Source organism: Phyllostomus discolor, chromosome 2, assembly GCF_004126475.2.
Source record: "Phyllostomus discolor isolate MPI-MPIP mPhyDis1 chromosome 2, mPhyDis1.pri.v3, whole genome shotgun sequence".
In the NCBI taxonomy this organism is placed as follows: domain Eukaryota; kingdom Metazoa; phylum Chordata; class Mammalia; order Chiroptera; family Phyllostomidae; genus Phyllostomus; species Phyllostomus discolor.
In genome coordinates this window covers 82560279-82704457 of record NC_040904.2, presented here as the reverse complement: position 1 = coordinate 82704457, position 144179 = coordinate 82560279, and the positions used below count along the sequence as shown (strand labels likewise).

At 39.5% G+C, this 144179-nt stretch overlaps 3 protein-coding genes and 1 long non-coding RNA gene across 7 annotated transcripts; 1 reads left to right on the top strand and 3 right to left on the bottom strand.

Annotated features, from left to right (window-relative positions):
- Positions 1-22052: 22052 nt before the first annotated feature.
- Positions 22053-33623, top strand: LOC118498880. The gene is made up of 4 exons (XR_004901369.1): positions 22053-22064; positions 25157-25161; positions 25198-25205; positions 33473-33623. It is a non-coding gene; the product is annotated as an uncharacterized LOC118498880 (long non-coding RNA).
- Positions 25629-35729, bottom strand: NFKBIZ (NFKB inhibitor zeta). Its single transcript, XM_028504789.2, is given in 13 exon segments — positions 25629-27025; positions 27891-28058; positions 28183-28293; positions 29184-29353; positions 29649-29712; positions 29897-30043; positions 30429-30534; positions 31468-32246; positions 32339-32442; positions 32564-32594; positions 33113-33252; positions 35307-35505; positions 35507-35729. Coding segments are annotated over 13 exon segments (2295 nt in total). The 5' UTR covers position 35729; the 3' UTR covers positions 25629-26971.
- A 29923-nt stretch (positions 35730-65652) lies between these two features.
- NXPE3 (neurexophilin and PC-esterase domain family member 3) lies at positions 65653-105682 on the bottom strand. 3 transcript variants are annotated; one of them, XM_028504600.2, is made up of 7 exons: positions 105576-105645; positions 105068-105221; positions 97328-97617; positions 84706-85457; positions 78849-78922; positions 69984-70190; positions 65653-68239 (listed from the first exon to the last, which is right to left on the bottom strand). In XM_028504600.2, the coding sequence occupies exons 3-7, from the start codon at positions 97421-97423 to the stop codon at positions 67689-67691; spliced, it is 1680 nt and encodes a 559-aa protein (XP_028360401.1). In that variant the 5' UTR covers positions 97424-97617; positions 105068-105221; positions 105576-105645; the 3' UTR covers positions 65653-67688. The 3 variants fall into 3 exon arrangements, with proteins under 3 accessions (XP_028360401.1, XP_028360400.1, XP_035873924.1); XM_028504599.2 differs by lacking the exon at positions 105068-105221 and having other exon boundaries at positions 66828-68239; positions 105576-105682; XM_036018031.1 differs by lacking the exon at positions 105576-105645 and having other exon boundaries at positions 66828-68239; positions 105068-105506.
- Positions 105683-113744: 8062 nt separating this feature from the next.
- On the bottom strand, positions 113745-136737 carry CEP97 (centrosomal protein 97). 2 transcript variants are annotated; one of them, XM_036018030.1, is made up of 12 exons: positions 136616-136735; positions 134515-134657; positions 133659-133817; positions 132036-132137; positions 130468-130581; positions 129764-129930; positions 125579-125743; positions 124896-125020; positions 123575-124322; positions 120042-120117; positions 117946-118623; positions 113745-116223 (listed from the first exon to the last, which is right to left on the bottom strand). In XM_036018030.1, the coding sequence occupies exons 1-12, from the start codon at positions 136656-136658 to the stop codon at positions 116194-116196; spliced, it is 2550 nt and encodes an 849-aa protein (XP_035873923.1). In that variant the 5' UTR covers positions 136659-136735; the 3' UTR covers positions 113745-116193. The 2 variants fall into 2 exon arrangements, with proteins under 2 accessions (XP_035873923.1, XP_028360674.1); XM_028504873.2 differs by having other exon boundaries at positions 113745-118623; positions 136616-136737.
- Between the last annotated feature and the right edge of the window lie 7442 nt (positions 136738-144179).

Genomic DNA, 144179 nt, shown 5'->3' with positions numbered 1-144179 from the left:
AGATTTAACATAAAATAATCAAGTTAGTTTGAATTTTCATCCCTTCAAACCTTTCTATTAAACTCCCATATGGATTAATTTTTAATTTTTGATGCATTTGAGAAAATATATATCTTTATCTGGCAGACATTTTTGATACAGTTTTTTTTTTTTTCAGGAAATATGGAAGGTGCTTTATATTAAAATTTTCATCACTAGGTATTTGATCATTCTCCATCTTTGTAGAGTACATCATATTTTATTCCTGAGCACATATTATTACATTTGATTCCTGCATCAATCCAAAGCATAGCCAAAATTCCTGTCTGTTCTGTCCCCTAAGTATCTCCAGACTGCACCCATCCTCGCCTTTGCAGACCTCTGTCAGTCCTCACCGAGACTTTTACGTTAGCATTCTAACCAGACAGACTACCTGAATCCTGTTTTGCTTTTTCTCCCTCTCTACCACCCCCCTTCAAAGTCCATACCTTTCTAAATATCAACCCAATCTTGTTGCCTCTATGATTTAACTACCTTGGGGCTTCCCCTTCAACTACACAAAGTCCAACTCCTTTGCATAGTACACAAGGCTCTCCAAAATCTTCCCCTTGCCTCTCTCTCTCTTATCTCACTTCTTACCTTCCAGATCTCAAACTTAACACTTCACTAACGTTATAATACTTTCGTAAACATTGGTGCCTTTACATAAAGATCAAAAGGGCATTCCAGAGAGGAAGAGATTTTTATCTTCATCTACTTGGTGTGACACCTAGTCATCTCTGAGAAGCAATTCTAGTGTCTTCTATTCCATGGAACTGTTGTTTCCCACAACCCAAAAGCAGAACTGTGCCTTCTCTGCTCTGGGTTGCAACTTAACCCTGTACTTATTTCTACAATAGCACTTACTGCACTCTTTGCAATATTTTATTTATATCACTGGCTCCCATAATAAGCTCTAAACTCCACAAGAAGAAAAATTCATTATCTTGATCTTTATATGCTTATTGTTTGCACAGTGCATTGTTGTTCATCTGTAAGTGAATAAATAAGTGCATAGTTGTTCATAAATAAGTGAATGAATGAATGAATTATAGGGGGTGGGAGAGAACAAAGAATAATAGAGTTCTGTTATTATTCTTCATATGTAACAGGAGAAGAAGCTGGGCTAGGTGTTAGTCCGGCAAAACTGAAGGCACTTAAGCTTAGAATCTAGGAACTACACTACAAAATAGAAGGCAACACAGAATACTTCTGAAGCTCAGACATTAATTTGCAATTGGGAAGATGTGGGAACTGTCATTACATAGATTCTTAAAGATGAGTAGGAATTGAGCAGAAATGAGAAGGCCACATTAAAACTTTTCCAGAATGAAGGGGAAATAATTAAAAATCACTGAGAATAAGGGGGAAAGGCTATTCCATAAGAAGCAGCATGAGCAAGGGCACAGAGTTGGTAAGTACTGAAAGGAGGTCCAGTAGTTCCCATAACCAGAGTTGATGGCAGTGTCCCGGGAAGTCAGTCCGTAAAGTTAGGTCAAGCTCTATCAGGCAGGCTCTTGACATTTTGACTCTGCAAAGGGCAGACAAGATCAGAAAATCACTTGTTTAAATATTTTAAAAAACCCTCTGTATAAAAGAGATTAGAACAGTAAGAAACTGCAACTTTGCAGGCGAGGTCGTTCGCATTCTCGGCTCTTGTTTTACCACCGTTTGAATTACTCAGCCTGGTCATCTCCCTCACTTGGTTACCAGTGACTTTTAGGTCTTTCCAAAAATCAACTGCATTCTGAGAAGCAAAACTTAAAACCCTTGAAGGCGTTAAAAAATAAAAAGTTCCAGAATGGTAAAATCCTAAAAGCTTGAAAATGGAAATAATGCAGAAATATGCTTTCATTCTAAAGGGCTGCATTTGAACATATAAAGCTAGATGTTTGTCAGTGACAGGTAAGTATAAAGGGTGTACAAATCCATATGGAAAGGCATGTACATGTCAGATAGAATTAAGAGAATAAGAGAATAAATGTTTCATAGCTCTCCACTGACCATCATAGCCCCTTACTCTTCAGAGGAATAGTGTCTGTCATTCAGTCACCAACCAAAACCAAACAAGATCATTTAACTTCCAAAATAATCATGAGGCATGACAGGGCCTGTCTTTCCCCTTATTATTTTTCCAGCCCAAGTCTCTTAATACAAAGAATGAATTTCAATTGTAACAATACTAAGGGGGAAAAGTAAAAATTTTATAGAGCACCATATTTTTATTATTGTTCTTGTTGTTGTTATCTGGGTTTCTTCTCTAACTAAAAGAGAATGTTATTTACCAATCTTTCAGTAACCGTGAAATTTAAATAATTTGTGTAGCTAAACCTGAAGCTCCATAAGATTCAGCCAAATTGCTTCATATTCTCTAGAATTAAGTAAAATCAGCTGCGTAAAACTGCAGTTTATGCTGTAAATATCACCCCATTACATAAAGCCGGCCCCACAACCACAACAGGGAACTGGCCGCAGAGCTTGGTTTTTTCAACAATTTTTTTTCCACTAGTTGCTCAGCAAAGTTTTAAAATAGCTTTCAGGGAATCTCACTAGCAAGGTTATAGACTTATGTGAATTGTAGGCTCATAATTATTCAAATCATGATTTGTGTTAGTAGCTCAAATGTTCTCTTTTTTGTATTAAATAATGTTTTTCCTTCTCCTTTTTTGATACTCAGCAGTTTCTTAACCACCAAGACAATTGCCCTTGTTTGAACCTTCTAATATACACATGCATACAATTCAGGAGAGTTTATGAAATACTGTCTTAATTACAACAATGCCTGAAACCAAGACCTTCAAAATGCAAATTACAGGACTCACCGGTCAATACAAGATTTTTCTCTGCAAAGGACGCAGTGTTGTATGACAGATAAAGCAGAGGACTAATAAAAGATAAGATGAACCATGTTATGACCTGATATTACTTGCTTTGCTGCTTCTCCTGACCTCAATTTTTCATTTGCAGAATTGAGATAAGTACCACGCAGGGTTGCTAGGAGGAGTAAAGCAAGCCATGTGAAATCAGTTTGTAATTAAAGAGGTTTATGTGTGTCATTGTTATCATTATGGTGAAGAGTTACAAACTCTGGATACTTTTCTCATGAAATATACTGACATAGGGTGGGGGAGAGCAAAGGGGAGGCATTGGCCAAGCTGCTGAAAGGATTGGGGCAGGAAGGGAAAGGGTGAAGGTTAAAATTAGGGATAGAGTCCTAGGGAGACAATAATATTGGCCTACCACAGAGTGGTGTGAAGGGAAGAGAGCAAGTCAAACATACTTACCAAAAATTAATTTGCAGAAAACATAGAGATTTGTGTCTGCGCATTTTACACGAACTTATCCTTTTGGGAATGTTTGCCAGAGATGCAGGCACTGTCATTGGCGTTTGGTCTTTGTAGACAGTGTCATATAAGGCTGTTGTTCGGTTTGTTTGTTTGTTTGCTTGTTTGTTTTGACCACACATGCTCTTGCTGAAGAACAGACAGGATGCTGTCTGTGAAGAGAGGTGCCTCAGGTTGTTTTCTTCTAACAGACCCACCTTTACCTGTGCCTCCAAATTACATTTGCGTTTCCTTCTCAGTGTCCCCTGTTAAATCTGGTCAGATGCCTGTCCTACCTAGGAGGAGTGCAATATTAAAGAGAGTAATATTAATGCCATCATGAAAATGCTATTTACCCAAGCAAAAGTGTATAATTTATTACTTCTACTGTATACCTCTATGGTATTTTGTACATGTATTATCATTCAATCCATGCAAGTTATAGGTGGTAACATTTTACAGGGCAGAACTAAAAGGTTTGACAGATTCTATGACATATTTAAAGGCAAACACCCAGGAAACTCTCACTCTACTGTAGGTGGCTCCAATGCCAGTGATGTTTGGCAGACAAGAGAGGCTGTGCAGGAATTTATGTTCTCCCCCACACGATTCCTTGACCAAAAATTTGAGTACCACTTTCTGGGCTTGGTGATAGCAGGTGTTGGTGTGCTGCACTTCAGAGAGACAAATGGCAGTTCAGAGGTCCTCACCCACCCCCTTTACATTTGAACTTCAGTAACTTATGAAGAAAAGGCAAGGACCTACATCCAAGGATACTCTATCCAGCAAAGCTATCACTCAGAATGGAAGGGCAAATAAAGTGCTTCCCAGATAAGGTCAGGTTAAAGGAGTTCATCATCACCAAGCCCTTATATGAAATGTTAGGGGGACTTATCTAAGAAATAGAAGATCAAAAACTATGAACAGTAAAATAACAAGAAATTCATAACTATCAATAACTGAACCTAAAAAACAAAAGCAAACTAAGGAAACAACTAGAACAGGAGTTGAACCAGAGAAATGGAGATCACATGGAGGATTATCAGTGGGGAGGGAGAGGGGAAGAATGGGGGAGAAGGTACAGGGAATAAGAAGCATAATTGGTAGGTTTAAAACAGACAGCAGGAGGTTGAGAATAGCATAGGAAACGAAGAAGCCAAAGAACATATATATGACCCATGGACATGAACTCAGGGGAAGGGGGAATGCTGGAGGACTGGGGGAGGAGGTACAGGGCAGAGGGAGGATAAAGGAAAGAAAAAAATTGGGAAAGCTATGATAGCATAATCAATAAAGTACACTTTGAAAAAAAGAAACCAGGGCAATTCCTTGCCCTTGTAATAAGTAACAGTGGGTTACTGAGGCGCGCTGAAATGTGTCTACAGTCAGTCACAAGTTTCGAGTGTGCTACTTCCACCCCCTGCACCTCCCAAGATAGAAATAGCACCTGGGAAGTGACTGCTCAAAATAAGGTCTCTCTGAAATTTCATGCTTCTCAGAAATATTACACAAGTGATTTATTTTGCTATGAAACATCAGTGAAAATTCACAGCTACTACTACTCCTTCACCCCTCCACTAGGTGCCCTTGATTTCAGAGCTTACAAAACAGAAAGATGCTACAAAACATTGAGGCCAAACCTACCTTTTGGATACCTGCACCAAATCTGAAGAGTTAAACCAACCTTTTGAAATTCAACACAGGACAGAAAGCAGGATAAGAGACAATCTGTCCACACAGGTCTTCACCTCTTAAGCACCTATGCATCTTTTATCTCTCTTCTGCCCTCATTCCATTTATATAACCACCATGTAAAACATGTCCAAACTTTCGGCTGGCGCTACCCTTATTACCAAATATAAGTCACAGCAGGAGAGTGCAGTGATGCAAACTCAATTCACTCCACAATGATCAGTAGTGCAGCACTGTTGGACGATACCCCAGTGGTGCTCCACAAACTCGGTTCCATGGAATGCTCGTCCCAGCAGAATTTAAGAACAGGTTTTCCAGCTCACTCCTGACACTTCTCAGCCTGACTCCTTCTCACATGCCGCCTTTGTTTTCTGCTCATGGGGGTTTTCCACAAGTTCAAATGGACTTCCAGGCATTGCAAATAGATGAGGTTTTGGACAGAAAGTTCCAGTTTTCAGAACCTGTTTTGATAAAGGTGCATTGATTTGTCCAGAAACTCAGGATGACCACAGCTCCTTCCAGAATAATCACATTGTCCGGTTCAGCTCTAACAATCCCAGAAGAGAGAGAGTTTTCCTTCTTTGTGTCCCAGAATCATCCAGAAAGACTGTTAAAACTATAGCTTCCTACGGTCCTCCCCATGCCTACTGCGCCCAAATCTCCAAGGGCAGCAACCAGGGATATCTGTTTTAACAAGCTGCCTACTTGATCCTGATGAACATGCAAATTTAAGAAACATTGCTGTACCTAAACCGGTAATATGAAAATCTGAAATCATGGTGCTAAACACTTTCTTTACAACTTGGATCTTTCCTGGAATATGTAATTATCCTAAGAGATGGCAGTTTCCTTTCCAGAAAGCTCCAAGTTTATACTTGAGGACATTCAATTAGGAGGAGGCAGATTCTTATCCAGATCCCAACCCTAGTCATAATGAGATGAAGACATAGAATATTTCCTCCCTTCTCCTACCCACTCTCACTCCTGGCCAAGAGCTGGCTGGCCATAAGTGTGGTTGCTTTATTAATAAGAATCATATTCTATGTCAATTTTTTTCACAATGAAATGATGTGATTAGTTGGGCAGAAATTTTTAGAGGATTTAATGTCTTTACTTTCACAAGGAAAGACTAAATCTCTGCTTCCATGGAAAATCTGTTGAACCCAAACACCTTGGGTCTGAGATTTCTGGGGTGAAAGTTCACAAAGTTAATATGACACTGAATACAACAGAGAAAGACCTGACTTACAGTGTGACCCGAAACCAGTTTAGAACTGAGCACACAGTGGTAGCTCTGAATTTACTCTGAGCCTCAATGGAGAGGAAGTTCAAAGCCAGTTAGCCACTAATGGGAAATTTAAGTTCACTTTCGACATCTCCTGTTTTCCCCTTTTTTACTTCCATAATTGCGAGTTGAGTTTCTATACGCAAGCAGACAGCCATAGTTAAGCCCAGTTGAAATAGTGCCAACTGTCCAGGTCACACAGAAACAGATGCACAGTGACTGATAGAGGGCTGGAGAGAACTTCAAGTAGTCACACAAAATGGGATTATCATCTTCTCATGAAATAAGAGAATATTTAATTAAAAATTTTTCCAAAACATCACAAAATAATAAACAGATTTATGAAAATTATTAAATTGCAAAGGTAGCAGTATAATAAAGAACTTTATTCATTGACACAGTCAGCAAATGTTTAATGAGCACCTATTAAATAGCAGGCACTGTGCTAACCACTGAGGATTCAAAAATGAATAAGAGACAGACTTGACCTCAAAGGGTTTGTTTCTAGTAAGTGGAAGACAAAAACTGCATAGGTATGCAATAGGGAATGTTATGACAATAGGTAGACAGGTAACTGTGGGGACTAGAAAGGTCAGGGTCTTCAGTGGTCTTTGGAAAGAAGGCAGGAGATAGCCTGTGTTGAGTTTTCAATAATGAGTAGATGTTCACTAAGCAGTTAAAGTTAGGAAAGACTTTCTGGGAAGCATGAACAAAAGCATAGACATAAAACATGGCACAATTGGAAAATGTCAAATAATCTGGGACAACTGGAACACCACAGAGTACAAGGATGATTCTGAGGTAAGCAGGGGTCTTATGAAGAGCTATGAATGATGTACTAAGGTGCTGAGCCTGAGTAGGGTCCCAAGCAAGAGTTTTAAGTCTTAAGAGTCTTAAAAAGCTCACTCTGGGTGAAATGTAGAGATTAAGTATAAATAAAGATGTGTTAGAAGTTCAAAACCAGTACGGAGGCCACTGCAATGATCTGGACAAGGTCACAGAACCACAGTTAAGGCAGAGGTAATGAAACAGATATGTGTACAGATGTTAGAGCCACTAAGAGAGTAGAAATGATAAACTGACAAAAACCTGATTGATCTTTTATTCTTCCAAGTAGTCAAGTTACTTGCTTAAACAATTTCATGTGGAGTATAAATGGGTAAAGCAACTGTCTAAATTCAATTTCATTTCTCTGTTGAAGTATTTAAGAGCACAGCTGAGCAGCAATATAGTGGAAATGCAGACAAAACTGGACAGAAAATAAAAGAAGAACCCGAGGTAATGTAAAATAAGCAATTGTTGTTTGCCAGTTAATGGTTGGGATACAGTTTGACTACAGAGGGAGTTTGGTGGGGGGAGGAGAATAAATCATTTTATATCTTTTTGGTTGTGGTAGTTACATGACTCTTTTTAAAGAACTCACAGATGTGTATACCCAAACATGAATTGTACTGTATGTAATTTTTAATAGGGAAGAAAGGCAAAAATAGGCAATTCTCAATAATAAATCAGTTCATAGCAATCTGAGAAGGGAAACCTACTTACTATTGGATATTCAGTCATTCAACAAATAATACACATTGGGCACATACTTCATGCCTGAAACCATGTGACGTGTTAAATACATGATAGGGAACAAGCTTCATGCAGCCTATGGTCTGGTGGAAAAGACAACTATTAAATAAACATTTCTGTCACTTCAATTACAACTGTGATAGAAAGAAATAAAGAAGAACATATTACAAAAGCATGTAACAAGCTTCCCTGAAGTAGTGATGTGGAAGCGAAACACTGAAGAATAAGTTTAAGTTAGTTGAAGGTAAAGGAGGGTGATCAAGGGTTTGGAACAGCATTTGGGAAGAACCTGACATAGCACCCTCAGGTCCATGCAGACTCTCACACGCGCATATGCTCCTGATTATCCTCACAAACTTTCCTACTCATTTACACATTATTGCATGTTGTGTTTCTCTCAAAAATCCTTTGTGCTATGTAACAGTTCTACAGTAGGAACTGGCAAAGACTTTCTATAGACTTTTTGTCTCTATCACTTACCAGTTATGTCACCTCAGGAAAGTTATTTAACCTACTTGTTTTTCTCACCTGTAGACAGAATTATTAATAAGCAATTAGTACTTTAACATTGGGCTATTACAAAGAAAAAATTGGTTAATAAAGCCTGATGAATAGCACCTAGAATGTAAGTACTTAATAATATTACTGCTATTAGTATTATTAAAGACTCTCTAGCATTTCTTAGAGAGAAGACATAGCTATTAGTTTCAATTTTTAGCAATTACACAGAGAAATTACACTGTACCTGAATAAACTACTTCCTATGTATGGGGACAGTGTCCTGAGCCATAGCATGGGATTCATAATGATTAAAAATGCTCTCTTAGGCCAAGAAAGAAGGTTTCGGGCTCCTTGATAAAGTCATTGCTTTTTACCTAATTTGATCCTTAAAAGCAAATCTTAAACTTTCACTTCCAGGTGTGATGGAGCAACTGGTATTGGACTAGCCCTTCTGCTAAAAACAATAAAATTTGAGATAATATATGAGGAAATGGTTTGAAGTATTGGACAACAGGAAACACAACACTGTGATCCCCAAGACAATAGAAATCCATAAGGTGAGACCCATGATTTCCCTCGATCTCTATCAGGTCCAGTTATCCAACCATGACAGAGCAAGCTAGAATCCAAGCAGGGCACAGTGGTCCTGCTGAACTATAGAGGCAGATATCAGAATGCTGACGCAGTCAGAATCTGTGGGGCAAGGAACCGTAAAAGAAGGAAGGTATATTAGGGATAAAGACAAGGGAGAGTCCTAGAAGTTGTGCAGAAGATTCTCTGTGAATCCTTGACTCAAGACTATGATGCACGTGCCCTGTGGCCAAGAATACCTAAGGCTTGTAATCACTATGGAGAGCAGTCACCATAGAGACAAGACCAGAATAAAGATACTTGATATCAAACAGTGTTAGCAAACACTGAAGTTCTGGTCAAGGTGGCAGGACATCGTTATAAGCTTATTAACACACATTTATCTGAGATACCAGAAAAGATTAAAACTATGCTCTAGGGTAAGGTTTACTTCAGGCCCACCCTAACAAGGTCTAAAGCCAAGCCTTTAGGAGATCTGCAGTGAAAACCAGATTTGGAACTTGAGACCTGCCAAGATACAGGAGCTTGAGAAACATTAAGATCTCCAAGGAAGAACCCAAGAAATGCATAAAGACAAGCCTAAACAAGTACAAGGTAATTAATTAACCAGTAAATGAGCTGCCTAATAGAAGAAAAGGCAACACTTCTCAAAGGAAGATAACAAATGTCCAGAGCCAACAATGTTCAGTATACAATAAAAAATTGCTAGACATGAAAAAAAACAGCAAACATGACCCATAATCAAGAGAAAACACTGGTGCCATTACTAAGATGATGGATTTAGAAAACAAGAACTTTAAAGCAACAGCTATAAATATGGTTCAAAGAATTAAGGAAGTATGGACTTAATGAGTAACAAGATAGGAAATCTCAGCAGAGAAGTGTAAACTATAAAAAACAGCTAAATGATGAGTTTAGAACTGAAAAAGTACAACAATAAAAAGTTCAAGTAGATCAGAGATGGGAGAAGAAAGTGATGAACTTAAACATAGAAAGAGAGATCTGTAGAAATTATCCAAACTAATTAATAAAGAGAAAAATATATTCAAAAAGTAAACAGATCCTTAGAGACCTGTAGGGCAACAGCAAATGTTCTAAATGTGTGGAATTAAAGACCCAGAAAGAGAAGAACATGAGAAGGGGGCAAAGTAGATGTTTTTCAAGAGAAATGACAAGAAGGCAAGCCACGGGCCAGGAGAAGATTTTGTAACACAGATATCTGACAACTGACTTATGTCCAGAATGTTTAAAATTTTACAACTTAATAATGATAAACAATTTAATTATTTTTTAATATGCAGAAGACTTGAACAGATGCTTTACCAAAGAAGACATATGAATGGCTAGTTAGCACAAAAAGAAATGTTCAACATCATTAGTTATCAGGGAACTGCAAATTAAAGCTATAATAAGACACCACTAGAAAGGCTAGTATTTTAAAAGACTGACAATACCAAGTATTGAGAAAGATGAAGAATAGTTGGGTCTTTTTTACATGACAATTGAAAATGACTTTTTTACATGGCAATTGAAAGTCTAGGTATAATGACTTTGGAAAACAGTTCTGAGAGTTTCTTTTAAAGTTAAGCATATGTTATCATATGAACCTGCTGTTTCTCTCCTAGGTATTTACCAAAATGAAATAAGAATATGTATCCACATAGCCCTCATCTGTGTGTTTGGAGCATCATCCTGTAGACAGAAAGGTCACAGGTTCAATTCCCAGTCAGGGCACATACCCATATTGCAGGTTTGATCCCCAGTCGGTTGCATATGAGAAGGCATCCAATCGATTTCTCTCTCACATCTCTCTCTCTCTCTCTCTCTCTCTCTCTCTCTCTCTCTCCCCCCCCAACCCCCTTCTCTTTCCCTCAAAGCAATGAAAAAATGTCCTTGAGTGAGGATAAAAAATAATATATAGCCACATAAAGACTGTTCATAGCAACTTTATTCATAATAGCCAAAACTGGAACAAACCAAATGTCCACCAATAGGTGAATGGCTAACAAATGGTCATTAACATAATAAAATACTACTCAGCAATAAAAATATAAATTAATAAGTGCAACAATGTAGATGAATCTCAAAAACGTTATGCTGAGTAAAAGAAGTTCAATGCCAACAAGCACATACTGTGTGATTCTGTTCATATGAAGTGCTAGAGAGGCAAAACTAAGTTAAGCTATGGTGACAGAAATCGAATCAATGGTGGCGTGGAGCAGTAGGTGGAAGGAGGGATTGACTGCATACAGGTATGCACAAGGGAACTTTTTGGTGTGAAGAAAATGTGCTACGTCTTGATTGTGGTGATGGTTACATGGGTGTATACATTTATTAAACTATACAGTTAAAAGGTATGAATTTTATTGTATGTAAATTATACCTCACAAAGTTGTTTTTTAAAAAGATACTTACCTCACTCTTTAAATTAATGTCTTGCTGTCATCATCATTGTGTAATGAGTCATTCGGCAACAAATTTTATGAGGAACAAGTTTATTATGAATCACATGCAAGCACCCCAAATGAATGTCTAACCATTCATTTGTGTTATATGAGCATGACTGGAGGAATAAATGCCCCTTAAAATAATAAAACCCCTGCCTGTCATCTCTAATTCCAGGCTGCAGAATGAACTGTAACTTTACAAGAAGGAATTGTAACTTTCTTAGGAAGATGAGAACTAAACAGATGAGAATTTAAACAGTGTTATATGTCAATTACAATGCAACAGAAGTGAAAAAAAAAGAATAGCAAGCAATGCATAAAATTTTAGTGTGAGCACATGTCCTGTGCTACCTATTATACTAGTTTTTGATTGCTGCACAACAAATGATCACCAGCTGGGCAGCTTGAAACAACCCCAGTTCAGTTTTTCACAGGTTGGCAAGCCAGAACGCAGTGGGCTTAGCTATATTCTCAGCAAGGAGTGTCACAAGGCCCAGTCAAGGTGTCAGCTGGGCTGGGCTCGGCTCTTATCTGAAGACTCTGGAGAAGAATCTCTTACAAAGCGTCTTTAGCTCATGGGCAGAACTCACTTCCTTGGATGTGCAGGACTGAGATTTCATTTTCTTTCTCGCTACCTAGAAACTACCTGCATTTCTTCACTCATGGCTGCCCTCCTCCCTCTTCAAAGCCAATAAAAATGGGTTGAGTCCTTCTCAGCTTAGACTCTGGCTTCCCGTCAGCCAGAGGAAACTCTGCTTTTAAAGGTCTTGTGTGACTGGATCAGGTGAACCTGGAGAGTAAGTTCAACTGATTAGTAACCTTAATTACACCTGAAAAAAATCACTTTTGCCATGTCACATAACTTAATCATAGGAGTAACACTAGGGGCAGAGATCACGGGGAATCACAGAATGCTAGATTCTACCCAGCACCACTGACTTTCTTTGCATTCCTAGAAATAGCATTCTGAAGTTGTTTTTAAAGTGGTTTTTAAAAATGAGTGCCGCCAGTCAGTGATTCAGGACCTGCTTTCCAGATTACAGTTATTAAGAATGGGATACCACAGAAAATACCAGATTTAAAGTTAGAGGAACTGTGTTTACATCCCAAGAATTCAGGAAAGAGAGAAGTCAATACGAGTTGGGGAAAAGAAAAAATACAAAGCAGCTTGCTAGAGGAAGTGGCGCCTACGCAAAGTTCTAGGAGGCACAGAATTTGGGTAGGAGTGAACGTGACTAGAGACAGGAATGGACAGGGCATTGGCTGAGCAGTGAGGAGGCCTGCCTGAGAGCCTGTTGGCGGGGGTCGGGGGCAGGGGGGTATAGTAGAAGACAAGATGTAGACAGTGGAAGCGAAAGTAAAGGCGGCTTTGTAAACCAGGGCAAGAGTTTGCATTTGATTCAATAAGCAATGCTGAGTCTTTGAAAACCTTTCTGTAAGAGTATGCCAAACGGTTGGAAATTTGGGGGTTGGTGAGAAAAATGAGAAGATTAGAGGAAAAATCATTAGAAAGCTATGGGGGGCAGAACTGCTTATCTAATAGAGATGTATATAGACATTCTATGATGGGTGGGATGGGTTTTTTCCTGTTCCAGAAAAAATTAAAGGGGAAAAACAAGAATGGCAAAATTGTTTTGTAATTGACAAAGCTTTATAGTAGGTACATGGGAGTTCAATACACTATTCTCCCTACTTTTGCATTGCTTGAATGCCTCCATAACAACAACAGAAAGTTTATGTTCTTTGCAGTAATCCAGGAGTGAAGTCATGAAAACCTAGACATGGATGATAGCAGGGAAAAGAGAAAAAATGACTAATTCAACAGACAATTTGACCTTGATAACAGATTTGATATAACTTCAGCTAAAAAAAAACAAAAACAAATCTGACTCATTCATACAGCCTTGGAAATAGAATAATGTTGTGAAAGGAATGAACCATTCACTTTCAATAAATTTCTGAACTTTTTAAATGAAGTACCTAATTAGTCTGTATGATTGGAATGCATATAAAAATTTATAATCCATTTAAGTTAAATTTTTGTCTACAGATCTCTTTGTCTACTACACTGTAGGAGACCATTCTGTGTGGCCTGGGCCCAGCTCCCACTTGGAGACATACAGAACCCATGCCCACGGACAGGTTCTCCCATGGGAAATCAGACCTGAAATGTGCCTAGGCCACTTTGAGTCTTGCTCTTGATAAAAAACTCCCTCATCCTGAATTGAGGACATTTACTGCAAAGTAACTTCCTAAAATTCAAGCTAAACCTTCCAAGTATGAGTGTAACTGGTTCAACCACTTTTGCCTTTTCATTTGCAAATATCCCTCTTCTGTGATGTGATTAGCAGCACTGGCTCCTTTGTTTTCTGTAAAAGGTAACCACCTACAGTGAACCTGTGCATAGTAAATGAGGACCATCATATAATATGCTGGGAGATAGAAATAAAGGCCTGTTATGGCAGAGGTGGCAGCTTTTGTTCCCCTTGAGAGAAAAGCCATGCTGTCCCTTTTCCTCCACTGGACTTGGTAGTCCGTGTGAATGTCTCATTTCATCCATAATGACTCAGACACTATGGGATGGTGTTTGCATCCCTACACCACACTAGAAAACTGAACAGATTTTTATCAAATTTAGAGGGTCTGTTTGAAAAGTTTCGCCAATTAAAATACAGCTTTATTTGGTCTACACCAAAAAAAATCATTTTGTGGGGCCTTTAGAGGTGTCTCATTTTTTTAAGACACATCAATGCAGTATATTGCTTTTAAAGTTTTCTGCAGTTTGAGTTCAGAAATTGACCTTTTTAAAAATTTTTCCAAGACTCTTTTGGGTAGAAGTACCCAAAATGTCCAAATGCTTACTTGTTGTCCCAAGTGATGTATTTTAAATTTTCTTGATATAGACATAAGAAGTTACAACAGATAAAATTGCTGTGCTGAAGATAAACAATTCTTATTTCCATATCTGCAAGAACATCAAAAGGAGAATTTCTTAAAAATTTTCATGTAATTCTAGAAGGAATACTTCTTGGGAGCAGAACGGGAGAGATAGGTTTTTAAAGATAATGAAAGTGATGTCTGATGTAGAACACTCATAGAGCCAATTTGGAAAGACAGGCTCTCCATGGGCAGGCTGCTATGGAGTCAAATGCCCAAACTAAAACCACGAGTGCCAGAAGAGAAGGGCAGTTCGTTTCCAGTGCAGTCGATACCTGAGGCTTCCATGAGAGCCAGTCAAGAGGTACCCACACTCTTGTATAAGCACTTAAAATTAACATCTTGCCTAAAAGTCATTTGGCTATAAACACAGAGAAAAGGCCATGTGGATTAAGATACCACAAATTGAGAAAATAGTGATTTCAAACTTAAGCTCTAAATCAATTAAGCTAAGGGACCTAGTGTTATTTTACAATCTGAAATGTGTCTCCATTATCAAACCCAAAGGTACTAAGCTATTTCAACAAGAAACATGTGCTGGATCCAATTACCAACCAAGTCCCAAGAGTTACAGAAATCTTTATTTTCAGATTAATGGCCAGACCCAGTCACTTCAAAAAAAATAGCACCTAGCTCTGACTGGTGTGGCTCAATGGGATGGGCGTTGTTCCACAAACCAAAAGGTTGCCAGTTGGATTCCTGGTCAGGGCACATGCCTGGATGGTGAGCCAGGTACCCAGTTGGGGGCATGTGAGAAGCAACTGATTGATGTTTCTCTCCCTCTCTTCCCCTCTCTCTAAAAATAAATAAAATATTTTAAAATACTAATATCTAGACCTAAACAACATATTATAATGAAGAATGGAAAGTGGATATTTATTGTCTAAAACCATGTATTTTCTTAAGCTGGCCCTTCACTTTCAAATATTTGCACTTTTCAGTAAGTGGCTACTCTGGTGTTATCATTACAAGGTCAGATGGTTTAAAATACAGGCAAACAGTTTAATTTGTGATCATGTTGCTTCCCACACAAACAACTCCAGGTAGCGTGACCCAATGTAAAGGGAAGCAGGTTTATTCACATGTGTACCAGAGAACAGAATGACTAATGATAATGAAAGAAGCTTTGCTGTAAAGTTCAAATAATTAAATCTCTTTTAATCATTAAAATAATTTTTAAATTACAGCTCAATAATTATTTTATTGTTTCTACTGAAGTTTGTGAATGCTAAATGAGTCTCCTGGTCAATGCCGAATATAGCTAATAAATAATACAGCTAAATGAAATGGAGACGATATACCATACATTAAATCAATAATTATGTAAAAAGGTGTTAATAGATTCTGAAGACAGATTATAGGGTTTCTCAGAAAGAAGTATTCATCTTAATCACTTTGTAACAGGAAAAATGGTAGCAGAAGAGATTACAAAGCCTCCTTCCCCAGTATAAAGGGCAAAGTGGTATCCCCCAAAAAAGGTATGTCCACGTCCTAATCTTAAAAACCTGTGAACATTACTTCATTTGTAAAAAGGGTCCTTGCACATGTAATTAAGAATTATCTAGGTGGGCCTTAAATCCAAAGACAAGTGTCCTCATAAAAGACACACAGAGGACAGGCAAAGGGAGGAAAGGAAAAGGCCATGTGAAGATGGGGACAGAGACTGCAGCTGCGCTGCCACAAGCCAAGGAATGCATGGAGCTGCAGAAACTGGAATAGGAAAGTAAGGGTTCTCCCCTAGAGCCTCTGGAGTCCTGCAGTCCTACCGACACCATGATTTCAGACTTCTAGCCTCCAGACTGTGAGGGAATAAATTTCTCTGGTTTTAAGCCACCAAGTTTATGGTAATTTGTTACAGTTATAGGAAACTAATACACCTGGAGATTTAAAACCAGAATGTCCTCAAGAAATTGTTTTCTGAAAGAAAAACAAAACTGATTAGGTGATTCCTGATCTCTCCTCCAAAGCTACTGGCAGATTTTGTAACATGAAATCCAATATGCCCTGGGCATTGTAGACATTCATCCATTTGCTACCTCATCCTGATGGGTATTCCAGCAACCCATTCTGTTACTCTATACGGCTTCTACCAAGCCACAGATATCCTCCAAAGTCTGCATTTGCTAATTTAGACTAAAACTGTGCACTAAAACCATACCAGGAGCCTGAAAACCCTGGAAATGCTGATTTAGAAAGTCTGGTGTGGGAACAAGACATTTGCATATTTAATAACCTTCATAAAAGATGGTATTGTCCACCAAAGTCTAAAACCTTGAACCTAGGGCATTCAGCAGTTGGACTTACTCTATGCTACCCTCCAAAACCCACTTGGGTTGATAGGAAAGGGGAACAGTGTGATGGCAAGAACAGGAGGCACAAGGCTGGAGGACAGAGAATACACATAAGAAAGCTAAACAGGCCCTTGCCAGTGTGGCTCAGTTGGTTGGGCATCATCTCACAAAGTGAATGGTCACTGGTTCAATTCCCAGTAAGGTCATTGTGGGCCAGGTCCCCAGTTGCGGCCACAGAAGAGGCAACTGATTGATGTCTTTGTTTCACATCAGTGTTCCTCTTCCTTTCTTTCTCCTTCCTTTCCCCTCTTTCTAAAAATAAGTAAATAAAATATTTAAAAGGAAGGAAAGAAGGAAGGGAGGGAGGAAGGGAGGAAGGAGGGCAGGCTAGACAGAAGTTCCAGTCAAGATGGAAAGTAGGTAAATGTTGTGCATGCCTCCTCCCATGACCACATCAACATTACAGCTAAATGATAGGACAATCAACCTGGAGAACCATTTGAAGACTCATTGATATCACACTTTATAACTAAGGATATAAAGAAGAAGCCACAATGAGACTGGTAGGTGGGACAGAGACCCTAAACGGGCTGGCACCACATCCACATATGATGGTTGAGAATTGGGAGAGATATCTCAGCTGCAGAGGCTCATCCTGAGAAGCAAGGTGTCCCAGCCCCACATGGGCTCCCCAGTCTGGAGCACCAATGCCAGGAAGAAGAACCCATACGACATCTGCCTGTACAAATCACCAGAGATTCTGTCTGTCTTGGTAAGACAGAAGGCTGCTGGAAACCCAGGTGTCCTCCTAAAGGGCCTTTTCACAGACTCACACTCACTCTTTGGAATTTACCCTGGGGTCTAGCAGAGGGACAACAGCTCAGGAGGCGCCAGAGGTATACAGTGAAAAATTGAGTTGTGTGGCTTCAGGGTGAGTGCTGGAGGGACAGCCACCATTGTCCCTGTATTGAGCCTTCCTCCCACACAGCCAGCAGCTGGACACCACCTTTCCTCTGTTCCGCCTTCCCACATGTGGCCAAATCTGAATATGTATTAGCTTGGTGAACACCACTTGCTCCACCCAGATGACTCTCTGAGAGCCTGCCCTACCCAACTCAGACATGGTAAGAAGCTCTTTTGTTATCAGACAGCTGGCATTGGCCTGTGTGCCATCATTTTTAAAGCTTTTAAAGGTCTGCCAGCTCCAGGCAGGCAATGGCTGGTTTCAGTGTGGGCTGTGCCTTTTTTGAGTGGCCCAAGGCTAAGCACTGGTGCTAAATCTAAACATGCATTTACATTGTGATCACTCAGCGCACTGCAGTGTCTCCCTGAGATCCTGCCTCACCCAACATGAGTACCAGTCAAGGCTCTTTCAGCAGCTGAGCCTAACAAGCAGCCAGCAGGCAGTGACAGATCTCAAGTGCCCTGAGCATCTTGTTGAGTGGCCCCAGACCTGGTACTGGTTTGCAGTATAACCTCTCCCACATGCCTCCAGGTCTAACACAAACAGCTAACAATTGAAGGTCACTTTGTGACCCCTACAGTGTAGCCAGGGCTGGTCACAGGCATCTGACATTGATCTGCACTGGAACCCCTCCCAAGAGGCCCCAGAACCAACATACCCAGTGGCCAGCTTCATACCACAACAGAGCACCACCCAATTAGCTCCACAAATGGCACACCCAAAGAATGGTCTTGGCATGCACCAGAGCCCACCTGGGTGAATCCCACTCCATGGGGTCTGCCCCTGAACAGCAGTTAGTATGTTGTGCTCATGGCCAATCTAAGGGTCAATCCTACCCACTGACATGCCAATGGTAATTAAGGCTCAATTACAATAGGAGGGCACACACAACTCACACAAGAGACACTCCTGAAGCAATCGGCTCAGGTCAGGGAGACTGCACCAGTGGGTCCTACAGGATACTTCCTATATAAGGGCACCATGCCAAGACTGAGACACATAGCACATCTACCTAATGCACAGAAACAACACATAGCCAAAATAAGGAGACAAAAGAAACATGCTCCAAATGAAAGAACAGGACAAAACTCCAGAAAAAGAACTAAACAAAATAGAGGCAAGCAATCTACCAGATGCAGTGTTCAAAATACTGGTTATGAGGATGCTTAATGAACTTAACGAGAACTTCAATAAAGACAGAGTAAGCATGAAAAAAAGGACATAGAAACTATAAAAAACAACCAACGAGAAATGAATACAATAAGTAAAATAAAGAATACACTGGAAGGAATCAATAGCAATTAGATGAAACAGAGGACTGACTCAGCCATTTGAAAGACAAGGCAGCAAAAATACCCAATCAGGAAGGAAGGAAGGAAGGAAAGTTCCAAAAAAATTAGGCGAGTTTAGGGACCTCTGAGAGAACATCAAGCATAACAACATTCACATCACAGCAGTACCAGAAGGAGAAAGACAGCAAGGGATTGAGAACCTATTCCAAAAATAATGACAAAAGTTTTTCTAACCTGGTGAAGCAAAAAGACATAAAGTCCAGGAAACACAGATGTAGAATCACATCTACAATGGAGTTCCCATAAGACTGTCAGCTGATTTCCCAACAGAAACTTTTAGGCCAGAAGGGATTGATACAAAATATTCAAAGAGATGAAAAACAAGGACCTACAACCAAGACTTCCTGGTTATAGGGGAAATAAAGAGCTTCCTGACAAGAAAAAGCTAAAGAAGTTCATCACCACCAAAACAATATTATAAGAAATGTTAAAGGGACTTCTTTAAGAAGGAAAAAAGCGGGTACATAAATATGAATAATAAATTGGAAATAACAATACACTTATAAAAATCACTTTAAATGTAAATACATTAACATTCCAATCGAAGGACATAGAGGAGCTAAATGAATTAGAAAACAAGATATATACATATGTCATCTGCAAGAGACCTACTTCATTGAAAGATACACACAAAGTAAAGTGATAGAAAAAGATACTTCATGCAAATGGAAATAAAGCTGAGGTAGTAATAGTTATATCAGACAAAGTAGAATTTAAAACAAAGGTTACAAAAAGAAACAAAGAAAAATATTTCATAATGATAAAGGGATTTTAACACCCCACTGTCATCAATGGACAGAGGTTCCAGACAGAAAATCAAAAAGGAAACATTAGACCAGATATATTTAAAATTTCAGAGAATTTCACCACAAAGCAGCAGAACATACACACTTTTCAAGTGCATGTGGAACATTTTCCAGGATAGACCACATGTTAGGACACAAAACAAGTCTCAATAAATTTAAGAAGATTGATCCCATATCAAGCATATTCCCTAATTACAATGGTATAAAACTAGAAATCCATTACAGGAAAAAACGGAAAAACACACAAAAACATGGAGGCTAAAGAACATGCTACTAAACAATGAATGAGTTAGCAACGAGATCAAGGAAGATGTCAAAAGGTACCTTGAGACAAATGAAAATGAGGACACAACAATCAAAAATCTGTGGGACACTGGGTAAGCAATCCTAAGGGGGAAATTCATAGCATTACAGGCCTATCTCAAAAAACAAGAAAAAGTTCAAATAAACAACCTAACTTCGCAATTAAAGGAACTTGAAAAGAATAAACAAGACCCAAAATGAATAGAAGGAAGGAAATAATTAAGATCAGAGCAGAAATAAATGAAATAGAGTATAAAAAACAATACAAAAGATGAATAAAACCAAGAGCTGGCTCCTTAAAAAGATCAACAAAATTGATAAACCTTGAAACAGACTCAAAAAGAAAAAAAAAAGAGGACCCAAATAAAATAAGTGAACGAGAAGTGGCAATGGACATCACAGAAATACAAAGGATTATAAGGAAATACTGTGAACAATTCAATGCTGACATATTGGACAATCTGGAAGAAATGGATAAATTTCTAGAAACATACAATATTCCAACACCGAATCAAGAAGAAACAAAAAATCTAAGCAGACCATTTACTTTTAACAAAACCAAATCAGTAATATAAAAAAAACTCAAACAAATAAAAGTCCCGGGCCAAATGACTTCATAAGTAAGTTTTACCAAACATTTAAAGAACACCAATTCTTCTCAACCTATTCTGAAATATTCAAGAGGAGAAAAGGCTCCCAAGTCCATTTTATGAAGTCAGCATTCGCGATTCTAAAACCAGACAAAGACATTTTTACACACACACACACACATATGCCAATATCCCTCATGAACATATATGTAAAAATCCTCAATAAAGTATTAGCAAAACAAAATCAGCAATACATTAAAAAGATCATATACCATGATCAAATGGAATTTATTCCTGGGATGATAGGTCAGTTCAATATTCACAAATTAATTTATGTAATACTTTGCATAAACAAAGTGAAGGATAAAAATCATAGGATCATATTGATAGATGCAGAAGAAGCAATTTACAAAATCCAACATCCATTTATGATTAAAAAAAAAAAAACCTCTCAGCAAAATGGGGATAGAGGGAACATACCTTAATATTATAAAGGCCCTATAAAAGAAACCAAGAGCTAACATCATTCTCAATAGGGAAAAGCTAAAAGCATTCTCCTTAAGATCAGGAATAAGACAAGGATGTCCACTTTCCCCACTTTTATTCAACATAATATTGGCAGTCTCTGCCACAGCAATCAGACAAGAAAAGCAATTAAAAAACATCTAAACTGGAAATAAAAAACTAAAACTGTCATTATTTATAGATGATATGATACTAAAGATTCCACCAAAAAAAAAAAACTATCAGAAGTGATAAATGAATTCAGTATAGCATCAGTTTACAAAATTAATATTCAGAAATTGGTTGCATTCTTATACACCAATAATGAACTGTCAGAAAGAGAATCTAAGAAAATAATTGCATGTACAATTGCACCCAAATAAATAAATAAATGCATAGGAATAGATTTAACTGAGAAGATAAAGACCTGTACTTGGAAAATTATAAGACACTGAAGAAAAAAATCAAAGAAGATACAAATAAATGGAAGCATATACCATGCTCATAGGAAGAACTGGCACTGGTAACACATCCATATAACTTACAGATTCCATGCAATCTCTATAAACATACCAATGGCATTTTTCACAGAACTAGAGCAAATAATTCTAAAATTTACTGGGAACCACAAAAGGACCAAAAAAGCCACAGCAATCTTGATAAAGAAGAACAAAGTTGGAGGTATCATGCCACAATACCTAATTTCAAACTATACAACAATGCTATAGTAATCAAAACAGCATGGTACTATCATAAAAACAGAGACATACATCAATGGAACAGAATAAAGAGCCCAGAAATAAACCCATGTCTCTATGGTCAATTAATATTTGACAAAGGGGGTAGGAGCACAAAATGGAGTAAAAATAGCCCCTCCAACAAATGGTGTTGGGAGAACTGGAATGGTACATGCATAAAATGTAATTAGACCACCAACTGACAGCATACACCAGATTAAACTCAAAATGGATAAGGGACTTAAACATAAGCTGTGACACTATAAAAGTCCCAGAGGAAAACATAGGCAGGAAATTTTCAAATATCTCATGCAGCAATATTTTCGTCAACACATCCTCTAGGACAAGGGATAAAAAGAAAAAAAAAATGGGACTACACCAAATTAAAAAGCTCCTGCACAGCTAAAGAACACATCATCAAAATGAAAAGAGATCCAACCATATGGGAAAACATTTGCCAATGATACTTTGGACAAGGGTTTGATCTCCAAAATATATGAAGAACCCATATGATTCAACACTAGGAAGATAAATCATCCAATCAAAAAAATGGACAAAAGCCCTGAACACTTCTCCAAAAAGGACATACAGAGGGCCCTGAAGTATATGAAAGGATGTTCAGCATCAGTAGCCATCAGAGAGATGTAAATTAAAACCACAATGAGATACCACTGCACACCAGTCAAAATGGCCATCATAAACAAATCAATAAACAACAAGTGCTGGCAAGGATGTGGAGAAAAGGGAACCCTAGTGCACTGTTGGTGGGAATGCAGACTGGTGTAGCCACTGTAGAGAACAGTACGGAATTTTCTCAATTTCCTCCAAAAACTAAAAATGGAACTGCTTTTTGACCTGGCAATTCCGCTGCTGGGATTATACCCTAACAATCCTGAAACACCAGTTGAAAGGACCTATGCACCCCAAGATTTATAGCAGCTTTATTTACAATAGCCAAGTGCTGGAAACAGCCTAAGTACCCATCAGTAAATGAGTGGATCGAAAAACTGTGGTACATTTACACAATGGAATACTACACAACAGAAGAAAAGAAGGAACTCCTACTTTTCATGACTGCATGAATGGAACTGGAGACTGTTACGCTAAGTGAAATAAGACAGGTGGCGAAAGAAGTACCATGTAATCTCACCTATAGGAGAAACCTAATGAACAAAACAAATAAACAAGTAAAACAGGACCAGAGGCATGGGAAGCAAGGGACAGACTGACAAACACCAGAGTGGGGTGGGAGCAGGATAAGTGGGGAAAGTGGAAGAGTCTAGTCAAGGAACAGGTATAAATGACCCAGGGACGTGGACAATGGGGTGGAGGTTGACTGTGGGAGCCAGGAACGGGGGGAGGGGAATGAGCGGGGCAAGGGACAGCAAAGGGGGCAACTTGGGACAACTCTACTAGAACAACAAAAAATAAATTGATAAATACTTCTGATTCAAAAAGTTAGAAAATAACTTGAAAACAATTTAAGAAGAATTTACTAAATACCTACTCTATGTCAGATACTGTGCTAGGAGCAGGGCCTCTGATGATGAATAAGATGGTCCCTCCCTTCCTCTCAAGGACAAATCCAGGGGCCTGGCAGAAAAGCCAAAACATCAGCAGTCTGTGAGGCCTGATCTCAGTGGGACCAGAGAGCTTAGCCAGTGGCTTAGCTGATTTTTCCCTGAGGTCATGTTCTATACGGAACTGATGTTACCAGAAAATGGAAGTCAGTGGTACTGAATTTAAGAAGTTGGCATTTATAAAATGCTATAGGAGTTTGAGAAAATTCTCCACTCCTGATTAAGTGAAAATATAGAAAGGATATTAAATGTTACTGGCCTGGTTAACAAATAAAGCAGGTGATTTGGTCTCTGACACTTTAGGGAATTCCTTAATGAAATACCAAACTATAGTACTAGAGTCAGTCCTTTGCAAAGAGGAACTACCTGAATTTTCAGAGTACAACTCTGCCCAATTTCATTAACATCACTGATGTCACTATGAAATTATATGGCTAAGTTCAGAACTATGATACTGTTTTGTTCATAAAAATATAACTGTGGCTAGAAACACCACTTCCCCCAGAACCAGTGATCCCAACCAGAACTGGCATCCATCCATCCATTCAACCAGTCTGTATGAGCTCCTACACTGTGTAGGCACTGAGTTTGCAGCAATGACCACATAGTCTTGGTTTCTGCAGGGGCTCATTCTTTAATGTGTTCCATCAAGTGCCACCCCCATAACTGTGAGGCAGATATTGCTCATCAGTCACAGCATCCTGTCCTGCAAACCTTACCAGAGGTGTCCAACCTTTTGGCATCTCTGGACCACACTGGAAGAAGAGTTGTTTTGGGCCACACATTAACCACACTGCAACACACAATCATGAAAAAGTCTCAGACTGTTTTAAGTAAATTTACGATTTCATGTTGGGCCTCATTCATAGCCATCGTGAGCCACATGCGGCCCACAGGCCACAAGTTAGACACACCTGCAAGACTCATGAGACTATTATCAGTCAAAGGTAGAACATAAGAGGAAACTTAATAGCCACCAGATCCTAACTAAACACTAACCTGTGGTTCCCCACAAAATGCTACTGCCTTAGTTCATGCCATTTTCTGTTTGTCTTTGACCTCTCTCCTCTACCATGAACATCAAAATCAACTCTTAACATACAGCTCAAATGCTCTGCCTTGACGTTTCCCAGTTCTCTGCATTTGGATATAAATTCTTCCTATCCTGAACCTGTTTCTCACCATTATTTTAGTGTATCTAATAAAGTGCATGTCATGTCTCCCACAGTGCATCTTAAGGATAAAAAATGAGCACTTTATATCTTTGAGTGCCTCATATTATGTCACATACAGCTTTGCACACACACACACACGAAATCACATGCTTGCTAAGCACTAGTTCAATTATGAGACCACCTAGGTTGATTAAGAGAGAACATTCAAGGTCACTTGGGAAAAAGCTTATTGTGAATCTGTGTTCAATGGGGGCATATCATTTCTACTGTTCTGGTTATCAAGTTGCATTTACAACACAAACTACCCTCAGGATTGTATTTATATAAAAGAAAAGTTTTGATATAAAGAAATGAAACTACCGTAGATTCTTAACCTGTGAGTTGTGGACTTCTGGTGGCTGTGACACCTCTAATACTGTATACAGCACTTGTACATATATGCATAGGTGTGTTTTCCTGGGGAAAGGATTCACCAGATTCTGGAGAGGTTGTAAAAACTAAAGTATGCAGTGACTGACTGATGCAGACAGAGATGTTCATATGTTTGTTCTCACACATCAAAATGGGAAAGGGCAGGACCCCATTTACTGCTGTTTCTAGGTGTTCATCTTTCAGGGTGATCCTGGTAATCTCCAAATTGTTTTTCCTACGTTCATTGACCACAAAATAAAATATGAAACAATAAACTCATAAAGACGTACACTTTTTTAGCATAAAAACTTCTAAATAATCAATATCTATTAAACTTCCAGGTTTTTAGAACCTAATACACCTTTATGAACTTGGCAGTTTTTTGATGTTATGTACCTTCAGGAAAAATGTTCTCCAAAAAATCCAAATTGAAATATATTAGCTAAGTTAAAGGTGTTTAGATTAGTAATTAGTTGCAGTTTTTCAACCTAGGGAAATATAAACAAGGGCCTAGGAAAAGAAAATGGACACCCGTAACATGAATAGTATTACTGAATTAATGTTTATTTAAAATCATACACGAGTTTTCCCACAAGTGTAAACAGACTGTTTCATTTTATAACCATATTTACAGACACCAGATAACTATAACTAACTTTTGTCCACAAGACATACTGGATCAAACACAGTGATCAATTCAGAGGTTATCTTTTTAAAAAGGATTTAAACTACGAAAATGATCAGTCAGTTGCTTGTGAAACTTCTCATCTAAAAAAAAGTTCTTACTAAATCAAATGTATACAATGAATTAGTGTGCAATCAAATCCAGATATGTTCCTCAGGGTGTGCCAGAGGTAAGCAAAGTAATATTAATAGAATTAAGTTCACTAAAAAATAAAGGATTTTTTTCTGGTTATATGGAAACATCATGGCGCACTGTCATTATCTGACATGGAAACCCAGTAAGACATGTTTCAATAGCAACTTTTTGTTGTTTTTATAAAGGTAAAACAAAATTTGCAACAGAACAAGTGAATTATTAATTCTAGAAAGTGAGCCAGAGAGAGCTGTTCTGTGTAAGAACATGCAATCTCCACAAATAATGTCTCATTTCAGTGTATGAGAGAAAGCATGTTTAAAATTTAAACAGACCTCTGTCAGCCTCTAGGGGAACAATTCTCCATTTGCTTCATCTACAGAGACTGTAGTTAGGTGATGACACAGCTCCTTTTAATGTGTACAATTTTTTAAAAGTGACAATTTACTTATTCTATTTTATTGATTTGCACATTTCAAATGCAGCCATGTTAATGACAAAACATGTACAAATACTCTACAAGATAAAAATAACAATTATATACAGTTTGAAAAATCAAATCAAAATTTAACCACAGTATCTTTCACCTAGTCCAATGACTAGAGACTTTCCAACACCAGTAACTACCAGGTACTCCAACACTCTGAACAAAGCCTCGGTGGTACATCCAGATTTTTCTTGCCTTCCAAATACTTTCAATGCTTTCTTTAAAGCATGTTTACAATTTACCCGCTTTTAAATTGGCAATAGCTGCCTGAGCAATGCTTTATGCCACAAATCAAAGCCTTTTCCTAACCAAAAGCTACTATTAATTGAAATTAATTTTACCATTCATATTAAGTTCAGATGTCTAGATCCCAGATACCTGGGTATGAAATATTAAAATCTGCCAAGAGGAATTAATAGTTTTCTTCTTTTCTTTTAATATAACCCACTATATAATAGTGAACTAAATATATTTGTTTCATAGAAACAACTTACATTTGCCAATACAGGGCAAATGGTCTATTTACATAATAAGGACTGCCTAACTGACAGTGAGTGTTGCCCACCAGGCTCCAAGTCAGTGGAGCTAATACGGTGGAGCTCGCTGCTGAATGGACTTTCCCTTCAGGATACGTCGGATCTGGAACGAAAATAAATAGGATTTGTAAGTTTATTTTTTATGGTCAAAACACCGTATTTCTTTTATCATTTCATTACTTTCTTATATACTCTATATCATCCTGTCAAGCTGTAAGTATAGTAAGATATATGCAACATGTCAAGATTTTAAGGTGACCTAAAAATACTCTAACTCCTTTGAAAGCTTACCAATCTTTGAGTGCAAGAGCATCTCTATTAAAATGATCTGAAGTTGAAAATCTCCAGCAGCTTAAATAAGACCTATATTCCTATATTCCTAGAAGTGAATACATTCCTTTCTATGGGTTCCTATAACATTATGATCACATGAGGAATGTGAACCAAACAGTTAAATTGCATTTCATATATTTTATTTTGCACTTATCAAAATATGTCATGACCTACTTATAGCCACAATCACCCTCATTTCCTCCAGGGAAAAATTCCATAAAAAATATCTAACGTTCTTAAAAGATTCAGTCCTTACTGTCAAGAAAAGTTCAGTCACGTGAAACTATTCAGTCCCCAAAGAAAATATATAGCCATATGATGAGTAAAGCATAATTTTGTTTAAAGTATAAAATATTTCTAGGTTCTAAATTACATAAATACCTTCCTATTTCTTAATTAGTATCAGTTAGTAGACAGAAATAATTGTAACAGCTGACGTTTACTGAGCCCTTACGACGTGCTAGGGACTTTCCTGAACACTCGGCACAGACTGACTCATTGAATACCGCCAGACACAAACACGGACGGAACCTGCCAAAGAGCACCCGCTGGCCTCCACCCTGAACACCCTTATCTGCCTTGATGTCTCAGGCCCAGTGCCTGAAAGCACTTCCTGTCACTTCCGCAACCCTCACCTGTTCTCCCACAGGGCCATCAGGAACCAAATGTACTGGCTGTTCGTTCTCCAAGTTCCGAGTGCTTGGGTCTGCTCCCTTCCTCATCAACAGGCGGACCGCATCCAGCTGTGTCACCCGGTACTGCAGACTGGCAGCAACGTGGAGGGCAGTGTTTCCATTGTAAGCCTGAATGCAGAGACAAAGTGACATCTATCAAGAAAAGGACTCCCATGAAAACAGCTCCAAAGCTTGAAAATGGTGTAAAAAAAAGTTATAACTTTGATGCTGTTATGAAGTTTTCAAAAAGTACCTTTGCATTCACAAAAGACAGGCAACTAGGCAGCTCCAAAAAGAGGCGAATGAGTTCCAGATTTGCTTCCTCAGCTGCCAAATGCAGGGCTGTGCGGCCACTTTTACGATCCTTGTCGAAGGCAAGAGGGAAAAAAGCATGAACATCCACACACCATGTCTTAATATGCTTTTCACCCAGTCTCTCGAATACCTGACTCACCCCTGGAGACCACTTTGTATCCTCTTGCACAGAGCCTTCCTTAACCCCCAACTACACGAAATCTCTCATTCCTGTTATTCCCCATTAATTTGCCTGTATGCCCCTTATCACAGTCTACCCTTGCATACAGGGTGGCCATAAAATGCAGAAACACAGACTAGACTGTTTTATTATGCACTGTAATATAATGCAATAAAGCACATATCATGTACTTGCCCACATTTCCAGACTTGGTAGATACCCTGTAGACTTATAATTAGTTATATTTACATTTCTCACCTTTTCTATTAGACAATCAGGTCCCAAGGGACCCAGGACCCTAAATCACAGCTTATGATTCAGGCATTTTCTTCCCCAGAGCCCCTAACTCAGTGCATTGTACATAAGAGGTACTCAGAAATAAACACCAAATTTGAAGAGAAGGAACTGTTTTCCATTTAAAAAAAAAAAACAGAAGATCAAGCAACCCTTATAAAAAGCACCACCATGATTATCGGTCTCTGAAAATGGATGCCAAAATAGCAAGATCAATTTCAAGCACTTTTTTTTCCTTTCAAAGACTTATTTCACAGCTAAATGACCTTTTGCTTAATAACCCAAATATTAAAAGTAAATCAAGAAAGCAGATGAGATAGTCTTATAAAATCTAAGCTTCTTAACTATCCATACTCTGCCACTCAACTCTATCATAAAAAAAACAAACAAACAGGAAAATTGTTTCAATCTCTACTTAGGGATAGGTCTTTTGCTGAAACCACTTTTCTCCCCTATCCCACCTCCAAACCCTTCTGTGAATTTACCTTAGCTTCCACTGATGCTCCCATTTGAATCAGACACTTAATGGTGTCAACCAAACTCTTATTCTTCAGTAAAAGCTCCTGAACTTCTGGTGAATGGGGCTGTTGATTTCTCTGGAGTTCATGCACCACAGCATTGTGGGCAATAACCGCACAGTGCAGAGGAGTTAGGCCTACAAAAATTATAATAAGGCAGGGGTTGATCGAGCAAACTATCTAGTCTTTCAGTTGTTCTACAATTACAAACCTTGAGGATGGTCTCTAACGTGCCCATACGAATGGGTTCCACAGGAACTAGTAAGGCAACCTGAATAATCCTTCCATCGGATCTTAGTGCTAATTTTATCTATAGAATATTTTATTTTTAATTACCTCCCTTCCTTCTTGGTATGAACCTTAATACACCTTTAGAACTAAAGGACCCTCTTAATAAATGGCTTTTCACCCAATAAAGCGTCATTTGCTTACCATCATAGTTAGTTGCCTCAAGATCCACAAACTGATTGCTCATCACTGCACCCTTCTGAATTGCCTGCAAAATTTAAAAACAGGTATCTGTTAACAAGAGACAAGCTACACAAATACTTGCCTATTACTATTCCAAGAAATGATAAGTCAACTCAAAATAGATTATTACAACAGGCAACCCACATCCAACTTCTAACATCCAAGCCCTGCGACAATGGGTGATGGAAGCCTGGCCCACCGCCTCTTACCTGAAGCACCTGGGAGTGGCCCTTCTCAGCACAGACATGCAGAGGGGTTCTTCCCCAGCAGTCGGTGGTGTTCACCTGGGCCCCAAGGTTCACCAGATCCTGCACAATTAGATGCTGATTGGCAGCCACTGCCACCTGAAAGGCACTCTGTGGACATTCAGAAGAAGAAAAATATATTTTTAAAACATGTACCACTATCATAACAAGGCATATGAACATAAACTGAGGGAAAAACTCGCACAGAAAAAAATAAATCCTATTAATAAGTAGTAAGATACTGTAACAGAAGACAACTAAAATGAACTTTGGGTGTGGTTTTATTATACCCAGTTAGTCTTTGGTCAAGTAACTACAAAGTTAATGTTAATAACTTCAAGGTTGATGGTGGCAAAGAGTCAACATCTCAAAGTTAATATTAACTAAACTCTCTTGGTCTTGAGCTCTGAAGCTACCTGTAAATAAATGTGAGAGTGGCTGCCATTCTCATCACAATGACAGAATCTTTCCCATTTCACTCTGTCAAGGTCCTCACCTGTCCATTGTGCTCTTTAATATCCAGCATGTGAAGGGCATTCATCTTTCTTGCAAGTACATAGGCAAGTGCTCTTCTCCCTTGAGCGACTGCAATATGGAGAAATCTAGAAAACAAGGAAAGGAAAACAGGTGAATTTCTTCTGACTTCACTAAGTTTGTCTTTAAAAAAACACTCTTGTAGCCCTTTTCTCAATATGTTGGTTCACACCAATAAAACATTACAAAGCATAAACTGTCTTTTTTGCAAGTTGATAATACATCTGATTTGCAACAAGATGAGTGAGCCTATGAGAAAGAAAAAAAAAGGATGCCAAGCGCCATACTGATCAGTTTAAACCTATTACTTTTAATATTTGTATAAATGCCCTCGCTCATGTGGATTAAATGCTGGCCTGTGAACCAAAAGGTTGCTGGTTCAATTCCCAGTCAGGGCATATGCCCAGGGTTATGGGTCAGGTCCCTGCTTGGGGGCATCCGAAAGGCAACCTACTGATGTCTCTCTCATACATCTCGCACATTGATGTTTCTCTCCTTCTCTTTCTCCCTCCCTTCTCCTCTCTCTAAAAATTAAAAAAAAAAAAACACCTCTATGAGAGAGGTATTATTATTTTACAAGTCTAGAAACTGAGGCAGAAAGAATTTACATAACTTGCCCAAGGCCACAAAAATGTCAAGACAGTTAAGTATTCAATCTACAAATCAACTCATAGTTGACCATGACCAACAAATCATGATCTGTTTTTTTCTCTATAGATACAGTCTATGTTGGTCTTTTGAAACCAATTATTCAAAGAAGATGCATATTTTTGGTAATTTAGAACAGGTAATTTGTTCAGCCGGGTGGGGGGAGAAGAAGGGAAAACTCTTTCTTAAAATATTAACTATCACTGATCAGCAATTTCTACCTACACTGATCATCTTGATTAGCCAACCATTTCCTAAGGTGTGACTGGGGACACCATAGAGAAATTCTCTGCCCACCATGTGCAACATGTACAATTTACCAAAGTAGGTACGTGAGAAAAAGGGATACTCACGTGTCACCATCTGCATCCTTTGAAAGAAACTGGTCTTGGGAGATATTTGCCAATTTGCTTTCTTCCTGCTCCACTTGCCACTGAAAAAATGACTTCCCTAACTGTGCGGTGTTCATTGGATTTCCGATAATGTTCTGGAATGGCAGCGAAGTGCTTAAAGGCACAGAACCTGTGTCATGCCCTGTCATGGCCTCACAGGCACTGTGTGGCATCATGCTGAAGTTCTGCACGTGGGCATCATTCTGTTGCTGAATACTGGGGGAAGTCTGAACAGGAACAGCAACATTCTCACATTCCCCATGACTATTTAGGAGGGATGCAAAACTTTGGTTTGGGCAGAACTGTAGTTCTTGGTTATCAAAGACGTTTGGTTCATAGCTGGGGGACTGGGATGTTCTGGAATAAGGACTGTATTCCAGTGTTGGATTGTGGGTATAGGGTGACGGCTGCTGCTGCATGTTCTGGTTCTGTGGAGAATACTGGTACATGGAAGCCTGATCCATCATGTGCGGGGAGCTGTTTACTTGGAACAGTTGGTACTTCTGAGGTGGACTGAAGACCTGCCCTCCATGGAAGTCCTGACACTGCTCTCGGGGAGAGCTCTGAGTGAGTCCCACAGGGCTCACCCAGCTCACTTGGACTGTATTCAGGGAAACCGGGTTGCATTCATTCTTAATGTTGATAATGTTCTGAAGCAGATCAGCACTGCTGTCCGGTTTAGGTTCATTGTGATGAGCATCTTCCATGCTCTCCGCAGGTGTTGGCGTTTGAGGTGGTGTCTGCAAAGAAAAAGTAAATTGCACCTTCCTTCCAAAATTTTCCCAGGAATAATTTCCAAAAGGTACTGAGAAGAAAATAGTGGGATATTTACCAAAAACTGAGTATGCAGCAAAGCTGGCCTTTTGCAACCTGGTCCATCAGACAATGAATCAGGTCCTTTCCTTTTCCCACTATATGACACTGTGTTTGTCAATTCTGTACACAAAAAAGAAATATGGAATCTGTGATTATTTTACTTAGCAAATTTTACCCATAATCACACTACATTATTTCACTCTAAAGCCCCTACAACATCATGAATAGAAGTAACTCTTACCTGTGAATTGCTCTCTGTTCACACCTTGTGTCTATAAGGAAAAAAGTTTCTAATTTAGTGTAATATTAATGGCTTCCTGCTTAATATACAGCAATCAGCATACTTATCTCTACCACTCTTTATAGCTCACCATAAAGCTTTGATATAGGTAGTCTCTCAGTATTTATTTTCTATCTTAATTGTCATTCTATCTTACAAGTTCCCCCATTTGCACTTTCACCTTAGTTCGCCTACATTAAGATAAAATAAATAAGGCCATTTGAGTTTTCCCTTTCTAGTCAAAATGTTCCATTTCAGTTGAACTCCATTTATTTCCCTGCGTCCTAATTTGCCTTCATCTGTTCATTCATTCAGTTTCTCTTGTGACTTACCAAGTGCCTGGCACTGGGCTAAGTGATAGGAATACGGCAGACAGCAAGGCACATACACTCTCTGTCCTATGGACTTTGTGGTCCACAAAACTCTTATCGGACTTAGGTGAGCAAAGAATAATAACCCCAACAGACTAGCCTTCCTGACCCCCGTCCCAAAACAAAAAATAAGTGCCACCTTAAAATCATCTGCCGCTTGGCTGGCAGCCTTCTGTTTGTGACTTCGGATGTGCAGCAGGAGTTCCTTCACCGAGTTCTTCACTCGAACACCTTGAAAGGGTCCTCTCTGCTGCCTTCCAACCCCCATATGGGGCTCAACTGTTCAAAAGAAAACAGAACATAGCCCAATTAAATCTCTTCACAGGCCCAAACCTTAGTAACCTCAAAGCATAACAGTCTAATTATGAAGCCCCCAACTGCCAGAATGCCATGCCTCTCCAATTCGTTCTGATAAGTGGTCTACACATCAGCCCTACTTAAGGTCTGACGCTGCCTGATACCTTTCCTGATCAGGCACTCTAAAGAATGAAAGTTCCAGAGGTCTTCAAAGCCAACAGATAAACCCAATTCAAGCCTCTCTGTCTCTCAGCCCTATTAACCTATAAGATAGTATCACAGATTTGCCACCCTAACTCTCACAGATCTACAATTATTCTTGACTTATGAAAAGCCTCGGGGGAGCAAGGGATGATGAATTTTTAGTTTTCAAACCAGACTTTGTGTCCACATAAAAATTTAAAAGTCTGTTAATCTACTCAAGTAAGAAAGCACAAAACAAACTTTCTCTAAAGATATTAACATAGCAAAGCCTAACAATGAACAGTGTTAGATTTATTATTTCACTCAGTTCAATCAGCTATGCCAAGAAATCGGCTTAAATTCACTGAGCTAAAACACACTTGCGCACACACAAGCAGGATTTTCCCTCAGACTGTTTTTGAAACTGCTCACAGAAGCTTTCTAAGTAAAAAGGAAATCTGTAACCTGATTTCACACTTAAACTTTAAAATGTAGTCTGACTACAGCATTCCACTTCTGACGACCATTACTATGCCACAACCTCTTGGGATGAGTTGAACACAAAGTAAACATGCAAGCTGTCAGGAAATGAATAATTCTGCCACTTCACTGAAAGTGGAAAACAAAAAAGGAAAAAGATGGGACAAGAAACAAGGCATAATTTGAACATACATACAATAAATATATGAAAGAAACAACTTAATGATGGGGCAAATTAAATGACTAGTTGGTTTTATGTTGAAGTTTAGGAATATCTTGCCAGAATCTAACACAACGTTTCTCTGGAATGATAGGAGTTAATAACTCAACATCACAGGAAGGAAAAATCAGTTTCAGAAATCCCCTGTGGTTATGCCATAAGCCAGGGAACTAGCCAAACAGTTTCAACCAGATGAAACCCAAACTCGGGGAAAAGGCTCTACACACCACACACACACACACAATTTTTGCTTTTGCTGACACTTAACACACACAGAGCACCTTATACAAACAAGTGGCTTAAAACACTTCTTTAAATGAAAACGGAAAATCACTTTTTGAAATAAAATACAACCAAAACAGCAGTGGCTAACAGTGGAGAACACCTAAAAGAGAACGTTCTTTATACCATGCTGATTACATTCCCCAACAGCTGAGGTTATCTAGAGGTTCCGCAGTGTACCCACAGCGGCATCCTGTTTTTCCCCAAATTATGCAACTCAGTTCATTAAGAAAGGAAACAAATCGGCCCTGACTGGGCAGCTCAGTCGGTTTCCAGTTCAGCTTCACCTATGTCTTGATAATATCGGTTTCTTTTCTCTTAACATTAAGTCCTATTACTTAAAATTTCCACAAATACTTAAGAAGAAATAAGTCATGACCTTAAACACAGTATTCAAACCTTTTCACGCACACAAAAAGCCACAAGAAAAAAAAAAGCCTACACCTACGTCAGATCCCGAACCTCACCACACTATGTGAATTACAGCTTAATGAAACTACTTAAGAAAAAAGAGGCGGGGAGGAAAATCTACCGTGGTTCATCCCCCCCCCCCCCCCCCCCACCCCGCTAGAGCACAGAGCTCTCGGTTCCGAGAGGCGTTCCAAGCTACGAAGCCAGCTGGACGGACCGGATTTCACAGACCGTCAAAAGGCATCGAGTTGTATCAAAAGCCTAGCACAGACTAAGGCATCCAGTAGTCACCTAATAAATGACGGCTAGTGTGATTATGTACTGCTAAAGAAAACGTAGAAGCCACCTAGCAACCGGTTGAGGCACTTCGTATCTGGGTGGCTGGACTCTCCCCTCCCGGAGGTGTGTGGGCCGAGGGTGGACTGGGTGCTGGGGCCGCCCCGACCCGGCCGGTGGGTACCTTGCAGCCGCTCCGATCGCGCGCCGCCTCTCGGCCGGGTTTCCACCGCCCCGCAGGAGGACGCTGACGAGACGGAGAAGTCGGACGAGTCGGAGCCCGGCGAGCCGGGCGCCGAGGGCCCAGGCGCGGAGCAGCTGGCGTCGCAGGCGCCCGGGGCCGCGGCGGGCGGCGACGCGCCGTAGAAGTAGGCCAAGTTGAGGCGGGCTGGTCATGAGGCCGCCGTCCCCGGCCGCGTCCAGCAGCCCCTCTCCGCCGCGGCTGTCGTCCAGCAGCTTGTCCACGATCATGCTCCCAGGCTTGGCGCTCGGGGACCCCCAGACACCAGCGTGCGGCTGCCCCCGGCTGAGGTTGTGGCTGTGACGGGACCCAGACGTCTTGGAGGGAGGACGGCGCAGACTCGGGCGCGGCCCCAGTCCGCCCATCTTATAACCCCCTTCAAGGCCAGGGGCGGGGAGAAAGGACCGCCACCGCTCCGGCCTCCCCCGCACCCAGCCTGGCGATTGGTGGTGTCTGTGCCTCCCGTCCCTCCTCCGGATGCGCTCAGTTTCCAGTAAAATGTACAGGATGAGGCAATGTGCCCTCCGCCCTCGCCCCGCCCGCAGGGCGCCGCCTAGACAGACCGGTTGTTTTCTTGCACTTCAACTACAAACCCCAACCGAGGGCAAGCTTCCCGCCTCCGGGACCCCTGAACCCCCGCCCCCACCGTAGGCGCGTGCACAGGCCTCGACCCCGGCTCGCTCTCGCCCCGCACGGAGGAGACGGTGTGCGGCTGGGACCTTGGGGCTCCAGCTGGAGGCTGGGAGGTTGGGAGGCCGGGGGTGGCCCGCCTGGAATAGTCGGCCTGGTTCCCGTGGAGTAGGAAGTCTGGGACTGAGCGCGCTCCACACCGCTCTGCCCAAGTTTCTCGCCCACCCGGTTTAAGGCATCTCTGGAAGGGTTCTAAGAGCGCATCTCCTCCAGCGCCTCAAAGCAACTTCTCTCCTTTTAGTAAATGTTTGACAACGTTTCTTTTCACAGAATCCCAAAGTGAACAAAATTTGAAGCCAGTTTTCTCTCTTAAAATTGTAATCAGGGAAAAAGCTAGCATTTTTCTTGCTGTGGTGACTGGGGGTGGGGGCAGTCTGGGAATAAAAAGTAGTGCTCTACACCCTTGTATCCTTCAATACTGCAACAAGGCATTTTAGCAAAATGATAATACGCATACACGTGTCTATATTTATGTAATTTCTTCTGCATAACTTTACATTGTGTCTAATAAACACAGATTTTGCTGTTTCCTGTTTTAAATACTTTTAAAAATAGATTTACACAAATTTTTACTGCAGTCCTGTTGTCAAAACCTATGCCTAGGAGTCAACAGGAGAAAAAAGATGAATGATTATGTCTGCCTTTCAAGTATATTATAATCTTGCAGGGATGATAAGGTAAGTATTTGCATGGCATATTAAAAGAAACTGATTATGATTGAATATCAAGAAAGATACAAAGTTAAGTTAGTGTCCTAAAAAGAGAGATGAGAAGTCTTGTGAAGAGGCCATGGAAAAATCTTTGCAAAAGAGGTGGCAGTTGAGGCAGGCACTAAAGATGGGTGGGATTTCAACCCACAGCATTTACAGCATAAGCAAAGAACCAAGAAGAGAAGTCAGATAAAAGCTGAGTCCTTTTTAGGATAGTCAAAGGGAAGGTGATAACATTAAATGGAAAAAGTAACTTGGTGCCTTTGGATAGGGCATTCCAGTGGCAGGCTGAGACACTGGATCTTCATTTAATAAACTGAGTGAATGTGAAAGAGTGGGGCAAACAAAATCTAGAAGCAGCTTAGAGGGTGCCACATGGAGGGAGCCAGAGGCCATTGGTAGCCACTGCAATAGCCCAGGAGGGAAATGACCTGCCCCGGGGAAGAGGCAGTAGGAAAGAGGAAAGAAATGAAAAGAAAGCAGGGCTGGACAGCATTGCTAGGGCAGAATCCAGAAGTCTGGCCCAGGTGGAGGCAGGGAGTCATGAAGGGGTCCCAAGTCAGGCTCTGGTATGGGGCAGAATGACAGATAAACAAGGATGCCAGCTTCAGATCACAGGGACATTAGAAAAAGCAGAATGCTAGGGTTCCAAGAGGAAAGACGGGAAGGGAGGCAGACAGTGAGCATGAGTTGGTACTCAGTATTAATACTGGTATAAGACCCTGATTAGGGTTCCAAAGTATTTCCTTGTTTCTCACAAAGTGTTGTATTGTTCCCAAAACTAATTGCTGCCTCTCCCTCCCAATTTTTGGATCTTGGTAACTTTTAAAAAAATAAAAAAATGAAACAACTTGCTTGATATATCTGCAGAAAATAAAAGCTCCAGTCATTGCAATTCCTAAGAACCCCAAATTGCTTAAAAGACACTCCAAAGATGTTGGGCTTTTTCAATACAATCTATTTGGATTTCATTTCCTCCTCCATTTAGAGCAAGAGCAGAGTGAACTTTTTGGACACCTTTAACAATCTAATATGGAGTCACTGTCAGCCATTACAGTTATGTCAAGTGCTATGTCAGGACTGAGATAATGGGGGTATAATAGCAATGCCCAAAACCACAGTCTGGACACTTGGATAAGGACTCCATCTGGATACCAGTACAAGTGGGACCCTCCACCATTGGTTGGCAATAACTCAGAGCTCCTACCACCCAACGCTGGAGCTTGGCTGTACCATGGTCATCCTTGGAGTCCTGCCAGACTTCCATTCCACTGGCCCATTCCACTACTGTGGCCATATGGCTTGAGACAATGCCCATCTCTCTACCTGTGATCTGGGATAGTGACCAGGACTTCATGGCCCTGCACACGTTCTGCTTGATTCTATCGTGTAAGGTTCCCCCTCTCCGTGTGTAACCTGCATGGGACTCTACTGGCTTATTGGCTCATCTCCCGTAATAAATCTGGCGTTGCGTGAAGTGACTTCTTTCAGGGATGCTGCCTTGCTCACAACATCCCCACTAACATATTTTAAGTATACTAAAAGCCTTACATGGCCATTCAAAAAAAGTCATGGATATAATCCATGGCAATTCTTTTTTTTTTTTTCACGAAATAAATTCTCCCCTTAAAATTATTTTCTGTTTCACTTGGTATATAAAAATTCAAACCTCAAAATCAAGGACTCTGGAGAACTTTATATCGATAAATATGATCAGTGAAAAACTGATGTTTCAAAGTAAACATCAAAGCTTTCTATGAAATGCTAAAGCAGTCATACTATTTGAGAAGACCACAAACCCCCAAAGCCAGAAGCCCTCCCAGACACAGTCAAGAATGATTGTTAACTTCACTTCAAAAGGAAAAATTTAAAAATATTCTGCTTCATTTAAATGTTGAAATACATAATCAATTTGGCTTATTTGATTGAATGATATGACATGCCACTCAGTAGAAGACAGCCATCATGTTAGAGGACACCGGAAAGTCCACTAAAGCAAATGGCCAGCAGCAACTGGCCAACATGTAAGTGAACCATTTTGAAAGTGGACCTTCCAGGGACATGTCAGCCCTTTAAATGACTGCACTGCTGACCAACATCTTGACGGTAGTCTCATGAGCAACACTGAGCTAGAACTCCCCCTCCTCAAAACCACTCCCAGATTCCCGACCACAAAATTATATTTAAAAATGAGGCCTTAAGAAATTGCAGGAAGTCACACTGTTTATCATAGTTGGGGAAGAGTTAAGATCCTTATCTGTCTGATTCGGGAGACTGACCTTTTGCTTTAAAAAGAAAAGATTATACAAATTGGTAGTCACAAAATAGTCATGGAGCTGTCAAGTGCAGCACAGGGGTACAGTTTGCGATATTGTAATGACAATGTATGGTGCCAGGTGAGTGCTTGAAATAACAGGGGAACCACTATGTGAAGTTAATGATTAACAAACTTTGTAGAAAGCTTGAAACCAATACAAAATAATACTAAATGTAAACTGTAATGGAAGAATAAATAAGTAGATAAATTCCAGAAAAAAACAATTCACAAGGTTGTGTTGTTTTTCTTTAAGGGAGATTAGAAGATTCATTTTCCTCAAGGTTCTGATGCACCTGCTACATCTAATGATATAGAAAAAGATGAAATGATATGTCAGAATTTCCTGACTCAGGAAAGGGAGAAATCTATTCCAAAGCAACTGGAAGAAACTATAAGTAAGGACTGAAAATATGATGATGCTAGCATTGCCTTGGCTTTATAGACATTAATCATTTACCTTGTGTCTTATACAGTGGAATATTGCTGAATTCATTATAATATTGTGTCAGGTAAATAAAAGGTACCAAATTTTTAAAATATTTTATTCACTTTTAGAGACAGGGGAAGGGAAGGAGAAGGAGAGGGAGAGAACATCAATGTGTGGTCGCCTCTCACATCCCCCTAACTGAGGACCTAGCCTGCAACCCAGGCATATGCCTTGACTGGGAATCGAACCAGTGACCCTTTGGTTCACAGGCTGGCACTCAATCCACTGAGTAACACCAGTCAGGGTTATAAAAGGTACTAAATTTTTTAAATGTAGATGTAATGAGCTTTTTGTGTGGTCAGAAGCTGCTTGAAATGATTTCAATCTTCTGACCATAATGGTATGAAACTAGAAATCATCATAAAAAATGAAAAAAACAGACCAACACATGGAGGCTAAATTACATGTTACTAAACAATGAGTGGGTCAACAAATGAGATCAAGGAAGAAATTAAAAGATTCCTTGAAACAAATGAAAATAAGAACACAACAACCCCAAGTCAATGGGACACAGGAAAAGCATTTCTTGAGACGGAAGTTCCCAGAATTACAAGCCTTTCACAAGAAACAAGAAAAATCTCAAATAACCAAGCCAACTTTAAACTTAAGGAATCTTGAAAAAGAACAACAAAGAAAACCCAAATTAAGTAGAAGAAAGAAAAAATAAAGGTCAAAGCAGAAATAAACTAAATAGAGTCTTACAAAATAATACAAAAAAAAATCAATGAAACCAAGACCTGATTCTTTGAAAAGAAAAACAAGGTTGATAAATCTTTAACCAGACTTATTAAAAAAAAAGAGGAGCCAAAATAAATAAAATCAGAAGTAAAGAGAAGTAACAACTGACATCAAAGAAACACAAGTGGTTCTAAGAAAATATCATGAACAATTATATAAGAACAAATTGAACAATCTGGAGGAAATGGATAAATTCCTGAAAATACACAGTCTTATACAATTAAGTCAGGGAGAATCAGGTAAGCTGAATAAACAGATTATAACTACTGAAATTGAAGAAGCAATCAAAAAATTTCCAAGAAACAAAAGTCCTGAATCCAATAGCTTCATAGTGAATTTTACAAAACATTCAAACAACTAACACTTCTCAAACTATTCAAAAAATTAAGAGGAGGGAAGATTCCCAGCTCATTTGACAAAGCCAGCATTATCCTAATTCCAAAACTAGATAAAGACATTACAAAGAAAGAAAATTATAGGCAATATCCCTGATGAACATAGCTGCTGAAATCCTCAACAAAATATTAGCAAACCAGATCCAGCAGTATATTAAAAAGATCACGCAACATGATCCAGTGGGACTTATTCCTGGGGTGAAAGATCGGTTCAATATTCACAAATCAATAAATGTGTTACTCTACATAAATAAAGTGAAAGATAAAAATAATAGGATTGTGGGTACAGAAAAAGCATTTTATAAAATCCAGCATCCATTTATGATAAAAAAAAAAATCTTAGCAAAATGGGAATAGAGGAAACATACCTCAACATAACAAAGGTCATATATGACAAACCCACAGCTAACATCATTCTCAACAGGGAAAAGCTAAAAGCATTTTCCTTAAGATCAATAATAAGATAAGGATGTCCACTTTCCCTATTTTTATTCAGCACAGTATTGGAAGTCCCTGCCACAGCAATCAGACAAGAAAAAGAATTAAAAGGTATCCAAATTGGAAATTAAAAAAAGTTAAACTGTCAGTGTTTATAGATGCAATGATATTAAAGATTCCACCAAAAAAAAAACTATTAGAACTGATAAATGAATTCAGTAAAGCAGCAGGATACAAAGTTATATTCAGAAATTGGTTGCACTGTTATAAGCCAATAATGAATCAGAAAGAGGAACTAAGAAAACAATCCCATTTACAATTGTACCTAAAAATAAGTAAAATACCTAGTAATAAAATTTAACCAAGGATGTAAAAAAACTATTCAGAAAATTATATGACACTGAAGAAAGAAACTGAAGAAGATACAAATAAGTAAAGCATATACTGTGTTCATGGATAGGAAGAACTAACAGCATTAAAATGTCCATATACCCAAATAAATCTACAGATTCAATGTAATTTCCTGTCCAAGATACAATGGTGCGTATTTCACGGAACTAAAACAAATATTCCAAAATGTCTATGAACCACAAAGACACTGAATTGCCACAACCATCTGAGAAACAACAAAGTTGGAAGAAATACACTACCTGATATGTAACAATATTATGAGGCTTTAATAATCAAAACAGCATGGTATGGCATAAAAACAGACATATAAATCAGGGGAAACAGAATAGAGAACCCCGGAAATAAACCCATGCCTTATAGTCGATAATATTTGACAAAGGAAGTAGAATATACAATAGGGTAAAGACAGTATATTCAATCAATGGTGTTAGGAAAATTGGACCGATACACACACATGCAAAAGTGAAAACTAGACCAATCTTACACCATACACAAGAACAAACTCAAAATGATTAAAGACTGAATGTATGACTTGAAACCATAAAAAATCTATAAAAATACATAGGTAGTAAAATCTCAGACATTTCTCACAGTGATATTTTTTCTAAATATCTCCTCAGACAAGGGAAACAAAAGAAAAAAAATAAACAAATGGGACTATATCAAATTAAAACTTTTTTCACAGCAAAGGATCTATCACAAAATAAAAAAAAACAACCCACTGAATGGGAGAAGATATTTCCCAGTAATACATGTGATAAGGGGTTAATAACCCAAATAATTTACAAACAAATCTTATAGAACTAACACCCCTCCCTCCAAAGACAACAATCCAATTTAAAAATAGGCAAAGGTCCTTAATAGACACTTCTCCAAAGAGGACATACAGATGGTCATAGGTGTAGGAAAAGATTCTCAATGTCACTAATCATCAGAGAAATGAAAATCAAAACCACAGTGACAATCACCTCACACCTGTAAGAATGGCCATAGTCAATAAATCAACACGCAAGTGCTGGCGAGCATGTGGAGAAAAGGGAACTCATGCACTGTTGGTGGGAGTACCATATTGTGCAGCCACTGTACAAAACACTATGGAGTTACCTCAAAAAATTAAAATGGAACTGCCTTAATACACAGCAATTCCACTCTGGGGATTTATTAGAAGAAACTTGAAAGACTAATTTGAAAGTATATATGCACCCCTATGTTGATTGTAGCATTATTTACAATAACCAAGATCTGGAAGTAACCCAATTACTCATCAGTAAGTGAGTAGATATAAAAGCTGTGGTACATTTACAGAATAGGATACTACTTAACCATAAAAAGAAAAAGAAGACAGAAATCTTACATTCTGGGACAGCATGGATGGACCTGGAGAGTATTATGCTAAGTGAAATAAGCCAGTCAGAGAAAGACAAATACCATATGATCTCTCTCATATGTGGAATCTAATGAAAAAATAAACAAACATACAAAATATAAACAGACTCATAAATACATAGGACAGACTGACAGCTGTCAGAGAGGAGGGGGTTACAGGGCTGGATGAAAAAGGTGAAGAGATTTCAAGCAAAAAGAAAAAAAAAACTCTCACAGACAACAGTATGGTGATGACCAGAGGGAAAGAGGGTGGGGGGAGGTAGAATAGGCTAAAGGGGGGATAAATGGTGATGGAAGGAGGCTTCCTTTGGGTGGGGAGCACACAATTCAATATACAGATGATGCATTATAGAACTCAAGTACACTTGAGTTCTATGTAATCATATTAACCAATGTCACTCCAATAATTCAATAATTTTTTAAAAAAGAAAATGTGTATAACTCAATTAACTAATATTTTCCAAATGAATAATGCAAAATTTTACAAAATCACACATTGCATTCAAGGTACAATGGATATTACTATGTCAGAGTAAAAAAAAAATCATTGATACGATTTCAGATTCCACATTGTATTTATCCTTAAGGAACTACCACTTATTTTGGCATATAAAAGAATAATATTCACAACTATCTGAAAACAACATTAAAATGTCTCTTCCTTTTCTAACTACACATCTGTGTAATGCCAAATTGTCTTCATATGTTTCAACCAAAACAACATATTGCAACAAATTAAATGCAGAAACAGTTGAGAATGTGTCTTCCATAAAGCCAGACATTCTGAGATTTGCAAAAAAATGTAAAACAATACTGTTCTCAAAAAATGTTTATTTCCAGTTTGGAAAATATAGTTTTAAAAATACACTAGTAAAGATTTTTTAAATGTTATTGCTAGAATGTATATATCATTCAAAGTAATAATTCCGGATTGGACTGATAATTGTTGAACACAGGTTCTTGGAATCTTCCTCTCCTCTCTGTCACAAACTGTCCAAGACAGGCTTTCATCTCTCACTTGGCCTAATGATTGACCATCCAGCCTTGCCCATCTAAAACCACCCCCCAGATTGCCATCAGCATGCTATAGCTACAACCAAATCTAAAAATTCCTCTATTTAAGGATCCTTCCATGGTTCCCTATCATTTTTAGCATCGAGTTCAATCTCCTCAGGATGGCAGGTGTCCAAGCCCTGCCTTCATCACAAGCCTCATCTTTCTCATTATCTACAGGAACACCAAGCTGAATATATGGATCCCAAAACTCTGGGACTTCTGCTGCTGCCTCTGCACAGACGCGCTCCCCTCCCTCATCTGGCCAACTCATGCTTCTCTTCACTGAGACTCAGATTAACATCCAACACCCCTGAAAGCTTCCCTGAACCTGCCTCCTCCCAACCCTCACTCTTACGCCCAGTTTGGGCTGCAGGGCCCCTTTTCTGTGTCTCCACACAGACTTCCATCGTGGCTCTTAAATCATGTTGAAAGTATCCATTTATGAGTCTGTCTGGACTACACTATAGTCTTCCAGGACATGTATCCCCTGTGAAGTAGCCAACTACTTGTTATTTAGTACATATTTAATGGAATGATGGAAACGAACGAAGATGCTTCCAAACTTGTTTTATGTGCAATACTGCAGAAACATCAAAATAGACCCTCGGGCCCCTGAATTAGAAGGAATCCCTTTATCTCATCTATCTGGGTTACTACACAACTATTTCCATATATTTTGTAAATATAAAAACCTAGCTGCCTTTTGCCCAGGAGTCTTTGGTTAATATCAACTTTGTAAATAATGTAAAATGTTTTCAGTTTTGAAAACAGTTATCATGTTATATAACATATTCATTAGGTACTTTCCCTAAAAGATAATAATTTGTTATCTCCATAGCAATTTAAAACATTTTTAAACTCTCAAGAAACATTTAAACTTCTGAGATTTGTTCCTCAATGCAGAGGAACAAATTAGACCATATTTTTTTTTCTTTTTAGACCATATATTTTCAAATTCATTTATTCTTCAATATGCTAGTAACTTTGAAATGACAGGTAGTTTTCTGGGCACTGGGACATAGCAGTATACCAGACAAAAATCCCTGTTTTGTGAAGCTTATACCCAGAGGTATGATCATTCTGATCATATACTCAGATCCTATTACTATAACTGAGATACATATGAGGCCTGTCCAGAAAAATTCCAGCCATTATTAATATAAAGAAAACAGTTTGTGTGACATCATGACACTGATGTAACCTGGCAGGCAAGGAAGCTGGGCTGGAATGCACATGCATGAAGAATAATTACTTCACTGTTCTAGTCAGTGGGGACGGTAGACACTGTTCAGTGAGCATGTGTACTGTGTGGCCGTCTCATTCAAAATGACTCAACGAGCAATTAATCTGCATCAAATTTTGCATTAAACTTGAACATTCCTCTGCAGAAACTATTTAGATCATTCAGAAGGACACAGCTATAGGCAGCAGGTGATTAGCAGCTTCATCACTACAACATGCAGTTTTTTGGTGAACCTTCAAATCACCCAGGTGACTCAGCTCGCCTACAGCCCAGATTTGGCACCCTAAGACTTCTGGCTTTTCCCAAAATTAAAATCACCTTTGAAAGGGAACAGATTTCAGACTGTTGATAAGATTCAGGAAAATGGGTCAGCTGATGACGACTGGGAGAACGCTGTGAAGTCCCCAGGTACCTACTTTGAAGCGGATTGAGGTGTCATTGCCCTATATACAATGTTTCTTGTATCTTGTACCTTCTTCAATAAATGTCTTTTTTTTTTTTCATATTATGTGGCTGGATACCTTCCAGAGAGACCCTGTATACTCAGTACTATCAGGGCTAACATACTTCCCAAAAATACCTATAACATCTGGTTTCCCAGGCTATGGCACAGACAGCTTCAGCTAGTAAGATTTGTAACCTGCTTTGTTACAAATGCATGACACATTATTTTGTGTATTTTAGCCTGAAAAGTCCAAAACCTTGTCTTTGGAAATAGGTACTATTTACAGCAAATCATTAACATCTGATATCAAAGCACAGTCTACCCTTATATTTCTATTGAGAAAATTTCTCAAAGCAGGTAAATATACCTGTCTAGTAAGCTAATCATCATACAGATGAATTAGCAAAGGGTTTCCACATCTTGGAACACTTTCCTCAGTGATGACAGGATGAACTTGAAACACTTCTAAGTACAGTATGTACAGTGTGTACAACCTTGCATATTATGGACTGGTTGTGTCAAGGCAAAGTTAATGCTGGAGTGTCCCTAGAGACATCTCTCTGATCTCTCTGGATCTTTCTCTTGCTGAAAGTATCTACATAGAAGTGCCATGAACCACTTCATCCCACAAATATTTTTTAGCAGCAATAATGTGCCAGGTGAGTCATTCATTATGTGAAGTAGCCACACTGCTTTCTAGTAGGTACACATGGCCTGTCTTCTGATGGATGCGCGGAAGATGCTCCTTGTACTGTATAAGGCTAGGTCACACAGCTAAACAACATGACCATTTAAATGCCCTTTGAACAGAGGCTGAATCACGGTGGCACCACAGTAGCCCAGCACACCTTCCAGCCCAGCAGCAGACCGAAATCAAAGTCTGTGAATTGGAAAATAATACAAATTTGTCTTCCTCTTTAACACTTCATTTATGAAGAAAGGAGTTTTTCCATTGGACATGAGAAAATATTCACATATTAAAAATGTGTATATGATTTATACCCAATCAAATGATGAGATGGAGTAAAGTTCGCTATTAGTCTGAAGGGCCACCCACTGTGCACTCTCTTAAGTAATGATCAAAACTCACACAAAACATCCACATGAAGCTCATGCGCTTCCCCAAAATTTACCTTTAAATTGTTCTTAGCTCTTGAGGGTGTGTCCTGGTTTCTACATAATGTTAAACTTTATCCATAAAAGACACAGAGAGAAATATAAATGATGTAGGTGATACTTGTTCAAAGGGTAGAGCATTACACATTCCGTGGCTGCTTCTACTTTCTCTGCCTCATTGACAATCAAAAGATTTCATTTCCATATATATGAATAAAACCATCATCATAAATAGTGAATGGGGGAATATTGTCAACTCTCACCTCCTTTAAAGGATACTACATCTGAACTGCATTAAACAGAATGGTGAAGAAAGAAAAGTATCCTCTCTCAACTCCCCTTTTCCTCCCTTTTCCTACTCCATTATCTTTTTTCTTCCCTCTCTCCCACACAAATCTGCAGATTCTAGATAGTAAAACATAGTCCAAAATTATTCTTCCCTATAGATCCCTCAATAAAAAACTCCCACCCTCTGGAAAGTTAGCTCAGCTTTCAGAAAGAATACTCTGATAAGCTGATTCACACTGTAATGTAAATAAATAACTTTGTTACCTTTCATGGGAATATTTACTTTTTTTAAGATTTTATTTATTTATTTTTAGAGAGGGAAGGGAGGGAGATAGAGAGAGAGAAACATCAATGTGCGGTTGCTGGGGGTTATGGCCTGCAACCCAGGCATGTACCCTGGCTGGGAATCAAACCTGCGACACTTTGGTTCACAGACTGTGCTCAATCCACTGAGCTATGCCAGCCAGGCAGAATATTTACTTTTTAAGGAGAAAAAAAATTGAAGGCAATAAATTAAGTCCAAAGGACTGAATGTTTCATAGTTGAATTTGGAGATGTGAGGTAATTAAGCCAAAGAAGATTTTTTTATTTTTTTAAAGATTTTATTTATTTATTTATTTTTAGAGAGGAGAAGGGAGGGAGAAAGAGAGGGAGAGAAACATCAATGTGAGGTTGCCTTTCACATGGCCCCCACTGGGGGCCTAGCTCAAAACACAGGCATGTGGCCCGACTGAGAATTGAACCAGCAAACCTTTGGTGCACAGGTTGGCACTCAGTCCACTGAGCCACACCAGCCAGGGCGCAAAAGATTTTTGACAGAAAGATCCTTTGCTCTTCCTTTGTGTTAGACATTGGCTTACATGAATGGCAAAAGCGTAAAGCTAAAAGACTTCCAAGTATTATTCTACTTTCCTTTAGGTAATGATTTTAACCAAGGGTGTCCAAACTTTTGGCATGTTTGTGCCACACTGGAATAAGAAGAGTTGTCTTGGGTCACACATTAAAAATATTGCAACACATAATAACAAAAAATATCTCATAATGTTTTAAATAAATTTACAATTTTGTGTTAGACCATATTCACAGCCATCCTGGGCTACATACGGCCTGCTGGCTGTAAGTTGGACACTCCTGACTTAAACCTTTTTTATTCCTAGAAGAAAAGGTTAAATTTGAAAGGTGGGTTAATTTGAGCATAACACCTTTTTAATATAGAAATAAGATACTATACTTGTTAATGCTCAGTACATAGTTGCTTTTATTAATAAACATGTTGACCAGACTGATTTATATGTTGACTTATTTTTTCTTAGAAGTTTTATATTTGTAATCTCCTTCACCCTTCCCTTTTTAAAAGATAGAGAACATAGTTTGCCACATTAGATTGGGGATTAGAATATGATTTCATACCCTATATGAAGACATGAATACCTTACATGCTGCATTTTATCAAGAAGAATTTTGCTTCTAGAACCTTTAATCCAGATTTTTAAACTTGAGGATTGGGAGCTCTAGGGGGGGTTTGTCGGGGAAGGGTACTTTTTTCACAGTCTACAGGCATTTATTTTAAATTTCTACAAACAAGGCCAGTGGCGTGTGCCAGATAGAAAGAGCTGAGGAGAAATTAGCTTAGATCATGTTCAGAACAGACACCATTACCCCCCAAAATAACAAACTGTTACAGACCCACAGTATAATAATACTTTGATATACTGATAAGGCTGATAATAACCCCTGCCACTGAATGTTCACCATGTGCTCAGTTACGCTGTGTTACCGGCTTCACATACACTTTCTCTGGGATGTGACTGATGCCTGGGAGAACGGGCAAAGATGGGGGTGGAACAACGGTTATGAAATCTTGCCGACCACAACCCACACCAGCAGACAAAATACGACAAACATGTATATCTATAAAAAGAATTTTGCAATTGAAAGGACAATATTGGAACTAATGGGAAAATCTCAACTCTCCTTTACTCAAAGACTATAAATTTCATATATTAATGACAATGATTGGCTAAAACAATCACCTCACCTCCCTCCAAATTGCTTTTGCTTACATTTGCTGAATACTTTCGGCCAGAAGTTAGCCTATAGGCCAAATCTAGCCTATTGCACAAGCCAAAACTCAATCTAAGATTGACGTTTTTACATTTTTTAAGTACTTATATTTTAAATGGTGATTTAAGTGCCTACATAATATCCTCCATCTTGTCTTAGCCCACAAAACCTAAAATGTCTCAATTTGGCCCATTTCAGAAAAAGTCTGCCGGCCCCGCTCCCAACAGCAGTGCTCAGAGGCGCTGTAGTGTCGTGGCTTCGCATCCTGCAGACTCGGCTCCAGAACGTACCAGCTGTGTGAGCTTGGGCAAGTCCCTTCACCTCTGAGCCTCAGTTTACACACATAAAAACTGTGACATCTAAATCAAGTCGCTAAAGTCACATGAGATAATATACAAGGCATGTAAAGTATTTGACATGTCTCAGGTGCTTAATGTTAGTTCCCTTTCCATGCCGATAAATTATGATGATCATTGAGTAAATCTCTACTGTGTGTGTGTGTGTGTGTGTATGTGTGTGTGTGTGTGGGTGGCTGGGAGAAGCAGGTCTGCCTCGGGCTGGCCTGTAGTGCGTGGGTTCTTGACTTCATGCAGGAAAGATTTCACAACATCTTGCCCCCCTGCAAGGCCAGGGGGTTTTGAGAGTACATTTATTAAAGCTAGAGACAGTGAAACAAGGAAGGGCTTAAGACACAAGAAGCAACAGGAGAGAACCTAGGCGGGGCTGCTCTGGCTCCCCAGAAAAGTTATAGGAAAGGAGTGAGCCACGTGGAGCTGCATGGCCTCTCTGGAAAGGGAAAGTCACAGTGACAGAAGTGAGCCAAGGCAGGGCTGTTTTTAGCTCACGGAAAAGTCAGGAAAGTGGAGCCACGGAGACAGGTTCTAGGGATTAGCCTGGCTCTGGTTGCAAGTCTTCTGGGGACCCTTAGAGTTTAGGAGAAAGACAGCAAAATTACACGCCCGAGAGAAGAAGGGGCACGGGTGTGCTCCAAGGTGAGCTTGCTTACTGGCTTCCTTTATCTTGAGGGTTTTTGTCTGTTTTCTAGGGGTAGGAATTTTAGGGGAGGTCTTTGGGGAGGATCGCAATAGAATATTCATCAGCTTTCCAGGTGTGGCCTTCAATATGCTGATTCATCAAAATGAGGGGTCAGGGTTGTTCTCTGGTTAGTTTCAAAGAATGTCACTGAAGAGGGACCAGGACCAAGGCAGGTCTGCCCTGGTGCGGTCTGGAATGTGTAAACCAGCTGCTCCTAGTGCCCTTGATATCAGAAGATAAGACCTTGTGATTTACTACCTGGCCGTAAATTGCTTGGCCTGTTTGTTCAGTCATCTGTCTCAGTTTCCTCATTCCACTTGCCGAGGAAGTCTCCCAGCTTCTTCCTCTCCTGCCTCATGCCTAGACAGGTTTTTGCCCAATATGTCCAACAGATTTATCCTTGGTTCTGGGTTTATCCTTGGCCCAGTTCCTGTCCCAAGAGAGTCACACCTTATTGTCTGCACAGCATTTCCCCCAGGGCACTATCACATTTATGCGAACTGGTTAAGAAGGAGCCCAATGTATTTTTAAAGTCATAATCTTATGGGGACATCTATAAGAGTGTCAACAATAAAAATACAGCAAAAAAATCATAACTGTAGAATTTATAAGTCAGAAAACTATTATAATGTACAATTCCTAAAGAAGCACTAAACTGGCCATGAGATTCTGTAAACAGGTTCTCCTGTTGATATCCTTCCATTTTTCTCTATTTCCAATGAGCATGCTCAAATTTCACATCTTAACCTCATTCTGGATTTTAGAGACTTGTCCTTTTTCCCTGCAGAGTGTCCTCTTCCTATCAGCCTGCATCTAATACAGTTTTAAAGTTCCAAAAAAATTCTAGAAAACTGTCTGGGGGAAGAAAACGCAATACTGCCGAACAGTGGAGGACAGACAGAAAGAGAGGCATCTTTTAGTTTCATGTGCTGTGTTCACTTGAACCTTCAGAATGTGTGATCATAATTCTCAACCCTTCTCTTCCCCCAGCCCAGCTGAGAGGAATGACACACTCCCATCAGTAAGGTGCTCTCTGACTAGTATGATCTTCAGAATGGTGCTGTGTGGCCCTTGAAAACACTTCCCTAGTGATTCCAATAATCCTTTAGCGAATAATTCCCCATCTGTTGGAGAACCATTGCTTTAAATTACTTTACCCAATAATTCTAGTACCATTTACGCCACTCAGACTATCTGAAAAAGAGAGGCTAGATTTCATAAGAGTCTTTATCTGTATGAAATACAAACGTATTTAGATTTACTTTTGATTATGATTCCTTAGAATAAAGAAGAAGGAGTGGACTTAGTTTAAATGCCTATTCTACCTATAACTATATTTTATAAGATGTCATACCATACCCAGCAGTCTTCATGGAGAACATTATAGAGAAAGGGGACAGACTTATGTTTGTATGGACTGTTGGACACACACATACACTGAGATGAGAATCTTTAAATACAGGTTATCGTGAGCAACAGAAAAAGAAATCTGACAGAAATCAAAGACCTCAAAAGTAAGTTCCTAGGAAAATGACAAAAAAAAGTATATGCAAACAGATAATCTGGTAAGAGTAACCAGACTGCTGAAAAGCCTGGATTTTTTTTTAAGATTGTATTTATTTTTAGAGAGGGAAGGGAGGGAGGGAGAGAGAAACATCAATGTGCGGTTGCTGGGGGTTATGGCCTGCAACCCAGGAATGTACCCTGGCTGGGAATCGAACCTGGGACACTTTGGTTCCCAGCCCAAAACCTGGATTTTTAAAGAAAGCCACACTTACTTTCTCATAAAGAAACACTGTTGCAGAGAAGGGATGAGATGACCTCAATTTTGGGAAAGTACAATTTAAGGGAAAACAAATAGAAGCAAACCTAAGTTTTTAGGTTGTATATTTCAAAATTCTCAAATATATGTGTCTGTGTGTTCATTTATCTAAAGGTATTTGTTAAAGAACAAAACTTTAAGAAAAGATAAAAAGGCGATATCCAGCAACCATCAACTTAAAGTCTATTGATCATAAAAATTAACCTATTCATAAATCCATTCATCAAATATTGATCAGCTACAATGTTCTTCACTCTCTTCCAGGTATTAGGAATACAGCACTAGACAAAGACAGTCTGTGCCCTCACGAAGCTTACATTCCACTGGAAAGATAGACAATAATCAAATAGCTATATAATATAACGTCAAGTGGTGATAATGTGCTATGAGGAAACAAAAAGCAAGGCAAAGGGAGACAGCCCGAGGTGCTATTTTAGCTAGAAACATCCTGAGACACCTCCACACTATCTTCCAAATCTATATGACAGCAAAGCAGTTTGAGACCTGAGAATTCTTGTCTCCCGTCTTATTTGAACTCTGAGCCAGCTTCCCTGTTCCCACAGGTACAACTCTGCCCTGTATAGACTCCAGATCCCTATCTCCAGCTCTGACCTGGACTGTAAGTTCTAATTCCACATTGCCAGGAGTATATTCTACAGGTGGAAAACCAAACTTGCCACATTCTCCCTTTGCCCCTCTATCCTCACCAACATACTCTCTTCATATTTCTAGAAGTTTCTGGAGGACTTAAAGAATTGACTCTTCCTGCTCCTTTATTCCACTGTAGAAAAGACCTAATTGTTTCTTCTCCAAAATGCTTCCTACCTCCCTGTAGTCCTCATTCCCACTACACCATCACATTTAGGAGCATGTGGAAGTTTGTTTGAGAGAGTCATGATATCCATCTTTTCCCCTGCTCGACCACAACTGGACCCTACATCAAAATTAAATTCCCATGCCTGATTTTCACATCCTCTAAAATCTATCTGCATCAAATCTGTAGGTATCCAGTGAATTGTGTCCCTCCTCCAAAATTCATGTTAAAGCCCTAGTCTTTAGTACCTCAGAATGTAACTGTATTGGTAGACAGGGCCTTTAAAGAGGTAATTAAGTTGAGATGAGACCATTAGGATGCGCTGTAAAGCAATCAGACTGGTGTCCTTATTAGAAGAGAGACACCAGGGATGCATGTGCGGAGCAAAGGCCATGTGTGGACATGCAAGAAGGCAGCTATCTGCAAGCCTAGGAGAGAGGTTTCAGGAGAAACCAACCCTGCTGGCACTTTGATCTTGGACTTCCACCTTCCAGAACTGTCATAAAATAAATGTCTGTTATTTAGGCCACCTAGTCTGCAGCACTGTGTTATGGCAGTCCTAGCAAATTAATGCCGTATCACATCATACCTTCACCTCCCACTCAGTATGAAGTCCTCATGAACTCTGGAAAACAGCACAATAATTCCTGCCCCAAACTTTTACCCAAGATATTGTAGATTTCTTGCCTGTAATATATATATATATATATAGCCTTCATCCTTTGCTTAAAAGCAGAGGGCTCTGAAGTCCAATAAACCCAGGTTCAAATCCTAGCTCCAGTCACTTAAAAGCCATACAACTTTCATTAACTTCTCTAAGGCTGAGAAAACTTCTCTAAGACTGTTTTCTCAGTCTTAGAGAATGGGTGTATTAACTCATTCAGAAAGAATGTGGGCTAAAGGAGGTGGAATATATAATATGCCTCAAACAAGTCCTGGCACACAATGATGACAGTTATAATTACTATGCATTTTTCAAAGTGCTGTTTAAAGTACTTGATTGTTAAGCACTTTAGCCTCTTTGGACCATCAACCCCACTTGGAGAGAATACAGAAGAGGAGAATCATGGAGTCAAGTTTGCAGCCCAACCCTACCTGGCCTTGATGCCACCTTAGAATGCTGGAGTTAATGTAATAAGCCATGGGAAACCACTCAGGCTTTTTGAGCTGAGTAAAAGCATGACGAAAACCATGCTGTAGGAAGGATAAAGTGGCAGCTGTATGTAGGTGATCTGCAATAGTCAAGGTGACAGACAGGTCATGAAGGAATGAACTACAGTGGTGTCTTATGGGAAGAGAAAGGGGATATTGTTTAGAGAAATATTACAGATATACTATAATCTATAAGACTGACTACAACTGAGCACAGAAAGAGAAGAGAGTCAGAGGTAAGTCCAAGGCCTTGAGATTGATAGCCTGGAAACACCATGAACAAAAATACAAACTCCAGGTGAAGGAGAGTAGGGAGGCACTGGGTTGGGTTTAACCTTCACACCCCACTCCCAGGGCTGCTCCTGCCGCTGTGTGTCACCCTGTCACCTGCGGTCTGACCAGGGCAGTCTCCCTGCCCTTCTCATCCAGTAAAACTTCAAGAAGGCACTTCAAAATTAATTCACAGATTAATTTAGTTCACTAAATTAATCAAGACATAAACAGTAACCTTTCCCAAAGGCTTGCATTTTAAGAGAGGCTGCCCAAAATGAACAACCATGAAATCTGGATAACTGGCAAGCCTAAGTGAAGTACAGGATGGAGAGAGCCTGTCCTTTAATGTCATCACCACACAGCCCCGCTCCGGTCTGCTGCAGACTTCCTGACTGGCTGCAATGTGGCACCACCCTTACACTTAGACATTAATACTATTTTAAAGAACCTCTTCCCATGCTCATACTGAATACTCTTCAACACCACAGGCAAACAAACAAAACTGTTTTCTTTGGCTGTTTAAAACATATGAAGCATCAGCAGAGAACAGCAGAGCTAAGAAGGTCCATGATGTATCAGCATGTGCCACCCTTCAGACAGTTCGAGTCCTCCATGACAATGCTGGAGATGCCAAGGGTAAATCCGGCAGCCTTGTCTTCCACCCGATTAAACTCACCTCCTTTACCCCTAATAGAGGCATACAGTAGAAAGCTCTTGCAGTTTTCAAAATAGCTTTTCACAGATTAGAATATAAATAATTCTTTCACTTGTTTTCCCCTTCTCGGCTACTTGTTCAACCAAAACTTGCATAATGACCACGCACTTACCCTCCAGAGATGAGGAAAGGGGTAGAGGAGAGGAAAAGAAGGGCAACAATCCAAACTTACACAGCTCCTATCCTCCAAGTGTTCTTGGTTCAGTTCCTCTTCATTCATACCTGTGGGCCACCTTTGCAGCTCTGCCCTTTTGAAACCTCCCACAAGCCTCTCTAGGTTTCTTCTAAATGTGGTATTGCATGGCAGATGGTCCACATTTTTAAAAAAAATCTGACCCATATACTGTAAGTTCATTACCTCAATGATTCTCCGAGGAGTTATTTCCAGTGATGCACTTACCTGTAAGTGCACATGTGGTAGTTTGAGGACACACAAGGGTGAGCGTGTAGGGGAGGTTAATTTGTTTTAATAGTCATGGTGCGGAACACGCAGCAGACTATTTACTCTGAACTTCAAACCCCTTCCTGTCATGTTTCATGGTGTACACATTTTTTCACTGCACTCTGCCAAACATTACACAAAATGAAATCTAAAAAAAAGCCATGGTGTAGCTGCTATAGAAAATGATATGGCAGTTCCTCAAAATATTAAACAAGGAACTACTCTCTGATCTAGCAATTCCACGTCTAGGCACAACCTGAAAGAACTGAAAGCAGGGCCTCAAACAGACCCCTGGGCACCCGTGCTCGTGGCGGCACTGCTCACAGCAGCCGAAGGTGAAAGCGGCCCAAGTAAGTGTCCTTCAAGGGTTGAAAGGACACACGAAATGGGCATGTACACATACAATGGGGAATTACTCACCCTTAGAAAGGAGGAAATTTCTGATAGGTACTACTGCACAGGTGAACCTTAAGGACATTATGCCAACTGAAATAAGCCAGTCACAAAAAGACAAATAGTGTAGGATTCCACTTCTATGAAGTATCTAGAGTCATCGAATTCATAGAGATGGAAGGCAGAGTGGTGGTTGCTAAGGGCTTGGGGAGCGAGGGGTGGGGACTCAGTTTTTAACGGAATGGAGTTTCAGGTTGAGACGAAAAATGTCTGAAGATGACTAGCAATGACGGTTGCTCAACAATGTGACTGTACTTAATGCCAGTGAACTGCACACTTAAAAACGGTTAAGATGATCAATTTTGTTAACTATATTTTACCACAAGTTCTTAAAACATTAAACATTGTTAAGGATACAATAGAAGAAAATACTTCTGAAAAAATACATGAAAAAAAAATCCCTCTTCTGGAAGCGAATATTTCAAAAACCCATGATGATGCAAAAATAGGCAAGACACTAAGACACGTAGGCCAGAGAAAAACCTTTTCGACCTCCATCACATAAGTATGTACAGAGCACTTACAGCTGTGTCTCAACCTTGCTTCACTATCTCACCCCCTAAGAAGACGTTTCAGAATTTTTCCACATTGTCCCCTGATAAAAGTTTAAAACCACAGATACTATATACAACCGTTAATGTGCTGTGGCCTTCAGATGGCAACAGACCATCGTAACCTCTAAGGGACTTCACCCCAAGAACCAATTTTGCCCTCGGGGACAATATGGCCCTCTTTGACAAGGCATGATGTATGGGATTAGGCACTCTGAAAAAACAGGTGACATGACAAACAGTAAATTTGACTGAAATAATCAGAGGACTTGGGATGCACACATATTAACCAATGCTAATATGTATTTAAAAGTCTTGCGCCAACATTAAATGTTTGCACTCTGCTAAACATCTAAAAAAGTGAAAAATTAATTTTAATGTCTTCAAATATCTGGAAATTGTCATTGTATGAATATAATATCTAGGTGATTAACAAATTTTGAAAAGTTTGATTTAGATATTTGGGTTCATGTATAGAAAATATCACATTACCACTATTGTTGAACAGAACCATGGCACAATTTATTTTCCTACATCAGCCATTTTCAACCTTTTTTATCTCAGGGCACACATCAACCAATTACTGAAATTCTGTGGCACATCAAACATATATTTTTTGCCAATCTGACCAAAAAAAATAGGCATAGTTTCAACTCATTCACACTGAATGGCTATTGTTATGTTGTCTGTTGTCATTTTTTTTATTTGACAATCTAAGGGAAAGGAAGTCAGTACCAGACCTCCAGTCAAATGGGGGGTAGGTAAACACAGCTCACCATCTTGCACAACCACATTAAAATTACAACTAAACTACAGAACTATCATCATTCATTCAAAACCTCTGAGCTGAATGGAAGCCCTACAACTACAGAATTAAAGAAGCCACAATGAGATTGGTAGGAGGTGCAGTGTTGTGGAATGGGCTGGTCCCACACCTACGTGTGGTGGACAAAACTAGGGAGGGATATCTCAGAGGCGAGGGGTCCCAGCCCCACAGCAGGCCCCCCAGCCTAGGGTTCCAGTGCCAGGAATATTAAGTTCCCATAACTTCTGGCTGTAAAAAGCAGTGGGGATTGAGGCTGTGGAAGACAGAAACTGTTAGAGTCTCAGGTATTTGCTCTTAAGGGGTCTATGTACAGACTCACTTGGACTCACTCCCTCTGAGCTCCAGCATGGGGCCAGCAGATTGAAAGTCATCAGAGACATATGAAGAGGAACTGAATTGTCTGGCATCAGGACAAAAGCTGGTGGGCAGGTTTCTCCCAGGCAGAAGTATTGGCAGAGGCCATTGTTCCCTTTCTTGAGCCCTCCTCCAACAGAGCCACAGAGCTGGCAGGTGGGCGCCACATCTATGTCTCCATCAATCTGCCTCACACTGGTTGCCCCACCCTGATAATTCCTTGAGGTCCTACCCCACCTAACTTTCAAATCCACCTAAGCTGTTTCCAGTGGCTTTTCCATATGAATGGCTTGTCCTGACCCATGCTTCAAATTTTCCTAACTTCTCTCAAACAAGCAGCATCTGGTTTCAGCAGGCCCCTTACCTCTTGCTAATTGCCCCAGGCCCAGCACTAGCAGCAGTCAGCCTTGGTTCACAGCTTGGCCCTGCCTGGGCACCTCCAAGCCCAGCACAAGTAGCCAGCCATCTGCAGATCACTTTGTAGCTAATGCTTCCCTAATTTGATGAAGGAAATAGGCAAGTCTAGGAATCACAGAGAGTCCAAACAAGATAGATGCAAAGAGGCCCACTCCAAGGCACAATATAATTAAAATGCAACAGTTAAAGACAAAGAGGGAATCTTAAAAGCAGCAAAAGAAAAACAGCTAGTTACCTACAAGGGATTCCCCATACTATCAGCTGATTTCTCAAGAGAGACTTTGCAGGCTAGAAGTAGTTGGCAAAAAATATGCAAAGTGACAAAAAGCAAGGACCTACAACCAAAATTACTCTACCTAGCAAAACTATTGTTTAGAATCAAAGGGCAGATAAAGAGCTTCCCAGACAAGAAAAAGCTAAAGGAGTTCATCACCACCAAAACAGTATTGTATGAAATGCTAAAGTGTTTTTTTTTTAATTTTTATTTATTCATTTTTAGAGAGAGGGGAAGAGAAGGAGAAAGAGAGGGAGAGCAATATCAATGTGTGGTTGCCTCTCATATGCCCCATACTGGGGATCTGGCCCACAACCCAGGCATGTGCCCTGACTGGGAATCGAACTGGCGACCCTTTGGTTCACAGCTGGCACTCAATCCACTGAGCTACACCAGCCAGGGCTAAAGGGTCTTTTTTAAGAATAAGGTAAAAAATACAAACAATAAAATGTCAATAAATCCATATCTATAATGATTGATTCTAAAAGACAAACAAATAAGCAGAACAGAAACAGAATCATATATAGAGAGAATGTTTTAATGGTTGTCAGATGGATCAGGGGGATGGCTGAAAAAGGTGAAGGGATTAAGAAGTACATATTGGTATTTATAGACTGTAACCAGTCATGGGGATGTACAGTACAGTATAGGGAATAGAGTAGCCAAAGAACATATATGCAGGACCCATGAGCAAAGACAATGGTGTGAGGATTACCTGAAGGAGTTGTGGGGTGGGGAGGCTGCATGGAGGAGGAAAGGGGAGAACATTTGGCACAACTATAATAGCATAAACAATAAAATATAATTTTTTAAAAAGTCAGTGTCCCTAAAAATTTTGTGGCACACTAGTTGAAAATCACTGTCCTATAGGGTAAAATGACATATGCAGATTTTATAGAAAAACTCCATAATTTTTCTCATGACCTGGAACTTAAGGAGCCTTATAACTTTGCATTTCAAAGGGTGGACTTGGGCCAGCAACAACAGCATCATGTGGGAACTTGCTAACAATGCAGAATTACAGGTTCTACCCGAGACCTACTGAAACATCTGTAGTTCAAAAGATCTACAAGTAATTCTTATGCACATTTAAATTTGAGAAGCATTACCTTAAAAGACAAATATTGAAATTGTTCCTTAATTCATCAGAGAATTCTACTTTTTAACCATGCAAGTAAATTTATTACTCCACTCACCTTACACTAAAGAGCCCATAAAAAATGCAAACTAGAAAAGAATCATGTGAAATTAAAAACAGCAACAAAAAAGCCCACACAAGATACAAAACATAAAAATTTCTACCCAGGTCTACCTCTGAAAGAAGTTAACTCACTCTGCAACAGCAGGGAAGGTAGAGGACAGGTGAGTGAATGAGTCTGCCAAGTGCCCACAGCTCCTCTCTCCAGAAGCAGCAGCTGTGGGCCCTTCCCCCAGGGTGTGACAAGGAATGCTCTTCCCAGCCTTAGCTTTCAAGTGCAACAAGAGATTTTCTGAGAGAAGCAAGGTGACCCAGCAGCAGGATTCCCCTTTTTATGACCCTAGCTGTTGTGTCCAAAAATGGCTTAATAAGTAAGAGGCTGCCTCTCCCCAAACATGAGCCTAACCACTGCCATCAATTCCACCATACAGCTTCACTCCGAGGAATGAAAGATTTTCCTGCAGCCTCCTTAAAATGTCAAGGGTTAGGTGGTTATCACCTAAAACTTTATCGGTTAAATCTGAACGGGGCGGTTGGGGGGTGGGGGATGGTTTGTTGTATCCAGTTGTGAGCTAGGCAAAGCTAAGGACCCTAGGGAATTCAGAGCCCTGGATAAACATTTACCTCTCTCCATTGTACCTCTAATAATAGCCCAGTGGCGTGGTGGCAAAGGCACTCGCTACAGAGACAAGCCCTCTCAGAGTGAAATCCAAGCTCTGCCACTTACTATCCAGGGGACCTTGAACCTACTGCCCAAACCCTCTATGTCTTGAATTCCTCACCTATAAAAGGGGCTAATTATGACTACTTCAGATACTATTACAAGGGCTAAATGGGATCTTGCTGGTCAGCTCCCCAAATAAGTGCTTAATAAATGTTCATTCCCTATCCTCTAACTTCCCCAAGGAGCATAAAATATTTTCATCCACTAAGTTTGGAAGGAAAGTGTTTTATGTCACAGATGGTCCCAAATGAAAGGAACAGGAAGTGCTTTACTCAGAAACCACACATGCTAGCTCTGTTGAGCACCTTCAAGAAAACTGTAGAGGGCATAATGTTCTCTGAGTCTACTCAAGATTACATAACCCCGAAACTGTCAGTTAGCAGAGAGCCAAATTCCCCTCTGAAATGTGTTATTTATGTGTCCTCCTCTCACGGAAAATAGTGGAAATTCAAATAGATTAAAAAGATGCTAAATCACTACAAAAAATCTTAGTTCACAAGAAATCACAGTACAATGCCTATAAGCAAACTTCACAGTAACTTTGAGGCAACTTAAAAAATTGAATGATTGAAGAGATCTAAGAATCTTAGAAATTTTAGAAACCATCCCACATGACTACATCAGCCCAGGCCCAAGTAACATCTGGAAATATCCACCTTGCTCACCCTCAAGAGTTCAGCATCAGGCCAAGAAAGCCAAAAGGTGACGTTTTGTCTCCTGATCTTCTGTTAACCTGAGTGAGGGATTGAGAGACAGCCAAGTCAGTGTCAGCTATCGGCCAAAAGGAAATGGTTTTCTTCAGAGCAATTCAGTGTGGGTCTCAACGATTATAAAATCTTTTCACTTGATAGTGCTGTCCATGGCTCTTCAACTTCTGAGAGGGTTTCTTTTGCTTTCTGAGAGTGGGACAGCTTTCAGGACAAAGTAGAACGAGAAATGTTTGCCTCCATTTTCTCAGTGAGGAAAAGTCTGTATCTAGACAACTAAATTAGGCTGACCATGGTCATCTCTTCCATGGTGGGAAGGATGCTACCAGATGCTTACCATTATGTATGGCATACTCTGATTTCTTGTGCTAACTCATACCAGACTGGCTCTTCTATTGGCCCAGGGCTCCTCGCCTGGACCCTGCCCAACTGTGTCTTTAGCCTATGTAAGATGTTATAATGGAGAGAGACGGTGGATCATACACTGTGTTCTGAAGCCACATAAAAAGATGTCAGGGTCATCAGCCTGTTCACATGATCTGTGTGGCTGATCCCTCCCCCTCTATCAGGCATTATTGAGGGCAGTGAGTAAGTTTTGGAAATTTTTCTCCTTTTGTTGTCTAAAAACGTACTGTAAGAGAACCAAAAATATACTCCTCTTGATCAGATGATATATTTTTTCAGATGCCAGATTCAAAGTGGGGGAATATATATTACCAAGAGCTTAAAATTTACATATTAAATGTCATCCTCTTCGGGACACCCCCACCCCACAAAAGCTGGTTCACTTATCCTAGTGGAGAGAATCCTTAATTCATCCTACCTAGAAATGTCCTTTTACTTGCACAAAATCCCTTAAAATACTTTATACAATTGTATATCTGGGGGGAGGAGTCCCACAAAGTTATTACATTTCAGATCTTTCTTGTTCACACAATGGTCTTATAATATCTGTCTCTACTGTTACAGAGGTAATATAAGAACTGAGGTCATGATGTAAAACATTTCCATCTACTAAGGTATACTTTTTCATAAAGAAGTAATTTTATGCCCACCCTTGGTGAGAAAGTATACCTCTAAACCCATACTCAAACCTCCTGGGAGATTTCTGCCTTGAGGTATCACTGACTAAAGATAAATTGTTACATTATATTTATGCTATTTTTCATCACTTAACCCATCCATCCACTCCATCACCATCTTAGTCCGCCCTGGGCCTTCCAGGCAAACAGAAATCACTCACAGACATTACCAAACTATAAAAACATCCTGGATTTTCTTTCCCCAAAAAGCTGCCCCCCAATATTTTGCCCCCAAACAAAGATGATGATCCAAATATCAGAAAGTGACTCCAAAGGCAAAACTCTGTATATGGCGAAACGGCGGGGGGAGGCAGGGGAGAAGCTTAGCATTTAAGATCCTTTTTCATACTAAATATCAAATATAAAAATATACCTCTGTGTTTGAAGAGTCAAGTCATTCAAATATGTAAAGGCAAGTCAATGGCTTCCAGCTGTAATCAGCGATAATGCCCCAAGTACGTGAGAGCATAAGAAAAGACGACCGGTCAGTTTCCTTTTGAGGTTACATGATAAGCAGCAGCAGTTAAGCAGCCTTTTTCTCTAAGAACTCGGCGTCTGACCTCGTGGTAAGAGGAGGCCAGGCCCTCTCCTGGCCCCCTTTATACTGCCCGCTTTCAGTTCACCCCTCTACAGAGGCGGGGGTGGGGTGGAGGGGTGCTGGGGTAGGACTGGGGGCGGGGGAAGCTAAGGAACTGTTCTCTAAAACACAGAGTACGCAGAGTACGGTCAAACTCTCCCTAAAAGAGCTGCGTGGGCACAGAGGCGGGGCAGAGGAGGCAGGGAGGGGGCAGCCAGGACTAGGTTTGTGGATTTTTTTCTGCACACTGGAAATTCCCAGGCCGAAAAGGTACTACTCGAGTCTCGGACATTCCCCTCGAGAGTGGGCTCCAAGACCCGGACTGGAACCACACTGAGGAATCAGAAACAAACCAACAAAACGTTTTTCTTAGGGATGCCTTTTTAAAATGTCTCAATAAATCCATGGCCAGGCATTAGCGTTGCCTCATTAGATTCACCTTCTCTTATGTCAATTTTTCTCTATGGTGCGTGTGTTTGTGTGTGTGTGTGCGCGCGCGCGCGTGCGCGCGCACAGCTTTTGCAATCAGCAAGTATACCTATCAAGTGCCTTTGTTGACAAATTACAGGTCATGGAATCTGCGACAAATAAAGCAGTGGCCCTATAACCTGAAGATCACACTTCTTTCAGGATGCCAGGGGACAGGCAGAGTGGGTGAATTTAAAGAGAATGAACCACTGCACAATCTGAAAGGATTTTTCCTATGACATTTGGTTTCCCTGTGGCTTTTCTCCTTCTGGGACATTCTACTGCAATCTCTGCACTGCTTCCCCGAACTCTCCCCGACCCTGCCCCAGCAGTCCTCCAATCCAGCCTTGTAATTAAGACAGGAACCGCCAGGTCCTCAGTAGGAATGGGCAACTAGAGTTGAATATTGGAAGGTCCTTCTTATAAGAAGCCTAACATCCCTCTCATTTAATGCAGAATATTAAAAAGCAAAATATAATACACTTAAGTTCACATTTTCAAAAAGTTAAAATGTAAGTGCACTTTGAAGGAAAAGTCAGGCTGAAATTGGTGAGAGGCGTTCTGTGCCCTTCTACTTTCTGTATCCTACAAAGTCCTGCCCTTGGACCCTTGGACTGTGGTCTCGTTTTCAAAGAGGGAAAGAGCACCTTGGCAATCCTAGTTATTGCACACTGAGGAGTCAGGCATCCTAAGTGCACAGAGAATGTACCGTGGTCATAAACACTTGGGAGGACGTGTTTAACGTAAGAGAATAAATAACGTGGAATTTCTGGCATAAGTGACTAGGTAATATTGAGAAGCTGACTTTTCTAGACCCACAAAGATAATGTTGAGCAGTTGTTTTGGGGGGAGAGGGGGGTGTTTTGTTGTTTCCCTTGGATGTTTATTTTCCTGTACCTCTCTCAGTAATTACTATTTCCTTCAATAAGGCCAGAAACAGACTCACCTCTGGTATGACACATGGAGATGTGAAGGTTCACCATATATAGTCTCATCAAGAACCCAAATATATTAATCTGTAACTCAGTACCTGAAGCCAGGAACTGTCAGTCAACGGTTTTTAAGAAAACGATGGCTGTTCAGAATGCTAAATGATCATATGAGAACGCCAAAGGTCTTTTTTTGTATTTGCTAAAGAAAGGTTACTGGTAACAGGATGACGTCTTTTAAAATCTAATTTGCATAGAAGGGCCTTAGGAATTTTCCCTCTCACAAGTTGCATCAAATCAGTCATTTGAGTTCTAGAATCTGAGCAGATCCACTAGATGAAATGCATGCTATCAGGTTCCAAAATAAAATCCATATTTTAACACAAGTAAATTGTATATAAAACAGTTTTAATATTTTATGATAGACCTAAATGTCCAACTATAATGGCCAACTTATATAAATAATAACATCACTAGATGAACTTTAGGGCCAACTTTTATAATTAAGTTATGGAGACTACTTAACACAGAAAAATTCTCTGTGTTAAGAAAACACAGATACAAATTACATATTCTGTGATTATAGCTATGTGGTTAAAAAAAAACCTGTAAGAAAATATACCAATATGGTAATGGTCATTGAGTTCAGACCATAGAAGTATGGATTCTAGAGTTTACACTTTTAAAAAATCATGATGAAAACCATCATGGGGATGTAAAGTACAGCATAGGAAACATAGTCAGTAATATTGTAATAACTACATAAAGAGTCAGGTGGATACTAGACTTATGGGGTAATCACTCGTAAGTTATAGAAATGTCTAATCACTAGGCTGTTACCCTAAAACTAATATAATATTGTATGTCAACCATAATTGAAAGATTAAGAAGTTTAATTGTTTCAGTTTATAATGGAAAATACATATTTAAAACTATATTATTTGTCTGGCATGCTAATATTCACAACCATATGGTACTGACCTAAAATAAGCTTTTCAGAAGAAATTAAAATATATTTTAATTATTCTGAGGAAGACTTAGATAATATCTCAAATTCTACACTTACGCATTTTTTTTAATGTCCACACCATAAAGTAAAAAAGACAAATGAGAAGGGGGACAGATGACTGAGAATACTTCAAGAAACTGTGTCATCTAATCTTTAGAACCTTATGTCACTAAATAAAAAAAAATAACAGAAACTGGACAATATCACAAGTAATCATTTGCACAAACAAGCAGCATCACTCCAAAGCCCTAGAGAAGCAGTGTCCACTCTCTCCTTCAAATTCTCCAGGGAAGAGGATAACTCAGCCTCTTGTAGCAATCCTTGAGGAAATGCTCAAAACGTCTTCCAAAACAAGAAAACTTCTCTACAAAAGTCCAACAAGTTATGAAAAGTGCTATGGGCTCTCACATACCGTACTTAGTCCAAATCCCAACCCAAGTTCCTTATCTATAAAATGAAGTTAAATATCACCTACACTATTGGATCATGATCAGAATTAATTGCTACAGGTAAAGTCCCTAAAATAATAGATGGCATGCTTTAGGCATCTGTCTTCATCTCTAAAGCCTCCCCAGTTTTTTCACATGTCCATTTAGGATAACTAAAACTAGACTATAATCTATTGTGGCTCAAAAAGAAAAGAGGACTTACCAAATGGCCCCAAATTAACTTCAACTCATTTAAATTTACTCAAGTACACTTTATTTGAAAACAGCCAATAGGAATAGCAGCTTTTGACTCCCAAGCAGGAGAGAATTGTATGTACCTTATGCCCAAATCAAGAAATACTCGTCATAGAGTTCAATATCTAACTTTAATTTCCAATGAGATCTTAATTTCTAATTTTGGTATGCTGTTGAAAATGACATAGTAGGCAGTTAGACAGGCATGAGCAGAGTAGGAATAACAGTCCAGGCATGGAAGTTCACCAGGACAAAACTGGGAGGACAAGTAATGAAAGGTGAAACTTTGCCCGCAGTGAGCTTCTCCTCCTCTAGCATATGTCTGGTCATGTGGTTTAGACCCTCTGACCTTTCATATTGCCGTTAGGACTCTCCCCTGACCTTTCCTCCCCTGGCATGCCTTTAGTCATGTGGTAGACCCCCTTAGAGGAGGAACAAGGAGGCCAGAGAATAGTCTCACTCAGCTCCTATACAAGCCCTTGCATGAACACTGCCTTAAGTGTTAAGCCCTCAAGACTGAGGTTCTGACCCCCATCAAGTGATCTTAGGAACAAAGCCTCAGGTCTCTTGACCACAGAGACAGAGTTTTGGTCAAACTACAGGTAACGTTTAGGCCTCAGTTATGTTTCTACTCCAGGCACAGAAAAGCAGCAAGGTCAGGTGATCTTGCCCTCAAGGACCTCAGGACCAACTGCAATACTAAAGACCCCCTGCCCTGGCCGACCAATTGGTAAAGACCTTGATCCTGAAAAGACATACCTGGAAAGCTGATGAATATTCTGAGATCCTCATTTGAGGCCTCCAGATAAAAACCCTCAAGACAAGAACCCAGTAAGGTGCTCGCTCGCTCTCTCTCTCTATCTCTCTCAGAAGCACACCCATGCCTTTCCCTCTCTCTTTCCCCCAAGTGCATTTTCTTTGCCTTTCTTTTTTCTAAGCTCCGAGGGCCCTTCTTCTGCCTCTGTAACTTGTTTTCTGAGTCAACACAACCCAGCTGGCTTGCTTCTTCCTTGACTCATTTCTTCTGCCTCTGTGACTTTCTAAATAAACTTTCACCTATATTTGAGTTCCTTGGCTCTGAGTTCTTTTCTCAGCCAAACTCAAGGACCGAGGTCTCACATCTGGTGCTATTTCGCCATTAACAAAACTAACAATCAAAAAAGAAACAACTGAAATAGATGGAAATGATTTTTACAAATTTATAGTCACAGTAACACTCTTTACATAAAAGTCAATTTTTAAAACCCTCAAACTTCAAAGCACAAAAATAAATGTCCATGTATAGATTTTACTCTTCTAGTTCCAAAGTGATTTTTTGAGTGAGTATTCACAATGCGAAATTTAGATGAACTAAATAAATAAAATAAACCAATGCAAATGTCAATTGACTACTGAGATTTCCTACACACTGTTTTCCTATCTCCCTTTTGCTTTTCTCGATAAAAGCAGGACATTGTAAATTTTCTCACTAAAAATTCTGAGCAAGGACACTGGTCTTTTCAAGTAATTCAGAGAAAGTGGATTATCAAGGGAAACAGACATGGCAGTCTTCGGAGTGTTACAGGAATCACTGACTAGAAGCCTTGTTAGTTCTCCTGGCTGAAAAGGGACCGACTGTGCTGTTCATACAGAAGGGCTCAATTTCCTTTGTCAGAGAAGCTACAAACGCTCCACTGCCAGCCAAATTTTTCCCTTCCATTTAGGTCAGAGCATTTTTCATATTTTTTAGCACAGTAATCTCCCCTCCCAGGAGAAGTCAGTTCAAACACACTTATTTGCATCTTTGGTTGCAAGGACAATACAGTGTGTGAATGTTGTTAATGGCTAAGTCCAGACTGGAAAATATCCTATAGGTAGACATAATATAACCTGCATTTTCTAAGCTCCTTACAAGTCATTATATAAAATCTAGCCCTTTCTGAAACTTTATACACCCATGATGGCCATCTCTCCACAGGGCCGTCCATAAACCTTCTGCAATGCAGGTGATGGCAAAGGTCACTGAAAGTGCTTCCTCCAGCCCCCTTCAGGGCAGGCTAGGTCTCCAAGGGGCACACAAAGGACAAGAACATGTCTAGTTGGTTCTTCACAATAATTTCATCCGGATGGAGCTTGTGGGGTAGATAATGGGCCAGGGTCATCTCCCAGGCATCAACGAGATATACTCCAACCCCTGAGAACATCTTCCGAAGGACGGTGTCCAGCTGAAAGTTGTACCAGTCACTGTTGAAAAGGCTCACCTCAGGCCCCAGCTCTTGGGCATTGGCTGTCCGGATAACTACTACAGTCTTAGGGCTTCGATCCAAGAGCTGGACCACTGCTCGACGGATGTTCCTGAGCCGCCGGATATATACTTCCAAGGGGAAGGTGCTGAAATGCGACCACACGGCAATGGCAACCACAGTGTTCTTCCCTCCCACAATACCATTCAGTTCATTTGCCACATAATGGAGCTCGCTACTGAAGACAGTTGTGAAGCGGATGGGTGGGCCATGGCAGCGGTACTTGAGCAGGATGTTGTGCTTCTGGTCTACCGCAAGGAAGGGACCCACGTTCTTGGGACTACCCAAGTTAAACTCCATTAAATCTGAAATAAGGAAGACTCAAATTAATAAAACTGTTCAAATCGAGCACATATATTTTGATTATTCTTTACTTGGTGGCTTCAAAAAGTCTTTTAAATAAAAGTACAACAAAAAGATGCAATACAAATGTAAAGGGAATACATCGGTTCACTGCACTTTGGCCCATTTTGCCTCAATGGGCCTTGATTCTAACATAGTTATTACTTAAACCACTCCATAAATATAACATTACAAGTAATAACATCAGTGATAGATTCTATACCTATGTCTATGCCTTAGAAGCAAAATAATCTGTTTATCTCTGTTAGGGCAAGAAATCTTCCTGTTTGCACTGATTGTTGAGTATCTAAAAACCAACTTAATATTTACACATTATTGTTGCAACAGATAAATATTTCTTCCAGGGCAAGGGCTATAATTTCTGCTTTTTAAAGAACACATATAGCAATCAAATACCTCTTTTTGCTATTGTATAACTAAATACCTCTTTTTGCTATAAGCCAAAGAAAGGAGCAACTCTGTTCTTTTGACTTTCAATTTCACCCTATGGATGGAAAACCATGTTAATATCTTAGAGAACGTCTAGCTCTGTCATAAAAATAACAAAGATAGCAGCACAAGTTAGTTTCCTTCTCTCCCTCCCCTTTATGTAAGTTGTGTTTCAAAGTCCAGCTCCTTTGAGATCTTCTGAAGATCCAAGAAAACTATATAACTCAGCACTTAATATGCTCCACAAGGAAAAAGGCCTGTCTTATATTCCAAAATATTCCTATGAATGCCTTACAGAAAACAGACTAAGTAATTTTTGGCAACTCAAGTCAATGAACACTTCCCAAGCACCCATTCAATGCCAGCCACTACAGTGCTATAAGCCAGCAATTCTCAGAGGAAGAATCCACAGTCCTTGCCCTCAAGGTGTTTCCAGTCAATTCTGAAGAAGTAACACCAAACTATAATTGTACTATATTACTCTGAGGGTTAAGGTGAAGGGTTCATTCCCCTTCAGTCCCAGACTCCTCTTCTAGACTGTCCTACTTAAACTACTACCACTTAGCATTTAACCCCATTTAAACTGACGAAAAGCTCAATCTACCATTCTTTTTTTTTTTGATCAAGATCAAACACTGACACAAACCTTTATCAGTAAAGGGTATGGTGGAAAATAATCAAGACAATGTGATCACTGCTCTCAAAGGAAATACCAAACTACGTCATTAAAATTAAGAACCAAGCAACTCCTGGAAGGCCCAGCTGGCTGGTCGACATCAAGCCGTGCCTCACATCATGCCATACAAATCATTTCCTTTCTCCTGATTTGTAATTTATGCTTTATTGACTAGAAATAGTCAAAAGAACTCACCTATGTCTGTTTCAATTTTAAAAAAAGCACAACAGAAACAGGAATTAATTTTTCACCTTTTAGAGTCATATCTACTTCCTTCTTTCCTTCCAAAAATTAAATGTGAAGCCCCTTTGAGAAGCAAGTGTCCTGTCCTGGGTCACACGGCTACTCAGTGGTAGAAACTTCAGCAAGGACCCAGTACTTCCATCAATACAGCACAACCTCACTACTGTTCAAAACTATCACACATCCTTCCAGGGTTAGGATACCTCTTTGGCTTTACAGAGAAATACCTGCTTGTTCACTTGATGCCTTTCTTCAGGCACCCAAGCGAGTCTGCTTATTTCAGAGCTGATTTTGTGTGTATTTGAAAAGAGTTATGAATCAAAAAGCAAAGTACCAACCTGGAACAAACGCAGTTAGGTATTCAAACCATTGCCTGATTGTTGAGTCACCAAATAAATACACCACTTTTTTTTGTAAGCATTCTGTAATGTTGTCGGGTTCATTAAACTGGCGTATCTTAAAGTTTCTAGGCCTCCACTGATCTCTGTAATAATGCCCGGAAGGAAAGGTTCCTGAGCCTTGAGATAGATCTAGGTTGTTAGTTTCTGAAAAGAAAAAGAAAAACATGAAATATTTTGAAATTCTCCTCCAACAAACCACACATGAAAAATGTCCCAAGAAACACAATTATGACCCAATATTTGTTAGCCTGACAGCATCTGGCTTACACTTCCTGCTGTCACATCTCAAAGAAATTCCAGACTTTCCTCTTATTTCAAAAAGTTCCCTTTGCACAAAAATGGGAAGATCTGAAACAAGTGTGAGGGTGTTGGTAAACAGAAGGGGACAAGGGGACTTTTTCTTTTTTTTTTTTTTGAGCATTCCCTCTGATTAGGCATCTTTTTATCAAAGCCAAAAAATGACGGCAGACAAAAACTGAGGAAATGTGTAGATATAAGCACTGTCCGGCATTATCTCAGAATAGAAGTTTCTCATCAAAATGCCTGTGGGGCAAGTTAACAACTTAAATTCATAGTTTTCATATGCATAGTAATAATCCACTGTTTCTCAGTCCATTAAAAGGAAAGTTTTAACCCATGGGTCCTACAATCAAATATTAATTCAGGAAACTATCAGAGAACCAAACCAATGACATGCAGTCTAAATAATTATTTCCCCCATAAAGAAGGTTCAGAAGACTGTTATGCTTAATGAGCAATATTAACAGTACATCAGCAGTATGTATTCATAGCTGTAGCCTAACTTCACATGAGAGCACAGTGCCGAGACACCTTTCAGAGGAAAAGTCAACATCCTTCTGCCCGAACACCTCCCTTGGAAAATGCCACTGTGGAAACAATATGCTTTACAGGCACCAAGACAGGAACTGTTAGTATTTCTTGCAAGTTTACTTTGCACCAGACACTGTTGTAAGCAATTAAATGTATTATTTCCTGAGATGCTCACAGTGACCCTTTAAGGTAGGTCCCATTGTTACCCCCCTACCTTTCAGAACAGTTATACAACATGACCAGGCCCCAGAGCTGGTAAGCAGCACAGCCAGGAGTTGAAGATCCAAGCAGGTGACCCCCAAAGCCCCTGCTCTTAACCACTGTACCACACTGCCTCTCAAAAACAGATGCTTGTAGATGCCAGCCGTTAGATTTTGGCTTTTTCCTGAAGGTGTGCACTTACTCATTTCTAACACTGATTCAAATCCACCATCTTCAGAAAACTACCAATCATTTTATATCACTTCCTTACACAACCCAAGGTTCAAACCTTGATCATAATCCAGTAATTCTATAGTCTGACCTGTTAAACCACAATTCAAAATCCAAGTGTTTATGAGTCCCAAGTTTTAGTCCTCTATTTGTGACTATTTTCACCTAATTTGATTTCTTGACATTATCCCTATTACTCAAAATTGTTTTGGTTTATTCCCTTCAAGAAAGATATCCTATCTGACAGATAACACATATTTAATCTTTTTTCTAAGGCAGTTGCTGATTTTCTGCAGGTTCAAAGACTAAATTGAAAAATAAACATCACTTGTGAAAGTTTTATTTGGCAAATGTAATTATCAAAAAAAGGGGGATAGGTTATATTCTTTTGTTCTCGCTGTTGTTGTTGTTACAAGAATTAGGGGATCAAAACTGCGAATGTGCTGGAGAGGTCTGTGATTCATGTGCTGCGGAAGTTTACGCATCAGAGTTGAGTTCTCATTCAGAATGATCCACATCAACACAGGCACTGTAGGAGGGGCTGCCAAGGGACAGTGACCAGACACATCTTGGACGGGGCTCCATCCAGATATCTATAATTCCCTAACCCATGTGTTGCCCTAAGATTCTTTCAAACTTTGAATGAAAGACAAAGTATAGCAATTGCCAGACCTTGTTAGGTACTTAAACATTTATTGAATGAGAAGATGGATGAATGAATGACAAGAATGAAGGGATAAAGATAAATTGGGCTGCTGGCTAAAGAAGAAACACCCCTTCATTCTCTTCCTTCAAATATTTATTTGGTTTATTCAAAAACAACTTCTCAACATGAACTAAGTGTGGCTTTATCATGTTAGCACATTTCATCCAAAGCTCACTCAGTTATATTGGAACATCAAGCTGCACAGGCCAGAGAGCTCCAAAACATTTACTAGGATGGAAATTAAGTGATTTTGAAGTTACAATTTTTATCACAGTTAATTCAGGAGATTTGGGTAATTCTCTGTCGAATACATGTTATAAAGAAAAGTGTGTATCACACAGGAAACAACTACCATTTCTATTCAAATGGTAATTATATTTACTACCTGACTTAAGACAAGCAAAACAAATCAATTACTGAACCTGACATTAATTCTTTAAACTTGCAGCTCTAGGTAACACAACGTATTGAAATGCATGTACCTACATTGCCCTCTTCTGGTCAGCTGGGACAAAAACATTTCCTGACTCAGGATTTTAAACAGCCAAAAGTCAGCATTTCTTGGAACTCAGAATACATTTTCACATAACATAACTGAGATATGAAAGCCTCTTAAATCAGTAATATGACCCCTAGTTACTATACATGTGGAATAAAAGTAATTTTAAAGATGAATAATGAGTTACTATGCAATTTTATGGTTATCCTGAATGATGGTGAAATTTACACAGAGGTGGCTGTAAAGGCAGATATAAATGCCTTTATGTAAAACTAAGGGGATAGTTTTAATTATTCACAGGTAAGGTCCCTGCTTTTCTAAAATATCGTGGCTTCTCTTTACAGCCCATGGCTTAAATTTTCCTCCAAATGCTGACATCTAATTCATTAGCCATAATGAGGGCCATTTGAGCCACAAATGGGACAAAATTAGAGAACAGAGACAAATTTTCCTAAATTATCTAGAAAGAGCTGGAGAGAGATACAGGACAATTAAAGATGGGGTATATGTGTGCACAGTCCCTTAATTTTACGGCCCAAAATTACTCACAAAAAGAACAGTAAAGGACAGGCTGAAGGGGAGTGCATGGTTATGACAGGAAAGAAAGACAAGACAGAGAAGGAGCAGAGCCAAATAATTCTGTGACCAGGGAACACTGTGGGCACAGGGTACCTGGAGGCCACCTCAGGGAGACAAGGAGTGAGGACAGTGAGTCCAGCTGTTGAGGCACACTCAGTCACGTGCAGGGGATATGAGAGGGTGCTAGCTACACAGTCATTATAACAGCTTGAATTTGAATTTACTCTTGAAACCCCCTACAAAACGTTGGAAATTTGCTTTTTTTCTTTGTATTTCTGTGCCCTAACAGCTAAGCACTTTAGAGAGGAAAGCTAAAAATGCTGTATAAGCAGAAATACCTGCAGATTCAGAGAATGCTGAAAGGGACCCCAGAGAATAGCTAGTCCAAATGGTGAGGAGTGACTTGCCAAAGCTCCTCAGACAGTTGTGGAGGCAGGCAGCAGGTGAGGTCGGCACTGTTTTCAAAGACGTACATTACATTACTGACACAGTTGTGGAAGCGGGTTTCCTTCCCCCAAATGGAATGTTAGTTGGAATTTTTATGTAGGATAGGATCCTTTTGATTTTCTAAGATAATTGGACCTACATCTTGGTTTCACTGCCTATAAAGTAAGCTCCTAGTTATTGTAAAGGGCTGTGAAAATTCAGTGCTGTACAAGTGTGAAAGCACATTTTTTAATAGTAAAGGGTTATACCGGAATGCAGGAAATATTCTCTATATTCTAAACATTCTATACCTTAATCTAGGTGGTAACTTATTAGTTAGTTTTCTATTGCTGTGTAATGCAGCATCACAAATTTAGTGCTTTAAAAACAAGGTTCATTTATTCCCCACAGCTCTGGAGGTCAGAAGCACAGGGTGCAGCACCGCTGGGTGCTCTGCTCAGGTCTCATGAGTTGAAGTCAGGACATCAGCAGGCCACGTTCCTTTCTTTCTGAAGCCTCTGGAGAAGAATCCACCTCACAACTCATTCAAGTTGGCCTCATTCCGTTCTTTGTGGTTATAAGGAATTTACTTGCCTTTACTCTCCTTGTGACAGAGTCTCTCATTTCCTTGTCAGCCAGGGAATACCCTTCAGCTCATAGAAGCTGCCTATAGATTCCTTGCCACATGGCTTCCTTCATTGTTAAAGCCAGCAACTCAGAATCTCCCTCACATGGAATCCTTCTCACATTTTTCAATCTTTCTTCAACAAGAAACTGGTCCCTGCTTAGGGCTTGTCTGATTAGATCAGATCTACCCAGGATAACCTCTTTTTTTTAAGCCAGATTTTGCCATATAATTGAAGGGAAGGGATTAGTAAGGGCATGGATCACTGGGAGTCACGTCAGAATCCAGCCTACCACATTTACCAAGGCATGTACAAGTGTAAAACTCTGTGTACTATATGCTTATGACCTGTGTGCTCCATTATGTATCAGATATATTTCAACAGATAAACACAGTAAAGAACTACAAAGATGTTCATATTTATTTTGTTACTATTAGATCTAGCCCTATCCTAAACTCTCAGTAAGCTCCCCCTGAAATATGAGCTCCACTTTAGTTTTGGATGAAGTTAGAAACCATCAAGGTCCCTAAGCCGTGAGGTTATGATACTCTGGGGACCTCAGTGCAGTGCTCACAGAAATTCAACAGCAACTGTGACACTGAGAAAGCCTGTCAGAAACCAGCCCTTGTCCTGGGTAAGGAAGTCTCGTCGAGTTAAAAGTTGTGCTGCTTTACTTTTGACTGGAATACACCCATGTATGGGGGTAGCCCTGGCAAATCTCAAGCAATTCAGCAGCCTCTACATACGTGTCTTAGGATAATTTTACCTTATAGAAAAATCATTTAACTACTACATAAATAACAGAATTTCATAAGGGAAAAAACCTTCCAAAATATAGGATTCATAAGTGAAATAATAAAAGGAGAAAGACTTTGAACCTTTCCTAGGTCAGGACAAAAAAAAAATTCAACATGGCCTTGAAATACCTTGTGGTACCAGGAAGGAAGCACTCAACAAACAAACAAACTTGAAGCAAAAAATGATGAGAGCATGTCAAAAGGGCATAGGAGCCAGACTGAAAAAGTTCCCAATTGCCAAAAAATATTTTGAACAACAAAAAAATGGTTGAATTGAATTATAGCCCAAAAGTTGAAATAGATAATCATGAGTCTATACTGACAATACATGGGAAAGAAGGGACAACTTATCCTTACAGAAAAATTCCAACTAACAAATGTATTAAGAATGATAATACGCCAAGTCATCATTAGAAAACCATAGAAATAAGTGCTACAAGATTTACTGACAAACACTAAAATTAGTGGGTGAAAGTTTAAGCAGAAACAGAATATGTAGTCTCTGTATTAGTTTCCTGTGGCTGCTGTAAGAAATTACTACGAATTCAGTGGCTTAAAATAACATAAATTTATTCTCTTACAGTTCTGGAGGCCAGAAACTTTACATCAGTATCACTGGGCCAAATCCAAGGCATCTGCAGAGCCACACTCTCTCTGGAGGATGCAGGGGAGAATTTATGTCCTCGCCTCTGCTAGAGCTGTATTTCGTAGCTCCCGCCCCTTCCCCATTTTTAAAGCCAGTAGCAGGGCAGCTTCTAATCTCTCTCTGCTTCTATCTTCACAATGCCTTCTGCCTTCTCTGAGAAATCTCCCTCTGCCTCCCACTTAAAAGGGCATTTGTCACTGCATTTAGGGCCCACTCAGGTAATCCAGATAATTCCTTCTCAACTCAAGACCCTTATCTTAATCACATATGCAACATTTATTTTGCCATATAAGGTAACATTTACAAATTTGATGGATTAGGATCTGGGGGAGACATTATTCAGCCTATACATTCTCAGAGTAGCTCTCAAGAATACTGAGAGTATACAAAGTATATACAAAGATACAAATAATATGTTTTAAAAATACAGAGATAAATACAAATAAGTCTACAGTGAAGAACCCTGGCAAACACCACCTTAATCAAGTGGTCAAAGCTAATAACATTAGCCATACACGTCAATATCGTGTATGCCCTTTAAAGGGCACCGAGGTTCACAGCGTTAGCAACGCACACTGATATCAGGTCACCCCTAAGATACGACATCATTTCTGTGCTTTTCCTTACAAAAATGCATAAGCACATTCTAACCAGAGGAAGACATTAGACAAACCCCAAGTTAGAGATATACGAAAAAATATCTAACCAATGTCCTGTGAAAGGGACAAAGTCATGAAAAATACTGAAAGACTGAGGAACTCTCACAAAGGGAAGACCAAGGAAACATGGCAAAGAAATGCAATGTGGGGTCCTGCACCAGATTCTGGAACAGAAACAGGACATTAGTAGGAAAGCTAATGAAATCCAAACAAACTCTATAGCTTAGTTAATAATATCGTACTGATGTTAAATTCTTAGTTTTGGTAAGTGTTCTTAAGATGTTAGCATAGGTGAAGCTGGGTAAAGGCTATATGGCAATGCTAGTCTTTCTGTAACTCTTAAATCTAAAATTCTCTGAAAACAACAAAAAAATTCTTAAGAGAATGAAAAAATGAAGGGAGGGAAGCGAGGACAGTATGAGTCCTTCATTTAGTATCTTTGGGTAACCCCTGCTGGAGGCACTCACAGCAATAGGGTGCCAAGCTGGACTTCCATGTCATATACAGGGGTGAGCAAAAGTAGGTTTATCATTGTGAGTACATGAAACAGTTTATTCTTAATTTATCATTTATTATTATATTATTTATTTGTATTATTTGTCTTCTTATTAATGTTGCTATTATTACTGTATATCCTTACTTCTGATTTTTCTTTTACATAATGATGGCTGGTAATTTAACCTACTTTTGCCCACCCTTGTACAACTACTGCCCTTTTCTTTCCAGTTATGTATGGTACCTACTCCAAGATGGTTTTCTTAAAGCCAGGCTATTCAGCTCCCTCTGATTCATGGTTGCTTTCTTCCTCTAAAAATCCATCAAGTCTCACTAATTACTGAATCTGCCTTCTTTCTAAACACAATCATATGTCACAAACCCACAGCCACTTCCTGGATGAAATTAAAGACCTGTCAGATGCAAGTAAACCATCTGAACTCCTCCCACTGACCATCCCACTGGACACCCAGAGATACCTCGAGGAGGGCAATCCAAATGACAGGGTCTGTGGGAGAGCAGGACAGACGAAGCGGTGGGACAGGGCTCCCAAGGTATCAAAGAGGAGGAGGTGTGAGGCGTGCAGTATTACTGGGCATAACAGGTCGACTAACATCTCGGCTGCGGGGTTGTGGGCCAGGGAGGGAAAGACATGTAATGCCATTAAATATGTTTCACAGGTGTATCTTCTAATATTAGTAATTCACTGGGTTCAAGTAAATCAAATACATCTCTTCGTTAGGAAAAGATTGGGATTTCTTGTGGTACACAATCGTGGGCCCCAGATATAGAGACTGGCAATGTTCTGCCTGCACCAGGGGCACTGACAGGTTTTATTTAGCCCATACAGTATTTTAAAAGTTCTAAACTGGATGTCAATGTTTGGAAATCTGGAGATATCATATTTTAAAACGTCTGGGTTTTAATGGGAAAAAAATCTATAGATCTTGCGAAACTGGGTCTACATTTCTTCATGGAAATGATGCAGCAGGAACTGAGAAGAGGCTGCTCCCCCTGCTTTAGATGGTCCTTGCTCTTGAGTTCCATCTCCACCACTGACACGAGACATGCATATGACTAATACCCACCCTTCTGGATTCAAGTGCGTTATATACCTAGTCCCTGTGGCATTAGTGTTTGCAGTATGTACTCTGTGTGATAATATATATACTTTTAACATTAAAAGGACATTGTTTCCATCTGCACTTGATCTTAACCAGAAGGCCAAGAAGCAACTGCCTGCTACCTGCATAAGCCTCTGTAACAATGTGATCCTTCTACTAAAAGTCACTATAGCTAATTATATCTATTTTGCAAAAACACAATACATACATTAACTCTTCCGAATTTCATTCTTTTAAGTAATATCCTATACCAATGGATCGGAGCCACCTGGAAGGTTTGTTAAAACAGACTGCTGTGCCCACCCCCCAGAGTTGCCGATCCAGTGGTCTGAGGCAGGACCCGCGAGTCTGCAGTCGTATCAAGTCCCTGGGAGTGCTGATGCTGCCAGCCTAGAGACTCCAGTTGGAGAACAACTTCCTTTCACTAACCCAGTGCTTTTGATTTAAAAAATTTCCACTCATTTCTACAATTTTATACTCACTTCCACAATTTTACACTCATTTCCTGAACACAGCTAGAGCAGTGATATCCAAGAGAACTTTCAGTGATGATATGCACATTCTTTATAAAATGTTATCCAATATGGTAGCCACTAGCTACATGTTGACTATCTGCGCATGTGTGACTAAAGAATTGAACTTTTAATTGTACTTAATTTTAATTAGTTTTAATTTAAATAGCTACATATGACTAATAGCTACTCTAAAGGACAGAATAGCTGTGAAGGCTCTTGAAGGGCCAAAGAGAGAGAGGAGTGGGAGAAGAAGACAGCTTTTACATGAGCATAAACAGCCAAACCCTCACGCACATAAGTCTAACTGATTTACTTTAATCGAACAGCTCTTCAGTATCTTCAGTAGTGCTCAGAAGTAACAACGACCTATTACAGGGGAAATAGAGTTTTGTAAAATCAGTGAAACTACTGAGCTTCCACCCACTTGCCAAGAAAAACAACAAACCATAGAGCTCATTCCTTTTTACCTTTTATTCTCCTGGGAATTACAGTCACCCAGTCAGGTCCACTGGAGTTGATTGGCATTTTGATATTGACACCACTTTAAGAGGAATAAAAAGAGTACAGGCTTAGATTCAGGGATGCTTATTTAATATGTATCTTTACAAATAAAAATGGATATGATTTCATAGATCCTCATTAAGAGAAATAGTCTCACAAATATTAATCAACACAATAATTAATAACTAGCTCTCTCAGAATAAGCAGGCCATATAATCTGAATAGGAATTATACAGGTTAATTTCTCACTACTTATAGCCCTCAACCCAAACTCCAAAATGACAAATTCTGGTTTGAACTGCTTACTCCCCCTGGACTGGGAAAATGGTTCATGCTGATGACAGTATCTATTTTGTCCCTACCTAGTATTCACACTGCAAGTCTATGTAACATTAAGTCACACATTAGATTCCTTAGGCCTTTCCCAGAACTAACATGCGTCCTATCATAGACACCAGATGTGAGCTCATGCAGCACTTGGTTCATCATTACTGTGGTTCTTTAGTGTCCGTCCTCTTTACTACAACACATGCTCCTTGAAGACACAGATTGTGTCCCATTCAACTTTTGTTTTCTTTACTTACCAGCACAAGCCCTGGCCTAGAGTTTGTGCTTGGAAAGTAGTGGATGGAGGGCCGTGTGAAAAAGTGGGTGAGACTGGAACCCCAGAGAAGAATAGTGAAACCTCTGTGAACTACTCCAGAAACTGGGTCACAATAATTAAGTCTCTTACACTTAGACCACAAACAAATAAAAATAGATAAATATAATGCTAACTTTCCAAACTCTTGATATGGGAACTTGCAGTCATGATTTTCTGTCTCACTGAGAAGTCAATTCAAGAAATATTTGTCCTTACATAATTCTTGAACTTCACTGTATGCTAGGCACTCTTAGATGCCAGGATATAATAGTAAACAAAACACGACAGCATCTCCTTCTTTATAGAACTGACATTATAATGGTGGACAGAGACAAAAATATTAAGGAAGGAAGTATATGGGACCACATTAGAGACTAACAAAATGTCATAGTTAAGTAAGTGACATTTAAGAGTGCGCATGTAAACTTTTAAAAGAGCACATGTAAACTGCTTTCATGGGTTTGGGGCATTAAGGTAAGGAAGCAAAGAAAATTTCACCTCTGCAATTTGCCTGTGAAAATGTTTAATCTCACTCCCTCACTCTAGTCATGCAGAAACAACAAAGCAGCAATTCCAAATTAAGGGACATTCTACAAAATCATGACATCAAAATTCTTAGGACCATAAAAAGACAAAATAAGATAGAGACCTCTTCTGTAAAGGAGATTAAAGAGATAACTAAATACACTGTGTATGAATACAGAGTCAATTAGTTAAAATAAAAAAAGTAATCAAAAAGGACATTATTGGGACCACTGGAGAAACTTGACTATGGACTTCATATTAATATTATTGCATCAATAATAAATGTCCAAAGTATGGTAACTGTGTTATGGTTATATGTTGGAGAAAGCCCATGCTCCTAGGAGATGCATACTCATGGGGCCCAGTGCCATGATGTCTATGACTTACTTTCAAATAGTCTGGGAGGGGGGCTAGAAACTACACATAGACACACACATATACCCACATACAGAGAGAAGGCAAATGTGGCAAACCATTAACCATGATGACTCTAAGTTAAAGACATGTGTGCTCATTATTATTACTTGTGTAGAATTTCTAAAGATTTGAAGTGTTTTCAATACAAAGTTAGAAAGAAAAAAGTATAGAAGATGGAAGCGTAGGTAAACACAGCTCACCTCCTTGCACATGACAGCAAAAACTAGACTACAGCTAGTCACAAAACAGCTAGACTACAAAACAAATAACACCCAGAATTGTCAGAAAAATCGAGCTGTATGGAAGTGCGACAACCAAGGAATTAAAGAAGCCACATTCATCCAGATGGGTAGAAATGGCAGAGATGCTGAGACTCATGGAGATGCAGAGAGGATTGGGGATGCAGAGACAAGGAAGGGGAAGTCCCACATTCACATGTGGTGAATAAAAATACCTCTGGAATGAGGGATCCCAGCCCCACACCAGACCACCCAGCCCAGGGTTCCAGTACCAGAAAGATAAATCCCCGTAACTTCTGGCTGTAAAAACCAGTGTGGGTTGGGGCAAAGGAAGAAACTGCAAGGATTCTCAGGAGTCTCCTCTTAAAGGGCATGCAATGGGCTTAGGACTTATGCAGACTCACTCCCTCTGGACTTCAGCACCAGGGAAACAAGCTGGAAGGGCTTGGTATATGCTAAGAAACTGAAGTGTCTGGCATTAGGGTTGAGTGTCAAGAGACAGCTTTCTCGCAGATAAAACTCCAGAGGCCAGGCAGCAGCACTGTCCCCTCTCTGAACTCTCCACCAATGAGAGCCACAGATTACAGAACAGGTTGTTTCACCCAGGTGATTACCTAAGGCTCCACCCCATCCAACTTACTGGTGCACTTTTCTACAATAGACCATGCTATTAAGACAGGAAGTCAAAGCAGCTCTACCTAAAAACACAAAAACAAACACAGGGCTGCTGCCAAAATGAGAAGACAAAGAAATATGGCCCAAATGAAAGAAGAGAACAAAACTCCATTAAAAGAATCAAATGAAATGCAGGTAAGCAATCTATCAGATGTAGAATTCAAAACATTGGTTATTAGGATGCTTGAGGAACCCTTTGGGTACTTCAACAGCATAAAAAAAAAAAAGACCCAGGCAGAAATGAAACTTACACTAAGTGAAACAAAGAAAACTATACAGGGAACCAACAGTGGAGTGGATGAAGCTGAGAATCAGATCAATGATTTGAAATATAAGGAAGAAAAAAAAAAAACATTCAATCAGAACAGCAAGAAGAAAAAAGAATCCAAAAAAAATGAGGATAGGCTAAGGGCCCTATGAAACATCTTCAAACATACCAACTTTCACATCATAGGGGTGTCTGAAGGAGAAGAGAAAGAGCAAGAATCTGCACATCTATTTGACAAAATAATGAAAGAAAACTTCCCTAATTTGGTGAAGGAAATAGACATATAAGTACAGGAAGCACAGAGGGTCTCAAAAAAGATAGACACAAAGAAGACCATAATAAGACACATCATAATTAAAATGCAAAAGGTTAAATAGAGAATCTTAAAAGCAGCACGAGAAATGCAAATAGTTACCTATAAAGGAATTCCCATAAGACTGTCAGCTGATTTCTCAAAAGAAACTTCGCAGTCTGGAAGGGAATGGGAAGAAGTTCAAAGTGATAAAAAGCAAGGACCTACAACCTAGATTACTCTATCCAGCAAAGCCATCATTAAGAATGGAAGAGCAGATAAATTGCTTCCCAAACAAGGTTAAGCTAAAGGAGTTCATCATTACCAAGCTGTTATTATATGAAATTGTTAAAGGGACTTATTTAAGAAAAAGAAGATCAAACTATGAACATTAAAATGGCAATAAATTCACAATTATGAACTGAATCTGAAAAACAAACTAAGCAAAACAAGCAGAACAGGAACAGAATCATAGATACGGAGATCATTTGGAAAGTTATTATGGGAGAGGGAAGGAAGAGAATGGGGGAAAAGATGAAGGGATTAAGAAGTACAATTGGTAGGTACAAAATAGACAGGGGGAGGTTAAGAGCAGTACAGGAAATGCAGTAGCCAAAGAATTTAAATGCATGATACATGGACATGAAATAAGATGGGGACTACTGGAGGGAATGGGGGTTATTGGTGGAGGGGGGAAACGGGGGAAAATTGAGACAACTGTGATAGCATAATCAATAAAATATATTTTATAAAAAGAAAATTAAAAAGTACAAATCATGCTAAAATAAAGGGAGACTTTTTATGCGATAAGCTCATTCTTTCAAAAGGTCTTCCTTTGTATTAGCAAGATCTTTAATGCAAAGTACTGCTGTTCTTTCCAAAACCAAAACTTTTTTCCTTAAGAGTAAAAAACAAAGACTAAATCACCTTATTTACCCATCATTTAGGGACCCGAAGACTAAGACTATAAGCTTCTTAATCCTTTCTGAATTAAGCAACACTGTGAACCACCAAGAAAAGAGGTAAAAATGGGTATCAGCTTAATATATTCAGGCCATAAGGTCAAAAGAGTATACCTAAAGATCCTTCTAATGATCAAATTCAATCTCTCTTTTTCTTTTCAGTTAGCCTGATGCAAACTTTCAGAATTTTAAGAGTAAACAAATGCAAAAAAATAAAATCAGCACCAGAACTCTGTCAAGTGTTTGTTCCAAAAATTTATTCCATCTCACACACTGTATTGCCAGGGAAGTGCCAGATAAGTAATTTCTGAATGTTTCTACTACAAAGTATCATCAGCCAGCCTCACCCAGGATATGCAAGTAAGGGCAGGGACAGGCATTACTTTATCCTTCTAGATTCACAGGTGTTTTTGGTTTTGGTAGTAGGACTGGTGTTAGACATATTTTTAAATTTTACACTAATTTCGTTCCCTAAACTTTATCCCACATGGACTCTGAGTAAATTACAAGTTATGTTTCTTGCTCTTTGCTAGGCCACTAAGTAAACTGACAACAGAACCCGTAAGCAGTCTTTATACATAGACAAAAAGTGCACAGAAATAAAAGCATTCACTCATAGTCATCAATAATAGCATGTCTGAGATTGAACACAGCATTAAAACTAAATCTAAAGTCTTTTTGTAATAATCCATACAAAAAACTAGGCCTTCTTCTGAAAGACAGTGCAGTAAATACATTGAGCAGTGCTCCCCCTGCTGGCCTTCTAAAAGCAATAGCATGAGTCCATCAACAGTTTAGGCGTAGGTAAACTGTTAGGAACAAAGCTTGACTCTAGAACTGGAAAATCAGAGGGTTTATTTTAGAAGTTCCTTTGGACCACATACCTTGTGGTAGGAAGTTTTCCCCTACCAAGTGATGATTGGACATAAAATATAAAAATGTTCAGGGTGCACATTAGTACTCAACAAAAATATCTCTCTACCAAAGAATGTTTAAAAAGTATATATATTCATTTTAAAAATTTTAAAGTTTACATTCTTTCAAATAATTGTACTTTTGACCATGTAGCTTTTATAACTTTTTATATATTAGGAATATTATTTTAATGTAGAACTATATGGAATGTTGAAGAAAACAAAAATTTTAATTCATACTGATTTCCATGCATTCCACTGTACACATTAGTAAATATATTGATTATGCTGACAAAGTTTTATATTTATGTTCAAGAATAGAAAACTATTAACTTAAAATATATAGTTTGCTGTGGTATTCCTGGCTTCCCATGCTTATCATGAAATTAAGCCTGCAATGTTGCTACATTCTTCATCGTTTTCCCTCAATAAACGTTTATGTGACTTTTTAACAACTAGATTACTTAAAATTACTTCAGTTTATTAGACATGAAGCTAAAACACTGACTACAACTTACCAGCCCTGTTCTTAGATGATTTTTTATCTGTTCTGTGAATAAATGATCTTGCTTATACAGCTATCGATGAGATGTACTACACAGTTCTGAAATAAAACAGGTAATGAGGGTAAAAAAGTGACAATTCAAGGGGAAAGGTCTTTAATTTGAACTGAAATAAGCACGAAGCTTCACTTTAAACAACTAGTCACAAAACGTAAATCTGTATTTTCTTATTCACCACTTTTCCTGAATTGGTTCAAGTTCAGAGAGATATAAGTAGCACAAAATAAAAACAAGAAAGTCTCCTAACTATGAAAACATCTCCTAAATAGGACAAAGGCAGTGAAAGGGAATGCTTAAATTACCCGCAAGAACCAGGAGCACGCACCTCTGAAAGAAAGCATTCTCTGCAGTTGTGAGGAGGCCCTTCAGGTATCCACCTTTGAAATGGTTAATTCTGCTGCTACAAGGGAGCTTCTTTGGTTTGAAGCAGAACCAGGGTTCTCCAGTGTAGAGATCTGTAAAGTTACATAGGGGAAGACTCGTAGGAAGACACAGGTTGCACTCAGTAGTTTCAGAAATTCTTCCTGAACGAAAGACACTCTTGAAATAGACCCTGTCTGGTTTTTCTTGCTGTAAGTGCTGAAGAACTCTGATCCCTTCACTGGGATGGACCAGAGATATGGACACTTTAACTCTGCCGGGCCAGAGCAAAGTAAAAAAGACCTTGTAAAACCCATTCTGGTAGTCTACCACTCTGCCTGCAGCCCCTGCCTGCAGCTCAGGGGAGTGAATTCTGGCCTGCAGGTAGTCTCCACCATACTTCTTGGGCTTTCTTTGAAAATCCTGTATGTGAACCAGTACTTCTAGCTGGCTTCCCACCTTGAAGAAGGCTGCAGAGTTCAAGATGACAAAGTAGCTGGAAGACGGGTCACTGCTCTTCAAAAAGGGAACAGGCACATCAGGCACTTGCCACTGTAAGGCAGCCAGCAAGGAGTCCTCCTCCATGTGCTCCTGGCTGGACAGAGTCTGGTGCTCATAGCCACAGTAGGGGCTCCGGCTACCTCCTATCACCTGGGATGAAGCAAACTGTCCACTACTGTCGATGAATGTGGCTGAGACAGTCTCATGGTCCAAGTACTAAAGAGAAAAACACAAAAGCAGAAACCATAGCTACAATAAATCTCCTTATATTCAACCACATAAATCTCTGCTTCAGTTTAAATTTTAATGTAACTACTGGGGATGACACTGTTTCAAAAACCAAAGCTCATTAATGTTACAAGGCCATAATGTAAAAGAATAGTCATAGAGGGATCCCCTCACTTTTATGAAATTTACCTCCAGGAATTTGATCAGGTTCCCATAGTAAATACTGGAGAAAAATCTCCCTGTGCTTCCATTAGAAGTGAAAAGGTATCATTCCAAAATGTACCTGAGCATCCTGTTCTTCTTAACAATGCCTGACCTCAAGAGAAAGTATTTTACCAGAGGCTAACCCACTGAGGTTTTATCAAAGCCTAAACAAACTGGGATAAGGGACATACCCAACTCCAGCCTATTCTAACCATTCTGTCCAACTTCAGGGGTAGGGGGAGGTCTAAGATGCACATTTGAAGGTCACAGCCCAGGAACACAGGCTCACTAAAGGACTGAGGCTTTAATCACAGGACTATAAAAAGTTTCACCTCCCCCACACCTTACCACCACACCACTAGAAGCCTATTTATAGTAGTTCCTTTTACCCAGCACATCATGTGTAGTTTTCAACAAAAAATTACAGAATACACCAAAGGGCAAAAACAAAACAAAAACCATAGTATGAAAACACAGAACAAATATTAGAAATAGACTCAGTTATAGAAAGGATGTTGGAATAATCAGATCGGGAATTTAAAACTACGACGATTAATATGCTACGGGCTTTAATGGAAAAATCAGACAACATGCAAAAACAGATGGGCAACATAAGAAGAGAGAGGGAAATTCCAAGAAAGAATAAAAAAGAAATGCTACACAGAGCAGAGAGAATTTTTAGAGCAGGGGAAATACTCTGTATGATATTCTAATGATGGACAGATATCACTATCATTTATCCAAACCCACAGAATATACAACCAAGAGTAAACTCTACAGTAAACAATAGACTTCGGGTGATTATGATGCATCAATGTAGGTTCATCCTTGGAAAAAAAATGACAATAATAATGGAAGAGGTATGCATTTATTGTGGCAGGGAGCATATGGAAAATATCTGTAATCCTTCTGTAGTATAAACCCTGCCAATTACTTTTTCTTTTTTGTCATGAAAGTGCCTGACTTCAATTGCCCAGGCATCCATTTCAAAGAGGCATCTACTTCAAAGATGGTATTAAAAAAAAAAAAAAAAAAGGAAAAAGAAAGAAAAGGAAAAAAAGAACAGCCCTGGCTATGTGGCTCACTGGATTGAATGCCGGCCTGCAAACCAAAGGGTCACCAGTTCAATTCCTTGTCAGGGCACAAGCCTTGGCTGTGGGCCAGGTCCCCAGTAGGGGGTGCATGAGAGGTAACCACACATTGATATTTCTCTTCCTCTCTTTCTCCTTTACTTCCCCTCTCTTTAAAAGTAAATAAATCTTTAAAATAAATAAATGAAAATAAAATGTAAACACACACACACATATTGCCAAGCCATACAACTAAATAGCCAGGCAGTTCCCTTCCTCAGCAGGAGCCTTTGTTTCAAGGGCCTTTGATTTAGATAACTCTTTGGGCCACTTCTTTTTTTCTTCCCATGTTTTAAATTCTCACTCCTGTTTTAAATTCACCAATAAAAAGTAAACCTGTGAAACCACAAGCCCCCACACTTGACCCCCCCCAAAAATAGAACCCCAGGTCCACAGTCCCTCTCTTTCTCTACCTACAACTTCACAGTGTAGCCCCAAGTGTGCAGTATACCCGCTGGGACCTTTGAGTGACAAATCTTGTCCTTTTTTTTTTTTCAAAGTTTCCAGATGGTTATTGCTCAGTGTGCCCTGTAATCACGAGAACCACAAGGGCCAGTCCAGACACAACTCCGGTTATCAGAGACTGAAACTCACAGAAAACACTTCTCTCAATTTTGTCAGAAACACAAAACTTCTCATAATAAAGTCTTTAAAATAGAAACTAAAAAACTAAGAGAAATGTCAGAGATCAAAAACACTATAAAAGAAATGAAGAATGCCTTTGAAGGGCTCCGCTGAAGAAAGAATCTCTGAGCTTGAGGCTATGTCCACAGAAACTTCCCAAACTGAAAAGCAAAAAGAAAAAGGGGGAACCCAGTGTACACGAGCTGTGGGACAAATCCCACATCCCTACACACACTGGAAATTGTTGCATAAGCTTCTTAGTACCTAACCCAGGACACTGCATCATATATTATGCAATGAGTTAAACTGCAAGGGGGAAAAAGACAAATAAACAGTAACAAAGCAAAACCAAAAATTACTCTCCTCCATAGCTAATATAACCTACTACAAACCACTAAAATAAGGCCCAGTTTCACCATCTGTGCCAAAAACACTGCAAAATACTATACAAGATTAAAATGATCCCATACAAGGTAAAAATACTCCTCAAATACAGGAATTTGCAACGATCTTCTCAGAATCTGTATTGTTTTAACTCTCATGTTCTTCCACAAAACTTTTACTTATGAAATTCAAAATATAATAATAACTGAACATAATTTTTAAATACAGGTCTAATAACAAGAAGAATGGGGGAATATATTAAAGTTAATGTTCCCTTTCTATTGCAAATGTTCATCTTTATACACCATTCTTACCTCTTGGGCTATACCAAAACAGGTGATAGGCTACATTGTACATTTACATGCAGATATCTTCAACTGAAAGTTTTATTACTTCATGCCATTAGAATGAAGAAAAAAAAAGCTGTAGGACCAATACTTATGTCAGACAAAACAGACTTTAAAACAAAGGCTATAATAAGAGAAAAAAGACATTTCACAATGATAAAGAGATCAGTCCAACAAGAGGATATAAGCCTTTATAAACACCTTTGTACCCAAAATAAAAGTACCTAAATATACAAAGCAAATTATGATAGATGGTAATACAATCATAGTAAGGTACTTTAACACCCCATTGTTATCAATGGGTAGATTTTCCAGACAGAAAATAAACAAGAAAACAGTGCTCTTAAATTACACATTAAACAGATGAATTTAATTGACATTTTTAGAGCATTTCGCTTCAAAGCAGCAGAATATACATACCATTCAAGTGCACATGAAACATTTTCCAGAACAGACCATATGTTAGGCCACAAAACAAGTCTCAATATACTTTAGGAGACTAAAATCATATCAAGCATTGTCTCTAAGCATGAGTCTAAAACTAGAAATCAACTACAAGAAAACTGAAAAACACACAAACACATGAAAGCTAAATAACATGCTACTAAATAATGAATGGGTTAACAATGAGATCAAGAAAAAATCAAAAGATACCTTGAAACAAATGAAAATGAGAACACAAAACCCAAAATCTATAAAACACAGCCAAAGCAGTCCTAAGAAAAAAATTCATAACAATATAGGCCTAACTCAAGAAACAGGAAAAGTCTCAAATAAATAATCTAACCTTACATACAAAGAAACTAGGAAAAGAACAACAAACTAAGCCCAAAGTGAGTAGAAGGCAGGAAAAAATAAAGACGAGAGCAGAAATAAACAAAATAGTCTTAAAAAAGAAAAATACAAAAGATTAATGAAACCAAGAGCTGGTCAAACAGACTAAATCTGTTGGGAATCTCACATGCAGCTTGCCAACTGAGTCGGATGTTTCAGTAACCCCAAAGGCATGGGCTGACACAAACAGCAAAAGGAGCAAATGGCCCTTGGCTTTTGGTACCAAGTATATCAGGGGGCAGAGATCATCAGATAAAGCTTCATAGAGCAGTCAGTTACAGTAAGAATATCCATCCCAAAAAGGGCAGGCAGAAGAATTATGTATAAGACCCACTTCAGCCGTTACCCAAGCCTCCACTTGCAGAAATGGCATGTATATGTACAACAGGACAGTGCTCTCTCCACAAGTCCCTTGGGCAATGAGTTACATGCTGTTCTAGGGCCAATATATTACAACACTGCTACAGCTCCTACTGCAGTGCACCCCAAAGACATGTCCTCACCAGCAAAAGAAGGTATAACCCCATTCCCCAAAAAGCATGGTATTTTCTAAATTATATTTTATTGATTGTGATATTACAGTTCTCCCAATTTTCCCCCTTTGCCTCCCTACACCCAGTACCACCCACTCTCTCAGGCAACACCCACACCACTGTCCATGGGTCATGTGTGTAAGTTCTTTGGATGCTCCATTTCCTATATGGCACTTTACATCCCCATGACTATTCTGTAACTCCCCATTTGTACTTCTTAATTCCCCTCACCTCTTCACCCATCCCCCAATAAACCCCTCCATCAAAACACTGTGTATCCACAGTTCTGTCTCTGTTCTTCTTAGTTTGTTTTTAAGATTCAGTTGTTGATAGTATTGATTGTGATTTTGTTGTTCACAGTTTTGATCTTCTCTATGTTAAACAAATCCCTTTAATATTTCATATAATAACAGTTTAGTGGTGATGGACTCCTTTAGCTTTTTCTTATCTGGGAAGCTCTTTATCTGCCCTTTAATTCTAAATGATAGCTTTACTGGGTAGAGCAATCTTGGCTGTAGGTCTCTGCTTTTTGACTTTGAATATGTCTTGCTAGGCCCTTCAAACCCACAAAGTCTCTTTTGAGAATCAGCTGACAGTCTAATGGAAACTCCTCTATAGGTAACTAACTGCTTTTCTCTTGCTGCTTGTAAGACTCTCTTTTTATCTTTAACCTTTGGCATTTTAATTATGATGTGTCTTGGAGTGAGCCTCTTTGTGTCCATCTTGCTTGGGACTCTGTGTGTTTCCTGAACTTGCATGTCTATTTCCTTCACCAAGTTAGGGAAGTTTTCTTTCATTCTTTTTTCAAATAGATTTCAGATTTCTTGCTCTTTCTCTTCTACAGACACCCCTATGATGTGAATGTTGGCATGTCTGACGTTGTCCTTATTTTTCTTGGTTCTTTTTATTTCTTCCTATTCTGATTGGTTGTGTTTTGCTTCCTTATTTTCCAAATCATTGATCTGATTCTCAACTTTATCCATTCTACTGTTGATTCCCTATAAATTTTTCGCTATTTCAATTAGTGTATCCTTCATTTCTGACTGGATCTTTTTTGTGCTGTTGAGGTCCTCACTAAGTTCCTTGAGCATTCTCATAACCAGTGTTTTGAACTCTGCATCTGACAGATTGTTTATCTCCATTTTTTAGTTCTTTTTCTGGAGTTTTGTTCTGTTCCTTCATTTGGACCATGTTTTTGTCTCTTCATTTGGGCAGCCTCCCTGTGTTTCTTTGTGTTAGGTAGAGTTGCTATGAGTCCCTGACTTGGTAGCATGGCCTAATGTAACAGGTATCCTATAGGGTCCAGTGGCACAGCCTCCCCTATTACCCAAGCTGGGTGCTTGAAGTACGCCCTCTGTGTGGGCTGAGTATACCTTCCTCTTGTGGTTGAGCCTTGATTTCTCTTGGCAGGTGAATGGAAGGCATTTACCCAGGCCAGTCAGTTGCAAGGACTGGCTGTGACCACTAACCTCTGCCCACTGTGGAGGGTCAGCCATGCAGGAGCAGGGTGGTGGTGCTTTGATGTGGTCTGTAGCTCTCTACTGGGTGTTCAGGCTTTGAGGTTTCCCAGTTAGTGCAGGCCAAGGTCAGACCCCACCTGAGTTCTGCCCATTTCTCCCATATGAGCTACAAAGCAATCTGACATGGCTATCAATTGTTCTTGGCTTGGAGATTCCATGGGGAAGCCAAGTTCTGAATCTACATTGGCTGCTGCTATTGCCATGCCTTGGGACACTTAGCAAGCGGTATGGGGACTGGGGATTCACTGAGGCTGGCTGTTGTTTGTTTTAGAGAATTTAGGAAGTTGTTAAGCAGGAGCCAAGAGTAGCCATCCATATGGAAAAGTCACAGTTAACATCTTGGGTGTACCCATAAGATGTTTGGTGGGATGGTCTCAGGTGATCTCCAGGGCAGGGCAAACAGTGTTAGCCAGGTTGATGAAGTCTCAGCTATGGTACCCACCTGCTATCTCTGTGGCTCTCTGGGCATAGGGTTCAGAAAAGAGGCAGTGTCCTCTTCCCAACATTCTGTCCAGGAGAAAGCTGTCCCCCAGCTCTTGCCATGATGCCAGACATTTCAGTTCCTCCCTGTATGCTGCTCATGCCTTTCAAGCTACTACCCTAGTGATGGAGATCACAGGGAGTGAGTTGAGTAAGTCCGTATGTGGGATCTTTGAAAAGAACTGCTTGGGACTCCGGAAGTTTTGTTCACTGACTCCATCCCCACTGGTGTTTTCAGCCACAAGTCATGGGGACTCATCTTCCTGGCACTGGAACCCTGGGCTGGAGGGGCCTGGTATAGGGTTAGGACTCCTTGCTCCCAAGATACTCCTCCTGAATTTTTATACACCACATGTGGATGTGGGCCAGTCTGTTCCACGTCTCTGCCCCTCCTACCAGTCTGGATAGATGTGGTTTCTTTAATTCTACAGTTGGCAGTCTTCCATTCAACTTGATTTTTGATGATTCTGAGTGATGGCTGTTCTATATTTTAGTTTTAATTTTCATGTGGCTGTACAAGAGGCGAGCCATCAACTTGATTTTTGATGATTCTGAGTGATGGCTGTTCTATATTTTAGTTTTAATTTTCATGTGGCTGTACAAGAGGCGAGCCATGTTTACCTATGCTGCCATCTTGACTGGGCGTCCTAAGCATGGTATTTGAAAACCACAGCTGCATGCCCATTTGCAATCTCCCACCACACACAGGTGGGGAAAGATCATTGCCAATGTAGTTAGGAAAATAAATTTGGCCAATGCCAGCCTGGAGTTGTCTCACTACGAACACTTGAGAACTGCTACACAGGACATTCCACTGACCATATCTCCTGGAAAGCTACAGCCTGATGCCCTGATATCATAGCTGAAAAAGGGTCAATATCCACTACTGTTCAGAGCTGCTCTAGACAGTGAACCAGGGAAGGTTGGGGAGACATTGAATGGGGGTTGGCCGGCAAGTTCCTCCAGGCTGGATATGATACTTCTTGTCAAAAAGAGAGGACTGTCTGGCGAGCTAAAGTAGTTCCCATTGATCCTCTAGGAATCTGAGCTTAGACCTCTGTGTATGACTACAGTAGACAAAAGCCAGCACTAAAGGGCACTCTAATTGGCCTCTTAGCATGATCTTGTGCCACTGCAGTCAAATTACAGAAGATCCCAGCACCCTTGCCCCTTGTGCTACATGCCTGGTACACACCACCTGTCCAGAATCCACAGGCTACATTCATTTTGACTAAAAAGGGTGAAACTACTGTTGTCATAATTGCAGGGGAGGGCCACCCCAACCAAATGCCTGCTAAACATTTGTCTTATTGCCCTTAATTTGCTCTTCCTGGGAGAATGTCGGGGAATGCCTTCCTCCGCAGGGCTGCTATTTAAGCAGAAATACACAACCAATGTGATGGCTGGGCCTGTGGATTGCTGCCCATATGCAGCAGAAAAGGAATGTCTCGGGCAGTGCTCCCTTCAACCTCTCTGGGAACAATGAATGGGACAGGCATCCTGTGTGAACCTGGGAACTTTGACTCCGGGGACTAGGGCTAATGGTCTCCCCTTTAATTTTGAACTTACTACAGTCTAGTTACACATCACACTAACTCTTTTCTGATCTTCACTGGCTATCACATTCGGGACGGCTTAGGATGGGTATAAGCTGAACATTAAGGACCAAGTCACACACAGCGTGCTCACAACATGCCCCCTCTCCTTTCTACCCTCCTTCTCTCTTCCTTTCCCACTCTCACTCACGTTCCCTGGGCAGCCCCACCAACCACTCAAGGCCAGCAGTTTGACCCAGGCAGCCCGATCCAAGAATTTCCATACTTGGTGCTAAGCCACTTGAATATTATTCACAAATGAAAAGGAATTTTAAAACGTCAATTTGCTCAATTTTCCTAAATGACAACTCATTCCTAGGCCAGTGATAAGGGCAACTCTTAGAATCAGAGCCAAGAGGAAACATCAGGGGTCATCCTGCAGCCACTGTAAGCTGTGGACTGGAGGTTGCTTAGCCCACATCAATTTCAAGTCCCTGCCAGCTGAAAACAGCACTGCAACTTCTGAACTGTCAGCTCAGGGTGGTTCTGACTGATCAAGCAATAAACCCAAGTGACTGAATGTGGAGTGGACATGTGACCCAACTTGGGACTATGAAGAGGTTGCTCAAAGTTTCTCACGGATGCATGCAGCCAATCCAGATTCCACCCGTACTCTGCAAATGAAAAGATACAAGTCGTCTCTTGAGAAGGGTTGTGAGGAAATAAATTTTTTTTAAGCTGGAGATGTACACAGAAGCAACCATCTTTTCCTGCAGCAGGATCGTGCAATCCAACCTCAAATGAGATAAAAGCCACAGATAAAACCTAACATACAAAGGAGGGCACAGCTGAGAGACTTACAGAGAAACAGAGCCTAAACTATGCCTACTTCCTAATTTCTACCCTAAATGAGTAATGTCTCTCAATATTACACTGGTACTGTTTCTATAATCAGAAAATATATATGCTTAAAATATCAATGAGTAAGGAAAAAACAAATAAATACAGGCCATGCTCAAGGAGAAATTACTGAAATACTACTAGACAACAATTTTCCCTCCAACCCTTTGCTGGGTATTGCTACATACACCTCCTTCTCATCTTATGTGATATTTCTAATTAAAATTGAGTCTGGCTTTTAGAAAATGCTCACATACTTCAATCACAAAAAGCATATAATCAGATCAGAAATATAGACTAGAAAGGGGATTAATGGAAGGGAGGCTGCCAAGTTCACAGCCGTTACCACACCCATCCACCAAGGCTTTTTTTTTTTTTTTTTTGGTCATTTATCATCTCAGTAATAAACTGAACACTTTAAAAACCATGACAACATTCTTATCCTGGACAAGATGACCTGTTAGACAAGGGAAAATGTTTTACCACAATCCACTAAAAGAGCTACTTTTTATTTTCAGTGTCAGAATTGTCTTAATCATTTATTTACAGTCATTCCATCTTCTCCATTACCGTTCAGTCTGTGTTTATGCAAATAACTGAGCTGATGGTGTTGGCTGACATGCAGCCCAGCAGTTTCCAAGAAATAGTGCAGGACTATTGGGGGAATTTGATAACATTCCTTCCTGACTCTAACATTAATGATGTGGAACTCTGGCCTGCTGTCTGGTCTTTCTTTTGCCTTTTTCCTACCTCTTCACCTATCCTACACCTACACAACTATCCTATTTCTCTACTCTTACATCCAGGCTGTTGAATGTGGTGAAAGAAAAACACACATTCACAGAACTAATGAAGATGAGTGCCACACACACTTACAGTCTTGAAATGTATTGCCCCTCTGTCGTCCTAGAGCTGGAGGATCAGCTCCATCTCCCAACCTTATTCTTTCAAGTCCCTATACAGAAACCTCATGGGCTCCACCATCCTTCCAGCTTCTACTTCCTGCACAGGCAAGAACTCCCTCAACGTCATACCTTCCAGCAGCACATGTATCCACATTGCCAACAATCACATCTTTCCTCGTTACGTCAGAGGAAGGAGCATGACTCCTCTGACACAATAAACAGTAAAACAATAATGACACTCACAATGTACCATGTCCCTCATCCTATATGAAGCTGTATGACCCATTTGTGCTCTAGATCCCATCCTCTCCTCCTCCCCTCAGCCCATTAATCCTTCTTGTTGGGGACCACCCTACCTGGTCTCAGGAAGCTGTAACCCCCCGTGACTTAGGCTGAGCGAAAGACCTCTGAACCAGGAGCCACTAAGGAGACAAAACTTATTTCCCTGGCATGAACGCTGCCTGTTCTAATGCCTGGCTTCCCTTTGCATGATCGGCAGTCAATGACAGGTAACAATTCTCTAGGAAAAAGAATGAACGTAAGACAGACTCGATCAAGTGGGAATACCCTAAGGGAAGAGACTCAGGCTGTGGATATGAAGGGGTGACGGACATCAACCCCTGCCCCCTCGGCTTTGTCAAAGCCTGAGTCCTTGTTCTTAGAAGTGAGTAATCCAAGTATCCTGGCTGCCTTTGTCTTCTCTGTTAACTCAGGCCTTCAGAAATAGCAGGGGCGGTGCAGCCCAGACCAGAAATGGCAGACCCCCGGGGTAATCAGGCCCAGGACATAGAATATGCAAGATCCTGTGAGATGTTTGCTGGAGGATGATGTTATTAGATTAGAATTTAAAGGCACAGACAGGAAACCAAAACTGCCCTTTGAGCCCTGTTACTCCTTTCAAATGTTAAAACTCCAATCTCTGCCCAGAATCACAGCGGGCGTTCTGTCTGCACTTTTGTAAGTCACCTACTTCTTTTGATCTTTTCTGCCAGACTGTGAATCCACAAACTAAGTCTGGATTCTCAATAAAAATCTGGTTGGAAATGGAGACTGGAAGCTCTCCACTAGAGAGGGTGGCCATGGAGCTCTCCACTAGAGAGAATCGCCATTCTGTCCCTATTTCCCCACAGGACCTGGTTGTCTCTGTGTATGTTTTTCTCGTGTTTCAACAAGCATCCATAGCAGAGATGGATACTGCTGGCCGGTATCATCCTCACCTTCTCTTGGGCTTCTCTATTATCTCCTTCCCCTGAAACTCAAGTCCCTCAGACTTCCGCTTCCACCCAAGGTAGAGAAACAGTGAGATTTACCTCTCCACCTGAAACAACTTCAAAAACAAAAAAAGAATCAAACTATACATAAAACATGGTTTTTCGGACACTGGGCATCAGACAACAAAAGATAATGATCCCTGAAAGACCAGAAACTAAAGAGGTGGTAGCTGTAACTTCACTTTGCTTACAGCTTTGAAGGAGTTTTCAAGCTGCGGCACAGGGAGAGGAACCCAGGTGGAGCCTGGTGAATTACTCCAGGTGAGGTGACGGAGCTGAGAGTCTCAAAAGACAAAAGTGATCAGAATCCACAGGACAGAGTAACAGGAGCAAAGAGCTGCAGAGACAGAGAACTTGGGAGATCTCCAGCGGGTATACCACTCCAATATTCAGCAGCATACTTAAGAATGTATGTGTGCAATGCAACCACTAGAAGCTGGGGAAAAAACCACCTAAAAGCCTAAAAGAGAACAATAACCTGAGCTCCCACAGGGCTGGGATGTTTGGGGGAACCAAATAGGGAGTCCACAGCAAAACCCAATAAACAAAGAAATACCATAATTAGGTTGAACCTGAAACCTGAGGGACTACAAGCCAACGAAATTAAAGGGGACAGCACTATTTCATATAGAAACTACTCCAAAAATTTTCATGCTAGTTAACGCAGGGGCTGGCAGGTATGCGGGGAGGCAAATACTGAGTACCTCTTGGTGCCAGGCACTACTGAGGATCCAGTAAGACATGATCTATGCCCTTGAGTGCCATATAGTGGTCTTCAAAACAGACTCATCATCAACTCCCTTGCTGAAATACTCCTTTAGTTTTTTGCCAGAAGTCAGTCAAAAGGACCCCTCTTGAAAAGGCTTCCCTTCATCACCCAGAGCTAGTCTGGAGTAGTAGCCCACTTCCCTTTATAGTACCTTTCACAATCTCTAATTATCCTCTATTATTGATTATAATTACTTATGTTAATATTTTCTCTCATGCACATTTAGAATACAAGCTCCACAGATGAAGAAATCTTGTCTGCTGTCTTCACCACTGTACCCTTGCTGACTATCACAGTTTATAACCATCGCAGGCACTCAAATACTTATTGAATTATTTAAACAAGAACTGTGACCAGGATAAGTTTCCTGATGATCAACATTTCCCAGGGTATCTATGTGAAACAGCACACTGAATACTCACCTCCACCTGAGTGACATTGATGACCAGCACCACCACCATCAGCACTGCAAGCACACAGCACAAAGGCCGTAGTTTTAAGAAACTGATCCCCATCATCTGGCTGTGTCGTGGTCACCCATGACTGACACCATGCTACCTTCACTCCTTAAAACTCCATGTCTTTGTTTTCCTGAGTTGCAGGTGAGCTTTCAGCTTAATTTGTTTTTTTTTCTACTAGCATCTTTAAGAGTTCTTCATGTAAAGGAGAAGCTGGGATTGATTTAAGAAGCACATTTTTCTTCAAAGGACTCCTGCAAAGAGGGGAAATCAGAAAACACATCACAAACTGTAATAGCCTGGGATGGGGTAAGAGGAAAAATACCCCATTTCCTCTTCTTTAACCTCAAAAGCCCAAAGTCAAGCTGAGAAAGCCAAGAGCCAGAGCGGAGTAACATCTAGTCCATATCCAGACAGCTGACTGAAACCCAACCCCAGGCTTCTGTGTAAATACAATTATATTGATCATACTACCTATTTAGGTTTTACTTTTTTAAGAAAGCAAAAAAACAATGTCTTTAAATTCTCAGAAACTTTAAAGTAACTGTTAAATTTCTACAGAAGTCTAAGTAAATAAAATCAATTCCATTATAGTTCAAGTTATGTAACATTATTGGAGTAACTTTATTTAAAGAGCATTAAGAGGAAACACTGTGATTTTATGAGGACTTCTGACATACTCTGGGAAACAAAAGGCACAGTTCCTCTGTATGGCAGAAGAAGGCAAACACCCTTTGGGTCTCCCGCCCCACCAACACATAAGTGTTCCCGATGCTCCCTCCACTAAGTGACAAGTCACAGGAGGAAAGACAACTGTCCTGAAGATGTAGGAGATGAAAGCTAAGCTTAAGCAGTAACAGGCCACCGAAACCCTTCATCACATATGCTAGAGGTAGAGGACTTCAGAGTCTGCTGCTCCTGTTCTCCCATGTAATGAATTCAAAATGCTCTCTCCAGTTGCTGTTTTGATATAGGTAAGCAGAGAAAGTGCTAGTATTTTATTCCCACAGAGGCTTTCCATGGAAGACACGGGGGACAGGGAAAGGTGAAAAGCGAGGATAGTCATGGTGCAGACCTCGAACACCTCAGCTGCACCACCGCTCCCTGCAGCTTTGTGTTGGACTGGTAAGCCCTCTCTTCCCTCGCTCACCTACTCCCCCTGCCTAATTCATTTCTGTAACAACAGAACGATGGCAACCCTTCCTCTTCCCAGCTTCATAAAGAAGGAAAGGCTAAGCTATTGCAACATACTCTCCATCCTCAAAATTCCCATAGCACTTAAGATTTTCACTTCTTAGATGATCTCTATATTTGTATGTATTTATCTCCCACCTAGACTATACCATTTATGGCTATATTAAGAAGAGAAACAGAAACCACATATCATAAAAAATACAATTTAATGATGATAATGTATCATATTTTTGACCCCCTCACAGTACTTAGCTCTTTACATGGTATCAGTAGATTCAACATCCCACATAACAAATAGTTATGGAGGCCTAGTCTGTACTGCACACTGTACTCCATGCCAGGCATCCCCCTGGAAAAGCTTATTTATACTCATATTAGGCAAAAGGCAGTTGCTCTCCTAAATTAAAGAAGAATAAATCCACTACCCCTGGCCACCTCCATTGGGATGCCAGGCACTGCGAAAGGCTACACACACTTAACCATTTCCCAGCCCCCAACACTGCCCCTCTCCAACATTCACCCCCCCATCCCCATGCTGAAGTGCCCGGATATTCTTGGAAGAAAATGGCTGTGAAATAGAGGCAGTGACGCTGTCATCAGGGTCACAACTGGTCCTCTGTAGAAATTCTTCTCGAGGAGTTGGCCGTAAGAATGAGGTTTCCCTGATGGCCAGAGAGGGAGAAGCCCAGAGGTGAGACTCCACAGGAATTTAGCTGCACCATAGCAGGCATAGCCTGTGTACTTGGTGAACACTGTCAGTTTAGACATCAGTGTGGTCCAGAGTGAGTCAGCTGCAGCATGGCAGGTGCAGAAGGATGGCAAGGGCAGCAGATCCCAGAGCTAAAGAAACGGTAGGGCCATATACAGCAATGCAAACATGCAAAAAGCCTCTCATGGCCAGGGGCTTCTACTGAAAATCATTATGGAGGATCATGATGAGAAAAAACCAGACTTCCTGCTATGAGCAGTAGAGCATTAAGATTTGAGAGGCCGTTTGTATATCTAATTAGGTGGAGCCTGAAGAGCACCAAACGCAGCTCTCTTTGAAAACATATATACTAAAATATTGACATTCGTCACCCTTGGCCAGTTTTCTTCAAAGTACTCCCACAAAGAGGGGAGACCTCCTTCGCCTTTATCTTTATGTCCTGATTGTATACCGGGAAATAAAAATCACAACTATTACGAATAAAGCTGGTTTCTAAAAGTAGTAACTAAGGATATGACAGAAGGAGAAACAAGGCTTTAAATCTAATATAGGAAAACAAGATTAATTTAAAATGAAAAATTTAAGACTTTAAAACAAAGCCTATAATAAGAGACAAAAAAGGACACTACATAATGATAAAGAGAACAATGCACAAGAGGCTACAACCCTTGTAAACATGTATGCACCTGACATAGGAACACCTAAATATATAAAGCGAACATTGATGGACATAAAGGAAAAAATTGACAGTAATACAGTCAAAGTAGGAAAATTTAATATCTGATTTACATCAATGGATAGATCATCCAGACAGAAAATAAGGAAACAGTAGCCTCAAGTTACATACTGGACCAGATGAATTTAATTGACATGTTCAGAGCATTTCACCCCAAAGCAACAGAATATACCTTCTTTTCAAGTGCACATGGAACATTTTCCAGGATAAATCACATGTTAAGACACAAAACAAGTCTCAATAAATTTCAGAAGATTGAAATCATATCAAACATCTTTTCTGACCACAATGAAAAAATACACAAACATATGGAGGCTAAATAACATGTTACTAAACAATGAATGGGTTAACAAAGAGATCAAGGAAAAAATAAAAAGATGCCTTAGGACAAATGAAAATGAAAACACAACAATCCAAAATCAATCAGTCCTAAGAAGGAAAATTCACAGCAATACAGGCCCACCTCAAGAAACAAGAACACTCTATAAACAATCTAACCTGACACCTAAAGGAATTAGAAAACAACAAAAAAAACAAAGCCCAAAGTAAGTAGAAGAAAGAAAATAATAAAAATCACAGTGGAAATTATCAAAATAGACTCTCAAAAAAACAATACAAAAGATCAATGAAACCAAGAGCTCGTCCTTTGACAAGACAAAATTGATAAACCTTTAACCAGACACGTCAATAATAAAAGATGACCCAAATATAAAATCAGAAATTCAATAGGAGCAGTAACAACTGTCACCATAGAAATGCAAAGGATTATAAGAAAATACTATGAACAATTATATGAAAACAAATTAGACAATCTGGAAAAAAATGCATACATTCCTAGAAACATACAATGTTCCAAGACTGAAACCAGAAAACAGAAAAACTGAACAGAAGGATAACAATCCACAAAACTAAAGCAGTAATCATAAAACTCCCAACATATTTATCCAAAGAATCTGGAAACACTAAGTCAAAAAATTATATGCACCCCTATGTGCACTGCAGCATTATTTACAATGACTAAGACATGGAAGCAGCCCAAGTGCCCATCACCAGATGAGAGGATAAAATAGCTGTGGTACATTTATACAATGGAATATTACTCGGTCTTAAAAAATAAAATCTCATCATTTGCGACAGCATGGATGAACCTAGAGGATATTATGCTCAGTGAAATAAACCAGTCAGAGATAGACAAATACCATGTGATTTCACTCAGGTGGAATCCAAAGAACAAAGTAAACAAATTAACAAAATTAAAACAGACTCATAGACATAGAGACCAGACTGGTGATTACCAGAGGGAAGGGTGATTGGGGGACTGGGTAAAAGAAGTGAAGAGATTAAGAAGTTCAAATCAGTAGTTTCAGAGCAGTCACAGGGATGATGATAACTATGTATCGTACCAGGTGGATACTGGAAATAGCAGGACACTTTGTATATAATTGTCTAGTCACTATGCTATACACCTGAAACCAATACAAATAATACTGAAAGTGACTACAATTGAAAAATAAATTTTAAAAAAACTCCCAACTAGCACAGGTGAATTCTACCAAACATTCAAAGAAGAAAAAAATACCTAGCCTCCTCAAACTATTTCAAAAAGTTCAAGAGGAGGTAAAACTCCCAAGCTCATTTTATAACACCAGCATTATCTGATTCCAAAATCAAATAAAGACACTACAAAGAAAGAAAATTACAGGCCAATACCCTGATAGACACAGATGCAACAATCCTCAACAAAATATTAGCCAACCAAGTTCAGCTATACAATAAAAAGATCATACACCATGATCAAGTGAACAAAAATGCTGTGGTACACATATGCAATGTAATATTACTCAGTCATAAAAAGTGAAATCTTACCATTTGAAATAGCATAGACAGACCTAGAGGGTGTTAAGCTTACTGAAATAAGACAGTCAGAGAAAGATAAATATCATATGATTTCACTTATATGTGGATTTTAAAAGACAAAATTAACAAACAAAATAGAAATGGACAAATAGATGCAGAGAACAGACTGATGCTTGCCAGAGGGACTTGGTGAAAGAGGTGAAGAGATTAAGAAGTATAAATTTGTAGTTACAAAAGAGTCGGGGGAATGTAGAGTACAGAGGAGGAAATACAGCCAATAACACTGCAATGGCACAACAGGTTGCAATTATAGTGCTTCCTTTTGTGAAAGTACAGCTGAAAGGCAATCTTGTGTTGATGATTTTTTATTTTGCCTTTATGAGGGGAAATCATGACAGAATGGGTATTATAATGGGTGTAATACCCATTATAGACAAATGGGTATTAGAAATACCAAGGAAACCCCCTGTAAAGTATATGGTTGTTTAACCACTATACTATACACCTGAAACTAGTACAAAATAATACTGAATGTAAACTGTAATGGAAAAATAAAATTTAAGTTAATAAGTAAAACGAAAGGTTTCAAGGTAAAAGAAGAAATATGTAACAGGTTTCTGTGATTCTCCTACAAATGTTAAAAAAAGGGATTATAACAAAAAAAATTTACAAAGAGAGCAGGAAAATATCCTTTAATATCTCAGATTGTACTTAGAACTGAGTAATAAAAGCGCTAGATGGAAATGACTCTGGAAAAAAGTTTCCTAGATCAACCAAAACAATAAAAGAATAAATGTAATTTACCTTTTTTCTGGGAAATTTCCAGTTCCCAAGAAGAGAAGCTTATTAGAACTAAGAAATTTAAGATTACATCTACCTTTCTTCCAGTGTAAAGTCCTGACCTCAAGCAATCCTGAGAGCAGCCCTTATTCTTTTCTTGCCACATTGAAAGCACATGTTGAGTTTTTTTCATTTTTATACCATTACTCTTGCTGCAACAAAGATAAGCACAATGTACAAGTTAAAGATACTGAAAATTAAGTAAAGAAAAAAATTCCTGAAATAAAGAGTACAACTTTACAGCAAAGGTGTACATAGACTTCAGTACAAAATAGTGGGAGGAATAGAGATAGGAACATTTCCTTTCCTACCAATAAAAAACAGTACTACTGGTTATCTATACATAAATATGGCAAACCACTCTCAGATCTGAGCCGAGTGTCAACATTTTATAAACAGCAATATAGCTGAAAAACAAAAAAACAAAACTATAAAGCTCCCTGTGTTACTTTTCTTAAAGACTAGAATAATCAAGTGGTTCAACAATTCATCATAGCCCTGCAGAAAACAAGAGGCATCCAGACAGATCTAAAAGTTGTAGTTGCTCCAGGGGAATCTAAACTTGACCAGTCCTGTTTTCAAATCTTTCTGAAGGGGTCAGTCCACCACTTAACTCATGCTTCATATTTGCATTTGAGACAAGCAAAAAGTAAAATGCATGGTCTGTTTTGCCAAATGTTGATTAAGACTACTTACCAGCCAATCTAATTTTTTTATGGCCTGTGGCAATAACCCTAGACTGACATTAGGCAACTGCCTTCCTATCCATTATCTCACAAAAGAATTACAAAGTGATTGCTTACATCACTTGGAATTACAATCGTCGGTTACACAAATGAAACACTTGAGTTCAGTACTAAACAGAAAATTAGGCAGCAACCCCATCCTCCAGGGAGTTAATGTTCTTAAATGAACATTCCACAAATATTTTAGAAGACAATCATGTGCCCAGTTTTGGGGAGATGGTCCCCATCCTACATACTATGACCTGTAATTGTACTTGTCAGAGCAAGTGTCTGCAATTTTAATTCAGAATACATGAACTACGCCACATAAAAGTCCAAAGCACAGATTTACATGGAATAGATCCAAACTTAAATGTTTATATCTAAACTTTTCAAAGAGCGGCTGTTATTTTTCACAGGGTGCTGAGTAAGACCTTAAACTTATTAACAGGGTAGGGTCTAAGGAGAGAGAAAGAGACTCATGTAAGACAATGACAATGATGGGTCAACCAAATAAGGTCAGTGCTTGGGCAAAGATGAAGCAGGGTGACTGGTCTGCAGGACTTGTTTTCCCAGATCCCATTTCTCCTTCACACTCCTCCACTCACAGGCCCGGGTGCCTGCCTATGCCTTCACTGATGGTGGAGGAGGGAGGTAGAGAAGTAAACAAATCAGTTAAATAAGTCACAGAGTAGTAACTGTTATAAGAAAAAACAAGGGACACTGATAGACAATGGCCTTCAACCTTACATGCACATTATCATCTTGGAACCTTTAAAATACTAGTGCCTAAAAGACACCCCACCAAATGAATCAGACAGAATCTGTGGGGTAAGGTGCAAGAAACAGCTTTTTTTTAAGTTCTCCATATGATTTTAATGGAGAGCCAAGTAGCAGAACCACTACTACAAGGTAGTCAGGAAGTGTTACTTCAAGAATGGCCTTTCTGAAATGTTTAAATTGTAACTTACATTATACTCCAATTGCGAGCAAAGGCGACAGCCAACAGCACTTGAGCGATCTATTCCTTTGTTTCCTTTCTCAGAAAAAATCAACAGCACTTTACCAGAGCCAGACAGATTATGAGGACAATAGATATGGAGAGGAAATTACTCAACAGTCAAAGGAACCAAGAACCAAGCACTGTAGAAGAATACTGCACTAGCGCCTCCGGGGTGGAATGAGACCAGGGGTCCCACCAGCTTCAAGCACATACACCATGATGTTCCAAATGATAATTAACTACTGCAAGGAGGAGGGGAGGCCTATCAGAGGAGTGTGACTCTTTACCTTCCGGAAGTGAGACAACAATTCTCCTTTAGAGTATAAAAAACTAAACCCTGCTGCCCTGACTGGTGTGGCTCAGTAGGCTGAGTATCCTCCCGCCAGTTAGATTCCAGCCAGGGCAAGTGCCTGGGTTGTGGGCCAGGCCCCCCACTGGGGCGTGTGAGAGGCAACCAATCGATGTTTCTCTCGCTCTTTCTCCCTCCCTTCCCCTCTCTCTAAAAATAAATTAAATTAAATAAATCCTGGTAGAGAAACCCTCTTATCAACCTAGTGGCCTCTGATCAAACGGAGATGGGCAACAGGCCAGGGTCTCGTATCACACCTTGTAAAGTCACACTCTTTTCCCCTCATACGACCTGAATGTGATGGCAGTGAGGCCAGAACAGTCCAACACGTTGGTGCCCAAAGTAGCGATGAGACGCGAAATGGGGCTGAAGGGATGGAAGGTGTCTCAGCTGCTGACCCGCTGTCTCGAGGTCTGGCTCCGCAGTGCTGTGCCTGCGGCTGCACCTGCTGGCGTTGCAGCAAGTTGAAAACGTTGCGGGTGAAAATGCACATGCCCAGCCCCGCCCCCTCCCTGCCGGGACTCGCAGCGGCTCCAACAACAGAGTCCAAGGCTGCAGCAGCCTGGGACTCAAATTCTGCTCCGGACTTGGGTTGGAGCCTCTCCTTCCGGGTTCAAATGCCCCAGGCATGCTGAACTTCGTCAGCACCAGGCCACACAAGGACAGGGACTCGGGAGCGGGCGCGCGACGAGGAAGGAGCTTGGAAGCCGAGAGGTGTGCAAAGGAGCCGTGCAAAGGCTCGTTTGGGCGGCAGAGGCCCCGGCCAGGGCCAGCACACACCCCGCAGGTCCGCACTCACCTCCAGGTCCCGCCTGCAGCCGTGCGGCTGGGAACACTGCTGGCCGGACCGGTTGCGGCTGAGCTGAGCTGCCCAGCCCCTGCTTCCGGACCCCCCTACGCCGTCTCCTCCCCGACCCCGGGCTACGATTGGTTGAGCTCCGGAAGGGGCGGGCTGAAGATGCCGAGGGACAGTCGCGGACGCAGACGGACCGGGGGAGAGCGCCCGAGCCCCAGCCGCGGACCTGGGGCCTCCATAGCTTTCGGCCACCCCTCTTATCCCGGCTCCTTCGCACAAGGGTGTCCTGCAGCTGTCGTCCTGTGGCCTGACTCGGGGCACTCTCGGGACCTAGCTGCTCGTCCTCTTCGGACGTCAGGGAGCATCCCTTTCAAGTCTTTTCTTGTCAGTGAAGTGACCAAACCGGAGATGCCGCTACTTGGGCCGTCTTTCACCTGCGTGGCAGAATGTATTGTTCCCTGTATCAGAGAAACATAATTTGCCAAGCACCAGCACTTTGACGACTGGTCCTTGAATCTTTACCTGCTTGTTAGTAGTCGACTATTCTCGTTGCGTTGAAACAGCCCTGTTTCTTTTACTAGCCGTATACAAGACGTGGGTCTTCTGGCAAAACGCCTGAACGTCCTCCCTCACCCCCCCCCCCCCAAATTCTGAGCTATCCTATTTTGGACAGTCTTCTAACCGGTAAAACGTCCGTAGCAGCCTTGCGAAATTCAGGAGCTGACAGGAGTCCTTAGAAGACAGACAAGCCCTTGCTCAGGAAGCAGGAAGGGATCACAGCGCTGGGAGCATAAAGGATTTAAGCCGAATTTATCCAAGCAGAGCACAGGCTCTAGAAGTAGACCTGTCCCTATTACCTCTAGGTTGAAGAAGAAGAATCTATATAAATTACCACTAACATTAATCGTTCTTAAATGTATTGACCACAATGGACTCAACTTGCCTATTTCGATGTTTTCATGGCAGTACTACATGCATGAATGAATAACCAGACTAATGAATGGAGCAAAAGGAGGTTCTGTATTGGGCAGTCTCTTCTGGTGTAAGCATTTCATTCTCCTTATTCCTCAAGGAAACTTAGCCCTCAAGGGCCTTTTGTAATCATAAAAAGTGTTCCATTGCCTTTGTGCCTAATGATGAAGAGCCCTATATGGTAGACTTTTGCTTTATCAAGTCCTGTCTCCCTGTAGGTGGACTCACAGCCACCTGTCTTTCACAGTTTGGCTGTCGGGCAAGTGGAAAATACTAAACAGGAGATGCTGACTTCTAAAATCATTGTTTTGGACTGCATTAGTGATATTATTAACCTCATTTACACAGTCATCACACTAAGGAATTTGAGTGCTCTTACATATATTTTACAGTCACTATAGCCACAAAAAAGTGTGGCTGGACGAGAGAGGCCTGTCCATTACTACTAGATTCTTCAAAGATCCCTGACTGGAAAGCCACCACATCCCTATTGCAGAATGCTACCATACAAAGAATATGCACTTAGGGATCCTTGGCTGCCTGGGTCTGATCCACAGTTTAGCCTCTTCCTAGCAGTGTTATCTCAGGCAAATTACTTCTCTGAGCTCCTTTCCTCAACTGTAAGTTAGGGGTAACACTACCTGCACTTAGGAATAAATGAGACGACAAATGAAAAGTGCCTAGCACAGTGTCCCATTGTTCAAAATAAGTGGCTGCTGTCACATTAGGTACCAACCACCCTTGTCCAAAAACACCACGAACCAACCTAGAGTAGGAGATTAGAAGGAAGAAGTGTTTGGTGCCTCTATTGGTCTGCTCAGGCTGCCATAATAAAGTACTGCACACTGGGTGGCTTAAACAACAGAACTTTTATTTTCACAGTTCTGGCACTAGAAGTCACTGATCAAGAGGCCAGCGGATTCAGGTCCTGGTGAGAGCTCTCTTCCTGGCTTGTAAACACCTTCTCACTGTGTCCTTACATGGCAGGGGGAGAATGAGAACTCTTGAGTGTCTGTTTGCCCTCTTAGAAGGACATCAGTCTCATCAGATTAGGGATTTACCCTTATGACCTCATTTAACCTTAATTGCCTTTTGGGTGGAAAGGCAGTTTCTTGCATACAGTCTTTCATGCACTCAGCCTTGACCAGGAGCATTTCCTTACCAAGAGATGAGTCCTCACAGCTTGTGCTGGGCTTATTGCTTTGTATGGGAATATCTTTCCCTGTGAAAAGATAACATCTTTCAGAGTTAATGCATATTGTTTGTTCTGCTTAAGGGGCACCAGAGAGTTCCTTCACCCCTTCTACCATGTAAGGACCTAGTCAGAAGATGGTAGTGAATCAGGAAGATAGCCCTCAGCAGACACTGAATCTGCTGGTGTCTTGAGCTTGGATTTCCCAACATCCAGAACTATGAGAAATAAATTTCTGTTGTTTATAAGCCACCAAGTCTATGGCATTCTGTTCCAGAAGCTCAAATGGACCATGGCACTTATACTATCCAGTCATAAACAGTGTGCCAAAGTTACTTAGGTCATCTCCCTTTTTTCTACCCTCTTTGGTGTGTTGATGCCATACATTTATAATACAGTTAAATTCATCATTAGTCCACATTCCACCTTCAGATCCCCTGACATCTTACTTGAGATTTGGGGGGATTAAATGTGCATCGAGTAAAACTTTGGTCTTTGTTTACTGTCCTATGGGTTTTGACAAATACATAGGATCATGTATCTACAACCACAGTACTGTACACAATGGTTTCATCACCCTAAAATTCCAATGTGCGGCCACTTTCTTAATTCCTGGCAACTACTAATCTGTTTTAAAAGGTCATATTCTCTCAGCTCTTTATGTTAGATTATCTAACTTTGAAAGAATCTTGTTTGAGGTGCAAAAACATTACTTTAAAGACAAATGAAATATAACAAGAAAACCTTTGTTATTCTGATGATTTTTATTCCCTTTCTAGAGTACTCCCATTTTTACCAAGTTGAGTTGTTTGTTTCCAAACCAGTTTATGTTAGTTATGTTATTATATAATTACATAATCTATTATATTAACCTTTGAAATCAAATGTAAACGAGAGAGAATATTCTCGGAAAACAATGTTGAGTGCTTTGGAAAGACTCAAAAGTGAATTGCTCAAAATAGTAAAGCAAAAATCTGGTATTGAGTTAAGTATGCACAAAGAAATTACCAACAATCGAGGAGAAATTATAAAAATCTAGATGTATTCTGTATTCAGATGGGTTTATGAGTGCCTTTAAGTTCTCACTTCTTTAAGGAACTAAAATTTGAAATGGTGCATGGCAGGTAAAATTTACAAAAGCCACAGAACTCAGAGCATCAGTACTCAAAGAAAACAGCATTGAAAAAACAACCCAGTTCAAAGACTTACATTACCTAGTTTCAAGACTGAGTGGAAAGTTACAGTCATTGAGAGCGTGTAGTACTAAGATATAAACAAACTAATGGAACAGAATAGAATCCAGAAACAGACACCTGCATATTTGGTCAACTACTTACCAAGGTAGTTAAAAGGGGAAAGGTCAATCTTTTCAACAGCTGGTGCTACACTACTGGATAATCACATGCAAAAATAAACCTCAAATCACATAAAAAATAACTCAATGTGGATCATAGCCTTCAATGTAAAAGCTAAAACTATAAAACTTCTAGAAGGAAAGACAGGAGAAAATCTTAGAAGCTCAGGCTTCACCAAACTTTGTGACACATCCAAAGAAAAGACACAGATGACAAATAAATTTTAAAATGTTCAACATCATTAGTCATTAGGATAATGTAGATTAAAAACCACAAGGAGATACTACTATATACACATTTGAATGGCTAAAATTAAAAAGACTGACCATACCAAATATTTAGTGAGTATGTCTAAAAAATGGAACCATCCTGCACTTCTGGTGGGAATGCAAAATGTTATGGTCAATTTGGAAAATAAAATTGGTTTGGCAGATTCTTAAAAAGTTAGACATATACCTACTCTATGACCCAGCCATTCCACCGCTGGGTATTCACCCAAGAGAAATTAAGTATATGTCCATACAAAGACCTATACACAAAATGTTCATAGCAGTTAATTTCTAATAGGCAATAACTGGAAACAACACAAATACCCAACAACAGATGAATGGATAAACAAATTGTAGGGTGATGTCATCAAGATGGCAACATAAGTTATTCAAAATCCCAGTCTGCTTCAAAAGACAACTAACAACCATCCATAGACAAGGTACCATTGAAAATCCAAGAAGCTGGGGGTGGTGAGGCTGAAAGCACAATCCTGGACCACATTGGAAAGATAAAGGAGCCACTATACTCTGATCACATCACCCCTCCCACAGGCCAACACAGCAACACGGGAGGGGACACAGAGCCTACATCTCTTTAGTGGAAAAGAGAGCCCAAGGTGGACACCAAGTTGCCCCAATATTTCAGGACACTTGCAGGGAGGCCAATGAAGGTTGCACTTCCTGGGAATCACCAGGGAAATTTGGGGAGCCTGACCACTGGGAATCAGATAGCGTTGAAGAACAGGGGCAGAGCTTATAGCAAACAGATCCCAGATTTGGGCAGATACATTCTTGTTTGCAGTAGCACCCCAAGGAAAGGTCTCAGCCAGCAGATTTGCCCAATTACTGATCTGAATCAGTCGCCCTGTCTGGACGGGGAACTCAGTTGGCAGTTCAGCCTGATTTGAGTCCTGGGTCAAGAGTGCTGGCTGTGAGAACCATTTTACTACCCTGCCCAAGCAGAAAAGCAAATTCACAGCCTGCCAACTGCTGAGAACAGCCTCAGGTTCCACCATCCAAGAAGCCTGATCAGAGAACCCAGGCAGCTGTGGATAGAGCCCAGCCTCCAGCACCAGCAAGAACCAGTGGCATGTTTTTTAAAAATAGAAAAAAAAAATCCTAAAATTCCTATGAAACCACAAAAGACTCTGAATAGCCAAAGCTAAGACAGAAAGAAAAAGTGGGAAGCATTGGAGGTCAAACTATACTACAAAGCTATAGGAATCAAAATACATGGTGTTGGCATAACAGACACACAGACCAATGGAACATATAAAGACATAATTTGTATATATACATTCAACTACTATTTGACAAGCAAGCCAGAAATGCTCAGAAGGGAAAGGATACTCTCTTCAGTGAATGGTATTGGGAAACTGGATATTTATGTGCCAAAGAATGAAATTGGACCCCTAAATTACACCACTCACAAAAATTAACTCAAAATGGAGTAAAGACTTACACATAAGACCTGATACCATAAAACTCTTTGAAAGTTGTGCATAGGTCTTAAAATTTTTTAACTCACACATAAAGTTATAACTATGTGAAGTGATGAGTACATGTTAACTGTTACTGTTGTAAACATTTTATAAGAAACATGATATATCAAACCATCATATTGTACACCTTAAACTTACACTATATCAATTGTTTCTCAATAAAGCTGGAAAATATTTCAATAAAATTGAAGAAAAAACTCAAAACACAAATTGCAGTTAATACATTCAATGGGCTACTACTCAGCTATAAAAAAGGAATGAACTATCAGATGAATCTCTTAACATTATGCTGAGCAAAAGAAGCCACATAAAATAAGACGGTTATGAAGGAGATGAGGAATCTTTTGGGGTGATAAATAAGTTCATTATCTCAATTGTTGTGAGCTCAAGGACACATGCAGTCATACACTGCTTAACAAAGGGCACATATTCTGGAAGAGTGTGAAGCAATTTTGTCATTGTGCCAACCTCAGAGTGCCCTTACACAAACCTACATGGCAGCACGGCCTCCAACACACCTAGGTTACATGATACAGCCTACTGGCCCTAGGCTACAAACCTGTACACTATGTTTCTGTACTGAATACTATAGGCAATTCTAACACAATGGTATTTGTGTATCTAAACATATCAAAACATAGAAAAGGTACAATAAAAAATGGCATAAAAGATTAAAAATATGGTACAACTGTATAGGATACTTAACATAAATGACCTTTCAGGAGCATAAGTTACTCTGGGTGAGTGAGTAGAGAGTGAATGTGAAGGCCCAGGGCTTACTGTACACTACTGGAGACTTTACAATTGCACACTTAGGCTGCACTGAATTTCTAAAATGACACAAGATTAAATCAAGCACAAGAGAATATGACTCAATCTTAAGTCCCATGGTAAACAGGAGATGTATGAGATGCTGCCAGCATAACATGGCATATTTTACCACAGCAAACTATTCTTGTTTTTTTAAAGATTTTATTTATTTAGAGAGGGGAAGGGAGAGAGAGAAACATCAACATGTGGTTGCCTCTCATGCACCCCGCACTGGGGACCTGGCCCACAACCCAGCATGTACCCTGACTGGGAATCGAATCAGACATCCTTTGATTCACAGGCCGGCACGCAATCCATGGAGCCACGCCAGCCAGGGTACAAAGTTCTATGTAAGTAGAAAGAGTACATGACAAGTATAGTAAATATAATACATAAACCACATAGCCATTTATTATCAAGTATTATGTACTGTGCACAACTGTATGTGCTATACTTTCATAAGACTGGCAAGACAGTAAGTTCACACCAACATCACCACATACATATACTGCCTTTCCAACAGTTGCGTCGCTAGGCAACAGGAACTGTTCATCTCCATTGTCATCTCGTGCAACACGTTGCATAAGCAGTCTGACGTTGATCAGTGTCATTATACAGCCTATGACTATATATGTGTCAGAACTGATCAAAATGTCCACTTTAAATAAGTGCAGTTCACAGTATGTCAATTTTATTTCATAAAGTTTAAGGCACATGTCATTTTTGTGATTTCCTATTTTAACCAATCTTTTGATTAATCAACTATATTAGTCTGCTCAGGCTCCCATAACAAAATGGCAGGTTGAGTGGCTTAAATACAAATATATCTTCTCATATTTTCAGAAGCTGAAGTCCAAGATCAAGGTACCAGCAGGGTTGATTCCTGGTGAGAACTCTCTCCCCGGCCTGCAGAGGGCTGCTTTCTCACTGTCCTCAAATGGCCTTTCCTCTGGGTATGCATGGAGAAAAAAGATCTCTTGTATCTTATGAGAACACCAGACATATTGGGAGAGGGCCCTACCCTTATGACCTTATTTAACGTTAATTACCTCCTTCAAGCCCTCATCTCCAAATAGTCACACTGGTGGTTAGAGCTTGAACTCATGAATTTAGAAGGGAGTACAATTCAGTCCACAAGGCCAACTACACATCCTCATTGTGTCAAATCACAGGGCACCTACTCTACTTACCAGTAACACTTTGAGCACCCACTGTTTTAACAGCATCCAGCAGTGTCACCTGTGCTCTTGGAGGGATAATAGCTGCTTTTCTCTATGCAGAGAATTTCAGTGACCATCTGGAAAGTAATTAAATCCATACCAAATGAAACTAAATGAGCATTCCTTGCATTTCATATCCATTTTCTTAAGGCTAGGACTGTTTTATTGCAAATTCACTTATATAACAATAATACTCAGAACTTTCTTTGGTAGACTTCTGTCTGCAGTTTGTTCTGAATTATAATTACCCATTAATTGACAAGCACAATGAATAACGGTAGGGAACCACTTTGCAAGGCATAGAAATGTAGCTCAGCACCCACGGGGAAAACCAGCAGGGAGCAAGTCGCATGCAGGACCACACCCTCAGAGTTCTCCTTTGGGAAATAAAGCCTGCATTATACCTAGGCTGCTTTGTGACTTGCTCTTGCTAAAACTCCCCCACCCTGAGTTCAGGCAGCAAATGCTTACTGCATATCTTCAAAGTGACTTCCTGAAGTCTGTGCTAATTTTCCCAAGGACTGAAGTGTAACCAGACCTGTTATTCTTATCATTCCCCTTGCATTTGCAACATTTTTTCCTTGTGAATCCGTAAGAAGTGATCAGTAACATCCCTTCCCTTGCTATCTGTAAAAAGTAATTACCTAAAGCAAACCTAAGTATAATGAATGAAAACCTTCTTTGATATATGCTATTAGAAACCCAATAAAAGTCTGTCAAGGCCAGGGTCGGGGCTTTCTCCTCTTGAGAGAGTGGCCACGCCGGCCATAATGCCGCAGACACTGTGGGCTGGTGTCAGCATCAAATAACAACCATTACTACTAATTATAATAAACCAATAATCACTAAAACAAATGTACAAACTTTTTATTTAGGATTAGAGACTCAAATACAAAGTACAATATAAAATACGAAACCTTCATAAAATAGACCATAACCACTTGAAATCATCTATGTCTACAACAATATTAAAGAAAAGCCTAAAAGAATCCCAAATCAAATTATTTTTAAATGTTTGTTGTCAACATGAAAATTACCACAAAACACTCAAAGAAATTTAATTAGAAAATGAACACAGCCACTGCAGAGGGACTTCTGCTAGCTATTCACTAAAATCAATATGGAATCAAAACAGTGTGAGTTCCATTAATTCACAAATAAAAAGCACCTCATTTTAAAAAGACAATTTTTTGTTTCTCTCCAGGCTGTAAGGACTACTTTATTTACGACTTTCAATTTTAATTTGGCACAATAAATTTGATCAGTAAAAGCAGTAACACTAAAAATGTTTACAATGTTCCTTACAAATACTTTCTGCTTTACTTCATGAAAGGGGTCATATATTTAAAAGTTAAAACGTTACAATATAATAGATACCCCTTACTAAGGTACATGGCAAAATAAACATATACATTAGAAAATAAAGTCTCTTTTTTTTTCACTTATGAATGGAAAATTGATCAGACTCATTTTATATTTTCCCTTTTTACTAGGTCTTAATTCCCCAGAAAAAAAAAACCCAAATTTTAAATTATTGTTATAAATCCAATTCTAAGAATTTGCACCAAAAAGGTACCAAGGGAGATAGTATAATTTCTTCAGGCCATGTTGTTTTTAAAGATGTTTACAAAAAGTGGAACTAGGCTTGCCTTAGGTAGATAATGAAAAAATACAGTATTATAGTGTGTTTGTATATTTAAAATAACACAAAAGAAAAATCCACTCAAGAATGGAATCCACATCATTCAAGAATATAACTATTTGTATATACACAAATACTTGTGAGGTTTTCCTAAAACATGTACATTCTGAGCCTTTTGTAATTAAACTTATAAAACCAAACTATATTATTTATATATCAACTGTCAAAATTAGAGCTTTCTGCATAGGAGAGTTAAAACTTTAACATCTACTGTTCTGTGAAACTGGAGATGAAATATAATCAAACTCGGCATCTTACTACGAAACTTTATAGATCTTATTAACCTGTTATACTTGTCATCCATTTATTGGACTCCAAAATGCAGTTATTAAATGTTTTGTTTCTATTATCACTCTTTAAAAAACATTTCAATCAAATCACATTTCTTAGAGAAAATTCACTCAGAGTTCTGAATGAATTGTTTTTTTACAAGCAACTTTGCCTGGAGGGGTGGAGTTCTAGCTCACAGAAATTCTTGTTCTCTTTCAAAGAGAATGGAAAACATGTGAGATGTTCTTATTGACTTGCTAAATGTAAAGATTAATAGAAAGTGTACAATAAACTTTTGGAACACAATAAATTTTAAGTTTCAGTTTATTTACTACTTACCAGCTATAACATTGGTCAAGTTATTTAACCTATGACTTACTTTCATCTTTAAGACATAAGAAAACTTAGAATGAATAACCTCTAAGTTTTCTTCCAATTCTCACATTGTATGATTCTCTGCTTCTGCAGAAATATCCACTTAATACAATGAATTTTCAAGAAATCAAAATATGAACTAAAACAGCACAGCTGAACTAAATCTGTCTTCTAAGAAAAAACACAGGCTGTGTTAAAGCTCAACTTCCCAAACCTTAGTAGACCTATTTCTTCTTTAGCTAGACTTATGACTAACCCATAGTTAAAAACCAAGTATCTTAGTTACATAAATTATTTTAAATTACATTGTAAACCTATTAAAATATATTAAAAATCTATGCCATAGTTTCCCTGCATTCTAATTTACATTATTTTCATTTTATCTACATTCAAGATAACCTGTACAGTGAAGGTAGGGGGCTACTTATCATTCTCGTAGTTCAACACACAAGTAAAATTAAATAGAATGAAGGGCAGAATATTAATCATTATCATATTCTGCCAATTTTAAAATAAAAGTACACCGAATACTATTTATACACTAGAAAAAGAAGGCAAAGGTAAAAAAGGAAATCTTACTGACAAATGCTCATATTCAAATGAATTTAGTTTTATTTTAAATCCTCACCCAAGAACATATGTTTATTGATTTGAGAGAAAGAGAGGGAGAGACAAAGAAACATGAATCAGCTGCCTCCCATACAAGCCCCAGCCACGGATGGAACCCGCATCCTTTTGGTGTAGGGGACCACACTCCAACCAGCTGAGCCAGCCAACCAGGGCTGAGTTTAGTTGTTTTGCTATTTTTTGAAAAAAAAGAAGAGAGAAAAAAAGTCAGCAGAAACCTACTTAGATAATACTGAAGCAGGACATTTTAGAGGCGTTAATGAGAAAGGAATGCAGCAGGGAGCAGCACTTTTGGTACTAGTGCAATGCACGCTGATTTTTCTGTGTCTAACAATGGGCAGCAAAGGAGGCACTTAACTGTAAAATAGAAAAATAGGGTATATTTAAGAAGAAATTAAAAAAAAATTCAGAAAAGATAATTAGCATTATTCAAAAAGCAAGAAATTCTGTTTCTATTTAACATGCTTTCAACATTACCAATTACTAAGAAAAATATTTTTGAACATAAGACTGCTGTTCAGTTTATGAGACAGAAAATACTTCCTTCCCAAGAGATTTTGAATTTCTAAGGATGAAATTCAAGTCTTCTTAACCTGAGTGCTACATAGTTTTAAACTGAGAAAACTACATCTTACCCACACTGGAGAAATGTTTCTATCAACACAGTATTACATGTGATCCCTGATCTTACTCTTGAAGATCAAAAGGTTTTATTTTATATAACTTCAAAGAAGGGGACCTAGTGACTGTAACAGAATAACAAATGGTATTTAGCACCTAAGTTTAGAGAATACATAAGTATTGCCATAGTTTTAAATAGTTGTATATTCACAGATTGGGAAAAATTAGATATGTATTGTTCAGTTATATTAGAACATTCTCAAAGATTAAAATATCAAGCTTCCAAAATTACTTGTAAATACATCTACCTTTAATATTCAAGCACAGTATTATTATTATTTTTTTCTGGAGTTACAGATACATATTCTTTTTAACAGATAAAGATAAGTGAGGTTTATTTTTTCTTAATCACCATTAAATTGTGTTCCAAATGTGGCACTTTTTTTCAGAGATTTAGATAGAAAATTATCCTTTTAAAAAAAAGTCAACATATTCTACCACTAGTATTGTTTTAAATATTCTTCTTCATTATGAGGCTGAGGTCAAAAGTGAAGTAAATGACCATGGACCTTCGCAAATATAAAGCAGGAATGTAAGATGAATACACATTAATTTCTGGCAATATATTGGCACACAAATGCTTATCTGTGAGGCAAAAAAGAAAATGAAAAGATAATAAATGTTTGCCATGACAGTATTCCAAATGCATGCAGCTTGGTGTTTGCTTTCTTATCCAAGAGAAATATTCTTATGTTGCCTCTTTAAATAAGCTTGATTTTAATTCTGGATGGAATCACTTGGCTTCATATGTTAAAACTGATAAATGATAAAGTTTTGCATGAGACAACTTAATCATCCCCACAGAAAAATCCTATAATCTTACCTTCTCTCTCTATTTGCTTGTAAGAAGGCTTTCCGTGACTCAAGGGAGAAAAAAAGCTTAAAAACACAAGTTCTTCCTCCAAAAAGGCTGGCGAATTTCAATAGTTCACAATCCTCATATGTTACATATATATTTACTTTCACAACTGCATTCTTCACTACAGTTTCTTTACACAGGAGTCAAATTGTCTTATTCGTATCTTTAGGGTAATTTTTTCTATCTTTAAAATATTCTAGTTTACTTTTTAAAGGAAATGAATGCATAAAAAAACAGGAACAATGATGATGAAATTCAGTTAAGAAATAAAGTGCTTACAGCTTCCAATATAAATAGTTTGGTACATTACAGCTAAGTAAAAAGGCTAACCAATCAAAATGAAGATTGACTTCGGAATCTGGAATATGGAAAATATGAGATAAGAACACCATTTTATATAAATAGTAACAAAGTTGGGGGGAATATTCCCATTACCCTTTGAAAAAAAAAGAAAAGAAAAGGCAACTGAAATATTCTTAAGTGGATTTCTGCTTCTGAAGCAATCAGACATGCTACACAGTAATACCAACATGCAATACCTGAAATGTAGAATCACATTCTGACTGCTGCCCTTGAACTTCTGTATTCAATTTACAATCCTCTGGTGCCTGGCTGGTTTCATCTTGCAAAGTAGGAGATAAGCCATGACTATCACAGACAGAAGCACTGTCAGACAAGGCGTCTAGCTTTTCAGGGGAATGAGCTATGTGAAGCATACTATCCCCTGCCCCTTCAGCAAAATTTGTCCTCTCCTCTGAATCTTCTAGCTCTTGAACTGAAGTTAAATACTGTTCAAGTAGATTATTATCCAGCTCATTGTTTGAGCTTTCCTTACTCTGCTCACTATGTTCTTCACTAACATCCACTACACCTGACTCTTTGCAATATTTGACTGTGTCAACGGAATTCCCCATTATAGAACTAACACTGCTTTCTGTGGAACTTTTTTCAAAATCCAAAGAATCATGCAAACAGTGAACTTGTTCTATGAGGGAGGAATGAAAACCAGAGTCTGGAAATTCTGGTGAGGATTTCTCTTGAGGAGCTTCATCAGGAACAATGAACCCATCAGAACTTTGATCAGAAGATGGCTCCTGGCTTTGGGTGAATAATGGAGGTTCAGTTGGCACCACAGTACTTGATACGGGAGGAACGTCGGTGTGCCAGGAACTTAGACGCTGGTCTACAGCCTGTTGCCAAACTTGTAGAGACCTTACCTATAAACCAAAGGAGGTAGTTTTTATTATAAAATAAAAATCATGCCTGCTTTATAATCGTCCTTTGAACTTTTTTCCCAACACACATGAAGTTGGTAAGTGGCAGACAGCAAACTTGGAGTTAGCAACAGCCTGACTTTCCTCACCCTTTCCACAGCACTTCCAGCCCAAACCGTGGCCACAAAAGGCCCTCACCTGGGGAGCAGGGACAGGCCAAAGCAATTCTCTTGCTTCTACTGAGGAAACTCTCAGAAGTACGTACAACAGCACATGTCTAGCTGACTAAGGGGTCAATAATGTACTCAGGATACACTGAGGTCCCTACAACAAGACAGGTTAGAGCCTATTAATATAAGCAAATTCTCTAATATAAGTAGAGTCTCATTTTAGATATCCATTTGAGATAAAGGTCCAAATAATATCTAACAGTATAGTATATACAACTCTAAAATACCTAATAATACCCTGAGTTCTTGGTAACAGGACCTTTACAATTCTAAAGTACAATGAAGATCTCAAAATTTTACTGTAACCTCTGCAACAAAATAGCTATAGAATTTCTTCCTTTCCCTTTGACTACCCTTCAAGGCAACCACTGATAGCAGTCTGATATGTGTCCTTTCAGACCTTTTACTATGTGTTTTCAAATACAAAGGGAGTTTTTACAATCTAGTGGAGCATTAGGTTCTGCAGTTTGCTGTTTTTCACTGACTGTGTTATTTCGGAGGTCTTTCCACGTGAGACCATGCTACTCCCTTCTTTCTAACTGTTCCACAGCATCCCATCATGCTGTTATTTCTATAAATCATCTACGCACTCCCCTACTAGTAATTATAAAAACTTACAGAGTTTTTTTGAATTTTATAGTTAAAATCCTATTACAAGAAATTCTTTTTAAAAAATATTTCCAAGGAATTATCAAAAAACATTTGATTAGATACAATTACAATAAAACCCAATTGTCTGAACTGTCTCTATAGTGTGCATACTCATCTCCCAAGAAGTCATGCACACTTTTTAGGACATGCATATTGTAACCACCATACACCATGTTTGGCACCTTTCATTCAAATATTCCCAAAAGATAAACAAGATAGGTAGTTACAATAAAACTTCAAATTGGGTGTTTTATATGTATATATTGGAAAAGTTGTAACAACATTCTTTAATTTAGTCTCTTTCCTTCATCTTTATACTTTTTTATCTTTCTGGTCAAAATTATAAAATTACTTCTTTTCAGATTAAATAAAATATAACAAAGTTCACTGTACTAGTTCCAAGTTACTGGCAAAGGGTACAAATTACATCTTTATCTTGGGAGAGGGTGCTCAGTATGCCTAACTATCTGTGATTATCTCAATAACTCTCAAATTTTTCTTTGTTCACACATTAGGTAAATAAGTGGGAAGGGGGTTTACCTGGTTCCAAAGGAATCTGACAGCCTCTTCTTGTACAAAATTTTTAATACGTTCTTCATCTCTTTCTTTTCTTAATCTATAATAATTCAAAATCCATTATTGACACAAGGACAGATGCTTTGACTTGCACTTCTTGTGACAACTAATAAACACATGCATTGTAGAGAGATTAAAAAACAAGTAACAGCCCTGGCTGGTAGGGTTCAGTGGATTGAGCACTGGCCTGAGAACCAAAGGGTTGCTGGTTTGATTCCCAGTCAGGGCACATGCCTGGGTTGCAGACCAGGTCCCCGGTGGGGGGTGCATGACAGGCAACCACACATTGATGTTTCTCTCCCTTTCTTTCTCCCTCCTCTCTCTGACTAAAATTAAATTAAAAAAATAATAATAACAGCCCTTTCCACTTTTAAAATATCTCAGCTGAAACCAGTTTTAAACCATGACTCAACAAGGCCAAATGAGATACGAGTGAAATTGAGATTATACTGGTTGTACAAAATATTGCCAATGATGAAAAATAAAATAAAATAAAATAAAATAAAATAAAATAAAATAAAATAAAATAAAATAAAATATTAAATGGCTCCTTAGCTGACCTTAATTTCCCAGACAAACAAATCAAAGGGGCAGCAGCTGCAGAAAGGAGTTAAGGATTAGGGTCATAGCAAGAACAACCTACTAAGAAACTAGCAGGATAATCCCATCACACCTCACTACCTGTTTGCTCCAGTTTCTGACAGTTTTGTTATGTTATCAACAAACACCCCCACCCCCACCCCCACCTGATCCCATTACTTCCCCTCATTTATTCAAGTCTTACTCTGGGCTCACTCCCCATACTTACACCTATCACAGACCTGGGCTCCCCTAGTTGTCTGGCATCTCCCAGACTGTCACTGCCATCTTGTTCTGAACCTTCGACTCGATTCTCCAGTCTCTAGGACCCCAAGCCCTTCTCCGGTGCCATCTGAGACTCCTGAATTGTAATTAGCAAACTCCCTTATAGAGGGTAGGGCAAAAGGAAGTTTAAGGAGGTTTACAGTTGTTTGTATGGAAATACAATAATTAATAAGTAATACAAGAATAAACTGTTTTGTGTACTCACAACTGTAAACCTCCTTTTGCCCCACCCTGAAGAGTCATGCTCTTCCGTGACCTTTTCCTTGACCAAATCAGACACACTTCTGAGGGCACTATAGTCCTGTCCAGCGGAAGCTATGTTTTTCAATCATCCATTAGTGTCAGAAGATTGCTTCTCACTGCTGTGTAGAAACCATTCTTTACCTTCCTCCTTGAACAACTAAATCTCCCCAAACTCTCTTCAAAAATGTACTGACTTCCCACAATCTGCCCCATTCACCGAAGAGTCAGCACCAGCCTTTCTCGCCACACCTTTCCCATCATCATTTCTGAGATTTGACATTCCCATGGATGCTCTCCCCAGGAATAATCCACCCCTGTCACTCATTCTCATTGTCTTGCTCTAGATCCAGTCATTTATTTTGACTAGACCATTTTCAAAAATTATTTCAAGTACCCACACAAACCTCTACCTCCTATCTTCCCAGTTTGCTGGCTCTCGGACCCCACTGCAACAGTCTGGACCTCGGAACTAATGGTCCTTTCCTCTTACCTCTTTTAGCTTCCAAGATCCATCATTATAATCACCCCCTCCACATATCTTTGACTCCCTTGCCCTTCCCTCTCTCCCCTACCTGGAAAAAAATGATTCCTGGCTGAACCAAATTATCTACCCCTAAATCAGAACAGAACAGCTGAAAACTGCTGATGAAAATCGTAATAGCTCACCTATTGTTTTGCACTTAAAGTTTTCCTCACACTGTCTTGCAATCCTCCTCCACTCCCCTTATAAGTTCACTTTTAAAACGAGTACCTCACATCTCTCTCCTTAAACCCCCCAACACCCTCATCCCTTCATTTTCAAATGTTGGCCACATCTTACATATTATTAAAAAAGAAGAAACGTCCATCACAGAACTTCCCCACCTCCCACCATCAAACCTATCAGGGTGCCTGCTGCCACTCCGGCCTCTGGCGACTCCCTCTGCTCATGCACTGGATCCCTTCCTCTCCTACCTTCTCAGGAACTTCAACCCTGCACTTCTTTCCTTCCTCTGCGCCATCAGTTTTTCCCTCTTTATTGCATCATTTCTATCACATCTTTTCTTTTTATGTTTTATGCATTGACATAAACATGTTCTTTGTCTCCCATCCTTAAAAAAGAGTTTTCCCTAACTCCAGATTCTCCTCCAGCTCTTCTCTTCCTCACAGCAGCATGTCCCAAAAGAGTTGGCTACACTCACTCTTAACCTCTCATTCACTATTCAACCTATTCCAAACTGCCTTCATCCTACAATGAGTCTGAAGTTGCTCTTATGAACCTCACTAGGCAGGAAAGCATTAACTCATTAAGACTCCTGTGTTCAAACCCATCCTAAAGATAGAAATGGCCTTGACTGGCTCCTGGGAAATAACCTGTAAGCCTCTGGAATGCCCTGCCTGGTAAGAACATCTGTAATATATGGGGCCTCGGGCTAAACCAGATAGTTTATGCTTTCCGATGAATACATATTTTGTGACTGACCCTCAATAAAAACCCTGGATGTCAAGGTTTGGGTCAACTTCCCTGGTTAGCAACACCTCACAGATGTTGTCACACTTTGTTGCTGGGAGTATCAAACCCCGTCTGTACAACTCCACCAGGAAAGGACAACTAGGAGCTGTGCCTGGTCTCTCCTGGACTCTGCCCCATCTGCCTTTCTTCCATGCTGAATTTAATGTGTATCCTTGCATTACAATAAATCATAGTCATGAACAGAAAAGCTTTCCCCAGTCCCTTTAGCAAATCTGCAAACCTGAGGATAGTCTTGAGGACCCCCGACAGAGCCACCAATAATCCTCAGCTTTTCAATCTAATGTATGTCTCTGTCCCCGCTACAGCATGTCCCTTCCCTACCAAAGCATTTCCCTGCTGGGGCTGGAACACACACTCTCCTAGTTTTCTTACACTCGGGCTGCTCTTTCTCACTCTCTGGTTCTGCCTCCTCCTCTGGCTGGCAATCAGGGAAACACGAGCCATGAAATCAAGTTGTAAATCCTACTGTTACCCCAGAATTTTAGCCCTTTTAAATCCCTACTTTTTTAATTCTGAGGTCACCTACTTGGTTCTAAGTAGGCTTTCTCATTTTCTACTTATTCAGTTTTTCTTACTCAGTTTTTCTACATTTTCTGTACCTTCCTGTATTTAGGTTTACAGATGTGTATAAGGCATGTATTCATTCAACATTTATTGTTATACTGCATCTCTGTACCAAATGCTGTGCTAGACATGGAGATGCATATGATCATCTCTGCCCTCAAGATACTTTCAGTCTATCATAGGAGACAAGTAAACCAAGAGTGGCAACATGGTGTGTGACACACCCTGACCACATCAATGATTCAGCATTCCAAATCAACTCTAAGAATCTGGTGCCCCCAAACCAACAGAGCTGCACCTGAACAGGACCCACCTCCTTATCTCATCAGTGAGGCAGACTATGTGCTCCTGCATTCTACGCAGCCGGATTTCATAACGCACGTCTTTAACTTGTGGGTTGTAGTTCCTGGCATAAAAGCCCCGCCAACAGGCCTGCAGTGTAGTTGCTGCTTCATTCAATTTCTGAAGGGCAGCTTTATCTTGTCCCAAAGCAACAGACTTCTGGGTTAAAGTCGTGCAGGGAAGTTCCTCAGAAGCAGTTTTAGGCATAATTTCTTCTCTGTCTGGCTGTGTATGAAAGACACTGTGTCCAACTGAATCAGAAAAAGATGTAAGACTACAGGTGTCACCTTTCAAGACAGCACTGGTTACTGTTGGCTCAGGACAAGGTAACAGCCCATCCTCCTCATTTACCTCTGCACTGACTACACTTTTCATCATCTGAACGGAATTCCCATTTGCAGCCCAAAAAACTTTTTCCTCTTCCTTATCCAAGTCCTGGTCTTCCTGCTCTTTCACCGATTCATCTGCTAGGCCTTGAAGCTTCAGCTCGACTGTAGGTGATACTGGAGAGAGTCCAGATGCAACTGGCATAAAAGTAGACTCTGAAGAGAGAAGACTACAGTTCAACTTGTCCTCATCAGTCTGTATGTCTTCCAGGTGCAGGTCATTTCGAGAATATCTTGTCGTGTGCACAGAGGCTGGAAAGTTGCTCCTAACGGCATATAACTGTTCATCATTACTGCTTATCCCAACCCAAGAATTGACTTGGATGACAGGGTCTAGAAGAATCAACAAAGTATCATTTAAACCACTAAATATCTAAAGAGGATTTTTTTTTTAAATTTCAGCTCTATCAGGTATAATTGGCATACAAAATTGTAACACATTGGAAGTATACATTGTGGTGGTTTGGTATATATGCACATTGTGAAAGGGTTCCAGCCATCTGATTAACACATCCATCACCTCCCATGTTTATTTTTATTTTTTGGTGAATCAAGACATATGTTCAGTTAGATCTTTTTAATAACATCTAGTCCCTGAAATAGAGTAAAATGCAATAAAATGCCTTTGTTGATTCCTCCAATAAGTTACAACATCAAACCAAATATTTTTAAGAAAATGAACTTTGAATAATCTTAAGAACAATCAAAGTACTGGATCAATACAAAAGGAATTTTTAAAAATTAGAAAGAAAATAGTTATAATATATACATATACATATACACAAAAGACCCAAGTGAACACTTAATTTAAAAACTAATAAAAATTATGAAAATACACACTTTTTTTGCTTTATGATGACCAAGAAATCAAACAACTTGGAAAAAACAGATCAATTAATTTCTTACCACTTTCCTGGACTATCTGGCAATCTTGAATGGGGCTTGAACGCTCTGGTACCCTTGTTTCAATAGGAGGAAGACAAGAGAGCTCCTCATTTTGGCTTTGGTTCATCAACTGCCTCTGGTGAAACCTAAAAATCAGTAATACCTGATGTAATTTCACACACACACACACACACGCAGTTTTTCTGATTCCTAGGTAACACTATCGGAAAGGTAGTTTACAATTCTTCAAAGCAGATAGCTCTGATCACTAAATTACAAAGTCTCACTTGAAAGCATTGGATAGAAAAGGTTAAGGAACTTATTTTTAAATCACACAGACAGACACCTTCATACTAGTACAAACATTTAAGGCAGGATCTCTGATTTAAAAAAAGTAGTAACTAAATGTTCTAGCCATACTTCTTGATGTATTTAAAAACCCATATAGAACACCTACGTTGTGAGGAGAGATCCATTTTTTAAAAAATTCCATTCTCTCACACTGCTTGGCACACCCCAGACAGGACTGTCAGTGCAGCTGCTGGGTGTGCAGCCATGGGGCCACACTGCCAGCTGCAGTGACAATGGCCCAACGCCCAGAAACGTGGGCTGTAGCACCTGCTGCAGTCCTACTGACCTGCAGAAGAGACTCAGAGGTGCTTCCACTTATGAACTCATCAGCCACTAGAAATAAATGGGCTTACCTCTGCTTGCTCAGAATCTTCTCAAGCTTAGCATCCTCTGCAGTTTGAAGACCCAGTGTGGAAGTGAGAGGACAGACTGTGGCTAGATACTGGACAAGCTGGATGTGCTGGCCAGGCCGATAGGCTCTCCCCTTGCCTTGACTATAGAGCCACTCAGCTTTCAAACTGCAATTGGGAGACATAGGGAGAAGATGATGGCAGGTAGACCAGATGCATTTTTAAGCAACAATGATCTCCCTTCTTAATTTATCTTTACAGAATCACTGACATTTTTCATAAACAAAACTCACTCAAGTTCAAAAAAACTCTATCCTTCTGATTCACTCCCCTTACTCTTAACATGACTTAAAACTTTTTTTTTCTTGCTTACACTTGCTTACTTGCTTGGCACTTCCAGAAAGTTACACTAGTAGCTCCAAGTATTTTAAAATTACTTTCAAAGAAGCAATAAGTAGTCCCTCCATTCACTATCAAATTCAAGTACCTCAATACATCACAGGTGAAATTAAAGAAATGGTTTACATAATGTAACAGATGAGCTATTAACACAGAAAATTGAAACTGATCTGCTCTTTCTCCTAAAAAAAAAAGTAGTATTGAATAAAATATCTGGTATTTGCTTTTAAAATACTCCAACCAAAAAGTGGGGAACAGATTAAACAAGATGGGCAAAATGTTGGTAACTCGAGAAGCTGCATGGTTAGTATTTAGGTGTTCATATGTTACTCTCTCTACTTCTGTATATTTTTAGTATCTTTTCAAAAAAGAAACATCATCTCCAAAGTTCTGCTTCTTAAAGTTCTGATTTCTAACTAGGCAACAGAGGTGTAGTTTGGTCCCGTAAATAGTAAACAAAGTGAAACAAATTCAGAAAGTATTCCAAACACTCTGGTGCTACACAAAGGTGCTGGTCTTCCCACAGGTGCACTCCTGAGAAAGCTCCAGACAAAGCACCTCAGCAGCAGGTGACTGCCCAAGGGACTCTTTTCCATCACAGGCACACTTCAGACCTGGCTACCAGAAGTCATCGAAGAACCCAGGACACTTTTCATAAGAGAGAACAATTTTAACCTGGATGTTTTTAGCAAACAACAGTAAGGCTGGGTAGATACAAAAACTTGTAATTCCTTCCTATCCCCAGGACAACACCCAAGGTTGACCAGGAGAATGTTTTGAACATTGCTCAAGGCTACCCATTGATATTTTAGACAATAACTCTCCCTTTGAATAATTCCTCCCATGTGAACAGAATACTTCCAGAGATGTTCTGAAACCTGCGAGCACAGTGTAGACTACAGGGCTGTCCCAGACATCAACTGCAACAGCATTTTCCTTACCATTATGGCCTCAGTAACAATCTAGGTTCCTTAGTTTGAATATAACTTTGCCCATCCTTCCATGGACTGACATTTTGGTAGTTTCCCAAATGTCACAAATAGTTCCCAATGTTTGGGGCTGGCATGAATAAGGCTGCTATGAACACACTTGTGTCTTTTGGTAGATACAAGCACCTATCCTTTAGGATATAAACCAGAAGTCAAGTTACTGGGCCACAGGGAATGTATTTGTATGTTTCGTTTCTGTAAACACTGCCAGTTTTTCAAAATGATTGCACCGTTTATATTCCTAGAAGTGTATGAGACTTTCAATTGCCTCACATACTCACCAGCACTTAGTATTTTCCATCTTTTTAATATCAGCTACTCTGGTGAGAGCTGATTGGTTTAAAGGCTCCATAACAACCAAGAAAAATAATAATCTTTCTTGTTTATCAAAAAGTCAATATAGCCCTGGCTGGTGTAGCTCAGTGGTTGAACACTGGCCTGAGAATCAAAGGGTCATCAGTTTGATTCTCAGTTACATGCCTGGGTTGTGGCCAGGTCCCCAGTGCAGGGGCGTGTGAGAGGCAACCACACATTGATGTTTCTATCCTTCTCTTTCTCCTCCCTTCCCCTCTCTCTAAAACTAACTAAATAAATAAATAAAATATTTTTAAAATAAAATTTTATGCCATTTTTAAAAGATTTTATTTATTTATTTTTAGAGAGGGAAGGGAGGGAGAAAGAGAGAGAGAGAGAAACATCAATGTGCGGTTGCTGGGGGCCGTGGCCTGCAACCCAGGCATGTGCCCTGACTGGGAATCAAACCTGGGACACTTTGGTTCCCAGCCCGCGCTCAATCCACTGAGCTACCCCAGCCAGGGCTACAAAAAATATTTTTTAAAAAAAGAATAGAGGTTATCTCTAGTAGAGAGGGAGGTTTTGTGATGGGAGTGGGGCAATGGAGATCACTAGAGCACCGATTATGTTCTGTTCTTATTTTCAGTGATTATATGGGTATCTGTAAATACTATTTAACTATACCTGAATTACATGACACTTCACAATTTTTTTTAAACTGGAGGGAAAAGAATCCAACTGAGAAAGTGTTGTTACTATGTCACCCTCCCACCCCCGCCACTCCCAGGCTTCTTCAGTGTAGGACGCCCACAGACAGGGCGGCTGCCCCGAGGGACAAGCGCCCTGTTCCCCACCTCCTGAAATCCCTGATAGGTCAAAGAAATACAAATCACCTGAAAGTCACTTGGATTAAAACCATTCCTACAATGTAGAAACATAGCCTTTGTATTATTATTTGTCTACTCAAAAAATATGTTTTTTTAACATTTGCTTTAGTTTCTTCAAAATGCTTTAATCTGTATTCCTTATCCTTAAGTATTAATGACAATTATTATTTACTAAGCACCATTATATGACCAGAATTATACTACATACATCCTTCACGCTCACAGCATCCTTGAAAATGAGGTAGTATTTCCCAGATTTTACAGATGAGAGACTAAGGCTCCGAGAAGCCAAGAATCCTGCCCAGGCCACACAGCTAATGGGTGGCAGGGAAAGGTGTGAAGCCTTCTCATATCTCTCCTGACCAGGTCCCACCTCTCTTCCCAGGTCTCTATTTACACCAGACCCTCATTTCTGCCCATCTCTCCAGGCTTCCCCCCACAGGTAAAGGTGCTGCAGTCCTACTCCCAAAGGAAAACACAACCACGTACCCCTTTCACTTAAAGATCTGGAGAAGGTAATCCAAGTGAATCAGGCTTTAGAACTATACACAGTTTGAAACAAAATAAGGTTCCTGAGTACACAGCAACACTTACTGCAGAAAAAAGGAAAAGCCACACTTTATGGTAGGCAAACCAGACTTGACAGATGCCCCTCACCCTATACTAGCACCATTGCTATGTAGCTCCTGGTTGCCACTCCTCAACCGCCCCACGTCCTATTCAGCAACTAGAGGAAAGAGCAGGGAGAAGGAAAAGGAAAACCCTGTCTGAGATCTACCACTCATTCTCTCATCAGGAAACCCCTCAAGGAGCTGCTAGCATCTCCAGCACACAAGAAAAGCTGTGAGGAAGAATGTATGTGTTGAGTCCATGAATGCTTGTGTGTATGCATTGAGAGGAGGAAGTGAAATCAGGCAGTGATGAGAATAAACTCACCTCAATTCTCCCAGTCCCCTCTAACTCCACCTTTTGTCCACATCCTAGTTCCTTACCTCCTCTAAAGCTCCGATATGTGCCAACCTCCAGAAGACCCCATCAGGCAGGGGTCCGAACTCCAAACAATAGAAACCATCAAAGATCTAGAGATGAGAAAATCCTCATTTCTGCTGCTTCACAGGTAGGAAAAGGGATAGCCCAATCAGCATGTCTCTACCAGTTCCAAATTGGAACTCTGCGTGCATTTTCTCACATAGCTACTGTTATAAAGGGTAATTGAGTCCGAAGGTATGATTAATACTGCCCTTACATATCTGGTGAATTACAAGCTTTTGTAGAATTGATCTCAGATCCTCCTTATACAGCATCCACAACATGGTTTCTATATAGAAGTGCTCTAAGCCCTAAACCACCAGTAACATTAGAATTTTTAGAAATCGAAGTGTTGTACATTGGGCACTAAGATAACTATTAGCCTCACCCGACATCTGGAACTGATATTTATTTCTTATCCCTTAGAAAGGATAGAAAATCCTAAATGAGTCTGCTATACGATCTCACCAATGGTCTTCATTTTAAATGTACATTTTAATGAATACTCAGTTTATTAATCTGTAGAAAGTTAGAAATGGTCTTTTCAATAACTTCCATGATAAATGTGATGTTAAAGAAGTCAAGTTCACCTTTCCTTCTGAGAAATCACATATCCATCTAGGACTCTGAGGTTTAAGCACCAGCTGACGATGTACGGCCGATAGTCGAACCCTGGGATGGAAGGTGTTGCCATCACACAAGGATTGCTCATGATCGACAACTGTTCCAATTCCGTTAAAGATGCCAAAAAAGAGATCTGGAACAAAGGATATCTTTGTTGAACAAAGTGGACTATTCGGTGTCAAGCACAGAGCTTCCACTGATTACACATCTTTGGCAATTTGAAAATGTAACAATTCCCCTCTTGTTCTGAAGGTGACAAGTAACACTCTTACATTATCCATGGACTTCCAACATTCCAGCAGTATAGCCATCTGTCTTTGCTGTACAAAATCCCTTAGAAAGCATCAGCACTGTTTCCCAGCCGAGAGAACCCTATTTTGAAAAGTGCAGTGTGCCTTATTAACACCTTTCACGTCGATGTCCCTCTACCACCAATCACTTCCAAATGGAGTAACTGCAGCATTACATATTAAATTAAGCCTAATGATCCACTGACAGATGAAACCATGGAAAAAAAATGATCAGCTATAGCCAAGTGTTTGATCTTGATGGCAGTTTCTCCCAAGGTGCTTCCAGTCCAGAAGTGAGTTCACAACTTTCTCCTGTGTTTCTCCTCTTTTTTCACAGCTTTTCAGCTCCCTATATCCCACCAAATACCCTCAAATTTTACCTCATTTAAATCCCTAATTTCATTTTCTGCCAAAGAAAGGATGGCGAGACTTCTGGGTAGATAAGCCGGTGCCATTCTAAGAGAGGTGATGATGTTTCCATGTAAAAGCAGGGTCTTAAAAGTAAAAACAAGATGAATTACAAACAAAAAGATTACAAGTAAAGGGGTCTATTTTGACAAAAACAAATGGTATGTGTGAAAATACGGGGACCTTTTTTATTATCCGTCTTAGCATGCAAACCAAAGGCTTAATGCCAGGTCCCCTTCAGTCCACTCTCTCTTTTCTTGCCCATATTCTATGCCCAGGAAAGTTTAGAAACTTGTCTAAGAACACATGCTTTGTGTAGTAACTAGCATTTTGTGAGATTTAGTTTACTAAAATTTGAACAATTTCCAATATACTGGTTCATTTCCTTTTAAAACATCAAAAGTGAGAAAACTGAAAGAAAACATTCATTGAAACAATCATGTATAAACCGAATTTCCCAAAAGAGGAGGGAGGGAGGGCCCGCATTCCATAATTTGCAACTGTATTCTCTTGAAAACTAAAAGCTTAACAAAGGTAGAAAATGCTACTTGCAGATGAAGCTGACTCAAGGTCAGCAATAAATGAGAAACCAAAAACTCTGAACACCAGATTCTAGTAACATAATTATGCCTCCACCTAAGGAAAAAAAAAGTTCAATCATCTTTAGTTCATCTGAATCTCTTAGTATCTGACTAAATGAAATTATTAAGAATAACTAGAATAACTTGCATCTTCTGCTAAAGATGGGGAAAGTTGAGCTAATAACACCCCTAAAGCTTAATGAGTTCATCTGATCCTAAAAATATCCAATGAAGCAAAAATATGGAAAAAATGCCTACATATGTTTTTTTGACGCTGTTGAATCCAACTACTACTTACTTAATTGCATAGTACATTCACCTCCATAAAAAGTGGTATATGCTACAGGCTTTTAAAAGTTAAAGTGAAGTTAGCCCTGGCTGGCGTAGCTCAGTGGATTGAGCACGGGCTGGGAACCAAAGTGTCCCAGGTTCGATTCCCAGCCAGGGTACATTCCTGGGTTGCAGGCCATAACCCCTAGCAACCGCACATTGATGTTTCTCTCTCTCTCTCTATCTCCCTCCCTTCCCTCTCTAATAAATAAATAAATAAATAAAAAGTTAAAGTGAAGTTAACTTTGATAACTTAGTAATACCTATGACTAAAAAGACAGCAATTCTGAGTGTCAAAAAAAATAGGCTCAAGTTCAATAATTATGCTGAATCTTACCATGTTATGCACTGTCTACTAAACTGCCAGCATGGAAACTGGGCAGGAAAGGAATTCACGTTTAAAGGATGGTAAATAAGAACTAACATTAATTACAATGACCAGTTTTATTTAAGTCAGTATATATACTAAAAACAAAGTTTCACACTTAGTTTCTGCTACTCTAACAGAATTTTTATTGTAATGAACACAATCTGTTCTTCATATACAGCAGGCTGCTTAAGCCAATCAGATCACTTTCTGCTAGTGTTTTAGTGTAAAATTTCAGAAATGACACAGAACACATGCTTACCTTCAGTGACATCAATTTAGACAGATCACCTATCTGGGATAAGTTATTGTCTGACAAATCGAGGTGCTGTAGGGCTGCGCAGGTATTGATTTGGTCCATGGCCTAGCACGAGAAAATTATCATGTCAGTTTATGTAAACAAAACCAAAAACAGAAACTCTTCCCGTGTTCCTCAAAACTGAGTATCCTGCCTCCTCTGCTTATTTTTGGAAGCAGAGGAGAGGCGTTTAGCAAGAAAAAGTGAAAGCGGTTCTGACAGAATTTGGTAAAATGTTCTGTAACAAGCTTCCACCTTTATTATTATTCTGTGAGTAGAGGACCCTATCATCCTACTATTTACAGCCTGAAGAAAACTTAGTGATGACACATGACAGTTGGGGGGACACAGACTTTACAAGTTAAGAGTAGAGCCAAATTGCCTGGATTCAAACGCTGACTCTGCAACTCCCTGTCAGTATGACTTCAGGTCAATTACTTAACCTCTCTACACTTCAGTTTCTTCTTCTATATAACGAGCATAGTAACACTGCCTTTTGGGTTGCCCAAAAAGTCTGTATGGTTTTTTCCATAAAATAAAAGACACATTTTTCATTTTCACCAATAACTTTATTGATTTGGATACTTTAAGTATGTCAGCCATCTCCTTCTATTGGATTCCAGGGGGTAGAGGCCAATGTGTAAGACAGCCCCACAGCAAAGAAGTATTTGGCCAAAATGTCAACAATACTAAGAAACTCCGCAAACCATATTTGGTCAGTCACAGCACCTTCTCCATACACTGCACACATCTCTTTTTGCTTTTTAGTTGCATTTTTACCTTCCTTGAAGTAATAAAGAAAGCATAATATGCTGAAAATGTTGAATATCTTCTTCTATCTTCAATATTAAAATGGTTGCACAAAAATTCACCAGTTTTGATAACTTTTTTCAATACAATACAATCTAACAAAATTGTCTCCAATGAAGTTAAAGACAACTAAGTACTACTACAGCCATCATACAGAAAAAAACTAAATGAACTTTTTGGCTAATCCAATACGTTATAGGCTGTCATAGGTTGAATTAATACAGTTAAAATGCTTAGAATAAAATCCAATGAAGCAGAAATACCTAGAAAATGCCTATCTAGCCTAAATTAACTGTTCAATAAAAGTCAGCTACTAATAATCTCATTTAATCCACTCCCCTCATATAGCATATTGAAAAGTAAGATACAGAGATATTTATTAACTTACCCAAAATTATAGAGCTACTGAATGGTGGAAGCAGAACTAGAATCCAGATTTTCTGAGTTTTAAAACAGTCTATTCTCTATTATACCATTAAACATTTACTTAAAGCTTAATACAGTGTGATAGTCTCCCTCCTAACATTTCATGCTATTTGATCCAGTCTTCTAAGTACAATATAGATTCTTTGTTCACATTTAAAAGAATATTGTACCACATTACATGATTAAAAAGATTCTTTTTGTTTGTTTAGGTTAACTAAAATTAGTAGGTACTTTCATTTTTTATTCTACTCATTTCTATACTGGTTGCATTTCTTTTTTATAATAAATAGTTTCATAAATTGAAAAAAAGCAAACATAGTTACTTAAAAGAAAAAAACAAACCCAGTTCACCTTGAGATTATTTCCTGCCAAATTCAGCCACTCCAAATGTACTAGTTCTTTTAGCCCCTCCACATATCCAATGCTATTGTGAGGCAAATTTAACACCCGGAGTTGGGTCAGTTTGGCCACACCCATCATCCGTACCAGCCGATTGTTAGCCACTGACAACTGTGAAAAGGAAACATCATTACTCTTGGGAATAAAATATACAGATTACATTCATGTTAGGGTACTTAAAAAGATTTGCTTATATGGCCAAACATGCCCAAATATATAAACCCAATTTGTGATTTTTACATATATTGTCTACATATTCCACAGAGTAACTATAGTAAGTTGCTGCAGCTGCTGCTACTCCTAAACAAAGGAAATACACATTAAACATTAACCCCAGCAATCACATCTCCTCCAATTACCAGAGCAAAAACATCATTAACACAGCAACTACTAGAAAATGTAAGCTCTACAGAATGAGATCCTTAAACTGTCTCAGTAAAAATCTAGAACAGTGCCAGACACATAAGGAGGAGCCCAATACACATTTATGGAAGGAGGGAGGGAGGAAGGAAAGGAGGGAGGGAGGAAGGAGGGAGGAACTCTTTACCCCCATCATGAGATAAAAGGTTTTCTTAACACAGTATTTTGCCAACATATAACACTGGCTTTTTTTTAAACAAATGCTTCTTTTTATCGTCCATTCTAAATATAGCACATATCTGTTCATCTTCAGAAGAAACAGTCATGTAAAGATTTCCAACATTTATTACTTTCCAGGCCTGCGGTTACCTTTTCTTAGGTTATTTTTTGTTTAATTAGATATAATAAACTGGTTCTATATAACTATTTCCCCAGATAAAATACCTACCTGTATTAATTGTCTGCATTTCTCAAGATTTTCCAATTTAATAATCTGATTTTTATCCAGAATCAAAGTATGAATATCTGCATCACAGGGTAAGTTTGCACTTAATTTCTGAAGGCCCTGCCCTGTCCAATTGACCACTGATCCTTGAAAAGAGAAGGTAAATTGTTAAAAAAAAACACAAATATAACTGCTGAGCATAGGAATAGAATTATACTAAAAAAAGTCCCATTCAAAGTTAGAAAACACTAGAGCACAATATAAAGATTTTTAAAATAAAAGCAATCAAATTCTAAAGGACCACAGGTTGAAATTATTTACTTGCCCTAGAAATATGATTAAATAGTTTGGAATTCTTCACATTTAAGTGCTAACTAATAGTTGCATATTTCGTGCCTAATTAATGATAATATTTTTTAAGTACTCATCTTTTAAGTAACTCATCTTTTGTTAGAGATTAACCTGCTTACAACCTTACTACCACTATATCCTCAAGTGCCCCAAATCAAAGTATATACTTCAGTTAATTTATATACAAAATGGGAAAAATTGCACCTAATATACTAAATTGATGTGGGGATGAAAAGAGAAACCATATGAATAGCACTTAGCCCCATCAGTGGGTCACAGCACTCAAAAAGTATTGGGTTGGCCAAACAGTTTGTTTAGGTTTTTTGGTCCTATTAGTGCTTAGTTGTCTTTAACTTCATTTGACACAATTTTGTTAGACTGTATTGTGACAGCTGTTGTATTAGCGCACATTTTAAAAAAAAAAACAACTTATCAAAACTGGTGAACAGACTTTTTGGTCAACCCAATAATTTAGTGCAACAGACATTAAAATCCTGGCTCCATCAGTTCACCACAGAGAAAGACCAATCTCTTTGGAGCTCACTTTTCTCCTCTGTAAGATGAATTTGATAATATCTGCTTATCACGTAGTTCTATAGAGAAAATGAGATGATGTAAAAAGCTAAAAAAAAAAGCACTCAAAATATCATCTAGCTCATACAAAATGTGCTCTATAAATGTAATTACTGCTACTGTCAATTGCCTTGGTGGGTTGAGAAGGTGGAGTTTAAAAGCTGCAGGTATCAGAAGAAGGCGAGGCCAGAGAAGCTGCAAGTTTCAAATTTATATCCCAATTAAGCCCACTGCGGGAAATAGTTATTCGAGAATGCTCTCCTGAAAAGATTCAACGTTTTCCCACTGTCTAATGGCTTCTAGCATTTCAGGTTGGGGGCGGAGGGTGAAAGGGTTGGGTCATGTGATTCTCTGAGAATCTGATAAAGCTGCGTTCTGTGTCCCAGGAAAACGCATAGCCTTTGCACACAATACCGAAGAGCTGACAGACCTCTTAGAACTATCGACTTCCCCATCCCCCCCAAAATATAATGAGCCCCTCATCTAGGCCGTGGAGAAAGGCCTCGACCCTCAGCCTGGCCCCTGGACCCAGATCTCTGAAGCGGAGCCTCGGAGCCGTAACCAAAACAAAGGAGCTCTGCTCACGCCCGGCGGGTCCGAGTCACAGAAGCACCCTCGCTCGGCGCTCCTTTGGGCAAGACCAAACCTAACACCAGTATCCCGAACTATGGGCTCTAGATCACCCCCAGATTTTAGCACAGCCACCGAACACCTCCAAGATAGGGTTCAACGTCTAGAGAGCTGAGTTTGACAAAGGATGTCCTGAACGTTCTGGGAATCGAGAGGAAAGAGGTACAGTAAAGCAACGGAGGGAGATCCTGCAGTTTCCACTTGGGTACCCAAAACTCAAAGTAAACATCCTACAAAGGTCAAGGCAGTCCGAAAGCCACCATCCAAGTGGTCTAATGAGCGCGGGAGCCAGGGCGCCCGGCTGTGCGAAGGGCCCTGGGGGCTGTAGTCCCCCCGCCGGCCCCCGCCGGGATGCCGGAGAGCTTTGCAGAACCCACGGACTACAACTCCCAAAAGGTAGAGCGCCTCCAAGACACCCACAGACCCCCCCCAGCGAGAGAAGTGATCCAGAACTACATCCCTAAACCCAGCCTTATTTTCTCCACCAGGTAATTATTTAATTCAGTTCCATAGAGTAAGAGTTGGGACTCAACAGTGAGGATAGCCTTACCTTCTCCAGGAGGCAAAGCCGCATCCACGCGCGCCACCGCCATACTTCCCGCTTGTTAATAATACTAAGCAACCGTCCTCCAGCTGCTCCGTGGAACTTGTAGTCGAGATGAAGGGCAAGAAACTACAACTCCCAGAATGCACGGCACTCAGACGGCCCAATTGGTTGGCCACGGCTATTACTGAAAAACCCGGATTAGAATCCGAACAGCAGTGAGTTTAGGACCCTCGTCAACTCCCTTTCTGGAGAGGTTAGCAAACTGTATTATTAGGTGATCGTTTCATTCTCTTTTCTAGGTGTTTACGAAATTTGACACTTTTACCATCGGGCTGATTATGTGATCTCTACTTAAAGCAGACCGAGTTTGAGAACTCATTGCCTGGAGTCTTTTTGTAGGGGCTGCCCTTTCTTTAGACAATTCTGCATAAATTTTAAGTTTTCAATTCTGCACTAGAAATGAGTTGGGCAATCTTGTTGAGACCAGTCAAAATGAATACATTTTATTTGAAAATTTAGTGAAAGCATGCTGAGTAGAAGCTTCTATAGTGTTTTAAAGTGGTTGTTCTTCAATATTTAACATAATTTTAGACCTGGGAGTATATTTGATAACTATAAATCTACGATTTTTCCAGGGAATATACAATACAAGTTCACAATATACGGGTAGTCTCCAGACTAAAGAATTACACTGCCTAACTGAAGGGGAGTAGGATCACACTTTTGATACAACTATTACAGTGACCACTAATGTGATTGTGTTAGCCAGAATAGATAGCAAAGGAAGGCAGGGAGGAGGAGGGAGACATGTCTCACCTATTAATTCAGCAGTCCTGAGGCGGTCAGAATAGACTGCGAGGTATTCTGAAAGTCACAAGAACTATGATAGAGCAGGAGGAGGGGAGAGTCTTTAAAATTCTGTATGTGTCATTTCCACTATCTGGGAAAGAAAGTCTTTGAAATTGTATGTTAAATCCAAGGTCTGGAGAAGGGAGGAGAATAAGGAACCTAGAAGCTGTCTATAAGCATAAAACCCCTGAAATCCCAGTTGTCAGGGCACTCAGTCTAGCTGGGGGTCTCCTTGAGCTTTGTGCTTAAGTATATTTCATAAATAAACTTGCTATCTCATTTCCACTATACATATTGTTTCTTGCATCAATTTGATGCGGGAACTCAAGAGTTGGAAATTTTTAGTTTTAAGTAATAGTTAATAAGCTTAGTAATTAATGTATGCAAAAAACTTTTGTTTTAGGAACTGAAGGTATGACCCACCCTGACTCTAGAAAACCACAAGGGATTAGACCTTTGTGTGCCAGTGGGACTGCAAGCAATCAAGATGGTATCTGAGCCAGTGTGCTCCAGAGAGAGATCTATCCCACCACTTGGGACACAGATAAATAATCATGATGCTAGGGAAATTGCCAGACTGCAGCTTTTATCGGATTAACCTTTTCCTTGAATTCCAAACCCCTTACCTACACTTTTTTTCCTCCTTATAAAAAAGATCAGCTTGAAATAAAATGTAAGACGGCCTTTAGAGTACATAACTTGCCATCTTCTCAGATTGCCAGCCATGTGAATAAAATGCCCATAATGATTCAATCCTTGTCTCCACTTATTGGTTCTGGTAGTGACAAGTAGCAGGAATGCTAACTTTTTTGGTTTCAAATTCATCTCTGCCAAGCAAAACAAGAATTGAGGAGGGGGAGCCCCCCAACTTGGGTCTTCCTGCTAACAGTTGTAACTATGAAGTCAATAAAATTTCAGGAAATGTGGAATGAAATGGAAAGTATAATCTTTAGAGAAGACTTGAAGGAGGAACTGAAACAGCTATGACTTGAAAGATGGGTAGACTCTAAACAGTTATAATGAAGATAAAAAGCATTGGCAAAGATGGCTGGTGGGGGCAGGTGGTAGTGAAGCTGTGCTCCCAGGAGGTGAGAAACTAACCTGATAGCATCACAGAATGTACACTGGGAGCTTCCAATTTCTCCTACTCATTTATCCATTGCCTCTTGCAACTTTAGCTTCTGACTTTCCCATTCTGAAACAGCAATGTTCAAAATCCCTGATCATTTCTTTTTGGGAAAATTCAGTAACTCATGCTTCTAGATTTCCAGGTGCTTGATTCTGTGAGCTTCCCTCCTTCCTGGGTTCTCCTCCAATCACTCTGACACCTGCTTAACTCTTTCCCTCTTCTTTTCTCCCCTTGTTGTAGTCTGAAGACAAATTTCTCAATTCCAAAGGGGGAATTAAGACTAGGACTTTTTTTTCTTCTAAACAAGAAACCCCTTACCTAGAAAGCAGTCTGACTATGTAGGTGTTTTAAGAACAAAGCAGGCCCGAGTGCTGTCTCCTACTCACCTTTGTTCCCTGGAATAGATAGCTGGTAAGGATTAAGGAGACTGTTTGGCTCAGGGAGGAAGAAAGGGTTTATACTTTTCTCCAATTTAGCAGGGTAATGAATGATCTGGGAGAGGGATCCTGGAAGCCCAGAGGGGTCCTGGAAGCTCTTGAGCACAGGTTCCAACAAGTTTATAGCAATAGCAGGACCAGAGTTTTGTCTGGTTCATCTGACCTGGGATCCTGGGGAAAGGGCCAAAGGATTTCTTTTGTGGGCTTAAATAAGTATAGTCATGGCTCTTAGAGAGTGACCCATGTTCCTGGCACACTTCCACATATCCAGGTGAACCAGCAGCTCTTTAAAATCAGATAGTATGGCTTTTGCATCTAAAACCAAATTGCTACACTTAAATTGCCTCATATTTTATACCTGTATATGTTAAACCCTGCAAGCTCCACTCAGTTTGGAGGATGCTACTAACCAACATTATGAACCACTCAACAAGGTAACATTTTTTTGCAGGCCCAAGCTTCACAAGAAAGACTGTCCTTCCTATCAGCATTGAATACCTGCTCTATGTGACAGCTGATCACCCTGACTCATCTCCCCCCATCTCCTATTCACCTGCCCATTACTACTGGCAGGATCTATGTGAAACAACACCTTTTATGGTGTTAATCACCTCCTCAAAAACTTCCTCCTCAAAACCTCCTCAAAAACACCTGAAATTTGAGCTTTCAAGGGCCACCATAGTTACCATTCATTCCACTAGTTTCCACTTGGTGTTTCTAAGTTAGGAATTGACAAATAAAACGTGTTTTAGAAAGGTTAAGCGGCTCTTATAACAAGGATGAATTGACAAACAGAACAGTGGCAGGAAAGAGACTATTGTACTAGTGGATGGTTACCTTTAACAGAGCAGTTTCAGCAGAGAGTTATATACAAGTTTAGATAACAGGAAGTTAAGAGAGTAGGTAGAAAGGAAACTTGAACAGCATTTGTGGACAGCAACTTCTCTAAACAAAACAAAGGAAGTTTTTAATTAGGCTGGCAACTTATATTTGAAAGAAGTAAATATAATAACTTTAAAGTTTTAGAACAGAATTTATTAAAGAATCTTCACCCTAAAGATTTTGAAAATGGACCACTTTTTCTTTTTTACAATAAAAATCTTTATGTGAAGGTGCTGCATAAAATTAAGTGTTTTCTCATTGGTATTCTCTTTGGTCCTCCTTTATCTATGATCTGTGACATTGAAGGAGACACTGCTAATACGAAATACCTACTCATTGGTTATTAAGAGCCCCAAATGAACTTTCACTTTCTTCTTTATTATGTATTGTTTTTAATAGGTGTCACACACGTGATAACAAAAGCCAACAGTGCAAAAGGTTATTCACTGAGAGTTTCATTTGTTGTTTTTGTGCACTTGTGCACAAGAGGGGCTGCAGTTCTTTCAGATCATCAAAGTAGTCTAGAAATGAAAAAGAAGGTTAAGAGCAAAGTTAAAGACTTGCAGTAATAAAATTCTACCACAATATTTGGGTGGAGGGGCTGAGCATCCTGCTTCCCTGTTTTAAGGAGGGTGTAGCTGGGCTCCTGAGCAGGGATTAATGCTAACAAATAGGAGGCCCCCTTGGGAGAGGAAAGGGAAACACGGTGGGGAACCGTGAGTGCCGGCTGACACCACCCCACCGGGTGCAAACTGCCAGCCTACCGTTCTCCAAACACAAACAACGAAGTTTCAGGAAGGTGGACAGAGGAACCTCACAGCATCAATCCTAAATACCATGCAGTGTCAGGGCGAAATAATGAATATGGAAGAGTTAGCCATCTCCAGATGAGATGCTAAAATTTTTATTTTTCCCCATATATCAGCTAATATCTGAAATAAAGAGGTAGAAATAAAAATAAATTTCAGGAATTAAGCCACTGTGAGATATTTTACAGGTATGTTTACTGAATTAACTGGAAAGAAGTTGTCTTTTCTTTAAGAACGTAATAAAGGAATCCTTGACATTTTTATCTTATCTTATCTTCTTTCAGGTGTTTCTAAAAAGCAATGAAACCTATAAAAGTGATTAAAAGTTAAGTGAATGTTTACAAGTTCTCATTTTAACTTATACTTGGAAGACTTTTGAGTGGTTAAAATTTAAAAAGTTCACTTATAAGAGTGGGAGTTTTACTCTCCACTTCCCCCCATTCCTGGTTCATGTTTTTTTTTTTAAATGAGGAGGTGTGATGATTAATTTCAAGTGTCAACTTGCCTGGGCCCCAGCTCCCAGATATATAATCAAACATTGTTTTGGATGTGTCTGTGAGGGCATTTTTGGCTAACATTAGATTTATTCGGTTTATTTTTTAAATTTATTTTTATTGTATTTTTTCCATTATCATTTATCCCCATTATACCCCCTCCCCACATACAATCACCACTGTTGCCCATGTCCATGAGTCCTTTTTCCTTTTTGCTCAATCCCCCCTCTTCCTGACCACCTTCCCAGAGCTGTCAGTCCTGCTGTCTGTGTCTGTGTCTCTATTATGTTGGTTAGTTTGGTTTGTTCACTGGACTCCACATGTGAGTGAGATCATATGGTATTGTCTTTCTCTGACTGGCTTATTTCACTTCCCATAAAGTTCTCCAGGTCCATCCATACTGTCACAAAAGGTAAAATTTTCTTTTTATGGCCAAGTAGTATTCCATTGTGCGAATGTCCCATAGTTGTTTTATCCTGTCATCTACTGATGGACACTTGGACTTCTTCCATATCTTGGTGATTGCAAATAATGCTGCAATGAGCATAGGGGTACTTATGTTCTTTCAGATTAGATTTTGAAAAATTTCAGGTTTTTTCAGATAAATTCCCAGAAGTGGAATCACTGGGTCATAAGGCAATTTCATTTGTAATTTTTGAGGTATGTCCATACTCCTTTGCATGGTGGCTATACCAAAGGGCATTACCACCAACAGTGCAAAAGTTTCTCCACAACCTTGCCAGCACTTGTTGTTTATTGATTTATTGATGATAGTGATTCTGACAGGTGTGGTGTGATAATCTCATTCTGGTTTTAATTTGCATTTCTCTGACGATGAGTGACATTGAGTATATTTTAATATGTCTACTGGCCATCTGCATGTCCTCTTTGGAAAAGTGTCTATTCAGGTCCTTTGCCCATTTTGTAATCGGATTGTTTGTTTTAGAGGGGTTGAGTTTTGTAAGTTCTTTATAAATTTTGGATACTAACCCCTTATCAGATGTATCAGTGAATATGTTCTCTCATTCTATGGGCTATCTTTCTATTTTGTTGATGATTTCCTTTTCTGTGCAAAACTTTTTAGTTTGATGTAGTCCCATTTGTTTACTTTTTCTTTTGTTTTCCTTGCCTGAGGAGATATATTAGATAAAATATTGCTATGAGCAATGACCAAGATTTTACTGCCTATGTTTTCTTCTAGGAATTTAATGGTTTCAGTTTTAACATTTAAGTCTTTAATCCATTTTGAATTTATCCTTGTGTGTGGCAGAAGACAGTAAGTGGCCTAGTTTCATTCTTCTGTATGTATCTATTTGTCCAATTTTCCCAACACTATTAACTGAATGAACTATCTTAGCGCATTGTATGTGCTTGCTTCCTCTATCAAATATTAATTGACTATAATGGCATGGATTTCTTTTGGGGCTTTCTATTCTATTCTATTGATCTGTGTCTGTTTTTATGCCAGTACCATGCTGTTTTGGTTATGATGGCCTTATGGTATAGTTTGATATTAGGTAGATTGATTCCTCCAATTATGTTCTTCTTTCTCAGAATCACTGTTGCAATGTGATGCCTTTTGTGGTTCCATATAAAATTTCGAAATATTTGTTCTAGCTCTGAGAAATACATCATTGAAATCTTGACAGGAATTATGTTGAATCTATAGATTGCTTTGGGTAGTATGGACATTTTAATAATGTTAATTCTTCCTATTCATGAACATAGTATGTGCTTACACTTATATCTTCTTCAATTTCTTTCTTCAGTGTCTTATAATTTTCCAAGTATAGGTCTTTTATATCCTTGGTTAGATTTATTTGTAGGTATTTTATTCTTTTTGAAGTAGTTGTAAACAGTATTGTTTTCTTAATTTCCCTTTTTGTGAGTTCATTATTGTCATATAAAATGCAACTGATTTCTGAATATCCATTTTGTAGCCTGCTACTTTACTGAATTCATTTATCAGTTCTAGTAGTTTCTTGGTAGAATCTTTAGGGTTCTCTATGTACAGTATCATGTCATCTGCAAATAAAGACAGTTTTACTTCTCCCTTTGCAATTTGGATGCCTTTTATTTCTTCTTCTTGTCTAATTACTGTGGCTAGGACTTCCAGTACTATATGAATGAGAGAGGTGCAGGTGGACATCCCTGTCTTGTTCCTGATCTTAATGGGAATGCTTGCAATTTTCCCATTGAGTATGATGGTTAGAGTGGATTTGTCATATATGGCCTTTATTATGTTCAGATATGTTCCTTTTATTCCCACCTTGCTGAGATTTTTTATCATAAGTGGGTGCTGGATTTAAACAAATGTTTTTCTGCATTTATTGATATGATCATATGGTTTTATACTTCATTTTGTTTACATGGTGAGTCACATTTATTGATTTGTGAATATTGTACCAACCCTGCATTCTCAGAATAAATCCCATGGAGTATGATCTTTTTGATGCATTGGTGTATTCCATTTGTTGATATTCTGTTGAGGATTTTAGCATGTATGTTCATCAGGGATGTTGGCCTGTAATTTTCTTTCTTTTTTTTTTTTTGTAGTGTCTTTATCTGGTTTTGGAATTAGGATAAAGCTGGCCTTGTAAAATGAGTCTTCCCTCCTGTGTTGCAGCCCTTCAAGGATGGGCAGGTCCATGGTATTCACACAGATGGAATAACATTCATGGAGTCATTGGGATGTCTGGCATGCCTCTATTCATGGCTGGGTGAGCCACACATGCTACAAGCTGCGTGTCTATTTGCATGTCTCATGTCGTGGCCCCTGCTCCCCAGTGTGGCACCCATTGTGGCACCTGTCTCCTTGCATGTGTCTCCCATCATCGCCCCCAGCAGGGAGTCCCTACCTGTTTAAGTACTAGAAGGGAACAAAGCTAGAAAAACAGCAAACATAACATAACATAACATAACATAACATAATTCTGTGCATGCAAGCCCACTTCACATGATGGGAAG

Coding starts and splice junctions, on each gene's coding strand:
- NXPE3 (XM_028504599.2), bottom strand. CDS start 97,423: ATGATGGGGATCAGTTTCTTAAAACTACGGCCTTTGTGCTGTGTGCTT. Junction 78,923..84,705: donor GAGAATGCTTTCTTTCAGAG/GTGCGTGCTCCT, acceptor TTCCTCTTAAAG/TGGTGTCAATATCAAAATGC. Junction 68,240..69,983: donor CCTAACTGCGTTTGTTCCAG/GTTGGTACTTTG, acceptor TCCTTATTTCAG/ATTTAATGGAGTTTAACTTG.
- CEP97 (XM_036018030.1), bottom strand. CDS start 136,658: ATGGCGGTGGCGCGCGTGGATGCGGCTTTGCCTCCTGGAGAAG. Junction 124,323..124,895: donor CCAGATAGTCCAGGAAAGTG/GTAAGAAATTAA, acceptor TGATTCTTCTAG/ACCCTGTCATCCAAGTCAAT. Junction 116,224..117,945: donor AATGTGATTCTACATTTCAG/GTATTGCATGTT, acceptor TCTATTTTACAG/TTAAGTGCCTCCTTTGCTGC.